Here is a 144,179-nt window from a genome sequence, read left to right on the forward strand (position 1 = left end):
TCTGAGAGAGAGAGAAGGATGAAGAGAGTTTTGGGTATTTGAAAACATGGCGTTGAATTTCTTTGATCTAGACGAAGGAACCTGATTTAACAATATGGACTGCGTAAGAATATCGTTTGTTTACCTTAGTTTATAGTTTAGATTTTGTTTTGTTTAATAGTTAATTTTTATAGAAGGTGCTGAAACGTTATGCTCTTGCTTAGAAATGAAACTGTAGAGAAATGTTTTCTTTGTTCACTTAAATAAACGCATGTTGTTTAATAATTGGCCTTTCTAGTCCTTTGAACAGAACAGTTTCCCTATAGATAATAAATTTGGCTTACGTTACCAAAATTGAGTCATTGAACAGTAAAGATACGGTATTAAGTGGTTTCTTTTTAGTAAAATCGAAACAGCCTTAAATGCAGGTTTGCCAAGAGTTCATGTCCCGGGAACTGTGTTGACTCAAGCAGTTAACTTAAATCGGGAGTGAAGGAAGCCTGGATTTTCCTGTTTCGTGGTTTTTGATCTCATTTATGGGACCAATAACTCACAAGAGCCAATCAATATTTATTATGAAACTGATACTCCATTCAGCATTTCATTCTGTTTCCATATTTGTGACAAAGTGGACATATCCTGAAAAGCTCACATTAAAATATAATTGTCTTTAATGCATCACATGGTTTTGTCTTCTTTGTTTTTTTCTCCTTTGGATTTCGCCTGATGTGCTTGCACAGACTAACACAGCTACCTACTTCCAAGTAAACATGCATAGGATTTGTGCTATAGGCATTGTAAAATTATTAACAAGTTTGCTGACACAAGGATGAACTTTTTAACTGATGTAGGTCATAGGGCAGAGAAATGTATAAAACAGCCTACTACAGTGTGAGATTCTTTCAGTATTATAGAAACAAAAACATATACTTTTCTAGTCTATTTTTCAATTAATTTCTTGCCAAGTTAGTTAGTTTTGTGTGTGTGTGTGTGTGTGTGTGTATGAGAGAGAGAGAGAGAGAGAGAGAGAGAGAGAGAGAACGGCAGCATTCAATGACAGGTACTTAATTGTTGATAGAGGAGTTTAGTAAATGACAAAGCAGAAAGAAATGAAGCATTCAACTTTGTACTTCCTTTTTAATTCTGGATTTAACCGGGTGTACTAGTTTACAAATGTTGATGTTGATAGATTCCATGTTATCAATTATTTGAATTTTCATTTTTGCTTGGTATTCTTAATTCAGGAAGAACATGGTACATTAATATATGGAAACACTATATGTAATGGAGTTAAAACCAGATATGTTATTAGAGAAGAATGCCAAAATACAACTCTTGCAGTAAAAATAAAAGAAAAACTTAGATGGATGATGGAAAAAAGCACTTAACATTGCAAAGAAAAAGCCAGAAGCAAAAGTAAAAGGTGGCAGAAGTTGAATGCAGTGTTTTAATGAGTGTTGTATAGAGAAAAGAGAACTATTGCAATAAGCACTGGGGGAAAAACAGGAGAACAACAAAAGGGGAAAAACAAGGGATCACTTCCATAAAATCCAATAAATCAAGGGAAAATGTAAGCCTAGATTAGGAGTGCTGAATAACCAACAGGGAAACACACTATCTGACCAGAAGAAAATAAACACCTATTTATTATACCTATTCAGTATATTGAAGACCTATACAAGACCGATGAAAAGGTGATAGGCTGTTTTGAAGAGGAATCATATGATGAAGAACCTGCAGTTCTAGGAAAGTGAAGTGAAAAGTGCTCTGAAAGCACTGGGAAGAAATAAATCACCAATGTAGATGAAATGCTGATAGAATTATTTCAAACCACAGAGACAAAATCTGTTAAAATGGTAATAAGAATATGACAACAAATATGGGAAACAAAATATGATCCACAGACTGGTAAAATTCAATATACATTCCAATGCCCAAGAAAAGAGATGCCAAAGAGTGCAGTAACTATAGGACCACTGCTTTAATTTCCCATGCAAGCAAAGTGATGAGCAATGTGCTGTAACAGAGTATTTTACCTTGTATGAAGTGGGGATTGACGTATATTCAAACTGGATTCCAAAAAGGAAGAGACACTTAAGATCAGATTGCAGATATCTGCTGGCTACTGGAACGCACCAAAAAATTTCAGAAGATCAGCCTGCGCTTTCTAGATTGCAGCAAATCTTTGACTGTGTAGTTCATGAGAAGATTGTTCTGAAAGAAATGAGTGTGCCTCAGCACTTGATTGTCCTGATGTGTGACCTTTATAGTGGGCAAGAAGTTATCATTAAGACAGAATATGGAGAGACAGAATGGTTTCCTATAGGCAAAGGTATGCAAAGAGTTATACAGTTTATCCCCTTATCTTTTCAATCTGTATGCAGAACATATCATAAAGAAAGCCAGACTAGATTGAGATGTAGAAGGAATGAAAATTGGTGGAGGAACGTCAATAATTTAAGATATGGAGATGACACCGTCTTACAGGCAGACAACAGCAATGATAAGTGAAAGTGAAAAAAGAAAGTGTCCCAGCTAGACTGCAGTTGAATATCAAGACAAAAATCATGACTACAGAAAAAGTGCATGACTTTAATGTTGACAATTAAGAAATTGAAAAAGGGGTTTTATATATCTTAGTTCAATCATCAATCTAAATGGAGACTGTGACCAAGAAATCAGCAAAATACTGAGACTTGGAAGGGCAACAATGAAAGAACTAGAAAAGATCACCAAGTTTAAGGATGTGTCACTGGAGAACAAGAACAAGAACTATTTCTAGAGGCAAAAATGGTGAAACTGATTTCTGTGAAGATTCACAGTCATCCAGGGAAGGTTATCTGGAAGATGAGTCATGGCAACTGGACTTCTTTCATATTAGTTGAAATGTTTCACTACTCATCCAAGTAGCTTCTTCAGTCAGAGGACAGTTGGTAGAGACCCTTGATAGCTCCTTCATCTAATCTCACCAGACAGGAAAGAAGTGCTCTGATATCCCTCAGCAGGGATGAGACCATCACCATACTGTCTGTGGACAAATGAAGATTCACTGTCGTCCTCAACACTATGAATTACTATAGAAAAATAAACTCACTTTTGGAACACACATACGAGAAACTGCAGAGGGACCCCACCAACATTTACAAGAGGAAAGTAATAGAATACTTGAAACACTTGGAAAAGAACCACACCGGGTGACCTACCACCGGTTGTATCCTGGAGAGCCCACCACCACCTTTATGGACTTCCCAAGAGACACAACGAAGGAGTCCTCCTCAGACCCAGCAGCAGCGGCAGCATGAATTCAGTAACATAGAATATTACTAATACCCAGCCACCATCTTAATGCCATTGTTTGGACTCTCAGAACACCACATTCACAACTCAGAGGAGTTTGCATCAAAGGTCAGAGAACTGAAACTAAATACAGTACTGACAAAACCATGGTATCCTTTGATGTCACATCCCTCTTCACCAGCATTCCCACCCCCAATGCCCTAACAACTATGAAAATGAGCCTGAAAGAAGACAACACCCTCTCCACTAGAATGAATCTCAACCTGTACCAGATATGCCTGCTTATGGACCTGTGTCTGAACATCACTTACTTCACCTACAGAGATGACTTTTACAGACATAAACATGGCTGTGCCATGAGTTCCCAAGTGTCACCCTTGGTTGCCAACTTATACATGGAAGAAATGGGGGGGGGGAGCACTAAACACCTGCCAGGGGACAACTCAACCCATTGGTTCAGTTATGTGGACGACACCTGAGTGAAAATCAAGAATCAGGAGGTACAGGCCTCCACAGACCATATAAATGCAGTGGACCCAAATATCAAGTTCACCAGGGAAGACACCAAAGACAATCAGCTGGCTTTCCTGGACTGTGCAGTCATCATAGGATCCTACGGCAGCTTAGGAGTAGAAATCTACAGAAAACCTACACACACTGATCAATACCTGTGGTTCGACTCTCATCACCCATTGCAACACAAACTAGGGGTCATCAGGATGCTAAACCACAGAGCAAGAAACATCCCCACCTCCACAGAAGCCAAGAAGAAGGAAGACATCTGAAGACAACCCATAAGGCCTGTGGATATCCAAAGTGGGCCTTTAACAAGACAATGTCCCAATTCAGCAAGACAATGGAACAGTCCAAAACCCAGACCCGACAGAAGAACCTGGTTATTCTTTACATGGTGGGTGTGTCTATAGACACCACATACCTGTGTACTTCAAATCTGCAAACACACAAAGGCACAGACTCATCCACCCAAAAGACCGGACACCAAAATAAAACAGGAGCAATATAGTATATGCAGTCCAATGCAAAAAGGAGTGTTCGGAGCGCTACATTGGAGAAACCAAACAGCCACCAAACAAGCGAATGGCTCAGCACAGGAGGGGCAATGGCGCAGCACCACAGTCAGCAGTGTTCCTTCATTTGAAGGGCAAAGGACATTCATTTGATGACCAAGATGTACTCATTTTGGACTGAGAAGGCAGGTGGTTTAGAGAGGGCTCATGGAGGCCATACATGTCCATACAGAAAATCCCTCGCTCAATAGGGTTGGTGGCCTTAATTACAATCTGTCTCCTATTTATCTTGCTGCCCTTTCATCCATCCCCAGAAAGATCAGGACCATACCCATCAGAAAGACCACTGTTACGAATGTGTGGAGAAGGACTGCAGAAGTGGGATTTTCACTCCTTCCCCCCCGTCCTTTGTCCATCTAACCAGCGTATTCAGACCAGGGGGAAGTGAAACCAAAATGCAGGATATATCAGGGGTCTCCTACCAACTCTCCTCAGACTGAAGAAGCTACTTGGACGAGTAGTGAAACTTTTCAACCTAATAAAAAAGAAGTCCAGTTGCCATGATTCAACTCCCAGACGAAACTGTTTCTGGCATACTTTGGGCACATCATGAGAAGGCAAAATTCTCAGGAAAAGGCAATAATGTTTGGAAAGGTTGAAGGCAGCAGGGAAATAGGAAGACAAAATACAAGATGGTTTTACTCCCTGAAGGAAACCACAGGCTTGGGTTTACAAGAGCTGAGCAGGTCTTTCAGAGATCTCTTCAACAGGACATTTTGGAGATCTCTCATTCATAGGCTCACTGTGGAATTGGAGGCAGTTTGAGGGCACATACAATAGGATATTCATTTCTTAATTTACATTTTGCCAGGTCATATCTCCTATGTTGTAAACTATGCAGAAGAAACACAGATCATTAAAAATAACTTACCTTGATCAACAGTTAAATAGTGGTTAAACACAACTGGACAGTTTCCTTAAAAGAATTAACGTGCAATTTCCTCAATTTTTTTTTCAAAGAGTGAGAGTACATAGAGAATGAAGAAAATCTATTGCTTACCATAATGGTTGTCTATCAGATTTCTTTTTATGATGCAGGTAATTGCCAGAATCTGATAAGTAGACACATTTTTATTTCAATGAAATGAATATATGGATCTTGGCATAAATATACTAGAGTGTCACCTAAATGAACTCAGAGTGGGCAATGGTCTGGCACACTGCAGACAAGCCTGCTTGTGATAACACATTCAAATAATTTGTGATAGGATTCAGTTACAAAAAATTAAATGATCCCTTCATGCTTAATTTAAGGGTGTTATTGCTGTCTTCAATAATACTAGCTGCTGAAAATAAAAAATCACAGTATTTTCCTTCCGATGCTAGAGTTTTGAAAATAATTTCTTGCATTATGAAAATATGTTGTCTTTTATCAAGATTAAGTACAATACATAAATATTGAAAATGATTTCTAACAAATTTAAATTGTCTGAATGAACTGAACGTGTTCCTAACACAATGCATCGGCAGAGGATGATACAATTGTGATTTTGGTATAGAAACACACAAACATATTACTCTGATACTGCAAGCAGATTCAGAGTTTCAGATCTTCAAGCTGTGATTCTCAGAGGTTTGCATGATATTCTGGGAAGTAGTCTTTTTCTTATGAGCATTGTTCACTTCCATGAACTTGACTAAACTTATAGAATAGGGTCTAGTGTTTTTAAGACACCTTTCAAGGGAGGGTTGGTTTTTTAAAAATCTGAATGGCTTTGCAAAGATTCAGGAAGTCAAGTTCTCAAAATATTGCAGGTGACACCACACTGAACTGGTAATTTTGAGCCTAATTCCTGGCCTGCTGATATTAATATTAAACAGGTTTTGTCTGTTAGAGGTCAACTGAATTTAGGGTTGTCCACATGTGCCACTTGGAGTCTATGTCCTAGGGTATTGTGACTCCCTTTTGTAATATGTACATATAGAAGACACTACAGCAGTGGCAAACAGCCAACATAGGTCTGCTTTTTGTAGTAAACATCCAGATGTGATACCAGCGTTATGCTTGATTTTTACTGCCCCTTTCTCTATGGTGGTAAATATTAAAAACAGTGGTGTCTTGCAAGACAAATGCTTCACAGGATAAAAAACTAGCAAGACAAATGGTTTTGGCAATGGGGTTGATGACTCGCAAGACAAATGTTCCTATGGCTGTGCTTCACAAGAAGAGTATTTTCCATTTTTTGTTACTGCCTCATGTTTGCTGATTTTAAATGTTTTTCTATGATGTTTAAAAAGTTAAAAGTTTTTGACTGAATTTTTAAAATCATCTGCACAATATGTATGGCTTTAAAGAGCACTTAATAAACCCTTTGTAAACAAAATTTGACTTTGTTCTAACTTTTTTTGCCCATTAATTAGATTTCAATGCATTCCTATGGGAAAACGCATTTCGCAAGATGAATTCTTCGCAAGACAACATTAACCGCGGAACGAATTAAGTTCTTCTTGCGAGGCACCACTGTATATGAGTACAGCCCCAAAACAAAGATCTAAAAATCCATTTGTTGAATGGTGACTCAACACTGAAGGAAATCCCATCATTTCAATGAGTCTACTGTTCTAGGGACTACCATTTAGAGTCAAGTCTACATGTGCAAAGCCTGTGTAAAAGAGCCTTCCTAACTTATGAGATACTGTAGGTTTTTCCAAATGTAGCCAAAACCAATGAATCTTGCTGTGAAGTACCTCACTTTGTTCTCACTTTGAAGTAAGATCATGCAAAATGGAAGGAACAAAGCCACGGAACATTTCAGCATACACACAAAAAGTGCAACAAAGCATAGTATGGTACCTTGCAGCACAATTGGTGTTGTGTGGGCTGTTAATTGGTAACCAGGCACTTCCCCTTTCTTAGTAATTTTGTGCCTCCAGAGAAGCCTGTATTACACTTTGGGACATTCTGGATTCAACTCAAGGCACTGTTTAGCTCCATTTGGTTTATTATGCACATGACTTTGGCAATACATTCCTGTACTTTTAACAGGATAATACTGAACACAACAAAACAAGCTTGTTTCCATATAATAACTGTTAGGACAATAGAAAAGGGAATGCCTTCTATTGCAGAAAATTCAGAAAATTGTTTAATTAAGAAAATGCTTATTATTACATTTCAAGTTATTTGACAATTGAAAAGGTGCAATCAATGACATTATTTTCTATATTGCACAAGAAAGGTACATTAGACAGGATTTCTCAAGGAAACAACCTTAAAATTGGTTCTGAATATATGCAAGTTTATGGCAGAATGGCTGTCGGCTGTCGAGTACAGGATTTCCTCCATACCTTTAATGGTACTTCACTTTGCTGGGAAAGTTTCAGCAATTGAAACAACAGTGAGAAGTTGCTGGTGAGAATAAATTGAAATTATACATCTGACTCCAACAATCCCATTTTTAATGGCAGTATATATATATCTTTACATGTGAGGCAGCCTTCTGTCAAGAGTTAAGAAATGTTATGGCAGAAGAACAAGCCCCCATTAGCTTTCCCTGCAAAAGAGTCCTTAGGCATCCACATGCATTTCATGTATACAAGTATTTCCCCTTCAATATTACAATCAGCTGCACATGTGGAACTTACATGTGTACCTCAGCACCCACAGAGATATGGATTAGAGCAGTAGCAATACTGTAGCAATACATCTTTGCAGATATTGGGGTATCTTACCTGCCAAACTCAACCTGACAGGAAAAAAACATCAATATAATGGCAGAAATCCAATAGTAAGTCACAACTAGAGTTTGCCTATTGGACCAATGGAGGAGCTAACTTGCCAAAGCCCCACTGATTCAATGGGCCTACTCTAGTTGTGACTTACTACTACCTTCTAGCCACTGTGTGCTTGCTGAAATTTAAAAAGTGCCTGAGAGTTCTCATCTAATCATTAGTGCTTTTGATAAATGCATTTTATTGTATCTTTTATCATAACAGTGCTTCAACGTCAGGGGCTAAAACATAAATCTCTTAACTAGAAAATAGTAACAACTGAAATTGAAAAAAGATTCATTCAGATCTTACCAGTACAACAAACTGAGAACACATCTCCCATACTGTACTTTCTTGACTGTCTAAGAGGTTTGGATACAGTCTTTTGTCTTGGTGATGTACTTGAAAGGGGGAAATCCCTTTTCTATTAATTTTGAATAAATGTATTTAAAGGAGTCTTGTCATTGTGAGAAGCCACCAGCTCTTTAGCAGATACTTCCTAGTTTACTGGGCTAATCAATTTTAATTGTTTGAAGATGCATAGTAGTGATGCTGTTGCCAATCGCTGACTGCCTTGGTAATACATTTCAGGAGGAGGAATTACTATTAATAGTTTGGTTTCAAGGATTTAAAAACAAAGCTCATGTTCATATGGTAATACACTTCAAGTCATTTTAACAGAGTACCCAAATAGTTGTGAGAATTACTGTCTCTTGCCAGACTATTCATTTTTCTTATGATCAAATACTGTATTCAAATACTCATTATATCCAGATATTAGAATTATGGAAATATATTGTTTAAGGAAAAAAGCCAATCTTTTTATCAGTATATGAATTCCTATAATTTAAGTTGTACACTAGAAAAATAACACAAATACGATCGATTGCATGGCTTCTTACTGGCAGACTCAGCTGCAGAGATTAATTGGTAGCAATGAAGCACTCAAGTTAAATGCATGACTTCCAGACCATAATATTAGGTTCACATGGTTTACCAAGAATGCATGCACTTATGTGTCTAACCTGACCTTAAACCATGTGCGCCATGTGCAACCATGTACTCATGCTTTTTGGAAACCATTTGTTTGCTTTATTTCTTTAGTTAAAACACAGATTTCTGTTACTGTCACCTTCCATTGGTGATTATTACAGAAGTTCCAATATAATGGGGAAGTGCTGGCTCCTTGTGAGTCTCAGGGGAAGAGGCTGATGAGGAACTTTGGTTTTTGTAAAACATGTTTACTTCTTCAGAACCATACCCATAATTTTCTGCTACATGTCCTGTGGCAGCACATGAAGAGGTTTGAAATGTGCCATGTTTGGCTAAAACCCGGTGATAGTTCAGAAGCACAAATGGAACTTGCCCAGGATGCCTCATATCTACTGTGTGATCACTTTCAGGGTTATGGTCAAGTTTGACTGTCATTCTGTCATCTATTTCCAGCTCACCTAGATTTGTAGAATGAAGGGCAATGTGTTCATACTTAGGCTCTTTCATACAGATTCTTCTTGTCTGTTCATACACAGTTGAAACAGGGAGAAGGTGACTTAATTGTCCAATAGATTTAGTTTGGAAACCTTCTGATTTTGACAAAAAGGAATTTGAAAAAGGCTTTTCACCAATGTTAATTTTTTCTTGTATATCTCTGTTGAAAATTAGTTTATTTTCTTCTTTAATGAAATGATGGTGTGCGGGATATATTCTGCTTTCCATTTTGTTATGTTTTATAATGCTGGAATCATAGATCTCTTCTTTATGTCTATTTGGTGTCAGAGTGGCGCAGCTTGCAAAGCTGTCCGAGGTTCCTTCTTCCTGGCTGTATCTTCTAGCTGGCAGTGGCACTTAAGGAGAAGAAATAAATACTCAATAAGTAAAAAATAGAAGCTGTCACTTACGTCTGCAAGCAAATAAAAATGCATTAAAATAGATTCACTTACATCTGCATACAAATCACTAAAGGCTTCATAGGGTGCATACTTTTTTCATGCTTTTTATGAGTGGTATCTGATGGTGTTCAACCGCCATACAGATTTGTGAATTGCCACGTTCCAAATGCAATTAAGTGGAAAGCGAAGGGAAATCCTCCACTCCTGCTTCACACCAAATTAATTTTAAAGTACAGTGGACCCTCTACTTACGGAATTAATCCGTATTGGAACGGTGGCTGCAGGTCGAAAAGTCTGTAGGTCGAGTCTCCATTGACCTACAATCATTGAAAACCGATTAATCCCGTAACTGGCTGTTTTTGTTCCATTTTTGTTCCATTTTTGTTTTTTTCTGGTCTGTAGGTCGATTCTCTGGCTGCAAGTCGAACCTAAATTTTGCAGCCAGAGAAGTCTGTAACTCGAAAAGTCTGTAAGTCGAGCCGTCTGTAAGTCGAGGGTCCACTGTAATGTCTAAAAATTCCTGAAAAAATTTAATTAGTCAACTGTTTGTCAGGCAGTTTGATTTTTAAATCTGTTGGGATTCTTACAAAATATAAAATGGCTCTGTGTACATGCCATCAATAAACTGAGACAAGACTCATGAAATGCAAGGGCTTTTCTTGTTTTGGCCAGAATCCAAAACCTAACAGAGATGTCACCAGCAGGGGGAGATTGCTGGTAATTAAACAGGTCCTCCATGCATCTTGGGACTTGCCTCACTTGACTGCAATGAGACTGATTGTGGGCCAGTTGCAGGTGCATTGTGCAAGCCCCAAATTGAATGAGAAACTATTTTCTTCCCTGCAGTCCCCCTGGTGATGACACCATTGTTCTTCATGGGCATAATTTATGCTACAGGATTTTGGCCAAAATAAGAAAAATCCTTGCATTTGATTGGTCTTGTGTTTTTCAATTTGTGGCAGAAATCCAAAACAGATATCCCAAATACATTATTATTGTGATCTAAAGTTGTGCACAGTGTTCATGCCTTTGTTCTTTGTAAGATTCTGATAGTGTATTAATATTCATAGGATCCTGTAGTTCAACTATCTACCCTGATAAAGCACACAGAGACTGAACTACTGGGCCATACTATCCATTACAGACAGACCATAATTAGGAAACTGAATTCCTTAAGCACTGGTCACATCTGATTATCAGCACACCTTCCCCCAGTTTGGAAAATTAACTCAATTACAGCATTACAAAAAGACTTAAAATTCAAATGTTTCTCCTGAGTACTATACAGCTTCATATTTGTACATGTAATACACACCTTCATAGCCTTGTAAGAGATTATGGCGTACACTGCTGGCTGGCTGATCAGAAGGACTTTTAGATGGTGATTGGCTGCCTGGTACAAGAGAATTGGCATAGTGCCACTGGCACTCTCCATTTGTCTGCAGTGTACTTAAGAAAAATCGAGCTACTTCGCAAGGTGTTCCTTGAGACTGCCCAAGTTTAGAAGGCAGCATTTGTTTTTTGCTACTGAATACATGAGGGTCTACAGGAAAGTGTCCATAATGGTAAGGGAAAGGTAAGCTGTATGACGGGGTATATAAAAGTTCGCTGTTTTCTGAATGGAAGGCTTGTTCTTGGATGGTGGTAGAATTTGCTGTCGAGTTGGATCTCCAGCTTCCAACATGGCCACATTCCAGTTTGTCTGTCTGGAAGGAGCTGTATTGCTGAAAAAGCAAATAAAAAGAAAGAAAAGTGTTTAATAGCTGACTCTGAAATCTGTCAGAATAACAGAGTGCACTGCAGCCAAGTACTCTGCCACCTTGAACTACAGTTCTACCAGTTCATATAAACTGAGAGGAGTTGGCAGTGCTCAGTTTCTAAAGAAAGGAACTGAAGCTCAGACCTTTTGGGGACACTGCCATTTGCTCTAGAAGCTATGTTCCTTACTTTGTGGTTTTTCAATGGTTGTGGAGGTGCTCTGCACATGATCAGAGACACTGTCAACCATCCAGCTTAGTGCTGGTATTGGTAATACATTCTGGAGGTGATCATTAACAGACACTGAAGATGTAAGAACATGTGAGGGGTCAAGAACAACTCAGAGACTAAGGGGTCTGTTGTTTTTACTCCTTATGTATTCCTGTAGACTCAATGTTCAAAACTGCAACTCAGTTTACATTTTATCTTTAGCCAGAATATACGTGTTGCACATCTAATCTAAAACATGTTGGCCAAGATCCAAAAGTATACTTGGTGTCCAAGGCCAGTGGAATTAAGTTTTTTTTTCCTCTCTTCATTCCGTTTCAGCCTGACACGCTGCCAGTAAACTTACTTGAGAGGCTTTCCTATCCCTTCCTAGCAGTTTTTTAGGGTATACAGGGGGCTGCTGCAGGAAGTATAGAATGCTATTGATTCTCATGGAAACAGCAGGGTCCAGCTGAAATAAACCCTTTGATTTCGGTCTCTGTTTAATGAGAAATTAACTGGTATTCCAAAGGGAAATGCTACAGCCAAGTATTCATTCTAGAAAGCTCAATTTGCTTCTGATTTATGATACAGATTTTAAAAGTACTAATTTAAATAAGGAACTGGCAGAGCAGCAGGAAGTAATAGATGGGGTTAAGTACATCAAAGCCAAAGGAGACAACACTGATTCTGTCAGCTTCATTCCTAAATGTGTGTGTGTGTGTCTGTGTGTGTGTGTGTGTGTGTGTGTGTGTCTCTCTCTCTCTGTGTGTGTGTGTGTGTGTGTGTGTGTGTGTGTGTGTGTACTCATGCTGGCGGCACCCCTTTTTTTAGCTGATTTTGCCTTCCTAGTTATTCATCTTTCCTTATTTCTGGAATTTGAAATATCACAGCCTTCACTGTAAAGAAATCTAAGATATTCACCATAAACATTTCATTATTAAAATGCCAGTAAAAATGGACAACCATTGGCCAATGTCAAATCCAATACAGATTGCACTTCAGCTATCTTTCCCTGTCATAGAAACCGAACTGTTGGTCAAAAGATCTGGCAAAAAAATAGTTGTTCTCACCTGGTGCTAAAACCTGACCATGTTGGCACTAAGGTTAATCCCCAAGGGATTGGGGTGTCACCACTAAGACCCTAATAAACAGGTCCAGAAAACCAAATTTCTTCTGGTGATGGTGTAACCAAAGAGATTCCACCAATAGACGTCAAATCATTCAGAAGAAAACTTGTTAAAATATTTGCTTGCTCTTTAAAAATAGGTTTTCATTGCCTTAAAAAAATACTTTTGAGTATTGCTTAGAACAATGAGAAAGTTACTTAATAACTGGCATAAAAGTGCCCTATCTCTTGTACAAAACTGGCTTCTGCTACTATTAAAAGAAGAACAGATTCCTGTGACCCAAATCCGGTGAAGATAACAAATTTAGAGAACTGTTTTGAGAATTCTTGTCACTAAAATTATGGGCATCCTTGGGCACTCAAATACAATTAAGGAAAATGCCTAAGATAAGGAAGAAATATCTGAACACACAAGGGATGTGCTGGCACTGCGGGCTAAACCGCAGAAGCCTGTGCTGCAGGGTCAGAAGACCAAGCAGTCGTAAGATCGAATCCACGTGACGAAGTGAGCGCCCGTCACTTGTCCCAGCTCCCGCCAACCTAGCCGGTTCGAAAGCATGCAAATGCGAGTAGATAAATAGGGACCACCTCGGTGGGAAGGTAACAGCGTTCCGAGTCTAAGTCGCACTGGCCATGTGACCACGTAAGATTGTCTTTGGACAAAACGCTGGCTCTATGGCTTGGAAACGAGGATGAGCACCGCCCCCTAGAGTCGAACACGACTGGACAAAAATTGTCAAGGGGAACCTTTACCTTTTTATCTGAACACACCCTATCAATCTAGGGTCTCCCTCACTACTCCAGTTTAATGTGCATACTGTATATTATAAAGTCAGCTGAATTACCTATGCAGAGAGAAGCAGGCCATTGGTTAACAACAACAACAACAACAACAACAACAACAACAAAAAATGGCAGGGACCATGGCCCTAGTCTATGTGTGTATACATATAAATTTCTTCATGTGTTTATTATTATTATTATTATTATTATTATTATTATTATTATTATTATTATTATTATTATTATTATTATTATTATTATTATTATTATTATTACACATTTCCCCCAACAAGGGACCCAAAGCAGCTCACAATATTAAAATTCACACACTTAAAAAACACAAAAAGTTAAATATTAAAAGGTAAATTAATCAATATATCATTTAAAATTAAATCAAAAGATCAAAACATTAAAACATGGAAAGATTTAAATTATTTGCTGAAATGGGGTTCAGGGATTCAGTTGTAATTGTTAAAGACCTGCCTGAAGAGATGGGTGTTTAGCTATTTTTGGAAGGATAATAGGGAAGGGAACATCCTGATCTCCCGAGGGAGAATGTTCCATAGCCTAGGAGCTGACACAGAGAAGGCCCTCTCCTGTGTCCCCATCAGCTGTGCTTGTGCTAGCAATAGGATCAAGAGGAGGACCTCCTCTGCTGATCTTCATCGCTGAGAAGGCACGTGTAGGCAGATACAGTCCTTCAGGTAGCTTGGACCCAAGCTGTATAGGGTTTTATAGGTAATGAGCAGCACTTTGAATTGGGCCCATAAACAGACTGGTAGCCAGCGAGTTTTACACCAACTGGTTTCCAAATCTTCAAAGGCAGCCCCACACAGAGAGCGTTACAGTAAACCAAATGGGATGTAACTAAGGCATGTGTCACTATAGCCAAATCCAACATCTCAAGAAACGGGTGCAGCTGGTGCACCAGCTTGAGCTGTGCAAATGCACTCCTGGTCACCGCCGAGACCTGGGCATCCAAGCTTAGGGATAAATCCAGGAGTACACCCAAGCTGTGGACCTGGTAGTATCCCTATTCCCTCATCTGCCTTCTGACTAACCAGGGGCACCTCTGTCTTGTCTGGATTAAGTTTCATTTGTTTGCCCTCATCCAGCCCCTTACTGCACTGGTTTAGAGTCAAGATAGCTTCCCAGGAATTAGGTGGAAAGGAGAGATAGAGTTGGGTATCATCCACATACTGGTGACACCGAACCCCAAAACTCCAGACAACCTCTCCCAACCGTTTCATGTAAATGTCAAAAAGCATGGGTGACAAAGCAGAATCCTGAGGAATGCCACAGGCCAATGGCCAGAGTGTTGAGCAGGCGTCACCCAGCACCACCTTCTGAGTTCTCCCCTCCAGGAAGGACTGAAGCCACTGTAAACCAGTGTCCCATCCAAGTCCCATCCCAGAGAGATGACCCAGAAGGATACCATGGTCGCTGAGAGGTCCAGCAGAACCAACAGGGACACACTCCCCCTGTCTAGTTCCCAGTGTAGGTCATCCACCAAGCCGACCAAAGCTATCTCTGTCCCATAGCCAGGCCTGAAACCAGATTGAAGATGGGTCTGGATAATCCACTTCCTCGAAGAATCCCTGGAGCTGAGAAACCACCACACGTTCCAGTACTTTGCCCAGGGATGGGATGTTTGAGACTGGCCGGTAGTTATCCAATACACTGGGATCCAGGGAGGCCTTCTTCAGTAGCAGTCTTATTACTGCCTCCTTTAAGCAAGCAGAGGTCCTACCCTGCTGCAAGGAGGCATTTACCACTCCTCGTACCCAATCAGCCATTTCTCCTCTGGCTGCTTTTATGAGCCAGGAAGGGCAAGGGTCGAGCACACATGTGGTACCATTCACCTCTCCAAGAATCCTGTCCACAACATCAGGCTGCACCAACTGAAAAGTATCCATTAAAACAGGACAGGACAGGGCCAAAGTTACATCCACTGGGTCTGTATCGATTACACCATCCAGGTCAGAGTGGATCCGAGCAACTTTATCTGCAAAATATCATGTAAATTCCTCACAGCAGTTTGTGGAGTGGTCAATATTTTGTTCTTTTGGTGGGGCATGTACGAAGCCCCTAACCACTCGAAACAACTCAGCTGGATGACTTTGTGCAGGTGCAATGGCAACAGCAAAGAACCTTTTCTTTGCTGCAGCCACTGCCACTGAATAGGTCTTCAAATGGGCTCTAGCCTGTGTTCGGTCAGATTCACTCTGAGTTTTCTGCCATCATTGCTCTAGTCTCCATCCCACTCGTTTCATCACTGCCAGATCCCTGGTGAACCAGAGGGGATGCTTAGGAGCAATTATATCCAGCGCCCTGGCCATTTCCCCATTCCAGAGATCAGCCACAGCTTCAACAGGATAACCTGCCGAGGCAACAGGAAACTCCCCAAGAGCCATCAGAAAACCACTTGGATCTGTCAGTCTCCTGGGGCAGACCATCCTAATAGGTCCTCCACCCCTGCAGAGATTAAGAGTTCCAGTAAATTTAAACCTCACCAAGTAGTGATCTGTCGATGACAACGGAACTACAGAGAGCTCCTCCACACCCAGATCACCATCATCCTGCCCAGCATGAAAAACAAGGCCCAGAGTGTGCCCTGCTATATGTGTGGGGCCATAAATCAGTTAAATTACTTTCCCTAGGATTCTATGCAAAACTATGTGAAGGATTTGCAAACTGCTGATAAGAGATACAGTTACAAAGGAAGTTGTGCTACAAAATGCTGTTGCACCAGTACAATTCTCTAACTGCAGAAATGATGACACTGCATTCATGCAACAATCTTAGTCTTGATCCAGAACACATAACAGATCCAATGCAGCAACTTGTATGTTTAGGCTCTAAGGGCGGTATAATTTGATATTGAAAAGATTGTTCATGTAATACCAGCTGCATATAGGTCATTGCCACTGTAGCTCAGTATGAAATATTCTACTGAAGAAGGGATTACCTGCGGTGGATAGGGAGTTGTTCTAAGTTTTGTCTTCATTTTATTATTTCTAGGTTTTGTTGCTTTTCTTGCTTCTTGTGAGGTAGACACTGAATTTCTGCATGAAAACTGTGATTTGGAAATGGTGACCTGGTCCAGTGACAATGGAAGTTCCTTGTATTCTATATCGCTGCAAAACAACAATAATATTACAACAAAGAATGGTTCTTAAAGTCATTTCTCTTACTCTGCTATGAGCCTCATCATCATAAATGTAGCATTAGAAATCTCAAACATATCACATAATAAAACGGAGACCTTTATGTCCAAAATAGAAGAACAGGTTGCTTTGATATATTGCATATTATCAGAAAAAGCTAACCTTACAATCTCATTTAATTAAGATTGTTCAGAATGAACTGAACCTTTTATTCAGCTCCCAATATTAGATTGATCACCAATGTTCTATGTATGCAGTGAACTGATACTGTATACAGCCCAGTATAGGGCATGCTGCATTTTCAAGAGTTCCCCAGCTTACATTTGACTTCATATTACTTTGATGTGCTCTTAAAATTCTGAATCTAATAAGATGGCAGGAACAACTCTCCCATTATGCATAATGAACCGGGCACCTTATATTGCATAATGCAGAGAGGCAGACCTGCAACAGACCACCTAAAGCCTACCTTCAAGTGTTCCCCTGTGTTCAAGAACAGAGTTGCATGTGCTGCGTTTGTTGTTGTTTAGTCATTTAGTCATGTCCGACTCTTTGTGACCCCATGGACCAGAGCACGCCGGGCCCTTCTGTCTTCCACTGCCGCCCGGAGTTTGGTCAGATTCATGTCGGTAGCTTCGATGACACTGTCCAACCATCTCATTCTCTGTCGTCCCCTTCTCCTCTTGCCTTCACACTTTCCCAACATCAGGGTCTTTTCCAGGGAGTCTTCTCTTCTCATGAGATGGCCAAAGTATTGGAGCCTCAGCTTCAGGATCTGTCCTTCCAGTGAGCACTCAGGGTTGATTTCCTTGAGAATGGTTAGGTTTGTTCTCCTTGCAGTCCAGGGGACTCTCAAGAGTCTTCTCCAGCACCACAGTTCAAAAGCATCAATTCTTCAGCGGTCAGCTTTCTTTATGGTCCAGCTCTCACTTCCACACATCACTACTGGAAAAACCACAGCTTTGACTATGCGGACCTTTGCTTGCTGTAGATCCCTATGCCACTCAGGAGTACTGAAACACACTATCCCCATCACTAGTTGAAGTAAGATTCAACTTCTCTACGGGGAATGGAGACATCTTGCCATTTTTCTCAAGGACATCCAAATGTATTGGGCTAGCTCTGGTGGATGATGTCTAAGAAGCATTTTTGCCAAGATTACAAGAACGATTACAAGCCCTACCAAAAGCAGACCCATTGGAATCAGTGGTATGTAGATTTGTTGTAATTAACACATCCCATTCATTTCAGTGGGTCTGCTCTAAGTGGGACTATGTTGGATTCAGTCCTTTGTTATGTCTCTACAACAGAGATCTTCAGAAATAGCAGTATGAGACCCATAAGTAAGTTGATCTTCAGATTACACAGGTCATACCAAAGATATGTTTCCCCCCTTGGGGCATACCAAAGAAAAGGTGATGATCTTACCAAAGAGGGATATACTTGTGAAGAAAAACAACAGCAGCATATATTTAATGTTCAATGTTTAAGCAACAAAATGGAAAAATAAGATGGAAATAACAAGTTACAGTTATAAGACCCCCAAGGGAGCAAAACGAAAATGATAAAGAAGGCAAGAAGCATGGACTTACGTTAGTACATAATTCACACTCACTATGCAGTGAGGTCGTGATGATCGACTATTATGTACAATGGTGGCATAGCTCTGGATCCAAACCCAGCCACCATTCTTTGACAGCAATCGATAGTACTTGGTTGTGACTTGCCCTTTCACCAACACTATAAAAATAATATGAAAGGGATTTAAATAAATTTATATTCTCCCCTTCTGATGCAGAACTTCACACGGATGTAACTGCTTGACAGCCCAACAAACCCTGGGTCAGCTGATCTAGCCCCAAGGCTTTCTGTGTCGTCTAGGCTCATATTGGGCTAGTTAGTCAACTGTGTGGCCACATGCTGCCACTCAACTTTAACCATTCCTTCTTTTTCTTTAAATGGAGAATATGATGGAGATGGTCATCTTCAAAAACAAAGGACAAACTATTATTCTCCCTTTCTGCTGCAAAACTACAGATGGCATGTATGAGATTCTGAGGTGAATCAGGCAAATCCCTTCAATAAGATTATACTGTATGATGTAATCTTGCTCTGAATGGAAAATCATTCTACAGTACTTATATTTATTCTGTGTGTTTTCCTTGAAGATCTGAAAGACAGATATGAGTAAAATTTGGCCCCCTATAATTAAATTTCCAAGGAAGAACTTGGTGCAAGAAACTTATAAAATATTGGTATTTGAATGATGAAAATCGAATACTCTTCTCATACAGATTTCATCTTGTTTCCTTTTTATTATTTACACCCTGCCTTTATCCCCTGGAGGACACAGGTCTCCTTTAACATAAAATCTGATAACAAATAAAACTCACTTGAATAGTACATAAATAGTACATGCATATAGTACAGGCTTGGGTGCTCAGAAGTCTCAAGAGGTGTGTGTACTTAAAAAACTCATTGGAACCTTCATTTGTGTTATATCCTGAACTCTTGGCATACATCCAGCCCTAGATACCTTACACTATATTCTAAGAATCTACTCTGTTCCTCTTAAGCATAAAGCACAACCCAGACCAGAAAATAATTCTGTATTGTAGCCTATTGCATATGCTAGTAGAGCAAGCAGGAAGTTAAATAAATTTGTGATTTCAAACTCTGCAGAACAGAATGGTTAACAGAACACATTCCTGCTGCCCTCCCCCTGGAAAGAAATCACAACCAAAACTTCTTCTAGGAAAATAGGAAAGCTGCTCTTTATTACAAAAATACACTGAATTAGTAAAGACTATAATAATCCCAATTCTAGCTAAAATGAAAATGCTTGGAGCAAGGATTGCCCTTGCACCTCTTGGGCAAAAAAAAGTCTCTTCTGTCCTCTTCCAGACAGAGTCAGGAAGGAAACATGAGAAGGAAAGATGTGACATCAGCCATCTAAGAATATTAGTCTAAATCGAAAGTAGGTCTCAGCATATGCCAGAAGAGGTAAAGGGTAATCTCAGATTTCAGGATGCAAAGACATGCAGCAGCTCAGTGTAAACTGAGTTCCACCTAGGTATCTCCAACACCACTTCCCAATGAAGCATGCACTCAACTTCAGGTGTCAGATCTTGCACAATGGCCTGATCAATGCACCAACCTCTCTTTAGTTGCACAACACTTCCGTTCAATTCCTTGCTTTGCTTATCTCTTACAAAGTACTGCTTCTTATTACTGTACTGTGTTTTATACATGAACTCACTCCTGTGTAGATCATACTGTATGCACCCTCAACTGTCTTCAATGATCTCCATAGGTTCTGAATCAACTATGCCTAAATCTGTTAGTAATTGTATTCTCAAAGGCTTTCACTGCCAGGATCCAATGGTTGTTGTAGGTTTTTCAGGCTGTTTGGCCGTGTTCTGGAGTTTTTCTTCCTATTGTTTTGCCCATCTCTGTGGCCGGCATCTTCAGAGGACAGACGTTAGAACTCTGTCTGTGTTTTGAGAACAGACAGAAAACAGATAGAGTTCTAACTCCTGTCCTCCGAAGATGCCAGCCACAGAGACTGGCAAAACATTAGGAAGAAAAACCTCAAGAACACGGCCAAACAACCTGAAAAACCTACAACGATCAGCTGTTACTAATTGTTAACATGCTTCACAGACTGATATATAATGCCACTGTTGTTCCACCGATAGGCCACTTCTCTGTAGCAGAAAAGGATTCTGCTAGCTGACTGGTGATCAGTGATGTTGCCAGCAAGCAGGCAGAGATGGATCTTAAGTACTTGTTCATATACAGCACTGTTACAGAAGCCATAGTGGCAAGTTTTTAAGGTGGAACTACATTCTTATTGAGACAAGTTTTATTGAGAGAGTCTTTCGGATAAGTAACAACAGTGAACCACACACGTACCAACTAAGTCCGTCAAGGTTCATGTAATAAATAAGATTGCTGGTACTTACTGAAAGGAAAACATCCTAATGAGAGGACTGTCAACACTCACTTCACCATGCAGTAATTATTGACCAGTTAGATTGATCTAGGGTTTTGACTAACCAGTCTAATCTCCAACAGTTACAAGAATATTAGGCACAAGAAGAATAAAACAGACAAGAAAGAGGATGCAACAACCAAAGTGGATGTCCCTGTATAAAATGCAGCAGATCTTTTCCTTTCTCATCAGACAAGTACACTTTCCTTCCACAACATAAAATCAACATCCCATGATGAGTACCAACATTCTTCTTTCATGTAATAAAGGAGGATTTCCTAACAAGAATGACTTACCAAAGCCATAAAGAAAACTGAGGAAGGAAAATAACAGACATCTACCCTAGGAGTAAATTACCGCCTGAAACTAGACAGGCAACACCCTCCTGCCAAAGAACACCTTTTCTGATCAAAAAGATCCATCCTGTACTGTTGTACATATGATGATTGTTACAAAGGTAGAGTGAAGAATGAGAAGGAAGAATATATGAGTTGAAGGCAAGCTAAAAAATATCCTGTATGAAAGTAGGCAGGAAGTAAACTAATCACTCAAGGTGGTCTCATCCACTGGAGGAAACCTTGGATCAATCTGATTAGTCAAGTATTACTGCCTGGCAGAGCAAGTGGGGGGAACAACCCTCTTCTTAGGGTGACCTCATCCACTACATGAAAAGTTTCTTGTTAACTACTGTTACATACAGCACTGATGTTACCTGTCTGTCATGGGTTTGGAGGGAAAGTTCCATCCTATGGGGAGTGGAAGGCGGGACATCAGGAGGAGGGGCTGTACTGTATATATATGTGAAGCGTGTGTGGAGAAGTTAGGAGACTCTGGGATGTGAAGAAGCAGCAGCTGGGAAGAAGAAGCTGGTGTGGGAGTCTGTGTGTCAGACAGGGTACTACTGTGTGTCAAAGTACCAACCTGATAGGTTCAGGTGTCTGTTGGTTAGCCAGAACTGATAGGTTCAGGGTCTGTGCTTCAAGTTAAGGGTTCTGTGTGAACCAAACTGTGTGTATGTATGAGTGAAACTAAGCCACGTTACTATATCTTATTCACCTGATCATTTTATTTTGCCTGTGTGTTGTTTTAAATAAACCTTATTCTTTTATTGTTTAAAAATCCATCCCTGGTCTGTGTGACTTCTTATAGGGAATGGTTGGTGGCAGCTTAGTTAACGTGTGGCAGATCCCAGTAGGTCTGGGTTTGTCACATTGATTGGTGTCCAGCGTGTGGGATACGACTGGTCCAGTTGTCCAGTGGTCCAGCAAAGCCTTGGCACGTGTGCCCAGAGCAAGGGGGGTCTAGTCAGGGACAATCTGAGGCGCGTAGGTAATCTTCTAGGTGTACCTCAGGGGGAGGTGCGCTAGTGGAAGAACGTGCCAACTGGGGAGACTAGATTAGGGTGCTCTGAGGCAGCCTGTTTTGGCGGGAAAACGCTGAGGCAAAACTGTGTAGTAGCAGTGATCTAGCCTGCCTGCTGAGAGGCCCAGCAGAGGGGGGTAGACTCTAACTCGCTACAGTTGCAAGTAGTGCTGAAAGGACAGCAGCAATCTATAGGGAAAGCTGGTTCTGAGGCAAAAGAAAAAAAAAAGTGGTCGTTTTATTTTGAGGCTTGACTTTTTAAAGCAGCCTGTTCTGAGGGGGGATTATGCCCTTGACTCGAAGCCAGATGGCAGAAATGGGTGAAGTGAAAGACCCCCAGATGGACCAAGGTTCTGAGGATGAATTTGGCTCAGTGCAAGGTGACAGCACAGGAGAGCAGAACCCAGAACTCAGAAAATTGCTCATAGCCCAACAGCATGAACTGAGGATGAGGCAATTTGAAGTGGAGGAAAGGGAAAGGGAAAGGCAAAGACAATTTGAATTAGAGAAAATGGAAAGAGAAGAAAGATTGGAGAGAGAGAAAATGGCGTTTGAATTAAGAAAATTGGAAATGATGAACCAGAACAATAATAACAATAGGGATTCTGAGGGAGGCCAATTGTCTAAGGCTGACCTGAAGAAATTCCCTGTGTACCACAAGGGAGATTGTCCTGAGGTGTTCTTTTCCTTAGTGGAAAGAGCGTTTGTGGACTTCTCAGTGAGGGAAACTGAGAAGATGACCATCATGCGATCTTTAATCAGTGGTAGCCTGGCTGAGGTCTATGCCGAGATGCCTGAGGAACTGATGAAAGATTTTGCAGAGTTTAAAAAACTGGTGTTTGCAAGACATGGGATAAATGCGGAACAGCTGAGGCAAAGATTCAGGTCCCTCACAAAGAAACCAGAGCAGACTTTTACCCAAGTGGGGGCCCAATTGGTGAGGCTGCTTGAGAAATGGCTATCTCAGGAGGGGACAGAGACCTTTCAGCAGCTCAAAGACTTGATAGCGCTGGAACAGTTCTATTCAGTCCTGCATGGGGAACTGAAATTCCAGGTGAGGGAAAGGAAACCGAAATCTGTGGCAGAAGCCGCCGAGATTGCAGATTTTATTTCCCAAATAAGAAAGCCCTTGGGTGAGGGGAAAGCGATGGGGAAACCTAAAGAAACCTACAGCAAGTACTCTCAGGGACCAGGGAAAAGCCAGCAAGGGGGAGGGGCCCATGGTGAAGGGAAGCCCTCAGACATGAAACCAAGACCTCAGATTTTGGAGGGAAAAACAAAACAAGATGAGAGAGAATCAAAATACACCAGAAAATGTTATTTCTGTCAGGGAAAGGGCCATCTAATCTCAGAGTGTGAGAAATTAAAGCAGCTAAAAGGAATTGTGCCTCAGGATTCGAGTGGAACCAAGCCAAAAGCTGTGTTCTGTGTCCAGAAAGAGCAAGGCTCATTGTCACTGAGGGAGCCTGTTGCCATGGCTACTCAATCTGGAACAGCTACATCTGCTGATCAGGCTGAGGAAAATGGTCCTCTTGTGGAGGTCAAGCGCTGCTTGCTGGTGAGAACAGATTCTCAGTTGTTTGAGACAGCAGGGGTGGACGTAGGAATACTTGACCGTCAGTATCGGGGGCTGCGGGACACTTGTTCCCAGGTGACCCTGTGCCATCCAGATATTATTCCTAGGGAATATGTAATCCCAAATGAGAGCATGAAGGTGGCAGGGATTGAGGGGCAGGTAATCTCTCTGCCAGTCGCGGAGGTACCTGTGAACTTTCAGGGCTGGAGGGGAGTTTGGCGGCTAGCAATTTCATCGACTCTGCCAGCAGCCGTGCTCGTGGGAAATGACCTGGCTGAACATGTGAAACGGGTGCTAGTGATTACACGTTCACAAGCCACCACGGGGACAGTTCAGGGGGGTAATGATGAGCCAGAGACGGAAGCAGGTGGGGGGAGTTCAGAAGCTGTGGTGGAAACCTTAACCACAGACAGCAGATTTGGACAAGAGCAAAAGGCAGACGCCACTCTCCAGAAGTGTTTTGAACAGGTGACTGACGCCCAGCTAACACCTGAAACCCCAGTGAGATTTCTGGAGAAAAAGGGGATTTTATATAGAGAGACCCTGAGGAATATCTCAAAAGGGGGAGATGGGATCAGGAGTCAGCTAGTGGTACCTGAAAAGTATCGCCCCATGATCTTACAAAGGGGGCACTCTGACATGTTTGCTGCGCACTTAGGGGTGAACAAAACACAGCAGAGAATCACACAGAATTTTTACTGGCCTGACATAGGAAAGCAGATCAGGGAGTTCTGTAAACAATGTGATGTGTGTCAAAGGCAGGGGAATAGCCGCGACAGGACCAAAGCAAAGTTGTGCCCTTTGCCTGTGATTGACACTCCGTTCAAATGCATAGGGGTGGATATTGTGGGACCTTTGCCCAAGGCCACAAAGAGGGGGAACAGGTTCATTCTCACCATTGTGGACCATGCCACGAGGTACCCTGAAGCCATACCCTTGACTAACATTGAAACTAACACAGTGGCAGATGCCTTGGTGGGGTATATGTCCAGGATGGGATTTGCCTCAGAAATAATCACAGATTTGGGCGCATCGTTCACATCAAAGCTCATGAAACGCTTATGGCAAATCTGTGGAATTAAGCACAAGGAAACCACTGCCTATCATCCTGAAAGTAATGGGTTAACTGAGAAGTTCAATGGGACTCTAATGCGTATGATTAGGGCTTACTTGGCAGAGAATCCAAACAATTGGGACCAGAAACTGCAATCCCTTTTGTTTGCTTATCGATCAGTGCCACAAGCCAGTACCGGGTTCAGTCCATTTGAACTTTTATTTGGGAGAAGGGTGAAAGGGCCCCTTGATTTGATCAAACAAAATTGGGAGCAGATCACCCAGGATGACCCACAAGACGTTGTGACATATATAGACTCTTTAAGGAATGACCTAAAGAGAAACCTAGAGCTAGCAGCAGAGACCCTGCAAGCTCAAAAGGTCAGAAAGAAAGCTTGGGATGACCAGGAAGCCAGGGAGAGGCACTTTGACCCAGGGGAGGAAGTGCTTTGGCCCAGGCCCTGTAAAGAGAACAAACTGCAGCTGGGTAGCCCAGAAATAAAATACTTGGGTCACATGGTAGGGGGAGGAGTGATAAAACCCCTAGAGGCCAAAATAGAAGCAGTTCGGGATTGGCCCAGACCCAACACCAAGAAAAAAGTCAAATCATTTCATGGTTTGGTGGGCTACTACAGAAAGTTCATCCCGAGGTTTAGCGAGATTGCGGCTCCGCTGACCAATCTGACGAGGAAGAAGGCTGATGACCGCATCCCGTGGACCAGCGACTGTGAGGCGGCGTTCCAGAGGTTGAAGGAGGCGCTCGTCCAGTATCCAGTACTGCGTGCTCCAGATTTCGACCGGGAGTTCATCATCTACACCGATGCGTCTAACAGCGGGGTAGGAGCAGTTCTGTGCCAGGAGGATGAGAATGGTGACCAGCATCCAGTGTCCTACCTGAGTAGGAAACTTCAAAAAGGTGAGAGACATTTGGCAACCGTGGAGAAGGAGTGTTTGGCCATAGTCTACGCGATCCAGAAGGCCAAGCCTTACATCTGGGGAAGACATTTTGTTCTGTGCACTGACCATTCACCACTGCAATGGTTAAAGACAATGAAAACCCACAATAGCAAACTTATGAGGTGGGCTTTAAACCTACAGGACTATGACTTTGAAGTGAAGGTGGTCAGAGGGTCAGTGAACTGTGTTGCTGACGCCTTGTCAAGAAGACCTGAAGATTGAAGACGGCGAAAGAACATGGACTATGTATATATATTGATGACAAAAAGTTAAATGTACCTGTTTTTTGAACTTGGTTTGTATGAATAAAGGTAAATTGATGTAATGTATATGGTAAATGTTTAAATGCCTAATTGCTATGGTTAACTTAGAATGTAAGTATAAGTAAGTATGATATGGTATGTATAACTGTTGTTGTGTGTTTTATCCAGGTTGTTTTTTGGGAAAAAGCACCTTAGCTTTCCCCCTACAAAACAACTTATAAAGAGGGGAGGTGTTACATACAGCACTGATGTTACCTGTCTGTCATGAGTTTGGAGGGAAAGTTCCATCCTATGGGGAGTGGAAGGCGGGACATCAGGAGGAGGGGCTGTACTGTATATATATGTGAAGCGTGTGTGGAGAAGTTAGGAGACTCTGGGATGTGAAGAAGCAGCAGCTGGGAAGAAGAAGCTGGTGTGGGAATCTGTGTGTCAGACAGGGTACTACTGTGTGTCAGAGTACCAACCTGATAGGTTCAGGTGTCTGTTGGTTAGCCAGAACTGATAGGTTCAGGGTCTGTGCTTCAAGTTAAGGGTTCTGTGTGAACCAAACTGTGTGTATGTATGAGTGAAACTAAGCCACGTTACTATATCTTATTCACCTGATCATTTTATTTTGCCTGTGTGTTGTTTTAAATAAACCTTATTCTTTTATTGTTTAAAAATCCATCCCTGGTCTGTGTGACTTCTTATAGGGAATGGTTGGTGGCAGCTTAGTTAACGTGTGGCAGATCCCAGTAGGTCTTAGGTGCAGAGATCTTAGGTGTCTGCCATACTATAGACCTTCAGGGGAGGTGTGCATCCAACACATAGGAAACTCCTAATGCGACCTGCATTCTCCCACCTTTCTTCACGTGACTCACTGGTTTTATGGGGAATTATTTTGTCATAGCTTTCTTTTTTCATATTAGGTATAATATGCTTTTCTCCTTATTATGTCAACAGGCTGACATATCATTAGGCAATGTAGCATGCAATCTTTTAATTTACATGCTAGCCAAGATATTTGATGATGAATGTAGAGAAGCTGTTGTAGCAAAAGTCTGCAAGCACAGTTTCTATATCTTTCATGTATGTTTTGAAGAATTCTTGTGATATGCTATCATTAATTTCATCCTTTTCTATTCATCTATTCAAGCTGTGAATTCTACTTTCTGTTTCATTCCCTGTTTCTTCTCACTGCTACATAACTGTACATAATAGTATTTGTAGTACTCATGAGTACTGCTTAAGTTCAGCAGCCTTCCAGACCAGCATTCCTTTTACTTGCCTACATCTGCCACTTGTGTATACATTTTAAGCTTCCTGATACTTAACTGGATGTAAGCATAATTTTGATCATCATATTTCATTGTCCATTGCTTAAAGCTAAACAAAGTGAATGCCTTTTGCAGCATTAGTGTTGCTTCAGCATTTCATCATATAGCATTTATTCATCATGAAAATACCAGCCCTGCTAACTTTCCTTCTGCTTTTGAAAAAGTGAGAAACAATAACACTATGTGCTCGATAATTTGGGTCTGTCAACACAGACTAAGTGTAGCTTTTCAACTCTCATAGACTCCCTCTCCTGATTTAATGCTGGATCAGCCATCCAACAAAAAACAAAGTAAAAAGGTAGCTGGTGTAATATGTAAGATTACAAGGTTTCCAGCTATGGGAGCAGAAGCATTTATCCCATGATTCAAGGAAGGCATAGGGTTACTTGATCTTCTGAGGCACCACATGCAGATACTGTAGTCTTAAACAGCTTCTGGTTGTTCTTAAACTTGCCCTCTAACTTATTTTTTAAAACTCCAATGAACTTACCTTTGTTCTTGCACTCTTGTTTGTCTCTTCTTTCAAATTGAGGTGGGCAACTTTGACAGGGATAGGAAGCCAAATTCTTGCTCCCAAGGTCTGCCAGGGCTGCACCTTGGCTAGAGATGGCCAACATAATTTGAGAGGGGGACCCCAAAACAGAAGCCCCCCCCATTCCCATAGTATGGAAACTGCTGTTCCTGGAGGCCTCCCAAAGCAAAAGGAGCCATTTTATTATTAATATATATTTTTAAAAAACAGTTGGCTTTCAGGGACTCTGGGATTTCTTATGGGGATGATGCCTCAAGGGAGTGCCTGCATCCAAACAAATTCATTTTGCCCATCCCTTGTTCATATTTGCTTTAATCTTTTCTAACACTTCTAAATCTTTTGAAATGTCTCACTGCTGATTCCACTTAGTTTTCTTACATGGTTTACTTCCTCAACCACATGTTCTCCAAAAACAGCAACTTCAAAACCTATTATTCATACACGTGTGTGTGCGTGCATGCATGCATGCACGCACACATGCACAGAAACACACACACACAGAGGTAGAGAGAGGGAAAGAGAAACATACAGATTCTCACAGAAGACAGATACTCAAATACTCTCATATCAAAACAACTGTGTTGTTAAGTTGCATCTGATGTAAGGTGACCCTAATTAAGGTTTTTCAGGATAACTGAGAGACTTTATGAGTGGCTGCATCGTTGATACACACGGAGAGACTGAGAGAGAGAGAGAGAGAGTTACTGATTCATGGCCAAGTAGCAATTTGAATCCAGGTTTCCTGATTCATAGTTCATCACTCTTATTTATTACACCACACTGGCTGTTAAAAAAAAAACCCCTCTTAGCTACAAAATAACAGAACCTGGATGACTCAGATTTCTCACTTTGGGTCCTTGCTCAAGATATTAGAAGGAATGCATGAAAGAGACTGGTGGAGAGAAAAACAATAAAAGAGAACTTGTTATTATTCCTATAAGTGAATTGAAGTCTCAGTTGAGGAATATAGTGAGTTGGAGTCACTTTGATCACCTCCTACAGCCTTTTGAGTCAAAACATTACTGCCTTGTGCAACTTTTCCCAGCAGCAAAAATGGAAATGGAAAATTGTATTTGTATGAGATGGAGGTGGGAGATTCAAGCAAGAATCTCCTCTGTTTCTTTTCAGGATAGAAGCAAGCAAGGAAAGTATATATTCCTCTTGCTCCTAAGAATAATCTTACTGATAGTTTTAAGAACTTAATTCTCAAAATCCTAATTAGTTGGTAATGTGAGATGAGTTCTGCTGACCTTTTTACTTTTCCTGTCCCATCTTCTTGTAGTATATACAAGAAGACACAATATTATGCCTTTCCACTTTAAGTTACCCAACCTCACATGCTTTGTTGTTAGCCACTGAACACTACACAGCACAACAACATCACGTTATGCACTGTGTTCAGTTGCATATTAAGAGGACAAAGTGGAAGGGACATACTGGCAGCAGTGGAGAGTGTAACAACTATTTCACATGTGAGATTTTTATAATGGCAGATGAACACTGGAAAGTTATGTTCAGTCATTTTCACAGTACATACACATATAATGCAATGTGTGCTAATATATTACTAGCAAATCATTTTGTTTCCCTTCACTTACAGAGATGGTGAGCATATCTTAAATGAAATACGTCACACCCATGCACATGGTGGTACAGAGTTTTTTCTATCAGGTCCTGTGGCTCATATCCAGTTAACTCTGTCACTCTGAAAGAGAAAATAGCTAATATGCACTGGTCCTATGAATATATAGCAGCATTAAACAAAGATTCATGTTTTCAGAAATCAAATAGTGGCAATTATTCAGCATCCTACACATTGACAGAAAGAACTGTTAATATATTCTTAACTTTATTGGTGCAGAAGACAAAAGGACCTCATGCAGAAGACTCACACAAAACCTCATCAAGACAGTTAGGTTTCAAAAAAATGTTCCACTTAAATGTGTTGAACATTACACAACAACCATAGATTTTTTTATAGGAGAGTTTTATAAAAACATTTTGCTTTTTTTTAGCAGAAGCAAATTTGTGGACATGCAAAGGACAGAACATACATCCTTTGTGGCTCTTCCAGTTGATACAATAATGGGCAAGTGTGATATAAGCTTTTCTGTATAAACTGGGTTATGGAACAGAGGAGGAATGTTTGTTCACACCCAGAATTAATCTAAGACACAGCTAGGAGGACCGTAATATGGAATCCTTAACATGGACAGGAGGAACTGCTCAGACCATGGTGAGGAACAATATTACCAGCTTAGATAGGCAGAGGGCATGAATGGGCATTATGGTCTTCCCTGGAGCACCTCATGCTTGGTATTAGAGTTCCACTGCTGGTTCAAATCAGATGGTCCTGCTTCATGATAATTAAAGCACATTGAATGTAGGCCTTCTTCCAGATGCATGAATGCTTCCCCCCACCCCGTCTGACTAGATGGGAAGAAATGTCATATATGTATCCAGCAGTGAGCAGTCAATAATATGACAGTAATTTTGTTCAAAGCTGCTCACATCTTACATACCCCCTTCCTCCACCGCATACAATGAGCTACTCTAATAAAATGTAAATACAGATCTCTTTTTTGCTGCAGACAAATTTTAATTCACTTCTGCCAAGATACATTGCTGTAACAGGAGTGATCAGTCTATGAGACCTATTATAATTTAATACTGTCTAGAAAAACGTTTATTAGATTCACTTAGGAGAGAGAATAGTAAATAATAGTGAATCTAAAATGGATGAAAGAAAAATATTTAAGTTTAAATTAAGTTATATTAACTCAACATAAAATAAGAAGACAGTGAAAAACCCAGAACAAATAACTCGTTCTGCGTTTTTCACTGTCTTCTTATTTTATATTGACTTAACTTAATACAGTCTTACCAGCTCATGTATTAAGATACACTTCTGACTATAGACATTCTTTACTAAATTCAGTTTTAGTTCTTAGTAGAGTAAACCCACTGAAATGAATGTGACCAGTCAACATTACCACAAGTCTTATTTATTTCAATAGGTCTACTCCGGTTGTGACTAAAATTAGATTTAGTTCTGTTTGATCATATGACTGGATCAATAAAGCATCATTTTTAATCTTCATGGGCTTTTAAAGTTCACCTAGGTGAATTATTCAAGCATCAGCACACTAAGCCTCTTTACATCGTCCATCTTCTTTTCTACCTAGCACTTTGACAAAGGTTCACTTATCAGCAAGAAATGTATTATTTTTACAGCAGTCATAATAATGGGCTATGATCCATCTTCCAATCATAGTGAGCCATGGACAGATCCAGAAGCTCCTTTCCACCTCTGCATGAGGCAAATTAAACCTCACCACAAAAATATTGCTCAAGTGATTCAGAAGTGGTGGGGAGGGGCAACAGGCCATTATATTGAAAAACATAATATATAGTTATTTACAAAGGCATTGTACAGAACTTATTTCCTCTCCTTTGTAATGAGAAAGGAAGTCGATTAACGGAGAGACTAAAATCATATACTGTTGGGAGCATTCGTTTTCTTCTATCAGTGCTCCCTAGGAATCAACTGATTAGTCCTGAAAGCACCTTCAATTTTCAGAAGGCTTTGAGAATAGGAGACAGGATTTGCACTGCCTTTTTTGTATCAAATAAACAGTCAGATAGTACATTTTATCAGAGTTGCTGAAATGTTACCAAAGTGGCACAAAGATAGTAGTGCAAGCCATGTTTGTGGTCCTAATCAAAGATACTATCCAACAGTGCATTTTACAGTATTTTAATTCCGCTCCTATTATGCTAAGGTTTGTTTGTTTTTTGCAGCTGCGAAGATATAATAAGAACTACAGAGACTGATTATGAGAGATGGGACACTCCTCTTTGGCTTGAATTTACAAAGACATGTTAGAAAGAAGGCCCTGCAGTACCAGCTCTTGAAAAAAGCCAGTTAAAATACTTAAAGGAAAGTATACTTTTAATATGCTTTGTTGTGAAATACAGACAATTTTGAAATGTTTCTCAAACAAGTGAGGATTGGAATAAAATATGGTCACAAAGAATTATGAAGAATACATCTTGCAGCTTTTCTGATTCCCATATAATCCTTTTCATTTTATGGAAGGTGTGGGACAGAAGGAGGAAGTTTTTAAATTACCAAAAATATCTCTGTGTCAGTAAAATCAATAGCAGCAGTCATTTTTTGGAATTAAAGACTTCTTTCTTTCATCTTGCAGCTTCCATAAAGTGAAAGGAAGTACACAGGAATTGGAACATCTATGGGACTGAAAGAGGAAGTTTTTAATTACTGAAAATTGTCTCCTGCTGTCATCACTCTTCAGTTTTACGTTGCACAACAGGATTTCACCATTTACATTTTAATATTTATTTTCCTCACAGAATAATATACAGTATGGTAATAGTGTTTCAGTGGGACATACTGTATAAATCAAAGACATCTAAGATACTGATTACAGAAGGTTTTTTTTCCTAATTCATGTTGTCTATTCTATTTTCTTCTAAACCATGCCAAAAAATAAATGACTTAGCCAGTCCTAAGTTCCATAAGGAGGTCTGTGTGATTGTACACATAATTCATGTGAGATTAATTCGGAAATATTATTCTTCTGTTATTACAATTATTTTCAATGCAGTATTTTTCTTTTACAAAAAATTATTACTTCTACCGTTCTGTGTCTCATTTCAATAAAAATTGTACTTCTTTATTTTGGGGGCATGGTCCTTCCTTAATGGGTACACCCTATTAGTTTGCTGGAGCAAAATATTGGGCATAAAAGAATTACATTGCAAAAATGTGTTATTCTCTGAGCGTGACTATTCTCATTAGGTCATCCTTGTGTTACATGGCATCTTAGCAAGGTGGTCTGCTTTCTCTGATGGATTAGTAAAAGAATGCCTGCTAGGTTCTTCTATCTAAGGGAATCAGTTCCCTGCACACCTTCTTGCTTAGCTTCTTTTACATTGTAGACTGCACTGTGGTATAAAAGTATTGTGAGTCTGTTGGGCATTGACATTCTGCTAGACACTAGCAGCGTGCAATGTGCTTGTGCAGCTGTTAAAGAAACATCATTTCCCTTGTCAAAACATGTCAGGGAATGACATTTGCTGGACCATGGGGGTTCAAATAGCTTGATGCACTTTCTCTATAATGATAATTTTATGTTGTTTTAACAAATCTATTTACAATAAATTCTGTATCATGTGTTTTTTCAACAGGATCAGACTTGTTTACTTTGGGGTCATGACATGGAGCCCACTGAACACAGCAGGTTTGAAGCCTCTATTCAATTGCTAGAGTTGGCAAGGAGTTAACTCGGAGTGTGTTGTTTTGTATTTTTGGACTGCAGTCCTCAGAATTCTACAAGAATCTCTCAGGCAGAATTCTGGGAGTTTCAGTCCACAAACCCAAATCTGAAAATCTCTAGATTCCACCTCCCCCCCAACCGTGGAAGAAGGGTGGCTCACCTCTAATACTACCATGTTCCAACCAAAAGATTCTTTGGCTTTTGCCTCCCGTCATCCCTGTTGTTGTTTTAAGAAAGCTGCTGTGGTGTTTCCTGGGATTTAGAAGATACCCTCTGTGGAGCTTAATGCACAGTGAGAGTACAACTCCTATGTCCTTTGTGTCCAGGAGGTACTGTCCCTGCTGGTCAGTTAAGTGGTGGTGGCGCTGGCTGACACCAGACGTTGTAGTCTCACTATCCATTATGTTCTAGAGAAGGTGCCTTCCAAAGAACTGCAGCTCCCAAGAAGTATCACAGTGGCTCGATCCTTCCTTCCTTCCTTCCTTCCTTCCTTCCTTCCTTCCTTCCTTCCTTCCTTCCTTCCTTCCTTCCAAAAGTACAACAAGAGGCAAAGGCAAGAGAGCCTATGATGACAACATGTGGATCTATGTCAGAGGAGAGGAGAGGGGATGAAGAAGGTTCCAGCAATATATGACTTTGTATTAACATGGGATACTGTACAAGACGATGGTGAGGGTTGCTCTTTACAAATTTCAGTATTGAGTATTCTACCCTGCAGTTTTGTATACATTGAATTGCTCTCATACTATTATTATTATTTGCAAAGTATTGTATATGTTGAATTGCTCTTATATCATTTTTACTATTATTTATAAACCATTGTTTGCAAGCTACTATATGCACATGAAGAATCTGATCAAACTTCAAAATGAAATTTTACTTACCTGGAATCCAGGAATATTAGTTTTAAGTCCAGGCTTGCTCTGAACATAAACATATTACTGTGAAGTTTGATCTCAGTGGTTGCACTAGGAGGTAGTGACTGACCTACAGCAACCAGACCTACAATCTGGTAACAGGTGTCATACAAAGACATATCCAACATGTACTGCCGTATCTTCAAATAACCACTGCAGTGGATCACCTAGTATGATGTGAGGAGACAAAGAAGAAGAAGAAAAGAAAAAGAAAAAAGAGTTGCAAAAGGAAGAGAGCCTTTAAGATTGTCTCTTGACAGTGTTGTTCCCTCTCCCCACCAACAGAAACCCCTCCTTGTAACATTAATGAGGGCTTTTCCTTCATTTCCTTCTTTCTTTTTTTGCTTTTTACACTTGTTTATTTGTTTGTTGTTGTTTATCAAGTTAGTTAGTTAGTTAGTTAGTTAGTTAGTTAGTTAGTTAGTTAGTTAGTTAGTTAGTTAGTTAGTTAGTTAGTTATGTGCCATGTAGTTGGAACCAACTTATAGCTAGCCTAACAGGGTTTTCAAGGTATGTGAGATATTTAAGGAGTCATTTTGCCAGTTCCACTCCCCCAGTGAATTTCCATGCCAAGTGAGGATACAAACCCTGGTCTCCAGAGTTCTAATCTATCATTCTATCCTACACCACACTGAGTACCGGCTTAGTAAGATGACTGGTTAATTTGTCAGCAGAGGTAGACATATGCCATGTATGATACGGCAATGCTAGAAAATTAATTTACTGTTAAACTATAAAGATACTGGCCCTACATAATTATATTTAAAGTTTCATGCTGGCTCTCCCAATGCTAAAGTTTATTTTGTAAACATAGAATAAGATTAGCACTTCATTCAACACATTATGTTCCCATAATATTTGAAAATTAAAATATTAAAAAGTGTACACATGCACATATTTAAGAAAACCACATTTTTTGAAATATTTTAACATATGCTGTGGAGGTAATGTTACATTGTCTCCAGGGATGTGACAATACGGAGAGAGATTACATGCATATGGCAGTAATAAGCTCTTTCGTAAATTTTGCTTAAATTATGAAGGGATGATCCCATTTCACCCTTCACACTCAAAAGATTAATAATGGGATTGGTATGATTAGTACCAAAGCTATAACAGTAGGAGGGGCAGGTACTAAAAGTAGATTAGTAGACTGGAAGAACTAACATAAATTGCAGTGCCTTTATATATTAAAAAAAAGAGTAGGCAATGTTTCAGTACCAGATCAGGCAGAACTAGATACTTGTAGAGAAGAAACTACAGCAGTTGGTAGAGATCAATACTGATCACAATAATGAAACCTTACAGAAGAGGGTATCTCATGACACTACCTTGATTTTGGCAATTAATTTAGACCTCTGGGTAGAGTGGGCACCATATTAAATAAATAAATAAATACATACATAAATAAATAAATAAATAAATAAATAAATAAATAAATAAATAAATAAATAAATGAATGAATGAATGAATGAATGAATGAATGAATGAATAAATAAATAAATAAATAAATAAATAAATAAATAAATAAATAAATAAATAAATAAATAAATAAATAAATAAATAAATAAATAAATAATGAGGTGAAAAAGACCAGAGGTACTCCCAAAAATCTTCACAGGAGAAATGGACTGCAGGGCAATTATAGTACAATGTGGAGCAGTACTGTAGTTAGATGGGGGTTTTCAATATGGAGGAAAATCTCCCAAAGTAGGAGAATGGTAAGAGACATAAGAGGGTGACCTTGATTATCTTATCAAGTTTATGATGCCTGGGATCAAATACAGCAAATCTTCAGAGTAATCAACATGTGTATTCATGGAGGTTTAATTCTCCCTCCCAACAACTCTATTTCAAAACCATACTGGCTCATCCTCCATCAGTTAGTTATCAGTGGCTGTATTTTTACCAAATACCTGCTTGACTTAAAGTGATCTTGTAAAATGAAAATATGTTATTCTAAAGAAGGCAAAAATCTGAGCATTTTACCTTATAGCCACTACATGTTAGTCCTGCATTTCGCTTGGCCAAAACACACTTCATTCGCAGGAAAAAAGATCTCTCTATTTCATACTCTGAAAACAAAAGATAAGTGTTTCAAGTCTCTTCTTACTATTCTTTTTGACATCTTGACAGTTTTCTAGTGTCACAGCCATGAGAATGAATTTTCATCATTTAAGAAAAGTCACCATTAAAGTTTTGCTTATGGTATTATTGTTTATGGAAGTTCCCAAGCGACACCTAGGCTGAAGCTTGGACTAATCCAAGCCATGAACCTTTCAAATGCAGCCTTTCTTCAGGTGAACACAGTTTAGGTCTGGCAGGTGGAACACCCAGAAAGAAGAATTCTGGGATCTGGAGTTAAAAAACAAAGCAGAAGGAAACAAAAGGCACTATTGTATTTCCTGCGACAAAGGCAGTCCGTCCTTAAAGCACCCCAGAATGGAAGACAGATCTTTCAGTGAAAGTTTAGCACAACATCCAGACAATGATTTGAGCTGGGTGTCATAAACATAGTGGTGTGTAATTCTGTAGTTTCATGCTGAACTTGAATTGCATGTGGAATGAGATTGAGGCTTGCAGACCATCATAGTGAAAGGGTGCAACTACATAAGGATTTGTTCCACTCAGTTTGGGCTACTCTGTGGACGGACTAATTCACCCCTTTTCCTGGTGATCATGCAACTTACATGCTAGCACAAACAGCCTCTCTCCAGAGCATTTCTACCTGCATCCTTTTCTCTCCCTGTCAGGGGCTACTCTTTTTCAGGTGCAGGTAGTATTGCTTCATTTTGGTTCAGTTCCTGCATGTGTGATCATTGGTATTGAACCAAAGTGGCTGTCTCGCTGTCCCTTGCTGAAGCCATTTCATGATCTTCAGAAATAGGAACCTTCCTTAACACTTGCTTTTGGAAGCCAAGGAGAAGAAGATTTTTATTTCTTTTTAATTGTCATTAATGCATTAGCAATGTGTTTTAAAAGTGCTCTCAAATTATCACTGATGTGCTGTGTTGGTTTGTAACAATTAAAAAAGAAATGCAAAATTTCCCCTCACTTCCCCTCCAAAGGTGAGCAGCAATGGAGAATTACATATCTCAAGATTGTTAAATGGCTTCCTCCTCCATGCTTTGGCTAAGCCACTTAACAATCTTGAAAAATGGAAAACTTTCTCTTTGAAGGGAAAGAAGTCTTGATTTTACTAAACAGGGTCACTTGAGCTGTAATGTGGTCAATTCCTGTATAAGAATTGTAAGGCTTGCCCCAAATATTTCAAAGCCACCCTGTTTAGCACAATTTAGACTGATACAGGCTGGGATAATTTGATGGTCTAGTTGCATACTAAGAGCAAAATTATCCATCCCCCAAATCTGAAACTAGGAATTAAATGTCTAGAGCTGGGCTTCCAGTTCCCAACCAGCAAGCCAATTGAGAAGAACAGCATGGCCAATATTAGTAGAGAATATCACCAAGAAAATCAGCAAGCGCTGGTCTTGCATAGTCACCATTCATTTGACCACTCTGCTCCAAAAGGTATATTAGCGACTGGCTGAAAGTTAGCACAGCTACCTGGGCCCAACATGGATTTCTTTAGGAGCAGCTGTAGAGGTGCCTCCTTTGAGGCACAATCATACGCAACAGATTTTCTCTGTATTATCTTTGTTTGCCTTCAGAATATTCAGTGCTGGAAGCTCTAAAGTTAAAATATTAAATTGGGGTGTCGGATCCCTAAGGTTTTCTGTTACAATACCTTCTTTTGTTGCTTCTCTTTCTAGTTTTGGAAAGCTTTAGTGGAATATTATTTTCAGTGGAGATGCTTTTTAACATTCAGCTATACTTAGTAACTTCCCATACAAATAAGTAATATAAATTTCAATGCTTACTCCATGCACTAGAAAGTAGCACCATTGCTTTCATTACACCTTAATAAAAAAGTGTAGTGCCATCTTAAATAAAATACTATAAATGTAATATGTTCTCTGAACCAAATTCCTTTGATTTGTATGGAACAATCTCATGTGTTTTCAACAAATTTAGGATACGAACAGCCCCTTTTGTCACCAACTCCCATCAAACCATTCCCATATGGAAAGCAGTAATTCTTCATAGGAAGTTGTCAAAAACGTTAATAGTACAGAGATAAACAGAATATATATATATACGTAACCCCATAAATGTCTTGCAGCCATCAGAATCAGGGCACTGAAGGTATCAGTTGCTATTTCCTGGAAGGCCCTTCTAGTCAAGATTAAGCATCAAGATTAGGCTTCATATTATTCCTTTAGTAAACAATTATTTCTTAATTTTGTTCGTTTTATTTAGCTTTATTCCACTCTTTGTTAAAGACTTGACTTTTCAGGCAAGGATTCAACTCAATAAACGTTAGCCATAAGTTTATTAATATATTGTAGTTTTTTCTAGCTTTTAATGTTAAATTATTTTGATTTATTTTATTACACTTATTTTGATTTTTTATACATGGCTTCAAAATTACTGATACATAGTCATTTATTGATTCTACAAATATATTCTAAGGCAGAACTCCAGTAGTGAGCACAACTAGAGTAGGCCCACTGAATTAGTGGGGTTTGGTGAGCCAACTCCTCTGTAAGTTCCGTTGATTCATCAGCCCTACTCTGGTTGCAATGCACAGGATTCCATGCTATACATTTATTTCCAGGGCTAAGGACATTATTTATTGGTTTTGCTAGAAACATAGGAAACCACAGAATTTGTCTTTTCTTCTCTCAAATTCTCAACATCTGTGAAATTATTTTCTCTGTGTCTCTCTCTCCATCTACTAATGCTAACTTCTTAATATTTGGGCACGATATATCTATGCACGAACTGTTTCTTCTTGCAGTTTGTAGCCCTTTTTAGTTTCTTGCAGAACCTGTGCTATACATCAGACCATGTTCTGAGGTTGCTACACAGTGACAATAAGGTGCCTGGTGAAACAGAAAGATTTCATCTTGGCAGCCTGATATACTCTGCATTCCTAACAAAGGCAACTGTTCCATGCATCTCTCCTTGTACAGATATGGAGAAGGCTGTAAATGTAATAGTGTGTGTGGTATTTGTCCCAGCCCCTTAAGGCCCCTTAAGAACTGGGTTTGTATGCTGTCAGAATCTTTCCCCAGTGACCTGATCCTTAACTGAATTCTGGGAATCTCTTTAAATGGATAATGTACCACATCGTGCATATACCAGATGTACTGTATAATAACCATGGGTTGGAAACAGACTGAGGTAAGTTCAACTGGACTGGTAGAAATAGACGGGCCACTTTATCTAATTCTTCTATAAGTTACTTTCCGATTTTCTTAGCAAATCAGGCATCAAAATAAGAAACCACTCTAGTCCAAATCCTCCAACAAAATGCCTTGTCTCCTGAGGTTACTTAAAAGCTACCATCTTCCTTTATAAGACAGTAGTTTATATCTTCCACAAGCGGGTCTGCCTGTAGGATGGTAGACTATATTCCAAACATCCTCAGTACAATTTGGTAAACAAACATTTTGCATCTAACTCTAAATGGGCTGCTCTCCACTAAACTCTAAATGGGCTGCTCTCCAATAAATTGCTGCTCTCCACTATTTTCTACTTTTTAAATGCCATCCAGGACGCAGTGGTATAAGATGTGGACCCATTTCAGTTGGTCTTTCAGCCAGAATAAGACTAATTTTGCTTTGGCCAACTTGATCCACCTATCTAAGAAGCCGTCTATCTGATTTTCAAAAGCTCTTCTTAGGATAACGTGATTTACAAGGCCCCACTTGGCAGACATGCATCAGAGGGCTTTCTCCTGTGCTCTTGTGCTGTTCCTGAATTGTGTAGTGTACTCTCTGGTCCAGTTTGAACTGAAATCCCAATTATGAAACATCACACCAAGATATTGCATACAAATTGTTCACAGATCTGTCACCAATGCTATTTTAATCGATAATTCTTTTTTATCATGTGTGTCTCTTAAATCATCCCTTTTCTCAGAAAGTAAAAGACAACATGCCTGACTTCAAAAAAGATGTTAAAATAAAATGTTCTATGTACTTTTAAATGGTTTTCTCTGTTATATGTTTCGGTTTTTTTTAAATGAGGCATTTGTTGGTTTATGTAATGAATTTGTATTTGTTCACCCACATTGCACATGACTATTAAGTAAGATTCTTTAGCCACTTCTGTGAAATTATATTTAGCTTTAATTAAACCCGGACACATCCTTGGCATGATGGAACAAAATCAGCCGCCCTTGTCATTTCCCATCTTTCATGTGTTCTGAAGAAGAATCCCACAAAACTTCAGGATGCTTTGTTTGTTGCTAGTAAACGAATACTCGCAAAATGTTCATACAGCTCTGTACTCTATAGACTACTGTTCTACAGAACAAAGACCTTCATCAAATCATGCCTATGGCCCATAAAGCAAAAATATAACATCAGAGTTGGGAAGACTGTGATCCACCAGTTGTTGGATTCCAGCTCCCATCAGCATCATCTAGTATAGCCAATGGCAAGTAATGTCAGGGACTACAGCCCAGCAACATAGAGGTTCTATAGATTCCAACCTCAGAACTAACAGGATGGAAAGCCAGACATAAAATATGAATAGCAATAACAGATAATACTGAGAGATGATATGAAAGATGCTACATCAGTACATCTGGGTAGGACATTATTGACCAAGTACCAATTTATGTTTGTAAATCTCAGGAGATCAACCACTCTAATGCACCAAAGGTAGCCCTATATCTCATCATCTTCATAATCTGTGCATTGTCATGTCTTATGGAAGTACCTTGTAAGAGATGAGGATGAAGAGGCTGGTGAGCTGTTAGGACTGCAGTCATTTCATCATGGTCTGATGGATGGATGTACTCATAAATGCTGTTGCCAGTGAGTTCCACCTGTGAAGAATATACAGTAGTTAAATTCAGGATGACAGATTTGTTTTTTCCTCCTACAGTATTACTCTTCAGAGGTATTGGTATGTTATATGTCTATGATTTTCACATATCACCTTGCATTTCTAACAGTCACATTATTTTCCTGGAGCAAAATGTGCTGTCAATATAATATTATAATCTGTAAGCTACTTGGTCTTGCCATACACAACAACAGTTGAGCTGCAGTGTGTTTCCTGAAGACTGTGATCTGTATCTACTGCCATTTACAGTATTTTTTAAAACAGTCTATGCTAAAAGTTCTATGGCCATTTCTCTTCTAAGTGTAAATTAATATATTATAGAGATGTTAATTATTCCTGTTACAAATTAAGGTGGCCTTCCAGATGCTTTAGGATTGCAACTCCTATGACCCCTGCCCATTAGCTCTGATGACTACAAAGGAATCACAATCTAACATCTTGAAGGATACAGCTGTTCAACCTTCACTTGGGAAATCAAGTCTGCATCATGATGATCTTCCCATCATAGTTCATGAGCCAGAAATGAGTTAGAGGCTTATGTGCTCCTTTCTCTCCCTACACTTTTTTTCTCCCCCTGTTATACATGCATGGCCTAATATGAAGAGACCTTAAAAGAATAGGCTTGAACAGATCCTTCAAATCAGAATTACAAACCTCAGTTTAATCCTGATTTGTAATCTAATAATCACTCAAACCCAGTTCAGACATAAACAAATAGATTAAGGAGAAGGCAGAAGAGGACAGGGGAGAGGGTGAAAGGAGGTGATCCAATGGTAAGTGTCTCTGATTATCAAATGATGATTTGTAGGACTACCTAACTTGAGGACCTGAATATGTGGGATGCTAACATTAGTCACCCTAGTAATGAATTAAAACTTCTCTTGGCATCAGCAAAATATAGTGTTCCAGAAGTAGTAAATGAGAGGGGCAGTGATCATAATAGATATTTGGTATTCAGTGGCAATGTTTAGTTTGGATAAAAGTGTGAACTTATATTAAGCTAACTCTCTACAATTACAGATTTTGAAATACCTGTCACTGCAAACAATTTGTCTCCATCTAAATAATTTAGTAGATATGTCTGCTTTTTAAAATGCAAGTACGGGGGGAAAAATCCAGGTTCTGCATTAATTCTTTTGTAAATTTCTTTCTATAATCTGCACGCTTTCACTCTTGATCTGAATTCATGCTTCCCTTGCAAAAAATGTCATGTGTTCATTCAAGAATGATCCACAGAATGAATATAATACCTTGAGTTCCACATTGATAGATGTGAACTAGAAATGGGGGTATTCATATTTGTATAGGAATACGAATACCTCCACATAGCTGGATGTAATGAGGGTCCTGCCCCCTGGAGCTGAACTCATGCGTTCGCTGCTACCACCAGCTCCGCTCTCTCTTCCAGTTGCTCCAGAGCTTGCAGTCAACTATCCACTCCTTGCAGAAGGAGGGAAGACAAATTTCCCAGCCAGGCTGACAAGTGGATAGCTGACCGTGAGCTCTGGAGTGATTGGAAGGGAGAGTGGAGCTGGCAGCGGCAGCGGACACATGAGTGGACGGTCTAGCCCCAGGGGGCCGGACCCTCGTTATGTCCAGCTGTGCGGGGATATTCATATACAAATATGAATACCCCCATATCTAATGTGCATTATTTATCTGATGTAAAACATATTGTAATTAATATAAGCCAAGAGGGAATGTTTTTAAACCATTTTTACAGTTGCTGTCAATTTATTTAGTGTGCCTTTGCTTGTTTTGAGCTTCAATGATGAGACAAAATACTTTAGTCTAAGCTTCTGGGCAGTCCCACTGACACAGTATAGATTATTACCCCCCCCCCCAAAAAGTACATTCCCAGACAAACCCTAGGTGTTTTTTTTTAGAATAATTCATGGAATTTCTGTACACGCAAATTATTTCAAGCTTCCTACTTCCAGATTTGTCTCCCTTCTCATCCAGCAACAGCCTGTATGCCTAACACACCCTCAGAAACATGTACATTTTAGGATCCTTGGTTCCCATTAAACATCTCACATAACAACACATAGTACAATCTAATGGTACCAGGAATTGTGTCTCCAGGGGCCACAGGGACATTTGGATCTTCCCTTTGAGGTCAGATCTCCCCTCGCCACCCATGGAAATATTTGCAATCTCTGCCTTTTTAACCTCAGGAGACAGCAAAGGAGGGATTCAGGCCATAGGTGGAGCAGTGAAGGCCTTGAATCTAAATTCCTCCCAATCCCTGACCACACCTAGACAAAGTGAGAACACTTAGTCAAAACACTCAGGCTAATCTCCATTCCCACTACAAGCAATCGGAGGGAAGTACTGTAGTAAACTGGGGTTTGCACCATGCCACTCCCAGGCACCCAAATAAAGTACGCAGGCCACATGCAGTCCCCTGGCATTCATATCCACCCCTCACATATTTGGAAGTCTTTTGGGGAGAAACCTTGCTCAGAAAGTCTCCTTTTGTCCTTGAGGGGGACTGTAGAGAATTTCCCCCTAAGTTTTGAACACCCAGTACTCCCACATGAACACCGAAAATCTAATAAAAAAAAATATTTTGGCCATTAGAAACTGCACAGGGGCTTTTTCAGCTTCAAAACTCATGACTGTAAGAAAACTTGGGAGCACAATGGTTCTTCAAGATCCAGGGATAGGCATGTGTTGGCCCTGGACCAATGGGGATTGCTCGCTGCTTACACGAACAAACTGTGGAGGATATCAGAGTACACACACTTTTCTTTCCCCTTGTCTTGCTGGCAAGTGCCAGGTAATCTAATCTGCATATGTTGGGAACTCAGCCTTACCCATAGGATTGTACCATTCTTTTGGATGTGTGATTCTTGGCATAATTATTGAGAAATAAACTCCACTGGCTTCAACAGAGCTAACTTCCAGACAAGACCAAGCAGCAAGTCTTTCATTAACTTACATATATCAACTCTAGGATAGAAGCTGTAATCAAGATTATTCGTTAGCTCCCTCTGCACTTGGCTTTTAAGATAATGTCCATGTTGTTTGAGTATGCATGCCTTACATTAACTCAGTAACCCTTACAGCAATCAGTCCTAACCCCTGAGTCAGGGCACTATAACTGGAATTTATTTCACTTCAGAATACATTTGCATTTTGCCTTTTAACAAGACAGCACATGTATAAACATTCTCTGCAACTATTTGCCTTGGATTTTTTAAAAAAAGTAAGGCTTCTTTTCTGGGGATACAAAAATAAACAACAGTTGTGTGAGACTGTTTCCGCAACCCACTTACCTCTTTGCGATGTCTGCACTTAAGGATCTGCTACTACCATCGTAACATATCCAGAGTCACTAGCACCTCTGTTACTCTTTCTATTCCCATCCAAACACCCACCCACACCCACCCACACTATAAGAATTTATTCATTTTGCTGGTGTCAGCTTTCTTTTGAGAATTCCCAGAGAAAAAAAGATGTTGTGGGAGCAAACCAACTATTGTTAATTTAGAGAGACTACTGAAGAAAACTGGTACAGATTGTGGAAGGGGTCACACTAGATGTCGAGGGGAACAGGTACTCCCTGCCATTAACCTATATTCTCTCCCACAGCTTTATCTCTTCAGAAACATACCTTGGCAATCAGACTTGCAAATTAAGCCTGTGTTTACTTTCCAATGATCAGTCACAAAATAAAGCAAACTAAATGCAAGGTATGTAGATGAGGAAGACTATGTGCTGAGACAAAAAGACATATTTTGCTTCTTGAAGGAACAACTCTTCTAAAAACATCTAGTCTGGCCCTTTGCATTGTGATGTTAGTGGATCCTGAAGCACAGATATAGGAATTCATAAACATGGTCTGATGTCATGTGGCAGCTGCTAATGTAGAGATATAGTGCCAGCTTAGAAAGGGGGATCTTGAAAGATCCAAAAGCCCTTCAGAAACTTTCTTATGTGAATGCCAGTTGCCCTGAGGAAGTAACAAGTGCTGCTTCTCCCTTCAGTAGTAACAGAGCCTCAAATGATGCTTCTCATAACTCAGCTATTTCAGTCCCACATTTCTCCATCTGTGAGTGGGCAGACAGATTTAAGAGCAGGGTGTAACTTTTAAAAAATCTTCTGTAAGTCTCAGTAATAAATCTCAAAATAAAGCGTAAAATTTAACTCAACCCTGTGACAGGAAGCCAACAATACAGAAGGTGAATATTGACCTAACACGTGCCTTAAGGCTAGCTTGAGAGCATACTTCAAGAGCCAATCCATACATGAAAATGGACTTTGTTGTTTAATAAATTAATAGATATACTTTCCATACGTTTAAAAAATGCATATTTTGATAATGATGTGAACATTCACACTGTTAAACAGTAGCTGTTGTGACAACTACCATGGATTATGAATATAATTTTTAATTTTTACTGTATTAGACTAAATCCAGTCATACTTATCTATTGTCTAAAGGCCATATCTAAACATATATATTTGAAAGTAAACCCTATGTTTTAAAATAAATTTGCATCCAAGAAGTTGAGCTTAGGATCATAGCTAGAGCCAACTTTAAAAAGAAAAAAATGTAGTAGTGGCCTAAAACCCAAAGCACTAACTCCAGAGCAGAACAGTAGTAAACCTAGTTTTATGAGTTCTACCATAAGCATATAAAACGCTTTACTGAAAAGGCCATGAGGCTGGCAAAACTCAGGAAAAATTACCCCGAATTCCATGTGAACACTCATAAATCTAACCACTTTTTATTTTTTCCTAAAGCACATTCACTATAAAACTCAGGTTTCCTCTATTTTCACAGCAGCTAACACTACCACAAACAATCTAAAGGGCATACTGGAAATCTCTACTTTTTTCCATAAAGGGATACCATTACCCTGACCGTTCTGGCCAAATGCAAAAGCATCCAGCTACGAATGGGTAGTGCTTGCTATATAACTGCACAGGGGGGTGAAAGGATCAGAGCATTTTTGTGGATGGCACTCTTAGATTCCAAACCTGTGTGAGTAACAAGGAAAAACAAGACTGTTGCCATACAATGACAAACTGTGTGAATTAAACATTTGACTCCCAGAAAAACAAAAACAACCTGAAACCAATTTAAAGGGGGAACTTCATATCACTGGCAATGTAATATCATCATCATATGTCACTCCAACACCGGCATTCAACAGAGGGACAGAAATGTGTTCCTACCTGCGATAAACCTAGATGAACAGAAGCTGTTTCTGAGATATACATTATTTTGCCATCAGATGCTACCACAAAAACAAACCCATCCAGAGTCTGTAAGAGAGAAAGAAATAGAATAAAATCTTACCACTTACAATTTATAGTCAAGTTCCTTGTGAGAAGTTTTTAATTTCCCCCTACAGAAGAACATACATTAAAAAAAAATTACCCATATTGGCCTGATGAAAACTATTATACACACACCATTAAAAAAAACCCAGTTAATTCTAACTCATTCTCCCCTTACATATGCTCATTTTACAGCAGCAACACTTGAGTTAACAATCTCATCTTGATAAAAAAAATTTTGGGATTTAGCACACATTCTGAGTTATATGATTCTTAGGGGGAAAGCCAATCCCAATTTGTTGGAAGGAACAGTTTATCACTATTTACCTTTTCAAGAATACTTTGAGCAATGTTTTAAATACTGCTGGTTTTTAAGCACAGTATTATCTGACAAATGCCTCTTTTAAAACTTGTTAAGGGAAATTGAAATAATATAAAAATGATTTTATAAGCTATGATAGGGAAAAGGGAAAAAGATTTTCTATCGCCACATGTAAAATTGCAAAATGCTAGTTGGATATGCTATATTATTAATGTTTGGGAGCTACATTGTATACACTTGTCAGCAAGATAAAGCGGATATTCAGCAGAAATTCAATTTCCTTGCAATTTAAAAAAGACCAATTCTGAGCACATCTAAATAGGTCTCACTGAAACAAATGAGAACTGCTTCCAAACATGATGCCAGGGATTCAAATGTTGAGTCACAATGTTCTTCACAGTAAAAGTTTTCCATCACAATCCTAGAAATACACACTCATAAACAAAACTCCACTGATTGCAGAGTGGCCCCATACCTAGTGGCAGAGCATTTATTTTAAAGCAGGAAAATCCTTGCATACCCGTTGAAAAAAATATAGGGTAGCAAGCCAGGTAACGTTTTTTTCACTTGAGACCTGGGAGAGGCACACTGTGAGTTGAAACAGAGCAGCAGTTCAAACGAAATGCCAAAGTTCAGTGGCAAAGAACCTAAGCTCCCAGGTTCAACCTCCAGGTAAAGGTCTAGGGCAGCCAGGACTGGAAGACCTGTGCCTAAGATACGAGATGTCACAGCTCATTAAAGAATAGATTACAAACAGTACAGTTCGATACAAAAGCGAATATATTCCTTTCCGTGAAATACATTTCTCTGAAAGTGTGATTTGGCAAAATGGGAGCCAAAGTATTATACTTGAGAAGAGAAAGAGAACTCTGAAAAGAAAAACGATTTCCTGAATGCCTAGATAAAACAATTGCTTTTTAGATTTACTAATTCATATTCCATGATGCTGGAACAGAAGGAAAGTACAGCAATAAAGGCTGTAACAGAGGGGCAAGTGCAGTATTACCGTAATAATAAAAAAAATATTCCAAACGATTCTCTACCCTATCCCGCTTTTACAGCATGTAATTGGAACCAGATTACTCTTCGGTTTCCTTTTTCTTCCTTCTTCAGAACATAAACAAAACTTCATAGAGTATTAACTTGGGGAAGAAATCACTGCTTTCTTAAATAAAACACTGCTTTAAAACATTCCTCATAAAATAGCAATTTGTTTCCCAATGTTATACTTAAGCTATATCAGCACTTTCATTAGAAAACTTTACTTTTAGTGGCACGTTTAATATCAGAGGCAAAAATATACACAGCTCAGAAGATTACCTGTGGGACATAAAACAGCATTCATAATTCAGAAAAAAACTGATATATTAAATCATGTGTCTATATCACGCAAAATATAAAAATGGCAGTGAAGCAACTCACTATTCCATACATGAAGCTGATTTGATATATAGTATTTATTCTTGTGGTGAAATTCAAGTTTTAAATAAATAGCAAATTAATACATACTATTAAGCTGTTTACTCAGTGTGTGACAAAAGATATTTTACAAAGAACATAAAGAATATCAAATCTGGTGGGGTTTTTTTAAATTAATTGTTGTAAATAAGCATGAGTCAGTATGCTATGTCTCAACTGGAGAGTAGACCCTTCAAATTAACTGGTGAATGGTAAATCAACAATCACATGAAGTCCACTGAATCAATGGGTCTATTCTAATTAGGACTAGCAGTAGACTACTGGACTGTGCTTCAAACTGATGCTCTAAAACAAGTTTTTAGAAAACAGAAACTCTATATATTTCATGGGTATTTATGCAAATATATTAAGAAAAAAAGGACGTTGAAAAGACATAGATTTCTGATTTCATTAAATTGTTTCCTAATAATAAATATCCTAGTGAAAATAAAGCATTTGAAGTAATCATGCATTTACTTGCCACTAAAAGAAAACTAATGACATTTAATTACAGTATTTGTTTATTGCAGTAATTCACACCTCATCTTTCTAAAATCACTGGTAAAAATAATTATGTATTAAGAAATTGAAAGAACCCTTACTGTACAATGTCTGTTGTTTGTGTCAGTTACTGTGCAATTTCACATATGCCTACTCAGAAATGATTCCAAAGTACGTATACAATAGAATTTATACCCACATAAATGTTTATAGGACTGCAACCTCATATAAGTGCTATAAGTTTCTCAAATACCTATGTACCAATCATGATACCAATTAAATGTGATTGAAAACCAGAGAAAACAAAGTAGAACAGAATTCCCAGTCCTAACAGGTGACAGTAGTGAGTTTGAGATGGATAGCCAGAGTTGTGAAAAATAGTTCAATTATAATGGTTGTTGTGGGTTTTTCGGGCTTCTTGGCCGTGTTCTGAAGGTGGTTCTTCCTAACGTTTCACCAGTCTCTGTGGCTGGCATCTTCAGAGGACAGCAAACTGTGCTCTGGGTAGGCTTGAGAGTGGGTGGAGTATTTATGGCTGTGAGAAGGCTAGTTTGTGAGGTAGGCTATTGTACAACCATTAGATCCCGGCCGTGAAAGCCTTCGCGAATACAGTTCAATTATAATTTTATTTTTCTGACTTCTGCTTAAACTCATATTTCTCTTCTGGATTTTGTTTCTATCATCATGAAATTTAGAACAAAGAACCACACTTCTAGTCATTAAACATTTACAATGAAAAGAAAAACACTTATTATTTATATTTTCAAAATAAGGATAAGGGATGAAGGGGAGGTTTACTAAGTTAAAAACAAAAAACACTGGAAAAATTGGGGAAAATGGCAGCCTAAACCAGTCTCGATGCATTAGGACAGGCAAAATGGGGGCCAGCTAAATTCCAAAGTGGATCAACCCAATGTTGAACAACTGTATTTTAAGGTGCAAATATAAATGGAAGATCTAATCCAGATGTTCTTTTCCAACCATAGGAGCTATGTATTTTTAAAGGTTTTCCCTGCTGAACCATGAAGAGAACTGAAATGTTCCATTTAAAATATGCACACCTGCATGTGTAAATACAGACAGAGACAGGCTGCTCTCAACCACAGGCTAAATAGCCTATATCCTACAAGTGTGACTGTCTATTTCCATTCACTATTGCATGCTACTGAGTTTTCATCCCTATTAATGCCACTTGATTTACGGTCCTGGTGCACTGCAATACACAAGATGGCCACACTTTCATTCTTCATTAACCCTTTGTGCCCATCCTCCTGCATACTCTGGTTCCAATCACATATGCAATGTAGATTTCCCTATTTGTCCTTAAAATGCACTGATTGGGGGAGGGGGGAGGAGCAATACTTATTGATGTATTTTATAACTTCCTTAGTCAACAAGAGAAGCATCGTGAGGAATCAAACCATATCCAATTATCTTTAATAAGGGCGCTTTACAAGGGGAAGGCTCGAAACATTTCCTTTTGTCCTTGGGAACACAACCCAACTCCCTTTCAGGGAGGGGGAGAGGGGTAGGCTTCAACAAGTATTAGCATAAACACAGAAAATGTATCCTGAAGAAAAATGATAAGCATGAAAGCAGCAGGATTTGTAGAGTCACTACCTGAAGTAAATGTGATCCCAGCTCCTTCGCAACATTATCCAAGGGGCCTAATCTGCTCGGCTGCCCCCAGGCATCTCCCAAACCTGGAAAGGAAATGAGAAACCTCAGTTAATACATAGACAACAGTACTTAAAAGTGGTGGCCAGAGCACTTTGCCTCTTTCCCTGAAAGGGGGTGGAAGGAGAGAACAAGTGAGGGAAAGAAAGTGGGCCAGACGCAAACTAGGCAAAACAACTGGGGCCACCCTGGCTGGGTTCTGCAGTTTTTTCAACAAGTTAGGTGGCCTTTTCCTGAGGGAAATCAGCTCCATAACATTTGGATTTAGGTTGAAAGCCCACCATGGGGGTGAAAGAGCCTGGTGGTCGAGCCTTTTCTTTGAGTTCAATAGCTATTTTAGAGGAAAATCCTACACCAAGACATACGTATAAGCTTCCCTGAAATTGGCTGATGGGGAATTCACCAAGTGGGCTTCCACTTTTGTTTCTCCCATCTTCTCAAGGGTTTCCAGGAGCCCACAAGTGAACTGCTGGATAGCTCAGTGGTTTAGGTACCTGGCTGCAGAGCTAGAGGTTGGGAGTTTGATTCCCTGCTGTGTCTCCTTGGCAGGGGCTGGGCTTGATGGTCCATAGGGTCCCTTCTAGCTCTGCAGTCTAAAATGATGATTATTCAAAGCCATTATGAAGGGAAGTCAGAGAAGGCTTCAGGATGAAGGAACCTAAAGCAGTTGAGCATAAGTAAAGATTTGCTCTTTTTTCTAAAATTGCTGCTGTTTTAGCAGGTTCAAATCATTTTTGTTTCATAAATCATTCAAATTCAGGCCTTTCAATAATATAACTTCCAGATTATGGGCAGAAAAACTTATTTACAAAGTTTAATCTACAGGAGATATCAAGAAACCATTTTGGGGGCTTTCACACCTTTTCTGCCCAGAGTTTCTGGAACCAACCCAACTCCTGTAAAAGAATTTACCCCATGATCTCTACAGGAATTTATTTATTTATTTATTTATTTATTTATTTATTTATTTATTTATTTATTTATTTATTTATTTATTTATTTATTTATTTATTTATTTATTTATACATACCCCACCTTTCTCCTTAAAAAGGACCCAAGGCAGCTTACATCATTAAAATACAATACAGTATTTACAGCTAAAAATAGTAAGTATACAAATACTAACAAGGATCAAACAAATATCACAATAAAACGGTAAACAAAATTAGCACCAAAAACAGATTCAAAGAAATAAGGCATAACAATCCATTTAAAAACCCCACTCAGGAAGGCAGTCATTCAGGGAAAGCTTTCCTGAAGAGAAAGGTCTTTGCCTGCCTGCAGAAGGACAGCAAAGATGGGGCCAACCTGGCCTCCTACAGGAGGCCCAGCCCCCACCAAACTCACCTGTGAAGGTGGTGGGACTGAGTGGAAGGCCTCTCCTCAGACACCTTGAACCAAAGCTATTTAGGAATTAACTATCAAGAGAGGCAGGGAATGATTCTGCCACACATCTTGTGTGCCTGGGACCATTCCACTTTTATAAAACTGTAATGCCACCCAAATATGACAATCTTAATAAGTGTGACCCAATGAAACCTCCAGAATTGCTTAAGCAACACCAAAGTAATAAGGGGTATCAGAGAAACATGTATATTTCTCTGTATATGTTTAAAAACAGGCCTTTTCACAGCCAAGGTGACTTAGTTGTTTGTGAAGAACACCATGCAGCAACAGCTCTTGACACAGGCCTCACCTGTCTGTGGTCAAGCAAACGAGGAAGGTAACACAAGGGCAAACTTCTTATCCAGCCTCTTATTCCTTGTACTGTCTACTGATCACTGATTCGCACAACTTGCTCTAAGAAGACGTTGATGTGTGGCTGTCGTTGTGTTCTATGGAGGTGAATGCCGAATGTCTCTTACTTGAAAGAGAGATTATACTGTCCTCCCTTATTACCAGTGTTCCCTTTCCACAACAAGTGGGGGGGGGGGGCTTCAATTCAAAACATGGTACTTCCTTCATTCTCTCCACATACAGAAAGCCCCTCCATATATATTGATATATACATCTGGAAAATCTGTCTCGTTTAAACCAGAGTTGGTAATGAAAGCTCTAGCCCTTTGGCAAGAGCTACTACTAAGGTCTGCAAAGTACAGTGTTTAGAACAAAATATAATTATGATGCTTGTAGAATAATTCCTTCCTATTTCTCTCTCTTTCCCTGTTTCTTTTTACACTCTCCCTGTAAAAAGAAGCCAGAAAGTCAGTCAGTCTCCCTGGAAGCCATCCGCCAGATCAGGGCTTCATTTCTAAAATGAGATAAGCTGGTGCTCAGCCTGCCTAATAGGAGCAGCCTTTGACCCTAGAAGTCAGAACAGCTAAAATGGCAGCTGCAGCTCCTCAAATCTGGAACAAAGAGACATGTTTTGTACATGCTTAGGTGTCTTTGGCATTCAAGGGTAGAAAATGCCTTTTCTTTCCTGACCTAAATCCTTCCACCACGTTTTTGGCTTACGTATATATTGTTTTAGTGTGAGTTCAAAGTGTATTGGCATAGAAAAAAACTGAAAATGTGTTCATTGTACACACATTGCTTATATATATTACTGTCTTCTGTGACACATACCCATTATTCCACCCGAATTTTTACTGAGAACATTTCTACATTTCTAACTGGAGAGACCTGTACCTTGATTTTTATTGCTTTAAATGACTGATCCATCTGGGCCTGAATTATAGCTAAGTTCACTTTGAGAAGCTTTGGATGAAGATCAAACAAGGCTGGAAGTCCCAAATGTCTCCCTTGATATGTTTTTTTTCAGTATGTCCCAACTTTCTGCTCATTAATAATCTGCCCAGTTAGTTGGCTACGCCATATCCACAGCACATTTTACACAACTAGCATGAGATTGCCATTTGCTGGTCCTGATTCTATACGAAGAAACTTCATTTTGTATTTTAAGAGTGAGATGTGATATAGCAGTAGACAATTAGACATAAAAAATGTGTACTTGAGATACAGGAGTGAAGAGAATAAATAGCAGTTGACATTTAGGGAGGAAAAACACATGGTGTCATTAGGCAATCAGATTTTTATGGCTGATTGACTTAAGTCTTAAGCAGAAGGACGGAACCATTCCTCTGTCCACAGTACTGTGAAGTGTAGCATTGGCAGCCTCTCTCTGGGAGCCAAACACTCAATAGCATTAGAGACTGACAATCCCATCTATGGAGCACAGCCCGAGGGAAAAAAAAGGGGGGGGGGAATGTTGCAACTCTAGGAAAAAGATGACATGAAATTATAACTTCCTTCTTCCTTACTGGGAGTGAAAAGCATTTGCACAAAATTGTCTTATTCTGAAGTAGCTATCCTAGAGTAACTACTACTGCCTGGTTCTTTCCATATTCATAAGTCAGATAAATATAATGGTGTTGGCTCCAGACTTAGTCATAGTACTACATACCAAGTGAAATAAAAAAGAGATGAGTAACAGGTTCCAATTATTTCAGTGGGTCTATATTAAGTACAGTCAAGTCTGTATTCTGTGAACCTACACAGGACTCAGTTTAATTGTCTTTATCCCATTTAAATCTCTCCCCCCACCCAATATTACACAATCAGGGAACTGATTTTTTCCACTATCTGATTAGAGGCATCTCCGCTCTATAGTTCTATTCCACAAGAAAAGCCTGCAGGCTGCATTTTAACTATTTCAGATTATTTATGGAGGATGCTAAAGATGATCATGCACTAGTGGCCAGACTATGTGGGTTGCCTGACTTAATCTGATAAGATTTAATTGAGGTGACTGCCGGTAGGAATGGGGAGATTATTAGTGCAAAGCAGTAATTCTTTTACAATTGTAAAACAAACAGTACAGTACTGAAAAAAAAAATAAAGATGGCACCAAGAAAAAAAAGTCCTTTGCAGGTTACAAGCTGTGATGGGGATGCATAATCTCCAGGCTGAGAAGGAAGGTATTGTAGCTCAAAATGCCAGATGCAGGGGAGGGGTATCAGGAGACAGCTATCTAGTGGCCTCATGTGCTCCCAGAGGCATCTCGTGGGGCCACTGAGAGATACAGGAAGCTGGACTAGATGGGCCCTTGGCCTGATCCAGCAGGGCTCTTCTTACGTTCTTAAAAGGCATTCATGTGGTGTTATTAACATTCCCGTTCACCGATCAAGACCTGAAAAGGGCCACCTTGCCTTAAACTCTCTAGTCAGTGGAAAAGAAACCCTTGATTTGCTGTGCTGATTTTGTCCAGGTCTGGTTCCCATGTGGCTCCCACAACGCAGAACAGGTAGTGGCTAAGACTCCTTCCACTCTCTCTCTCTCTCTCTCTCCCTCCTCCCTCCCTCCCCCTCCCTCCCCCTCTCCCTTTCTCCCTCCCTCCTCCCTCTCCCTTTCTCCCTCCTTCCCCCCCTCTCGCTTTCTCCTACCCACATCTGTCGTCCACTGATTCTGCAGGGGGTCAGGATATCCCAAGAGTCTTATTCTTTCCTTCCCTTTCAAGAGACGCAGGAGGCTCCCTCCTGACTTCACTCGAAGTAACTAGAAGACAAATGCAATCTATCCTGCGGGGTGACACCCTTTACCCATGGTCTCGGGGAAATGTTGCTCCCCAAGCTCACGAGAAGGGTCTATTGCATTGTACAGATGAGCCTCTCCGGGTGCCTTTGCTGTCTGTCAGGCGTCCGGTGTTCTCGAGGTATTTCAAACGAAGCTATCCCTGGGCGAAGAAGCTGGGCTGAAAATGAGTATCCTTGGCGATCAGTCATTTATGAACCGCACTCCCTGGGTAAAATCTGCGAGAAAATCCCAAACGTGTGAAGGATGACGCTCCACATCACAAGCAAGATGGTTACATTTACAAACCAAAATATGCCTCTCTGGCATCAAGGAGGCTTCCATTTAGACTGCTGAAATACTTAAAATTAATCATTTTTCGTTTTTTTTTAGAAAAGCGTGAATCTTATACTTCAACGTGTTTGCAGATTGCAGGCTTCTCGCCATTTGAAAAGAGAGAGAGAGAGAAAGCAAGCCCTAATCCAGCCTCTCATTGCGAGCTGCCCTTTATCATTGTTGAGCCAGCCATTGTTCCTGGGATTTTCGGCCCCTCCGCTGCACTCGCCCGTTGGCGGGTGGCCGGGGGTACCTCGCATTCTCTCTGAGGCTGCTAATGAGAGAAGCTGATGCCGTCGCATGAGCAGTTTCCCCTCCTTCCACTATTTTTGATCATAAGGAACTGCATGGAAAGAGGGGGGAGGGGAAAGCCAGGCAGCAAGTCCCCCCCCCTTTTAACACTGCACATCAGAGAATTCCTCCTACAAAAATATAGAAATGAGAACAACCTCACGCCCCTTGTTGGGTTTTCTTTCGTTTTGGTTTTTTTTAGGTGTTTTTTTTCGGGGGGGGGGGAAGCAAAGTCGGAGACACTGCCGTGAGAACAAGTTCTGATAGAAATGAGTCGGGCTCCTTCCACTGTCTCAACTCTTTGCTTTAGATCGGCTCCAAAGATCGATCCCAAATTAGGGGAAAGAGGTAAGAAGGGAAACAAGAATAGTGGTGGAATATCTGTTGGCAGACACGAAGGCGTGTAGGCTGGGTTTCCTCGGCTTCATTCTCTTCCCTTTCTACCAGCACTTGCTTTGTAAATAAGATTACATCAGCTTTGGTAAAAGCTGTTTACGAAATCCTTCTGAACCGTACGGGCAAATCTTTTCCCTTTTAAGAATCAAGCAGAGCCCAGCTGTACGTTCATGAGACTATAAATCCATCGCTGCTTTTCCTAAGAAGGAGAATTCGGAGGGACAGGGGAGGGAATACCTCTGTTATTCGGTATTTCTCTGAAAGCCTCTTCCAGAGGCTTATGCATTCCATTCCCACATACGCCCTGTGGGTCTTTCTCGCCCTTCAGGGTGGAAAAAAAAATATTTGGGAATACACAAAACCCATTGTTAATCTTCTCCCTAAGCATGGCATGCAATCAAAGCATCCGCAATTTAAATTCTGTGTGCCTATCGGCAACACTCATTTAATGCAAAGAGCGGTCGGTTCAGATCTGGCAAATGAAATAAGTTCAGGTTTAAAGATACTGTACACACATCTGCTGGTATAGGTTTGTGCCTACGTGCGTATTTTAAAGCTAATGTGTCTGCTGACGATCAGAAATACAAAGCATGACTGTTCTTTGAGCCAAGAGCCGTAAGAACCAGAATCCACCACGCTGGCTCCTTTTTATTATATAGTTTGGCCTTAGCTGCCGCAGTGCCCCATCCATTTAAGGGTTGGGGGGACTCCATTAAAGCAAAATGAAACATAAAACTGAAATCCTTCAATCACATTCTCTGGGGTAATCCCTTAGTAAAACCAAATGCTTGCAGGCTGAAAGAGCTTGATCCATGAAACCGTGAAGCCCAGGAGTTTGGATTTAGGTCGTGAAGAAGGCTGCCCTTTAAGTTCCTTAGATTGCAACCTCGTGTGAGCGTTGCCATAGTCTCTCGGGACTGAAGGGTGCCTACACCTAGTGAGTCTACTCAGAAGTAGATAGGTTTTGCAACCTTCATTTAGACAGCTCCGTCACTGCAGGCATAGTAAGGAGGAGCGGGGCCGTTTCTAAACAATTTGTTTTAACACAAGGACAGTTTGTTTTAACTAAATTGAGATGGAAGTTCAAGTAAGTTCAACGGAAACTCGGTCCTTCTGCTGCTCCTCTTTCCTGTTTCGGAAGAAATGGATTCTCCCAAGTTAAATATGTTATTTTTAAGGCCTTCGTTTTAAAAATAAACCTCCTCTCCTGCTGGGGCCATCTAAATCAAGGATGAAGAAGGTGTCGCTCTCTAAAATGATGGCAGGATAGCTCCTACCAGCCTTCGCCAACCGGGTCCAGGGTCGTGGGGGGGGGTCCAGCTGTATTTGGAGGGACCCGTTCCGAACGGATGAGCTGCGTTTGTTAAGATCGCCGCTTTTAAGCTTCCTTTTAAGCCTCGAAGAGAAAATTATTCCTAAACGCAAACTAGCTATCAAATAAGACCGTGCATTAGAATCGATAAATAATATTGCAAGCGAGCATCAGGATCTTGGCGTAGCGATCTTCCAAGTGGGGAAACGTAGAGCGCCTCGAACTACTTTTCGCTCAAGACTGATCTCCGTAAAAGTGAGAAAGCTGTATTGTTGGACTTCAAATTCTCATTATCCCTCGCCAGCTTAAACCAATGGTCAGGGGAGTTGCAGCTGGACGACACCTAGGGAAAAACAGCTTCCCTACTCCTATATACATATTTAAAAATACCTCGGTGTCCCCTCCAAAAATCCCAATAACCCAAACCGCACTCTGAATACAAGCATTTCTTTGGAGTTGTTGCTAAACTACGGATTATTATTTGCTGGGAGAGACCGTGACAATCCTCCAGCAGCTCCGATTCCTCACAGGTAAATGTGTATTTAAGCAGGAAATAGAGAGCTGCGCCTGTCCCTCAGGTAAACATCGCACGAAAGGCTTCTTTTATAACAGCTAATTTGGAACCGCTCCTTTTCCCGGAGTGGAGGGGCAGCGGGGTGAAGGGAAGGGGCCTCCAAAGAGGACAGCTGCCCCGGCTCTCAGGATTCCTTGATTCCGTGATTCCGAAGAGGGCCAGCCGAAAGGCCCTTGCGAAGCCCAGCCCATCCGAGGTCAGCGGACCCCAGCAGAATGGACTTAGCAAATACGAAAAGGGGAGACTCTTGAGAGTCCCCTGGACTGCAAGGAGAACAATCCTATCCATTCTGAAGGAAATCAACCCTGAGTGCTCACTGGAAGGACAGATCCTGAAGCTGAGGCTCCAATACTTTGGTCATCTCCTGAGAAGAGAAGGCTCCCTGGAAAAGCCTCTGATGTTGGGAAAGTGTGAAGGCAAGAGGAGAAGGGGACGACAGAGGACGAGATGGGTGGACAGTGCCATTGAAGCGACCAACATGAATCTGACCATACTCTGAGAGGCAGTGGAAGATAGGAGGGCCTGGACACGACTTAACGACTAATCAACAACTTCAGACGGCACATGGGACTCACGTGATGTCAAGCATGGCAGCGTGGAATGCCAAAGTAAAAGTCAGATCCCTGCAGATAAAGAAAGGCCATGCCAAGGAAAAAGCTAGGCTAAGCTTCTTCTTCCTGACATCTACCTTTCTATGCTCAGGGAGATGGTTGTTGTTGGTTTTTTTAATTTTGAAAAAGGAGTATTCCATTATAGACGTCTCCACTTGTAGTGTGGAGTGGTAACAGTTTTACCACACCAGTAACAAAGAGGCCTGCAGATGCCACATTGCATAATAAGATATTCTTCTTGGAGGAATAATTGGAGGCAGCAACTCTGGATTCCAATCTGGCCTTGTGAGGGCATACAAAGCACCTCACCAAAACTCGATGACACACTCTCTCCCCTCCACCCCAAGTTTTATATTGGCTCGATATTTAATCATCATCATCATCATCATGCATCGTTAATATCATCTTAGAACGGCAGAGCTGGAAGACACTTTATGGATCGTCGAGTCCAGCCCCTATCAAGGAGGCACTGTGGGGAGTCGAACTCTCAGCCTCTGAACTCTATCCTGTACCCGCGAGCGAGAAAGGTGTGGCATACGGACAATAGATGCGTGGAATGGTATGGAGGAGACCGAAGATAGGACTCGTCCTCTGATCCTGCGAGCGGATTGCCATCCACAGCACTCAAGGCTGGTCAGAATTCCTTTCCCTAAAATAGTTGTTGTCGCTTTTTAAAACCTCATAGCCGATGTAGCCGAACGGATGGGAAGTCTCAGGGCATTCAACCCGTCATGATCATCCAGGTTCTATAAATGTATCAATACCCAAAGCACTTTAAATTATCTTCATTGCGAGCCCCTTGTCAAGGACAAGGCGGGGCCAAACTTGGAATGTTTGCCCCGCACCATTTGGTCAGCTACTTGGTCAGACTGTTTAAACTGCCTGCAGGTTAATCGGGCGACCCTTTCAAAATATATATATTCAAAATATAAATCCTCGTTTTACGCGAGACATCCAGCCTCTTCTGCGGGGCTGGTTCTGCGATACGAGGGCTTCAAGTGAGGCGGCGGCCTCAGGAAGCGCAATTTATTTTTATACCACGAAAGAGCAGGAAATGGTGAGTTGTTGATTACTCGTGCGGACTTGCGGCCAAGAAAAGTGTCTGCTTCGGGTACCAAAAGACTGGCCGGGCCTTGCTTTTCGTTCTGTGGACTTTGGCGTACCCCTGAGTATACCCCTGAGCGTGCGCGGGGAGCGGTGCCCTCGGCCGCTCGGCTTCAGGCTGCGCACCCTAGCTGCAGCCGCCAGCGCGCAGCGATCAGCGGCGATCCGACGCCTCGTGGGTGGAAGTCCTGTTCGGACGACTGGTGAGGAGCAGCGGCGGCGGCAGCAGCAGCAAAAACTAAAGCGTCGCTTAGTAGTTTAAAGCAAACGGCCGGGTGCCGCAAGAAGGTCTCCCTTGGCAGACAAATAAATGTCCTCCTTCCTTTGGAGAGGCGCGCAGTAATTGCTCCGCACTCCGTGGTGCAGCCGAGGCCACCGAGGGGGGCCCGTCAGCGGAGGGACCGGGCCGGGAAAGATCAATCAACCCGTCGACATCTCCCCACCGCGTGCTTTCATCGTGTGCCTTTTTTTTTTTTTTTTTTGGCTTGGAAGAGGGCAGCGGGGGTTGGGGGAAAGACGGAGCGCAGAGGAAGGGAAGGTCCCCGGAAGCTCGGGCTGCTTGGCCCAGCACCCCGGCAGCTCCCCGTCTGGGCGGCTGCTGCCCCGCGCCTCTCGCGCTCCGCCTGGCGCTCCCCGGCTGCAAGCGCCGCGCCAGACCCAGGCGGCGGCGGCGGCGGCGGGGATTGGGCGCCCCTGGAGCGGGTGCGGGGCGAGAGCCTCGCTGGAGAGCTCGCTCCGAGCGAGTCCGCCCCGGCATAAGACGGCCAAGGCGACCGCGAGCCCTTGACCGCAGCCCCGTTGAGTCACCAGACTCCCGATTTCTCCGGAATACCTTTAGCAGTGACATGGAGTGATGTGTGTATAGGCTGGGGGACGGGGGCGGGTTTAGGATCGTGGCAATTTAAAGACTCGGGGGATTGTTTCAGGATGAGCAACTTGCTCAGACACACGGAGCCTCCCAGGTTTATATACCCAGAAGGCGAGGGGTTACAACTCTCTTGGCTTTGGGTTTTTGGCTTTTCTTGCTTTTTTTTGGCGATCTCGCGGGAAACGGCCAGAATGGAGGGGAGAGAAAACTTTCGCTCCGGTTGCGCTTCGACTTTCTGTGGCTAAACATACTCATTTTGCTGGAAAGGCATCCTAACGGCATTCAAACGGGCAGAGAGAGTTTAGGATGGCAGACTTTGGACAGAACCCAGGAAAGCAAACTAAGGGCTCCAAACTGGTTTTTCTTCCCTTGTGTCCCGGTCAGTTTTCAAACCGTAAATAAATTTCCCAAGTTCTGTTGGATTGGAGCGATTTGCTCGCTTTTTAAAAATGTCTTGTTTTCTTCTGGGGCTTAATAGCAAGAACGAAACAGGTGGCCTTTAGATAGCATACGCTCTTTCTTACACTGGGGAAGGACTTTTTAAACAGAAAAATGCTTTACGGCGACACCAAGCGTTTTTCTACACACCAAATACACGGGAAGAGCGCTTATTTATTAATTTATACGTGTCTACTCGGAAACGCCCCCTATTTAATTCGGTGAGATTTAGTTCAATGTAAAGGTGTATGTAGAAGATTCTTAAAATGCCAACTGTGAACCACACTCCTAAACACGTTTTCCCGCAAGTAAATCCAATGGGAATTCAACTGGATTTATTCTCCAACACTGAACTGTATATTTGCTGCTTTAATTTGCTTCATAAAATACGAACAAATAAAAGGACTGGTGCAATTAATCAGGCAGTGTTCATACTAACAAATCTACAATTAAATACCTTAAAATTACAGCGGCGGATTATTGATTCTGATTTTTGCGCAGATGAGTCGGTATTCTCTGGAACATTCCCATTCCCTCTCATCTAAGAATACAAAAATCAGCGCAGAAGAACACAACTCTCCTGGGCCCCATTACAGATGCTGGCGACTGGTTTAGGTAATCGCTGTTCTACGGAAAGCCGGTGTTTTGTTCATGAGATTAAGGGGAAACATTAGATGTCTCAGATGTGGGGGTTCAGGCCTGTGTCGGCCCGAAGTTTGCCTTTTCTGCGGGCTTGATTCTGCCTCCCCATTTCGGAACCGCTGTCCCAAGAGCTCAGGAAACGACTTCCTCTGGTCAACCCTTTTAGGGAGAGATGAGGGACCTGTTTCGACCATTAAACTGACCAATATGACCAACGCCAGTAACAGCTTTCTGGTGGCACTACTAGAATAATAGAAGGAACACCGCACAGTCCGCTACATGTCTACTCGGCAGTAAGTCCGACCAGGTTTAATGGAGCATAGGGGTGTGTACAGGATCCCCGCACCACCGATATTTAGCTATATACAGTCATGGGCTGCAAGATAGCTCCTGCGCTTCTGGAAACCCGGGAAGGTTTCCCTGGGGAGTGTCTACGCGTTCCTTCTGCCAACTCCGCCTTCCTCCTTGCCTTCTCTTGAAAGCAAGAGAAGCGTTGGGTGTTTTCCTTTCAGGTCATTCATTAAGCAGCTCGCCTCTCTCTCTGGTTTAATAATTACGAAGCGGGTCGGTTTAAAAGTCCATTTTCAACACTAGGTGAGTCACAGTTTAACTGTCGTGTCGCAGCCTTCCTTCCGGACAGGAGCAGCACAATTTTAGAAGGCATTCCCCTTTTCCCCTCTCTTTTTCTGTTTGTATTCCGTAGTTTGGGGGCGCGGGGTGGGGAGAACACAAATCAACAGCCAAGGAGAGAAGAAAGGAAGCGGGGTGGGGGAGCAGGTCTATATATTTTGTTCTACAAGGAAGAACATCTAGGTTAAGCGGGGGACTCAAAACACGGCAGCGGATGATGTTTCAGGGCTTGGCTCTGAGGCAGATCGGTGCCTCCCGGCCGGAGTTTAATTCATGAATCATTAAAGTCACAAAGCAAGCCCAGGGGCAAGAACCAGGAGAGAAGCTTCAGACCGAAAGGATACGCTCAGGCCTGATCCTGTATCCCCGACGATCAGGTCCTTGCCGCTTGAACGGAGGGCCCCCTTAGGTTCTTCGGAGTCCAGCCGGGAATCCTCATTCCGAGCTGGGGTGTGTGTGTGTGTCCCCTTCGGGTCAGTGTGGAAACCTCGCCAACATCTGCGGGAAGTCCCTCCGTCTGTCCCTCGACTCTGTGCCAAGGAAGGGGCTACGATTTATGAGCGTTGGCACCCGAGGCCACGCAGCCAAAGGGGCCGCTCCTGAACCGGTTTGCTTGGGACAAGCCAAGGCCCCGGCAGTGCGGTGGCACCGGCTTCTCTGTTCAACCGCCGCGGCCCGACTTCCCACCTGCTTCGCCTCGGATCGGGCTCCAAGGAAGGGCAGGCTAGCGTCGCTCCGAACACGGAGAAGGCGGGATCCCAACGTATGTGCTCGCACTAGCGGCGCTACCTTTCCCCCGACAGACACCTCTTCTTTCGCCTCCTCCTTCCGACCGAAAGAATCGGAAGAGGGGTTTCGCCTACGGTTTTGAAAACAGTTAAAATATTTTGAGAAGGGGAGGGAAAGGGAGGCAGGGGAGAGAAGATGCAAATTGAAGTTGTAGATTATTCCTCTTTGTGTGTGTGTGTGTGTGTGTGTACGTGTGTGTACACACTGTAACCCTGTGCGGAAAATAAAGCCATATATATATGGCTTTATTTTCCGCACAGGGTTACTATTTACATTTCGAGAGTCTAAATCAGCATTCTAGATGTGCCCCGCTTTTGCAGTTCTCCCATCCAGAGAGCAAACGGCGGCGTTTGGTATCCGTTTCAGGCTGGAGACTGCTCGCAAATGAGATGTCCTTTTGCTTTCTCATTGGGGCCAAACCTTCCCTTTCATTCTTATTGGACCGGGGGCAACACGGCGACGGGTCTGAACGGCGGCCCTTAGGGATCAGTGATCTTAACCGGCGCCTGGAGAACGCGCTTGCCCTCTTCACCACGCCCGACCTCCTAGAAAAAGACCCGCGCTGAGAAATCCTGCAGACCCCAGAGGGAGGGGGAGGGAAAAGTAACCAGAGGGCTTGAAATGTGAGAAAAGAAAGGGAAAAGGCCTTCCAGGTTTTCGGGGTTTTTTCCCTGCCACATTTTGCCTTAAGCAGCCAAATTCAAGCTACGTTTCCCCGCCCTCACCCTGGAGGAATAGAAGATCTATCTATCTATCTATCTATCTATCTATCTATCTATCTATCTATCTATCTATCTATCTATCTATCTATCTATCTATCTATCTATCTATCTATCTATCTATCTATCTATCTATCTATCTATCTATCCCTATGCCGGGACAAGTAGTCACGAGTAGCTCCGGGTTTGCAACTTGTTTGTGGAGAGAAGTTGGCGGGACAGAAAGGCACAAACCTATGTTTTTTGCTCCGAACTGTCGCTGCTTTTCCCTCTACAATCTACTGTGCCCATTTTTTAACGAAGTACTGATAAAGCAAGTCAAAACATCGTCGTCCCGCTTGTAAAATAACAGCCCGGCAGCCCTAGAAATCATACAATTAGTAAACGTGATTACAGTGATTTATAGTTCCAAAGGGAATTTTTAGCCCTCCGTTGAAGGGGCCTGCATACCTATTCACAAGCACAATCATAAATGGTTTATAACCCTAGGCTTTCAGCGTTCGAATTTACCGCCCCCGCCCCAGCCAGCCTAAGGCCGAGAATTCTGCAGAAAGTGGCGAAGAAATGTCTCTAACATCTAAAACACGTTGAAATTATTTTTTTTGAAAGTATGCACATTTATGCCTTAAAATGTAAGGGAAATCCCTCCAACATTTAGACTAATCTTTTTTTCAGAATACTGTAATAGAATTTACTCTCGAATTGCACCAATAAATATGGAATACTGCTTATGAGTGTTACATTGCATTTATTTAATTGAAAAGAAACCACTGTGCAGCCTGGTGCTGTAGATGTTCACTGGGAAGCAAGTCCCACAATTAGTCCTCCTTTATAATGTCAGCAGTTGTATTTTCTTTATTCGACCGATGATCTGCCTACATATTTTCAAACTGTTTTCTACACAATAATATACTAACACCTTGATTAAAATAAAATAAAATGCTGATGCTTCAGCCAGAGAACTTCATAAAATCCACACAGCCCAAATGGCATCCAATTTATAATCCTCAAGCCTCTCACCATGGAGCAGCCTGGAAGAACTGCGTAAAACAAGAAATAAGCAGTTGAAAAGTCCAATCCAGCGCATGCCTACTCAGAAGTAGGCCCCTATAGTTTGGTGAGACCTACTCTCGGGTAGGTGTGTGTGGGAACTACAGTTTACGGTAACAGAAACTCATTTTCCTCATAGTAAATCTGATTTTATATATAATGGATCATGTTATATCACAGTAGGAAAGTACAGTATTGCACTGTAAATTGTCGTAAATCATGCTTAGACTTTAACAGCTCTGTGGATTGAACCACAATACGAAATTATTAAGTTTTTATTTTCTTGTCATTTCTCCCTGTCATATTTCCCGATTAAGGAGCCAAACAAGATAACACAGAGTGGCAAGTGCGCATTCCCAAAGAAGTGAGTCCCACAGAGCATCATGGAACGCACCTCCAAGTAGGCGCACACATTTCTTTTAGACTTTCTAGGGAGAAAATAATGGCGTGCATTGCCAGTAAATCCATTTAAAATCAGGAGGAATTCCTTTCTCTGACAAAAGTGTCTTAGGACTGTGTTTTCTGTAAGGTTAAAAAAGAGATGAATCTACACAGTAATAGTAATAGAGCTGAAGACACCCCATAGAGTCAATGAGATAAGGTAATAGTTCAGAGGTAGCATCCCAATCAAATTAAGATGGGCTACCAGTGAGGCAAGGAAAGTTACTCATTTATGGTGCGTCCACTCAGAAGCAGACCCAGTTGTTTAGCAGGTCTTATTCCCAGCTGTGTACAGGAGTGCAGTCTTCATAGGACTGCCTACTTCTTAACATTCCCAGTGTGGTGTAGTGGATAGATAAACTAGTTCTCTGGAGAACAGGGTTCAAATTCCCACTCAGTCATGGAAACTCACTGGGGGATCAGAATTGGTAAAAACCACTCCTTAAATATCTCACTTACCTTGAAAGCCCTTTTAGGGTTGCTATAAATCAGTTCTGACTTGACCACACACACACACACACACACACACACACACACACAGAGAGAGAGAGAGAGAGAGAGAGAGAGAGAGAGAGAGAGAGCTATCTTGTCCTAGTTACAGTCAGAGCGATTAGAGCAAGACAAGCACGAGTTTTGAACACTTTTTCACACTCTTAGTGAAGAAAGGAATCCAACTAGCTGTGCAAGATGCTATTACTGGGATACAACTGGTGTACAACTGATTGTACAGTATTCACTGCTGATTTATTAATCTGAAACGTGGCTGTGATTTTTGAGTACACCTGATTAAAAATAAGTTCTACCCAGACCAGTGGGTCCAATGGCTTCTAAGCCCATATGTGTGTGTGTGTGGGGGGGGGGCTGAGACGTTCTCTAGAGAGGATCCACTGGTCTCAAGTCCCATGAAAAGTAGGGTATCCTGGAAGAACCAAAGAAACAACTGCCCCCCCCCCGCCAAAGGGATCCCAGCTTTCTCTCACCCTGGAAGAGACTAGATTACCTTACTAGTTATTAAGCAACCTCTCTAAGCGTTTTTGTTTGAGCATTAAGAACTTCTGTCAAGTAAGAACCTGAAACTTCAAGGTTAAAGCCAAGCCGAGGAATCGAAAGGGAGGCGTTTTGTTGACGAGGAGAAATCCTGTTGTCCTAAATCAGCCAGCCAACTCCAGGGGGCGCTCTTCTTAAACCTCGGCGGGCGACGGTGGCCCTCCAGACCTGGATCCCTCACCATTGGCTACGCTGGCGGGCGTTGCCCTCCAGGACCTTCCAAACTGGGGCCGCCCTTTGCCCACCTTTTCCTTAAGATACGGACTTCCAAAGGCTGTAATCCCACAGACCCCATAGGCTGGGGCTTCTAGAGGTTAATGTACTGCTGAATGTTGGGGGGGGGGAGAGGGCAGGAGAGAATCCAGAGACACTTCCCAGCTTCTTTCACGTTCCTCTTTATTTCTTGAAAACAGAAAGCCTTTCTGGGGGGGGGGGGGGGAGGGGGCCCGCCACATTCTGTTCTTCCTTTCTCATGTAGGGCTGGCGCCCAAGTCTCACGGGGGGAGTGGTTCAGACACAGAGAGGGTCGTTTGCCCCTGATGTCAAAAGGGTCAGTTACCTCTCTGACCTTCAGTAAGAGGGTACCTCCCTCTGAGGCGGTGGGCGGGCAAGCGGGGGCCTGGGGACAAGGCTGCAAACCCTAACTTAACCCCTTGTGAAAGCCCTTGCAGCGCCGAATCCTCCTGCAAGTCGGTGTCCGCTTTTAAAGCTTTAGGGATATCGCGTCGCCCGGCAGCATCGTCGGCACTCTCTACCTGTTGCTTGCTTGCTGCTCTATGAGGAAAGGCCCCAGAGGAGGCGGTGCTCGCGGACCATACTCACAGCCGAGTCCCGCTTGGAAGCCACCCGCCTCCCTTCCGTTTTAGCGCGACTCCGTATTTCAAGGGGCTTCCCAATTTTAAAAAAGTGCGAGTCAAAAGGTTTCCGAGAAAGCCCGTCCAAATCTACGGCATATGCAAAATATCCACATCCGATTTCACAGGGGAGATGGGCAAAAAAACCCACAACTGAACAAAGAAGCCCTACTCTGTAAAAGAAGAGCCTCCCTTCCTTTCCAGCGTCGCCCCTGCCCGGATTGTAGAGGCAACGAACCGAAGGGGCCTAAAATGACTTTCTCGTTTCGGGGAAAGGGGTCGTATAAAAACGCACGACACCGAGGGCTGTTAGCAAGCAAGCCAAGCCACAGCTACAGCAAGAGCGGCCTTGGGGTCGAGGAGCCTAGCCGACGCAGGGAAGGGCGCCCGGGACCCTTTCGTGTGTCCTGGGTTAGGTGTCGGGGGGGACGGGACAAGAGGCCGGCCGGAGCGGAAAGCGGATTTTTTTGGAGTCTCTCTTTCAGTTTTAGACGCGGGAGACCCTCACCCCAGAATTTCGAGGGCAAAACCCGACTAAGACGTATTTTCGCTCACCCGCCTTCGAAAAGGGAAGGAGTGGGCGAGAATCTCCCGTTTTTTGAACTGCAGGCATACTTTTCGGGATTTCAGAGTGGCCACTCGTCCGAGCAGAAAGTTGAGGAGGGGGAGGGGGAGGGGAGGGGGTCTCTTTGTGTGGCGAAGATCGTCCCCGAGCAGCCGTCTCCGGCGCCAGGTGGAACGAATTCTGTCGATCTGATCGATCACAATCTAAGGTGTCTCTATCTTGCGGCCTTAGCAATCATCTCCGCTCAACCCCATTCTGGCCTGGCGCTGCTCCTGCGACAAACGGGGCTCCCTCCTGCTGACGGCGCAAAGAGTTCCGCCGCGGCTCCTGTTCATCGGGAGGGCTGACGGGCTGGCGAGGACGTCGGCCGACGGCGCAACCCCCGGACGGCGGTGCCCGAATGCAAAACCCGCAAGGCGGGCAGAGAATCGACGGCGGTGGAAGGATAGCTCGCTCGTTCAAATATACGCTTCTAGGCGATCGAGTCTCCCTGGAAGCAGTGAAATCCAGATGATTTCTGAGCAGAATTGAAGCGTTTCGAGCTGCCAAGATTTGCCAGCTACTTTCGCGCGCTTATAACGGCCCTCCGATCCAATCTCAGCGGAAAGTCCTCCCAGACGTCTGCGGCTGGAGAAGACCCTTGTCCGCCCCTTCCCAACCGCGACGCTCGCTCGAACTGCGACCCCCCGAGTCTAGCCTGGGAGGACCTCAGCTGAAGCTCTACGGGCTACTGACCAAAGACACTTAGAAGCCCGGATCCCGCTTCTTTCAGGGACACCTATTTTTCACATATGCAATTCTTCGGGACTGAGTTGCAGCCCTGCGAACAGGATTTACTTAAAAGTGGGCCAGATTGAAAGCAATCGAGTTTATACTATAATAAACGCGTTCGGGATCCAGCATGTTTTAAGCAACAGATTTGGAAAGTCACCTCCGATTTCTTTGTGTAAAAGCCCCGAAGTTACCAAAAGCCCACGATTTGAGCACTTTGCACGAAAAGAAATTTCCATTCAAGTCAGTAGTTGCGATCTAGGCTTAATCGAATTTCTTGCAGAACCACTGAAATCATAGCACTTAAGGACCATATATCCCAATAGGTCTGCTTTAAAGGAGGATGCAATCCAGTGGATTTTTCTTTCAGATCAAGTAATCAAGGTTTCCGTGGTAACGGCTCTTACCTGGGTGTAAGTGCCATTGAACTTAGCAGAACTTGCTTCTGGAAAGATCTATCTAGACAGGAGAGCGAGCCTTGGTTTCGTTTGATGGTGCAAGAGAGGCAAGGGCGACTAAACTCTGGGCCTTCTGCTGCAATCTCCTGCACACCGACTTCCGAGTAAGTTTCAATAAACAGTATCTTACTTCTGAGTAAACATGTAGACATCATGCTGTTCATTTCACCCTGCCCTACTCAGTGAGTTCTGGCTAAACCCGGTCGAATTTCTCCTTGAGGATGACCTTGCATAGTACAGATGCCAGAGTAAATCTTTAGGAGGGAAGGTGCATAGTAAATGCATGTTTGCCTTTCAAAAATGCATTTACTAGTCCCTCCTCTTCCCTACTTTCTGTACCCTTTTTTAGAGAAATAGATGGGAATAAAGTCAACGCCCCCCTTCGTTTTTTTCCCTTTTCTTCTTGGCGTGCTTATTCTTCGGTATTGGAAAGTTAAATCACTGCTACAGTTTTGGATTGCAGAAATTTTACACACCTGATACAGCCGTTTCTTATGAAATCGCTTGCTACCTCCCCCCCCACCCCGTTTGTGCCCAACAGAGAAGGCAGGGGACTGGAAATACATTTTGTTCGAAAAGGTTATATCAGCGCCTTTTCTGATGGGTTCTTTAGGAATTCAGACAGCAAAGGGTTTTTATAAGTCTTATCACAAGGGTCCTGTCACGGCTTTAACCATACTCGTTACCTTCCCGGAAAGGTCATCATGATGGTATTGTTTGTTTGGTATTACTGCGGGGAAATGTTTCGTGGCCGTTTTCAACAGCACTTATTGTCCTACAGGATCATTACCTTAAACTATTCTAAAGTTGACAGCCAAGGGCACACAGGCTCTCTCTTAGCTAACAGAAGACTCCCAGGCCTATGCTCATCCCAAGCCCCTGAAAGAAATGCCGCTCAACTCCTGGGTATGTCCTGTTAAAAGGAGTGGAATTACTCCGGCAAAAAAGGTACCGAAACCAGCGAGATTTCCCTTGAACTCCGGTGTCTGGAAAGAACAGGCCAGCCTAGGCCCGGCGCGGCAGCTCGTTCGGTGCCCTCGAGAGTCAAAACCTTCGGAAGGCAGTCTGCCAGCCTGGTTTCCCTAAGAGCTGAGGCTACATTTAAATCAGTGGGACTTTGGGTGAGCGGGTCGTGGCTAGCTGGGGACCTTAATTTCGGTGGGTCGTACCCTGGATTGAACTGGTGGATTCCACTGTTGTTTCCTTTTAATCTCTCTCTCTCTCTGTCTGTCTTTCTGAGCGTGTTTAACCAACACGGTGACTCCCGAGGTCATCCCTGCCAGGCGGGCTTGTTCACCACCGTCCCCCAAGGCTCCGTTCCCCCCGCTGGAACAGAGGAAAGGGTCGCCCGCCCGGCCTGCTCCTTCCTCCTTCCCGAAAGCCAGCCTGCCGCGGCCGGAGCAGGCGAGACAGCTCGGCCCGAGCCGCCGTTTCCCTCCGAGTCGGGAAGCCAAGGAAGCGAAGCCTCTGGCCCGCAGGCACACTCACCTTCTGGGAAGACGGCCCGCATTTTCAGGTAGCTGGTGGTGAGGCGGATGATGGACGCCTTGTCCAGCTGGGAGGTGATGGCCGAGGGCAGGGGCAGCAGCTTGGCCAGCTCGTAAAACTCTCCATTCTCCTTCTCCCTTCGCGTCTTGGCGGCGTTTTTGGACTTCTCCTTCATCGCGGCTCCGGCCAGGTGTCACTCGCATAGTCGAGCCCGGGGCGGCGGCGGCGGCGTCCCCCTCGTCTGGAGGGCTGCTGCGACCATGGACTTTGCCTCCGGGCGGCGGGAGGAGGAGGAGGAGGAAGAGGCGCCTGAGGTTGGGTCAGCTCCGGCACTGGGCACGTCCGCGGGGAGGGAAGCCGACCAACCCACGCTACAGCGGGCAAGATTCCGGCCGCCTCTGGCGGGCTGGGCGGCAGCGTCGGGAGATCATCCGAGGGCCCTCCTGCCGAGTCAAGGTCCCCAGCAGGCTGCGGCTGAAACAAAGCGGCCCCGGCGCCTTCCTCTCGCCCGCTCCCAGCCCACTCCGGATCAAGAGGGGCTGATCCCTGAGTCCATCCGGGCGGGGAATCGGAAGGAAGAGGCCGGAGCGAAACCGAATCTCCTTGCTCCGGATAGGATCCGATTTGCCCTCTCCTGCATCGAAGCAAGGCGAACCAGCCTCGGAGCCGCTGCCTTTGCCCTCTGCCACCCCGAAACACGTGCGTGCTCCCTCTGTGTTTATTTTAGACCCCTCTCGGGCCAAACGGGTCTGCCTGGAGCGCGTCACGCCAGCCCGTCTCTTATTGGCGGGGGCCCTTCTTCGGCTGGGTCGGGCACGCGGAGGGCGGGGAGCGCGCTCGCTCTCGCTCTCGCTCAAATCGACGTGGGCGGCGTGTGAGTGGGGGGCGGGGGGGGCGGGGAGGGGCTGCGGTCCGGCCTCTCTGAAGAGTAACCGAAGCCGGTTTCCCAAAGGCAGCGGCCCTCAGTCCTGGGCTCGGGTGCGAGGGATGACGCGCCTCGGACACCAAAGCGCGCCGGCTCCTTCCGCCAGAGAGCGGGGCCAAGGATCCACCTGGCCGCAGCTCCGCCCCCCGCGCGCAGAAGGCCCGCAAGGAAAGCCTTCCGTCACTCCGAATCAGACACCCGGGGTCCCTGCGCCCGATCCGCCTCCTTCGCCCTCCTTCTTCGCCTCCGCCGCGGCGAGGCTGGAAGAGAAGCGGCGAAAGCGACGGTCTCGCTGCGCGGCTCCTTTGCAGGCGAGGGCGGAGAAGCCCCGGACGAGAAGGAAGAGGCGGAGGACGCGCCCCGTGACGGCAGGAGCGCCATCAAACCACCCAAACACAGAAAAGACCCAATTAGCGCTCGAACTCGGGGAGTGGAGAAGGGCGGGAGGCGGACGGAGGGGGCGTCCGGGTTCCCGCCCGGGCGGATCCTTCCTATTTCGCCGCCCGTGTCTTCCTACAGCTCGTATGTCGAACGCCAAAGGGCCGTTTCCCAGGCTCCCGATCCACACCAGCCCCCTAAGGGCTACTAGGCGCCTTCTGACGGGCGGCCTCTTTCCCCCTTTTACTTCCCCACTTCAAAGAATCGCCCCCCCCAATTGTTTTCAAGTGCTCTTCCCGCAGGCGCGCGCGCGCTCTGGGTACACGGAGAAGGTCGACAACTCTCTGAGACTCAACGGGGTTGCTTTCCATTAAAGCCGTGGGGCGCTCTGGCCCCCAAGCCTTGACACTGGCCGCCCTCCTAGCCTAGAGCAAATGACATTTACTTTTAAGGGAAGTAGGGGTTGTTTTTTTTCTCCAAGTGAGCGGCATGGAGACTGTCCTTCCTACTGTTAGTTCCAGCTCCTGCATGAAAGTTTTGGAAGGAAAGTCACAAGATTTCATCGGTAATTTCATGGACGCACCGTTCTTTTAGAAGCTTTTGTGATTTCTAGAGAAATCATTATCTAGATAAAACGGCTAGGATCTGCGGGCCTCAACCGGGTGCACATTCCCTAGGAGCAGACTGCCAGATCTGCTATCTTAGTTGTTTGTCTTGAACAGCGCTTACATGAATTCAGTAGTAAACGTGATTATGACCTGGTGGTGCAGTCCTGGGGGCAACTCTCTATGTACTGAGATGGGAATAATACTTTTCGAAACCAGCGGGATTTACTTCTCCTTAGGATCGTGCTGTAAATCGAGATATTTCACGCTATGAAGTTCCTTTCTTTCCTCCATGTAGCTCAGGTTGGGCTGTACGGTTCTGTTTCCTCCCATCTTGTTTCCACTTCATTGGTCCGTGACCTCACCTTTCCCTCCTATTTGAAAGAATCTGAAGATTTTGCGGCTTATGATTAACTGTGCACAGGGACTGTTGGATTGATCAGTGAAGTGTCTCCACCCTAGGTTAGCAGGAATTGCACGAGAGGCGAAGATTTCTGGTTCTAAAACTCCACCCACAAGATGATGCCTGTGCGGTTCAAACCCACGCAGATTTCCGCAGGAATCTCAGCTCATGGAGCTTGCCTCCGGAGAAGTGGGGTTTATTGCTGCGTAAGTAGGTGTGGGATCCTGCTGCTGCGGATCAATACTATGGATGTTTCCTTAAACTGAAGCCCCACTGTGTTCAATAAGATTTCTGGGGAAGTGTGGACAACCTTGTAGTTAAGTCCTGCTGAATTTAGCGAGGTTTTGAGTAAACATCTTTAGAACTGCTCTCTTGGGTAACTAGACGAGTTCAACTCTCTCTCTGTTTCTGTTTAGGCTGTTTAGAAAGTAAATGCCATCAAACCTGTAGAATTCCTTCCCGTTAAGAGCATGTTTATGAAATGGGCTGGAATCGCCTCACCCTCCGTATCCATTGCATTGAAAGGGTGGGTCAAAAGTTCATTCAAAACCTCATTCTTTTTTCATCTTACCCTTCCTCCTGATCCAGGACTCCCACACCCCTCATCTCGTTAAATGAGAACAGAGGGTTGTTTTTTTAAAAAAAACAACAACAAGAAAACTGGAAGAGGTAACACATTTTGACAGCCACCCTAACGGGTTTGGTGCAGAGCTAGGCGGATCTCTTCGGCCTGGCCAGGAAGCCGTAGAACAATCCACGCGCCGAGGTTTCAGCCTCTCCACAGGGAGAGCAGGCCTCGGCTCTCCAGTGAGGGCCGCTTCCGTCGTCTATGGCTTTCCCGATAGGCCACAGACGGTGCGCCCCGAAGTGGGGCCGATCGCGTTCCGGAGGGCAAGGCCGCCCCGCTTCTGGCGCTAGACTCGAATGAATCCGACTCTTGGCCTCAAAGACCAGATGAAGCAAACAGACCCGGGACTGGGTTGGGAGGACCCGTCGCGGACGATCAAGCACGCTTGACGGGTGGGGTGGGGTGGGGTGCGGTTGTAAGGAACTGGAGGCGCCCCAGGGGCTCAGGGCAGTTGACGTGACGGGCTTATTCGAAACTCCGGCTTCGAACCTTTCCCCTCCAGGGAGGTTTGGACGGGATTTGTGTCGGTTTCCTGAATCTCCTGAAATCTACCGAGAGGCACAGTTTTGCCCACTGGCACAGTGGCCAATGGAGCAGCGCCACCGGGCACTGTATAAGCGACGGTGGGAAGAAGGGGCCAGGTTTTCAAAGAGCCCTTACCTCAAGGTCGCTGGTGTAAAGCACGCCTAAGGGGCCCCAGCCGGTCCTTCTTTTGACCAGCGGTCCTAAAAATACAGACTTAGGAAGTTCAACTGAAACGAACAAGGCGCGCACCCCCAGCCCATACATGTTAACTCAAGAGTAAGTGCAACTGAGTTAAATAGGAGTTACTCCCACCTACAGGTGGATGGAATGGCAACAGGAGATGACGTGGAAGGCGCCTATTAAAAGAGGCGCCTTGCCGTTTGAGAGCAATGAGTGTTATGTGGACAGATCGTTTTGAAAACCTACATTCAAAGCCCCCCTATAACCCGGCCATTATCTGTGCGATAGAGTAACCAGCAGTTCTACGCGCAACCTGTTGAGTTGCAACTCCCTTACAGCTGCGCCGGCGACGGTCAGCTCTGGATCGGGCGCCCCAGCTGCTGCGGCTGCTCCGGCGTCGTCCCCCTCCCCGCATCTCCGCTGACAATGACGGCCCTTTGTGAATTCATGCGCCCTGACTTTAGCGGGCGCTGCCGGCGTGCCCTCTGACGCCTGCAGGGGAAGTGCGGGGTGCGCTTGCAAACGTCTCCCTTTATCCTCCCGGGCCTAGGCATGTTCTTCTGGGAAGTCGATTCCACCCACTGCTTTCAGCAGGCTGACAACGGCAGTGCTTCTCTGGAGCAGGAACCTGTGAGACTGTTACGAGGTTATTGTGGCCTAGGTTTCCAGGAACTTCTGCTCACTACAACCAGGGGCATGTGATGAATTCCACCAAAGCTTAAGCTTTCATAAATGCACTGTCCTGCGCAAGATGTCACAGGACTCTTCGCTGGTTTTGGCGCAACAAAACAACACGACTACCTTTTTTTTTAACAGCAGCCCCCTGTGGGTTGGACCTTGGGCCCACCCTCCAGGGTCCTACGTAGCAGAAGCAGCAGCTGCCGGGGTCGGTGTGTGGGTTTGATCGTATTTTCTAGTAAGCCCCGCTCTTCTCCTATAAGGCCATCGAGGGCTCCGCTCCTCTTGAAAATCACAGGACAATCAGATTGTCTCTCTGATGGCATGGAACACCTTCCCCTTTTCCTTTCTTTTCCTTTCTTTTTTTTTACTTCAGAGCCACAGTGGTGGCAGCTCTGATAATCTGGAACCAGCAACGAGCAAGAACTCTTTAAGAATAACGTTGCCAAAGGACCTTTCGGGTACCCCGCCGCATGAATGACTCTTTAATAGCTGTGTGATTTCAAAAACAGGTACAGTATTTGGAAATAGGTTCAGTAGAAATTGATCGGACTTAATTGCTCTGTAAATCTACCTCCGGCTTCGCAGCAAGGAGGCTTAAGATCGCTTCCAGCCGCTGGAAGGGGAGGATCCTTTCCGGATATGAAATCCTATACATAGTTACCGGGGAGAAAGCTTCCTTGAATACAGCAAGATTTTTATGTAGGCATCCTTCAGTCTCAAGAGACTACGGTAACGTGCTCTTTATGGAGGACTTGGAACAGCGTCTAGTGTGGCTGAGAAGGCCAATTCGAAAGTGACCATCCCTTCCACCCTGAAGAAAAATACAATCTGTCCCCTGTTCAGTTCCCTGATTTTGCTGGGACTGCCTCTTCGCCTCGGCCTGCTGGACAAGGGTCTCTTTAAATTGGGAGAGGCCATGATGCACCGCCTGCCGTCAGGCTGAACGCTCAGATGTCAAGGTTTTCCATCTGTTGAGGTCCATTCCAAAGCAAAGTTTACCTCTGCACAAACCTACATTGGGGCCCCCAACTCTTAAAGACGGATTCTTTCTTCCACATAAAGCACAATTTGCCAGTAGGATGTGGCACCCTCCAAGCCAGAGAGAGCTGTCGGAGCGTCTTTGTCTTAGAGAACTGCTGGATCGCTCGGTGGTTTAGGCATCTCGCTAGGGAGCCAAAGGCTGGGAGTTCGATTTCCCGCTGTGCCTTCTGGACAGGGGCTGGACTCGCGGATCCATCGGGTGCCTTCCAGCTCTGCAGTTCTGTTATTAGAGAAGGTCCCAGCAGCCCCACTGGGGCATCTGCAACACCAGCAACCAAATACAGGGCTGGGAGTTACTTGTTTCACTGCGGCAATCCTCTGGTGGTGTATACCTCGCCTTTAATAAGACTGAGCACGTTCAAATACGTGACTCGATCATAGGAAAAAAGCTGATCCCAGGCAAAAATACCACTTCCAGAGTCTCAGTGACGCGTGAGAGCCTGGACAGGAACGAAACTCGGCTAAGATCCAGCTATTTAGAGCAAACCGGAAGTACAAAGAACGGTTCTTGAAAGCAGATCCTAGCTGCTAATGGATCACTTCTTTATTTATATATTGAAAATATTTATAGCTCCCCTCATATTACAGAATCTCGGAGCGGATGACAGAACTGGTCAACAATTTAAAAACATAAGATCTTTATAAGAATTTAAAATGAAATAGTTTAAAACATATTAGACCTGAGCAAACCATGATCATTAACCCACAAATAACAAATAAGTGTGTTCTGACTTGGCCCCAAAATGATGCCGGTGTTGGCGCCAATCAAGCCTGCTAGGGGAGGGCATTCCACATTTGGGGTGCTACCGCGGAGAAAGCCCTCTCCTCTGTCTCCCCGTAATGAACTGTTCTCAATTGTGGGACAGGAAGAAGGATTTTCCCAACAGATCCTAGTGATCGGGCTGGCTTGCACAGGGAGAGAATCTACAAAGCTTTCCAGTCATTAGAAAAGGGCGGCCTCTGTGAACGACCAGTGGATTGGGACCATAGAGTGGCAGTCAATGTCAAAGGAAGAACGTTTATGGTCTGGGAGGAAGAGGTAGATGCGGATGTCGATAACAAATGCACAGAGTGTTGGGAAGAAAAGAAGTAGGACGTTACTTAAGCTTTTTACAGAGCTGTAGGAAATAAGTTGCCTTGAAATCCATGGGACCCTCTCCATAAGTGAGGTGGGGACTCGGAGCAGAGTCAAACCCTCTTCTCCACAAACAGAGAATAGAAAAATAAAGTTCTAGTTCACGGTTAGTTCACTATTAACCGAGAACTACTTGGAAAGTATTGTTTCAAATTTCATGGGGAAAAAGTAGACGAGCAGATTGGGGAATCTATTATAAAAATGGCTGTTTGGAGAGTTGAAACCTTCCCTCCCCACACACACACACCCCAAAACTGCAGCCTCATGCCAGATCAATTCGGGTACAGATTCAAACCTTGGGACCCTTTTCTTCCTTCAAAAAAAAAAAAAAGTCCTTGTGATTCACAGAAGAACAGGACCTTTCGGGTGCCGCCCGTAAGATTACCTGGTATTTCCCTCTATTGTCTATGCTTGCAATGGGGACCTTAAACGGTAATCGCCGACATGTTTACCTTTTCGATTTGAGAACCTCTCTCTTCTGCCTAGAGACTCACAAAAAATTAACGAGACCGAGGCGAAGGTTGGACCCAGGCTTAGTCATGGGCAGAGCAGAACCACGGGAGTCGAAAGGATCTAAATTAGTCGTGATTTGTTCCATTGATTTCAGTAGGTCTCTTTGGATCCCACCCGGAGGCTCCCTTCCCAACTGGTGGGGAAAATGCAATACTCGGAGGTGGAGAAGTCTGAACTCAAGTGGGATTTAGCGCCATATTGGTAGTGTTAACGTCGACAAAATTAGACATTCCTTCTCCGCACCAGATTTATTTCTTAAAAAAGTAAACAAAACAGACCTGTAAGAGGGGAAACTAACCCACCAATAAAAATCTGGTCCAATATTTTGTCTTAAGACTCCCGTTCTCCCCACCTCATCTGGACCCCCTCAGACTCTACAGTTTCACTCTTTGGGGGTGGAAAGCATCCCTCTTTTCAGGGAGACTCGAGGATGATTTCAAATACAGTACATTTACTTGAAAATTCGTCTCCAGCTGGTACCGGAGGATCTCTCTTTTCCACGGAATCTCTACAAGGGGACAATTAAGAAGCAAACAGATGGCCCAGTGGGAAAACATGACTTTTTTCGGCCCTAACTGAGGACAACTGACCAACTGAGCCCCCGCGCACCGAATCAACCCGACGTAGTGCCCTGGAAATAAAAAGGAAGCCATCGCTTTAAACAGGGCTTAACTGGGTGATGGGTCGGACTGCGGCAAACCACGTGTTAAAACGTGGACCGAATTCAAGAAACAACCGCCCCCCCACCTCTTCTTCATTAACATTGAATTGATCATGTGAAAACAAGACCTGTTTTGATCCCGACGAGCCAATAAGATCGGAAATTACTATTACAGTGTTTTAATGTTTGAGACGCAAAGTTTTTTTTATCAGAGGTACCCTTTCCCATACTCGGGGGGAAAATATTCTAAGCCTCCACTTCAGTGTCCTTTTAACGGTTATGAGAGATGGGAAACTATAGTTTGAGACAGACACAGACTGAGAGGGAGAGAGGGAAAGAGTCCGCCGGCTTCGGTTTCCGGGGCGAGTCGGTCTTTTCACTTCACAATTGCTCGAAATGGTACCTCCGTCCGTGGCGCTCGGGTGGGACTTCTTTTCATTCGTTTCTCTGCAGATTTGGCCATGAAGTGAATAGAAGCACTTATGGGGATTAAGTCAACTGGATCTTAGCCACCCTGTAATGTATAGACCTTTTAGTTCATCAGTCAATTATTAATATTAATCGTCCTGGTAGTAAGGTGGCGGGGGAACCATTAAATCATTAATGAATGAATGAATGAATGGAGACTGCCTTCCCTTCCGAACGGCATAATTACCAGGGCATTTTTGCTGCTTATCCTATACTCCTCGGCGGAGGCCCAGGGTGTATCACGCTCAGAAGAAGTCAAAGGGGAATCGGGGCCATTAGAGCGATAGTTTTGTATGCCTCCTCTGAAGCACAACTTTGGGGAGAGCGGGGCGGCAGATGCCATCAAACTGAAGCTTGTTTTCAGTCCGTTTCCTCTGGAGGCTTGCTCAAAAGTAATATTCCTTCCCTTCACACTCTTCCCTTCCTCGCTCCTTCCTAAATGCTGGAAAACACCCCCCCCCCCATTTTGTCAACCCGAATAACTAACTCATCATTAGTTATTAGACTAACTGCTGGCGCAAATAAACATTGATTTCCTGTGGGAAAACGGTGTTTGCCTCATCTCCTCGCCTGTGCGTTCCTATTGTAAGGAATCTACACCAGCGCGGTCTTCGAGCCAGTTAAGCTGACATTTTGCGGGCGGACCTGTGCCCAGATGAATCGCGGCCCCCGCGACTGTTCTAGAGGAGACCTTGCCAGCCGACTGGCCAGGCTCTTTGCTTGATGGCCTCCCGCCCGCCCGCCCGCCGGTCGAGAGCTGTCCCCCAACTCCGGCCCCGAGGTAACAACAAAGCGGACGGATCCCTGTGCTACCTCCCCCTTTCCTGAGAAAGGAAGCGAACCCTCAAGTTTTTGTCTTAGTTCAAGGAGCTGGGAATAAGGAAACAGCTTCACCAGGTGGAAAGGAAAGTCCTAGCAGAACGATGGGTTTCCCGGCCCTGTTCTGTTGTGGGCAAGCGCAGAATCTGTCCCAGAGTTTGGACAGAGTGTGTAAATTCCATGAATTCATAGGCACTTTTTCCTCACTAGAGAAAGTGGAGGAAAAAGAAAGCAAGAAGTAAGCGGGCGATGCAGAGAAAAGAAAGGTTACTTACCTGTAACGATGGTTCTTCAAGTGGTCATTCTGTGAATTCACACAAAGGGTTAATACCAGCGCCAGCGTTGGGCCTCTCGGAACGTTTTCTAGCTGCAAGAGAAAAGTAACAATGTTTAGGACTACCCCTACTGCGCACGCCCAGCCTAACCGTCCCTCAGTTCCATTTGTCCGCCATAGGCCCTCGAGTCAGAGAGATGCCAGTGACAGACAGACAGAGGGGAGGCCGGGCGGGATTGTGTGAATTCACAGAATGACCACTTGAAGAACCATCGTTACAGGTAAGTAACCTTTCTTTCTTCATCGTGGTCTTCTGTGAATGCACACAAAGGGTGATTAGCACGCTTACTAACCGGATGGTGGGCTGTCACTGAAGAGCCGATGCTAGCACTGCCCTCCCGAATTTGGTCTCCTCTTTTGCCCTCACGTCCAATCTGTAGTGGGTTATGAAGGTAGAGGCATTAGACCACGTAGCGGACCGGCAGATGTCGGGCAGGTCGACGCCACGAAGTAAGGCAGTGGAGGAGGCAACAGCCCGGGTGGAATGGGCTTTAAGTCCCTGTGGAGGATCTCTGTGGTTGAGCTCGTAGGCAAGGGCGATGGTAGACACGAGCCACCGAGAGAGCGTGGACGGCGAGGCCGGGCAACCCTTCTTAGGGCCAAAGTGGCAAAGGAAGAGTCTGTTGGCCAGGCGAAAGTCTTTGGTCCTGGATACGTAAAAAGCTAAGGACCGTCGAACATCGAGCATGTGGAGCATGCGTTCAACATCAGTCGTCGGAGACGGAAACAAAGTCGGCAGAATAAGTGGCTGGTTGACGTGGAAGTCGGAGACCACCTTAGGAAGAAAGGAGACGTCCAGGTAAAGCATAACCTTGTCCTTAAAGAACTGAAGAAAAGGTTGGTCATGGCGGAGAGCTGCCAACTCGCTAGCTCGACGAGCAGAGGTAATAGCCACTAGGAATAGCGTTTTTAAAGAGAGCATTTTGAGGTCACAGGTAGCCATAGGTTCAAATGGGGGTCTGGATAGGGCATGCAGAACCAAATGGAGGGACCACTGAGGGAGTGGAGGACGAACGGGAGGTCGGAGGTTAGAGAGACCCCTCAAAAACATCCTGACGGTAGGATGGGAGAAAAAGCGGGATGAGGGAGAAGCTCTGGGCTGAAAGAAGACAACCGCAGCCAGGTACACCTTGATAGTAGAGATAGACAGGTGGAAATCAAACAGGTAACGGAGATACTGCAGAAGTGTGGAAAGAGACACAGGTGAGGAGGTGAGATCCCTCTGCTGGGTAAATTTCAGAAAGCTGTTCCATTTGTAGGCATACAAGCGAGACGTGGAGGGTTTGATGGCATTGGTCAAGACCTCCTGAATTTCTGGACGATCCTCCACGCCGTCAGATGGAGCGTGTCGAGGTCGGGGTGAAGGACTTTGCCTGCTTCCTGGGTCAGTAGGTCTGGCCACATTGGAAGGGTTACTGAGTCCACAGCCATGCTGACTAGAGTGGGAAACCACACTTGGCGAGGCCAAAAGGGTGCGATGAAGATGGCCGGAGTCATCGAGCGTCGGAGTTTGATCAAGGATCTCTGTATTAACGGGATCGGTGGAAACATGTACAAGAGACCCTGGTTCCATGGAATCATGAATGCGTCGCCGAGCGAGTGGTGACCGAGACCTGCCCGGGAGGCATAGCGGGAGCATTTTGCGTTGTGAGGGGATGCGAACACGTCCAGCACTGGGGTCCCCCACTGGTTGCAAAGGTCCTGGAAGACCAGAGGGTTCAACTCCCATTCGTGAGTCTGATAGTGAAGCCTGCTCAGAGTGTCGGCAAGTGTGTTGTCCTCCGTGGCTACATGGATGGCCACCGGGTAGATATGATGACGGTAACACCATTCCCAAAGGAGGATGGAGAGATACAGGAGTGAATGAGAGCGGGTTCCTCCCTGCTTGTTGACATAGTGCATTGTGGTAGTGTTGTCCGTCACTAGCTGAACTCCGCGGCCGCGGAGGAGAGGGAGGAAGGACTTGAAGGCCTTGATAACCGCCAGCAGTTCCAGGTAATTGATGTGGAACATGGCTTCTTGAGGCGTCCAGAGGGCGTGAATGGTGCGGCGCCCGCAGTGCGCCCCCCAGCCGGACGGACTGGCGTCCGTTGTAACTTGAACGGTGAGACGGAGTGGACGAAAGGGCCGGCCAACCGTGAGATGGGGTGTGTACATCCACCACTGGAGTTGTCTGGTGAGCTCCGGGGTGACACGAAGGCGTTTCCTTTGACTGTCGATCATGGGGTCGAAAAGGGTGAGAAACCAAGATTGGAGCGACCGGAGTTTGAGGCGAGCGTGCGCTAGCGCCGGCGTCGTAGAAGACATCAGGCCGAGGAGGTGCTGGGCATGGTGGGCTGTCACCCGAGCACCGGGGAAAAATTTCCTGATGGCTCGTCGAATCTTGTGTATTCTTTCCGGGGGAAGAAAGACTCGACCCTTTACAGCGTCCAAGCAGACCCCTATGTATTGAACTGTCTTGGAGGGAATGAGCCGGGATTTCTGATTGTTGACAGTGAGACCGAGATTGGAAAGAAGATACAGAATGAATCTTGTGTCTTTCAGGGATTGCCTTCTCGAGGTGGAGACTACGAGCCAATCGTCCAGGTAAGGGTAAACGTGAATGCCCCTGAGACGAAGGTAAGCCGCCACCGGAGCCATAACCTTGGTGAAGGTCCGGGGAGCTGTGGACAGACCGAATGGCAGGGCCTGGAATTCGTAGACCGTGTCCTGAAAGATGAACCGAAGGAACCTGCGGTGGTCGGGGTGAATAGTGACGTGAAAGTATGCGTCCTTTAGATCTATAAGGACGAACCAGTTGCTCTTTTTCAGCAAGTGCATGATGGACTCTAAGGTAAGCATCCGAAACCGTCTGGGTCGCAGGTAAGTATTGAGGAGTCTTAGATCGAGGATGGGTCTTATGCCTCCTCCGCTTTTTGAGACGGCGAAGTAGCGGGAGTAAAACCCGCATTGTACGTCGTGAGGTGGTACTGTAGAGATGGCCTCTTTTTCTAAGAGAGATGATATTTCTTCCTCTAGCGAGGAGTCGAAGGGAGAATGAGTTATGAAACCTAGCGGAGGAGATCTTATAAACTCCAGCTGGTAACCGTGCTGAATAATTTTTAGAGCCCAAGTGTCGTTTGTGATGACAGACCAGTTGTGAAGAAACGGTTGAAGGCGGGTGGTAGGTGGTGAGTGGGTGAAAACGGGGGGCCGAAAGTCAAAGATACTGTTTTTGTTTTCTGCCAGGTGGCTTAAAAGGTTGGCGGCGATGGGGCGGACGAGGGCGGTATCCCTGATAGCCCTGGACAGAAGAAGAGGACTGGCCAGAGCGCTGCTGAGGAAGGTGTTTGTAAGGACGGTATTGTTGGGAAGATTGATACTGTCCATAAGATTTACGCCATTGAGGGCGTCGCTGTCTAGATTGAGACTGAACAGAATAAGACTTAGCAGTTCTCTTAGCCTTATGAAGGTCCTCCAAATGGGAGTCGGTCTTTTCGTTGAACAGCCCGGTAGCGTCGAAGGCGAGGCTTTCAACTTTTGATTTGACGTCCTCCATTATGTCCGCAGAACGGAGCCAAGCATGGCGCCGGATAGAGATGGCAGACATGAGGACTCTGGCAGAGATTTCTGCTGCATGTCTGATGGAAAGACGTTCATACTTGGATACCGTCTGAGCTTCCTCATATGAGTTGAGAAAAGCTTGCCTGGTGTCTTCAGGTATCATTTTCAACCCAGGCAAAAGTTTGAGCCACAATTGTTTGTGATAAGCTCCCAAAACAGTTTGATAATTTATGACTCGAAGTAGCAAGGTGACAAGGGAGTAGATTTTCCTGCCGATGAGTTCCAGCTTTTTACCCTCCTTGTCGACTGGAGTAACATGAGCCTTGGCGGAAGGCCTTGAACAGCTTGTTTCAACAATGAGTGAGTTTGGAATGGGATGCTTGAGCAGAAAATGAGTATCGGCCCCATGAATCTTGTAGAAGTGTTCTGTGCGACGAGGGACATTAGGTGTAGCCGCAGGCTGAGCCCAGAATTCCTTGATGGCCTCCATAACTACAGGCACAAAGGCTATACTGGGGGGAGCGGTACTGTCTCGTTTTATGTCTCCAAAGAACAAGTCCTCTCCCGGAGGGGAAGGGAGATTCAAGTCCAATTTAAGCGTCTTGGCAAGCCTGGACATCATCTGAGAGTAAGAAGAAAAATCCTCAGATGGAGAAGGAGCGTGAGTATCGCCAGTATCGGAAAGCACCAGATCACCCGGAGGTAAATCATGCGGTGGTAAGGGTGGGGGTGGCTCCTGATCGGAGTCAGAAGACCGCTCCGTGGACACCTCATCTGGATCAGAGGAGAAGACGTCCCTCTTCTTCCTTGGAGGGGGCTTCTCGACGTCGACCTGCGTTGTCGGGGGTCGAACGGGGACCACGGTCGGTGCCGAGGTGGGAGGGGCCGGTTGCGGTGGAGGGGCAACCGGTACCGGAAGAGGGTGGTCTTTGGCTCGAATGGCCCGGCGTCGGCGTCGAGGTCGGGTCGACTCCGAAGAAGAAGAGACATATATGTACCGGATCTTTTTGCGGTACCGGTCTCGAGAGGCGGATGTCGACGACGAAGGAGGAGACCGCGAACGGCCGCGTCGACGTCGATGGTGCTTACGACGCTTAGGGCGGTCGGAATCCGCCGAACGGGAAGAAGAGGACCGACGTCGGTGCTTGGTACGACGTCGATGAGAATGGTGCTTCTTCTTAGAGCGTTTACGCTTAGAGGATTTCGAGTCCGAGCGATCGCTAGAGTCGGACTGAGTGGAAGCTCGATGCCTCTTCTTCGATCGTTTCTGTCGAGGAGACTTCGACCTCGAGCGGCCGGAGGACGGGGACCGACTCGGGGAGCCATGCTTCTCCGTGCGAGAACGTTTGCCTCGAGGAGATTTAGACCTCGAGCGCACAGGTGATCGAGGTATCTTCTCTCGAGGAGATCTCGAGTCCGAGTGTACGGACGAGATCGACACGGGAGGCGACCCCTGGCCCGCAGGAAAAGGGCTATGTGGGGCAGAAGCGAGGCCAGTAGTGACGGCGACTAACTGGCTCGGCGTCGGGGAAGACCTTCCCGAAGGCGGTATCACTTCAGTACGTCGAGCAGGAGGAGGTGCGGGTGCCTCGGCCGAGGCCCCGAAGCGCCTCGACAACTCCTCAAGAATTGGCGATGGGATGGAACCCGAGCTCGGAGAAAGTGGAATAGATGTCATTTTAAGCTGGGCAGCCGCCTTAGCTTTGGACGATTTCGACGGCTTAGCTTTCGGAGCCGGAGGCTCGGGTGAAGCAGGAGCGGCCGATTTCGACGACGCGGATTTCTTCGACATTTTGGAAACTTTGGAGACGACTGAGTGAACAGGAGCTGCTCGAGAGGTGGAAGCCATTTCCCCCTCAGAGGGCGCCGTGGAAGACAACGTTGACTCCCACAGATGAAGTTTAAGGCGCTGTTGGCGAGCCTTGAGAGCGGCCTTAGTGAAGGCTTTGCAGTGTGGGCAAGCTTTGGGATTGTGCGACTCGCCCAAACAATACAGGCAAGTATCGTGGCCGTCTTGATGGGGGATTTTGCGGTCGCACACCACACACCTGCTGAACGGCCCTGAAGGGGACATAGGGTAGTAAGGAAACCGAAACGACAAGTCCAAGGATAAGGCAGAGCAGTCCAAACACAGTCCGAGTAAGCCAGAATATACACCGGGTCGTCAAGTTGAAGGGAAAAAGCGCTAGGGTAGTCCGTGAGCGAAGCAAAGGTCAAAGCCAAAAATCAGATAGATCGCAATAACGCAGCAATAAACGCAGCTAAGACGAGAGGCTCCAAACCGCTAGGCGGAAAAATGGAACTGAGGGACGGTTAGGCTGGGCGTGCGCAGTAGGGGTAGTCCTAAACATTGTTACTTTTCTCTTGCAGCTAGAAAACGTTCCGAGAGGCCCAACGCTGGCGCTGGTATTAACCCTTTGTGTGCATTCACAGAAGACCACGATGAAGAATCGCAACGTTACAGCCCAGCCGGATCGTTCGGATTTATGTGCCATTTGGTCTAGAAAACCCGCTTTTGAATTCCGAGGAAATTAGGAAAGATTCCCGGACAACCGCCGTCCGCTTCCCTGTCCGGAGTCATTAACACATCCTCTAATGAATAAGCGGGACTTGAGGAGCGTCGGGCGGGCGGGGAGATTTGGGCAGGAGAGAAATCCCTTTGCCTTTGATTCCTCTGGGCTACGTTTAAGTCCTGCCGAATCTTTCTAGATTTCACTGGTTTTCTCTTTGGACAACCAAGTGTCCACCTTTTCCTAAGGAAGGCGTCTTTTGTTTCCACTCTTCAACCGTGTGTCTTGTTCCGAGGACCACATGCCCTGGACGGGTCAGTTGTAAGGGTTCTCTTCCCGCTGCGGGGGCGCGGTCCCTTGATCCGGAGCAGCTTCGGCGTCAATCAGCGATGAGCGCAGAGGAGACGCGCTAACGGAGCGGGCTGCCTTCTGCCGAGGGGAAGGTGCCCAGGGCCGCGTTGCTAAGGGTCGCCGGGGCCCTAAGCTCACGGTGCTTGACGTACCCGAAGCGAAGGGGGCTGCTTTGCAGCGAGCCTTCAGGTCTTGCAGAAAAGGGATCAGACCGCACTTCTTTCTCCCAGAATGCATTGCTCGAGGCAATCAAACACGTGCAATACCTATCTGTGACTAATTATTTCAGTCTGCAAATCTCCATTTTAAGATTAGGTCTAAACTGCAGAGCTGCATGGCCATAACATCTGGTCTCATTTTTGCTTTTCTGCTAACTTTCTGAACCACCTACTCTGATGAAGGGCTCCAGCCGGCTCGAAAGTCTGCACACCTTTCTGGCGTTTCCTTGGCGTCAAGACAAGTTTCAGGTTTCCCCCTCACCTAGGAGGACTATCTGTGTTTTTAAGAGAGCCATTAACCTTTGAGAGGCTTACTTCTGAGTAAACAAAGAATAAGGTGGGCACTGTGCTTTTTTTAAAAAAAAAGGGGGGCACAAGAATGACCCAATCTTCTGTATTTGGCATCTTCCACCTTCCCTACGTAGCAGGGAAATATAACCCAATGATTAGGCCTATTGGCTTGTTATAGCCCCCGGAAAGTGTTTACTCTTTTTATAGCATAGCATAGGCATCCTTCAGTCTCGAGAGACTATGGTAACATGCTCTGAATTGAGGAGTGTCCTCTCCAGAGCATGAAGCCCGGGTAAGGTAATATGGAGGATAGGCTGTTACCCAAGCAGCAGATCCCCCCTCTCCACATTGCTGAAATGGCCCAATGGAAAGGCATATTTTTATAAATAAGTCGAGAATTGGGTCCTTTAGGGTCTTCTCTGCCCTATGTGGTAAACAATGGGGCTGAGTCTGGGGAAGGTGGTCGGAGATTTTCGGTCTCCCCTCAAACTCAAACCCAAGAGTGGGTTGTCTATTTATTATCTATCCATCTGCTTCCCCCCCACCCCACCCGCCCCATGCAACCATATCAAGAGGGGAAGAGGGGGAGAAGCGTGAGCCCCAGATGCTTGTTGCGAGCTCTCCTGACCCGGGTAAGCTAAGAGATGACCTTCACATTAACACGTTAATAGAAAGGAAAAGCGAGCCAAAGAGTTATGGGCAGAAACGTGAAGACTTTAAAAGTCGGAGGCGCAGCAGCCTGTTTACTTTCCTTCCGACTCCTCGCTTCTCTTGCTTGGGAACCCATGTCTCAATGTAACAGAAACAATGTTTGTACAAAGACTGCACAAACAAGGAGCCGGGTTTACACGGCTTAAGCAACCGGCTTTTATGTTCCGTTTCATTCTGAAAACAGCCTTTTATGTTAGACCTCTTTCTCCCTCCCCAACCCCCACCCCCCACTCCCACCTCGTCGCCCTTTCCTGGGTCTTTTGGCCCACCCGACCTCAGGCTATATTGGTTTCCTCACTTTTACTTCGTCGTCCTCTTCAACTTTTTTTAATGACCAGCTTTTCTGACATCTGCCCCAAGTAACGTAATCTAAATGAAACAGTAGTGAAGTTCTGAGGTGGGGTCGTTCGGGAACCCAAGTCGGCTGGATCACTGAACGGTTAGTTACAAGGCAGGAAATGTCGCCGCTCACGAAGACAGAAGGAACTTCAATAAGGCAAAGGTGAATGAATAAAACGTACCAACAGGGTACATGTTCTCGGTGTTTCTGTGAATTCAAAAATGCGAGAAATATATGCCTGATGGATCCTATTTACAGCGACTCTATGACTGGGGTCACAAAAGAAGTGACTTCCAAAATGTCCTATCATTTGACAGCCCTGCTGTTAAAAGCCCCAAATGCCCTACTAAGCCCTGCAAACTACGGGCGGTGGCTTCCTTTTCTGAGTCAAAGCATCTGACATTCGGTCTTCCTCTTTTCCAGCACGTCTTTTCTTCTGGTGATGTGTCCGAAGTGCTCTAGCCTCAGTTTAGAGCCTTAGCTAACGCCCATTTATTTTAAGTTTTAAAACAGTGGAAACCAAGATCCCGTCATTGCGTTCCCACTGACTTGCGAGTAAGCCCAACGGGACGCTCTGGGAGATGCTTCCCGAGTCACCTTAGGGCTGCCTTAAAGGGCTGCATCGCGTCGCGGATATTGTCCCGGCTGGTTCTTTTGGCTCCACGATCCATTCAAATCGGTGCTTCTGGGCCTCAGGTGATTGTCTTCTTCTCACCCTGACAGACCCTCTGCCTTCGAAAAGGAAGGGCATCTCTTCAGCCCTGGACCCCCACACTTGGAGGGAAACAAGGCCCGTTGCAATCGCTGGCTGAAGGCAGGGGGACTTGACCCCCGGAGAGAGTACAGAGGATGGCCTTTTTCGGCCGCTCTTTCCCTCTTTCTCTGTCCACATTTTCATTGCAAAAAGAGCCGGCGTCCATTTCGGGCCCCGGAGGGCGCGGCGCCGTTCAGGGCGAGGGATCCCGAGCCGTCCTCCTGGGTCAGAAGGTGAGGCCGGGCGGGAGGCTGGAGGAGACGGTCGGCCCCGCAGGGTTCGGACAAGAGCGAGCCGCCGACGGGGGGGGGGGGGGCGGGAGGACCGAAGGCTGCCTGGCCGGTCGTGCCGCGAAGCCCGGAGGCGGCGCCCGGAATGCTTTGGTCGGGATCGTGACGAGACGGACGGCGGGGCTTTATTGCTCGTCCCAACGAAAGTCGCGACGTGTTTAGGACCGCAGGGGGAACAAAAAGACCCCTCCAGCGGCCGCTTCGTTTGAGAAGGTCCGCGGCTAATAAAACAGCGGGGGGATCCCGCGCTGCCCGGAGCTTTACGCCTCGGATCGCGAGGGGCCTGTTTCAGAGAAGGGGCTCCCCTCGGCCTATCTTCGGGACTTCTTGACTTCGACCCACTTCCGACCGGCGCGCCTTTCGGCCTCTGGATCGCTCTGCTCGCGCGGGGCGCCCGGCGTGGGACTTACTCCGAACTCGGCGCCTCCCGCGGAAAAGCGGGTCCGGGCAAAAAACGACCGCTTCTGGTGCCTCTCGGTTTCGGCCGGGGCGGGTGGGCACCGAGGGCGAGCCGTGGGAGGCGCAGTCTTCAAATTCTCCCCCTGGCCCCGGGGGCGTTTGACCGAGCTTTAAGGAGACCGCGATTCCAAGCCCTTAGGATCGGGCTGCCTGCCTTGCCTGCGCTTAAGAGTGCAAAGTCGATCGCTAGCCGCTTCCAATCTGAATTTATCTCTTGTTTCAAACAACCTGGCTAGTTTGGACAAAGATGACCAGCAACAAGGCGTTGGCGCTTGCGGTGTTCCCCTTCCAGTTGCCAGCCCGTGAGGCCCTCCTCCATGGCCCTCGGCTCCTCTCACCTTCCTCTTTTCCACTCCGCAGCATCATCTCTGGCCATCCACTGGGCTGTTTTTGTTTGCTTGTTTTGTTTTGTTTTTAGTTTTGACAGGGGAATCCACCCGGGTGTAGTGCAGTGCAAAGGGTGTCAGACTAGGACGCACAAGGACTGAGGATCGCTTGGCCATGGTAATCTCTCTCTCTCTCTCTCTCTCAATGTGTGTGTGTGTGTGTGTGTGATATTTCTAAAACCTCCTCCTTAAAGACCTCACATAGCTTGGAAACCCTACTAGGGTCACCACAACATGGAACCAACTTGCTGGCACTTTGTACACACCACTCCAAAAGTGTATGTTTCTGCAAAAAATCACATTGGGGCTCATGATGTAATCTTAACTTCTGAAAGACAGCCACTAAGAAAATACTTTTGCTAGGATTATATCCTTTTATCAAGGTGGAGTATGCCAAATGTTTTGGCCTACAACTCCCATTAGCCCCAGCTAGAGAAATTGTGAGAATTGTATTTTTAAAAGTTGGGAAAGCCAAAGACTTGCCACCTAATCTTGTGCATGATATAGGATGATATCAGTGGAATTCCCAGGTTGTTGTGTTCAGTATTCAAACGTTCCAGCTATTTTAAATATACTGTATATATAATAATTTCTAGTTACAATGATCTGAAAATGTTTTTTTGATTTTTCCTTAACCTTTTTAGGTACCAGAGCAGATTTATTCAGAACTGCAGCTGGTATCTTCCTTCCAGCTGTTTTAATGCATGTCTTTGAACAATTGTTTAGGGAAGAATCTTCTTTTGAAAGACTGTCCCACCACCTCTGATCAATCAAAAATGTCCCGGTGGCATCAATGCATTTAGAAAGCTGCAAAGCCTGTTTGCAACTGTACACAATTCTGAGTAGCTAAGGAAGCTGTCGTTTAGGGCTTCAGATTATGAGGCGCCTCTAAACACATACAGTAAATACAAAAGCAAAGCAAAGCAAAAAGTAAACTCCCTAGATTTTGTTTTAGGTAATTGTTCCAATAACACACATCTTTGTATAATTTAATTTTAATTTTGCTTTGCCTTATTTTGTTTTGGTAATGCTACAAAGCCTATTAAACTTGACATGGCACAGGGCCTTAGCATGTTTTAATCTGATCCTGACTATATGTCATTTTGCATATAGCATCTTGAGAAAGTGAAGGGAAGTGAGGATAGAGGGTTTAAGTCTTTGCACGTGTCTCTGGAGAAATCCTTCACACATGTAACTGATTTGAAATCCATACTTCGTAGTGGAATGACAGTTCAAATTTGCCCACTTCTCCCCCACCCCCAGAACACTCCTCCTTCGGCCAATGTTCAGCCAGGACCTCTGGGGATGAGCCATCACATGCAGCCTTAGTAATGTGCAGGAAATTGCCAGTCAGTTTTAGGTAAGCAAACTATTCAGTGTGCCTCATGGGGCAACTGATCTCTGGAGAGAAATGTGGGTTGCAAGTGTAGAATTAATGTACTGCTCTTTTGAACAATTTCCTCCCCCACCCCCGCCGCCCGTCCAATGACTTTGAAATTGTAGAGAGCAGCATACAATTGTGCAATGCTAACTTAAGCTGGTTTGCTTGAGGTGGATAATAACAACCCAGTCCTGGGTAGAACTATGTGTTCTGCAGTTTGTTCATTTCTGCACACCTGAATCGGTAGCAAGAAGACCAAGTTGCAGCACTTCTCCAGACAGGCCATGAAACTGACTAATGGCCAGTTTCCTTGTGACCACCGTATAAGACAGTGGGTTCCTATTTGGTCTGCCAGAAGTCACAATTGGGCTTCAGTGCCACCAGAGCAACATTTCAGGGAGGAGAGCTTAGAACGATTTGTGAAATCACTTAAAAGGCTGGAATGAGAGGAATGGTTAGAAGGGTTAGAATGAGTGGACCGGTTAGAATGATGCACTGGGAGATGAGAGATCAGGGCTCAAGTACTCCCTCAGCCCTGGAGCTGACTGGATGCTCTTAGGCCAGTTATCTTCAAGCTTAGTCTGATCTACCTTCTGGGTCTGTTGTGAGGATAGGAGAAGGAGAGCCACATATCCTCTCCAAATGCACTGGAGAAAAACTGAAGTGCAAATGTAACTAAAATCATAGTACAGGAAAAGCAAAAATTCAGTGTTGGCCAGAAGGCATAGTTTGAATATATTACGGGTTAAACAGCAAGAAAACTAGCAGCTTTAAATATGTTTGTTGCTTTACTGTCGTTATTTTTTTTAATCTACATATAGTGTTACTTTTCTCTCAGATTTCTGTGAATGAAGCTGCAGACATAAACTCCCCTGGAACAATGTCTGGCTAGTGTTGGCTAAAAACAGGGCCTTCTGTGTGTTGGCTGTGATACAGTGGAGCTTTCTTCCAAGAGAAGGTAAGCTGGTCCATCTCTGTTCTGCCAGCAAGCAACTCTCAGGGAAGCTTTGGATAAATGTCTGGCAGCAGAGAAAGCGGGTCTTCAGAGGATGAATATTGTTTATCTACATGTTTTCATATTGCATTTAATTTAATTGTGGGATGGAAATGCAAATTATTACCCAATATGTTCATATCATTTCCAGTCAGAGCACCAAAGCATTTTCTATATTTTCTGTGTAAGGAAACAGCTAGAAAATACCTGCTGTTCAAGAAAGATGACTTTTAGTGAACTAATTCATTTATTTTCATGGAGTGAGATAGTTGTCTAGTTATGCTGCAAGACTTGTCAGCCATGATGCATACATTCAAAAATATGGTTTACACACATACACACACACACACACACACAGTATATGCAGATAACATGTATATTCAATATCACATTCTCAAACCAAAAATCATCAAATTATTCTAGTTTAATATTTAAGTGCTGATATCAAAGTAATGCAATACTATTTTGCTTGAGCCAAATTGATTGTCTCAGTTAGTCTTGGTGCATGATAAATATTCTGAAAGAATTACAAAATGGGACATTAATATTAATTATCGTGAACAAACATTAGCCCTGGCTCATTCAGTCTGCAAAGCAATATTCCCCCCCCTCCCCAGCAGGAGTAGATAGTTTAAAAGGTGAAGGCCTTCCTTGGGAGAAGGGGAGGCAATATATCAATCACAGGGAGGAAATTTCCATGCTAAAGAAGTAGGAAAAACCTACTTAGAAAAAGCACACACTAGAGTATTTTTGTTCCATTTATCTGAAAAGCTCTGAACACTTTGAAAGTCAATGTAAGTATTTTTCTAAGAGATGTTCAGTGACTTATGCAAAGCCTTTTTTTAACCCTTAACTTGAATGTATGCTATGACTAATCTAGTGGGAATGAGTAATAGTTCTCTAAGAAATATAGAAGTTTCAATACCAGCTTTTCCCCCTTTCAATTTACGACCGTCATGAGGGATTATACAATGGTTGTCATAGGAACGCTGGAAGTCATTTATATAAAGATAACCTTGACAAAATTTTAAATTCATGATCTAGAAATGAGAAATTTAAACAGTTATAGCTGATCACTGCATGATTTGCCATGTTTTTAAAGGCATTAATAAAGAATTAAATATATTTGGACTTTGGAACACCCTGTTAGAGGTTGCTCATAATAGCCTGATTAAATATTTTCACACACATTCTTTTGTAAGACACCTTACAAAGACTTTTTTTTCAAAAAAAAATGCACCATATTTTAAAAGAACACATCTTTCAGAAACATGGCAATTTCAAATCAAAGAATAGAGTGGTTGGAAGCTATTATAAAAACAAAAGCATCTACTGTTGCTGTGATCTCATAAAAGGTAAAGGTAAAGGTTCCCCTTGACAATATTTGCCCAGTCGTGTTCGACTCTAGGGTGCGGTGCTCATCCCCGTTTCCAAGCCATAGAGCCAGCGTTTGTCCGAAGACAATCTTCCGTGGTCACATGGCCAGTGCGACTTAGACACGGAACTAACTGGATCATTATTACAAAAGTTCTTCTGTTACAGTGGTGGGCGTAGCAATATATACACTGGTCATGGATTGCAGTTGTGCATGTTGATAAGGCTGCATGAACCTATCTGAATATGAGTTTTTTGGTCCTGTGGATATTTCCAAGGAATTGTCCTTGATGCTACAAGTAGCTCATTTTCAGTGGTTGTAACATGGCCAGCTCTCCCATTAGGCAAGTGAGAGAGTCCCCTTAGAAGGCAGATAGTGCGAATGAGAAGAAGTAGTAAGGTGACTGTGGACAGAACTGTGGTGTCCCATAGGGCATGCTGTGTGCCTCTTGAACTAGGCTGCTGCTGTTGAGTGCAATCTTTCTCTAAGGCTCTTGTTGAATTACCAGCTTCAACTCCTTGTCTGTCCCACTTCTGTTGTTGGAATGCATCAGGGGTGCTGGTAGGTCGTCATCTTTGCCTTAGGCAACGGGTTGTTTAGGCTATCTGTGAAATTTAGATATTTTGTCCAATATAGTCCTATGTGCTTATAAATTGTCTTCCAAAACAGTCAGATGATAGTGCTTATGACAATCTAGAAAGCTGCTGTTCCCAGATTTTTCCCCTCTGTATAGAAACAGCATAGTATATGTCATGTGAAGACTCCTGTTACTTGGAGCAGTGTTGTTTTAAAAACCGTGTAGCTTAAAAATATATTGATTATGTAAGACAGAATATAATATCATATTAGCAACAACAGGCATAATTACTGAGCACTATTTGTAGAAATGAAGTAATTTCTTAGATAATTGTTTATTTATTAAATATATTTTTATGCTGCCTTTCTCCTTAAAAAAAACACCAAGCCAGCTTACATCATTAAAAAGCCAATATTTAAAAGCTAAAAATGGTAGGTATACAAATATTTAAAAATAATTAAACAAGTATTATATTAAATATGGTAATAAAATCAATACTAAAACACCTTTAAAAGAACAGGGAACAGCAACAGAGAATACCTTCTCATCTGTCTCCACCAAGCACAACTATGAGGATGGAAGGACCGAGGGAAAGGCCTCCCCTGATGATCTTAAAGCCCTTAATTAAACACTGTGTGAGTTATAAAGGTATGTTTTTTGCCTAAGTTTGGACAAGTTATCTCTGGACTACAATTCCCAGAGTCCCTCAGACTGTGCAGAGAGAATAAAGGAAGAGTAGAGCCAGGGTAGTGCAATGGATAGAATGTTGGACTAAGACTCAAACCTGCGTTCAAATCCTTGGTGAGCCATGAAAATTCACTAGCGGGTGGCAGTGGTAAAACTGCACCTTAGGTATCTCACACATACCCCAGGAAGCCTTCTAGGGTCACTGTGGAATCGGCTTGACAGCACATAAGACATGAAAACCATATATGCTATCTCAAATCTGGGAGGAAGCATGAAGTGTGAAAAATAAGATGCTAAAACTCATGACCAGCACTCACAAACTATTATTATGAAAGCATGTTTTATTCATGGTCATGGCTTTGTCTTAAGTCTGCATTGTTGTTTTCTTAAGTCTACATTGTTATTGTTTGCTAAATCCTTTATGAAACCTTTTTGTTATTTTATATATGATTGCCAATGGAGCTAATACACTTTTGCCCCAATACATTTTTGTGTAATTTGAAGCAATTCATTAGTAGGAGCAATATGATATAATGATCCTTCTGCTACAGCAACTGCTGCATTTTTAATTCCTCCAGAATGTATGTTGAATATCATAGAATGTGGAATGGCTAAGATCTGTTGCTCATTTTGCTACCAAAATTGATGAGCAGCATCTCCAGAGCATTTTCTGGTTTTTTTTAATTTTACCCATCAAAGTGCACGGCATTCTGAAAGACGGATGAATGAAATGATTTTTTTAAAAGCACACATACATTTTAATTCTGGTTTATTCTATTTCATTAAAACTATACCAATAATTGTGAAACAATGTAAAAATGCAAGTAGTACATCCAGGTTCATTCATGACCTTGAGTACAAAGAATGCAAGTGAAAGCATGCAGACATATCCTTTTATCCTATCCTGTGTAGTTCAAGATCTGGATTTTGGTAACACATGAGAGAGTAAGAAAATTGCATGGACTCCCATAATGACAATACAGAAGAGGAGTAGGAGTAGGAGGACAATGTTAAGGTCATTGGAGATACCTTTCTCTCCAGTCCCACCATCTTTTTATTTGAATTCCTGCATTGAGCAGGGGATTGGACCCAATGGCCTTATAGGCCCCTTCCAACTTCATTATTCTATGATATTCACAGGCATGTTTGTGGGAACACAGGAGTGGGCCTTCTCTGTTGTTGTTCCTAGACCACTGGAACTCCCTCCCACTGGAGACCATATTGGCCCATTTTTTGGTGCCCTTCCACAAGCAGACAAAGATCTTTCTCTTCAGACAGGCTTTCTTTTAGTGACTGTCTGAGAGAGGTTTTTAATGGATTCGTGTGCCTTGTTGCTTTGAGTGCATTTTTGGTGTTGATTATGTTTACCATATTAGTGTGGTGTTTGTCTGATTCTTTTTAAATACTTACAGTATACTTACTGTTTCTAGCTTTTAAATATGGTTCTTTTACTGATATAAGCCACCTTGCATCTCTTTTAAAGAGAAAGATGGGGTAAAATATTTTAAATAAGTGAATCAATGAATAAAACTAACAATAATAGTCAAGTGACTTTAGTATCTCAAAAAAGTGAGATAGTTGTTCGGATCAATTTAATATTAATAACAGCAATGTCCAAACTGTTGCAGGAGCCATGGATTTCTAAGAAGAAGAAATTGATATTTGGAATGGATGCTGACTGTGTGATAACCCTTTGCATGTTTTGCAACCTCACATACATACATTATTTATTTATTTATTTATTTATTTATTTATTTATTTATTTATTTATTTATTTATTTATTTATTTATTTATTTATTTATTTATTTATTTATTTATTTATTAGATTTGTATCCCGCCCATCTAGACTACGTCTACCCTGGGCGGCTTACAGTAAAAGCATGAAAATAACATATAAAGAATTAAACATATGAAACCAAGCACCATTACGCCTTCACTGATTTTTTAATCCCGTCTCAATCTTGAAAGTTTCTTACTTCAGATCCTATGGCCAGGATAATGTTTAGCCCTGTCTGTTCCTCCATGCAGCCCAAATTCTGAAATGCCCAGCCTGACGAAGAGATCTCCAGAATATGAAAGTTGCCTTTTTTGAGGGGTTATATTTTGGTTGTCCAGCAAAAAACTCAGCCTTGACTTTTAATTCACAATGAAGCAGCTTCCTAAGTGAATGGCTTTTATTGGTTGATCCAGAACAGTCTAACATGTAAACAATGGTTCCTTGGTGTTTACTGTGTGCTATTATCTGTCTAAATACTAGGATTACTGTTTCCTTTTCTGTGGCAACGGGCTGGGGCGTCTCACTAATAGCCATTATTAGTAGCAGTGACACATTAATTGAACATTTCTGCTCCCATGTGTGTGGCACACTCCAAGGTCACATAGTGCACCCGAGTTTCATGTGTATTCAATTACTGTAGCATTATGAAAGAATGTAACCTGTCATATGTTTTAAAATATTACTTGCTACTCTTTATGAGATAGCTAGTAACCTAAACCAATCAACTTTGTTGTCTTGGAAACTAAGAGATGAAAAAAGAGGGATTGAAAGCCAAATATTTGATTGTGAAGCTTTCATAAGCATGGTGTGCTCTGTTCCATTCCAAGTAGAAAAGTCACCAGTTTCTAAAAGATGGATTCACCCTAAGCACATTATGTGGAAAGAACGTCTGTGTGAGATGGGGCGGGAAACATATGTCCCTCCTGAAATTATGGAGCACTGCACCTCCCACCAGCCTTACCCATTATAGTCACAAGTGAGGTATCTTGAGAGTTGTACAGAATGTAGTGGGCGTATTTAAAACATATGACACTGTCATATGTGTGTATTATCTGTGCTTATTTTGCTTAATGGTTAATCCAGAGCTGTGCAGAGCTGATCTACTGCTAAACTAATGTAGCAATGCAGTGACAAGGCAATCTAGTTTTAAGATACAATAGTTCATATAAAATCCAATCAAATGAAAAAACGTTCAGGATGACTAGGGAGAAAGATTGCAGGTGTGGGTGTTGGCACTGTCTCAAAACATCACACCCCAACTTACTACATCACTAGAAAATTATTTTAAATCATGCCTTCTGATCCTTTCGTAGAATGACACAAACTATTGCACAGTTGAAGCACCATTAATTTCATTGTGGTTAGAAAAAAAGTGAAAGCCCCTAGCAGTGGGAAGGGGGGGGAGTCCAGCTGATAAGAAAATAAAAAGACAGGCTGATTTTCTTTGACGTTTACATGGTGCGATCATTAAAAAATATTTCAAATTCAGTTGTGCCAATGCCAGAGCAAATGGCAAAGTATTTTTCAGTGTCATCACACACTCTATCTCAGCATTGGGTGATGGTGTACTAACATTCTGTTGCTTGAAATGCATGGTTCAAAATTACTGTTCGGTTCAAAATTACTGATGAGAGAGTCAACAGTGTAGCGCTTTCCTACTGGGCTGCTTGACCCAACGTCAATTCTTATTTTGGCACATGACACAGAATATCACCCCAACACCGTTCTCTATTCCCAGCAGCAGGACCGGCCCTAATAGAAATGTCAGCATGGACAGTGCAGCCCTTTAGTTTCTAGAAAAGGGTGGAAATGAACAAATGCTGTTTCACTTGCACATGAGAGCAAATGAAACCCAAGGAGGGCAACTGGGGGTAATTTAATGTTCATTTTGTTTAAACCTTCAGAGTGCTTTGTTCGCTCAAGAGCTACATTTCTATGAAATTGTTCATCATCACAGGAGGGAGTTTCAGGCAAGGCAATCATTCCCTCCTCTTCCATGCAGCTGTTGACTGTTAGATGTGGCAGATATGGCCAATAGGCTATCAACGAAGTTCATTCAATCCTTAAAAAACATCTGGGTTAGTCTGCATTTCCCCCTCCCCCCCATGATGGCTTCCTAGGAATATGAATGTCCTCATTTCTTACTAGACTTCTTCTTTCAGATGCAAAGTCCTTTTAATGTATATATAAAACATTAGATCATGAAATTGTATGCCACATATCATTTGGCAAAACTGGAGTAATTGCCTGTGTCTGAATGCTGTGTCGTCTCTGTCTGATTTCTTTTAAAAAAGGTTCCAAATATGTACCATGACCTTATGAGATATGTATGCTAAATATACATACTATACGGTTTATTTTTACATTGCATACACAAAGAAATACTGTTTTAATGGCCACTCAAAGCAGTGGGTTGAAAGATCCATTATGTTGACCCTGTGAAAAAGAATTAAGATAAATAATAAAGAAAACAGAGTTCAGTGTCAATAGGTTCTTTGACACGAGAGACTAAAGGCATTTTTTTAAAACTAGGGATATGCTGTGTGCGCGCGCGCACACACACAATCCAGTCTGTGCCTGAATAAGGGCACACAGATAAGGGCCTAGCCCACACTGTTTCCCCTTTGGAAAAGCTCCAACCTGATCCTTGCCTGGATTTGGGAAAGTATATATGTGTTCCTCTGACCTTTGAGGGCTGAGGGAAAAAACCTGGAAATGAAGAGGGTAACCTGCCAGCTGGGCTGGGGCCACACAAGCGCCATCAGTTTTCAGGGACATGGAAGACAGAAGGATTACACTTCTGCCCATAAGCAGTGTTCTAGCAGTTCTGCACACACCAGTAGGCTGTCAGATTTTCACCGCCACAAAGAGAAAGAAAAAGGCAAGTGGTGAGGGGGAGGAAAGAGAGACCCAATAACACTATTTCTGCCCTAGTTATTGAACACAAACATTCAGTCAGTCAGTATCTGTCTGTCTGATATTCTCTCTCTCTCTCTCTCTCTCTCTCTCTCTCTCTCTCTCTCTCTCTCTCTCTCTCACACACACACACACACACACACACACACACACACACACACACACACACACACACACACACACACACACACACACCTAGTAGTAAACTGTTTAGTAAACTAACTTGGTTAGATAGGAAAGAAAAGAGAAACTTACAGGAGTCCAATTGCACTTTACAGCAATTCAGGTCTTTCAGTTAGCCCTATAGCCATGCAGAATGGTGCCTGGAATGGCTCAAGGGGTATATAGCTTGCTGTGACCTCCATTTGAACCCTTCCTAGCATCTCAGCAGTTGGAGCGTCTGAGGGAAATCTTGGACTTTATTTGGGGGTATAAGATATAAATTATCTGCTTTCTCCTGGAACTAGAAACTCAGTCTTTTCAATTCTTATTGCCTGAACGTCTTTGATTTTTTTTAAAAATTAACCCCACAAATGCCAGATGGAGGGTGAAAGATCTATAGGAATTTTGCTTTGCCCCATGGGTGACCAGCCATTCTTTACTGCGCCTTGAACTCACACAAACATTCTTGGTGAGGCCTGTTTTTGCACATTTGTCTGAAGTGCATTCACATTCCTAATTTTGGCATTTTAAATCCTGTTGTCAAACCCTGGATGGCGTTAACAGAAATTGCACAACTGGATTTTGTAGTTTTCTGGCTGCCTGTTTGAGTGTAAGATCTGAATATGACTGAGTGTGTGCCAGACAACTGGAATAATCACAAACAACCAGTTATATAACTTTGAGTTTACACTGGAGAAACCTAATAGGATTCTGCCCGCCATGTTATATTGCTCTTAGCTAGTTAAATATCACTAGACAGCAGGAATGACTATATATGACAGAACCTAACAACTTGTGTGCCCCTGATTAGTTCTGCTGTTTAATCCTTAAAGCACAAGAGAGCGCTTGCTCTCTAAACGTGTTGCTATCTGCTAGGACTCAACAGCCAAAGATGAACTTGAATAATAGAGAAGGTACATTGCTCTCTAGTAGGTTTCAGTCACTGCAGCCCTTTAAATAATTGTAGACCTTTAATCAGCAAATAAGCTTTATAGACTGCCTTTCTTTGTCCCTTCTCTGCTCCCCATGATTGATCTCTGTTTTATTACATAATTCTGTTTCCCATTTGCAAGGTTCATACAGACAATTTTACACAAGCGAGCATCCACACATGTATCTTGAGTTCAGCCTGGACTTAGTCATGATAATACTTGACTCACAAAAATCAATAGGTCTTAAGCTGGCCATCATGACAGATTTACCCCACTGATTCCTCATGAAGACTCCTGCAGAAGGTTGAAAGCTAACTTTTTGTAAGATTTTAGTGGACTGTTAAAGGTATCACACACCCTTGTCTTCTGATCCTGATTTTTGCTGCCAAGCAGGGGTGGATCTGGTTTGTACTTGGATGGGAGACCTTGAGGAAATACCAGGGACCTGTAGGTAGGGGTAGACAATAATCCTTTCTGAAACTCTGAAGAGCTAGTGCCAGGCAGAACTGATAATAGTAGATCAGTGGTCTGACTCAGCACAAGGTAGCTTGCTATGTTCCTAAATGTTGTTATTGAGGGTACAATTGTGTATTTGAAGTCTACCTTAGGGAGGGTATGGATGGGAAGTGGCATAGGAGGACCAAAGTTCAGTTCACTAGTCAACTCAGTGTTATAGTTATACAATCTTTATAGTTAATGTTGTAAGTCACACTAGAGCAGGCTCATTGAATCAGAGGGGATTTGGTGAGTCAACTCCTCTCTCAGTTCCATTGATTAAAATGGGCCTAGTTTAGTTGTGACTTAATTAGTTGCAACAGGAGTTGGCCCACTTGAATCAATGGCATTTACAGAGGAGTTGACTCACCAAATTCCCACTGATTCAGTTGATCTACTCTAGTGTGACTTACTACACAAAGCTATAGGATTTCAGCCATGGTCAGTGTGCAGGACCTTTTTTGTTATAAATAACGAGCATGTGAACATTGAAAGCATATCCTGCTTGAAGTTATGCAGTCCAGGAAATGCATTAATAACAGAGTCTGCTGCTGATTGTATAAAATGAGTACTTAAGCCTATAATAATCACAGTTCTAAATTCTTTCTTGTTAGGAAGAATTGCTGTATTACAATGCATGCATTACATTAAGTGATGTGTTGTTGTTGTTCCAAATAGAGTAGTCCATGAATGAGCTGGAATTTTTAGCATGAATAGATTACTGAAACAGTGATGTCTACGTTGGCTTGGGCATGTCACGAGAATGGATGATGGTTGGATTCCAAAAGATCTCCTGTATTGAGAATTAGTGCAGGGAAAGCACCCCAGAGGGAGACCACAGCTGTGATACAAGGATATCTGCAAGCAGGATCTGAAGGCTTTAGGAATGGACCTCAACAGATAGGAAACCTTGACATCTGAGCGTTCAGCCTAGAGGCAGGCGGTGCATCATGGCCTCTCCCATTTTGAAGATACACTTGTTCAGCAGGCCAAGGCAAAGAGACAGTCCCGAAACCAGCAAAATCATGGAGCTGGACAGGAGACAGATTGTATTTGTTTTCAGTGATGAAGGGATGGTCACTCTCAAATTGGCCTTCTCAGACAAACTAGATGCTGTTTCAAGATGTCTATTCAGAGTACGTTACCATAGTCTCCCGAGACTGAAGGATGCCTACTATGTTGCTGTTATTAAAGAATTCCAGGCACTGGCAATCAACATTATAAAAACATTGACTGGTTATATATAACAGATACAAGTTTTAACCAAAAGCCTAAGTATCTGTTAAATATTGGCACAATATGCATCCTGTTCCTAATATTGCTGTGGTTGTTTTATTTTGGGGGGGGGGGGTTGTAGCTCCAATGCTGTTATTTCTGAGATCTACAACTGCTTATAATACTATGAAATTTCTTGAGAGTATTCCGAAAGCCCCAATGACTACAGGGACCACTGAAGTGTGTTTCATCCATTTGCAAGATGTTTTGATTGCCGCGTCTCCGTATTTTGATAGTTTTTCCAATTCTTTATTTTTAACTCTGGCATCCCCTGGAAATGCAGTGTCAATGATCCAGATATTTCTTCATTCTATTACTACTACATCTGGTGTTTTATGTTCAAGGTGTCTATCAGTTTGGATCTGGAAATCCCACAAGATCTTCATGTCGTCATTTTCTGAAACCTTCTCTACCTGATGTTCCTAGAGGGTTTTGGAGGCTGGCAAGTCTGCATAATGACCAGTGCAGGAATTTTGCCACTCTATCATGTCTAATTTTGTAATCTATTTGTTCAGTCTTTGGACATTCCCAGATGAGGTGTGACAAAATTTCATCTTTTTGTTGGCAGAGTCGACATTTGCTGTTAGCACCAATTCCTTGAATCTTAGCTTTAATCACATGCTTTTGTTCTTGTGCAGCAAAAATCAAGTCTTTGGTTTCTTTCTTAATGGTCCCCACTTTTAGCCTTGCCCATGTTAAATTATGATCATGATTTCCATCAATATTTCTCAGGTGTTGTCCATGTACTAGCTTATTTTTCCAACTGTTTAATTCATTTTCAAATTGTTGTTTCTTATACTGAGCCCTTGTTTCTATTGTTTTCAGAATATTCTCCATTTTAACCACCTTAAGTAAATTTTCTCTACTTGTACTAATATAATCATTTAGGCTTCTTTTTTTTTTTACTCCTCTCCTACCTGCTGTATTTGCAATAATCCACAGCCTTCAATTTTTTTGTGGTAAATACAATCTGTCCACATCTATTTTGGATGTAGTGCATGATGTATGTTCTTTAGTTTGTATGTTTTTCAGTCCAGTTCTTCTAATTCATTTTGGATCCAATTTATTGTTCTCACTGGGTATCTAATTACTGGGACTGTCTATGTGTCCTCTTGGATTTGATTGTATTTCCAACATTTAATTTTGATTTTAAGATTAGTGAGATGTTAAACAGCAGTGGTGACAAAGAATCCCCATAAAACATTCCTCTTTTGATGCTTACTTCACCAATTTCTTCACTATTGGCTATTAAGAAAGTTTTCCATTTTCCCATGTTTTTCTTGAGGAAAATATCATTCTCCTTCCTGGGCACAGGCCTTGATGAGGCAGAGAGGCTTGCATGCTTCAGTGATTTCGAGAGCTATGCTGGCGGTAGTATTGCTAGCAGAAGGGAAACCATGGGAACATCAGGTAGAGAAGGTGTCAGAAAATGGGGAAGTGAAGGTCTTGTGGGATTTCCAGATCCAAACTCATAGAATTGGAAAAATTAGTTAGGTACAAAAATTAGTTAGGTACAAAGACCTGGCAATCAAAACATCTCACCTCTGGAAAAAACACACTTCAGTGGTTCCCATAGTCACTGGGGCTTTGGGAACAATATCAAGAAATTTCACACATTATTATAAGCAGTTGCAGATCTCAGAAATCACACCACCATCAGAGCTACAAAAAATGACAATATTAGAACAGCATACACACTGCGTTGATATTTAACAGAAACTTAGGTTTTTGGTTAAAACCTATATCTATATACCCATCAATGTTTTTATAATTTTGACTGTGCCTGGTGTTTATAACAACAACAACAACAACAACAACAACAACAACAACAACAACAACAACAACAACAACAACAACAACTTATTATTTCATTGTATTTTGTTGATTACTGCTGTGAGGCCATACCCGAAGAAAGGTAAGATGTTTAATATAAGAATAATAACAATACAAAACTTCAGGATCAAGGACAAGCAATTCTTTATTTAATTTATCCCCAAAGGCTTTCACAGCCGGGATCTGTGCTCTGCTCACAGACAGAGTTCTGACTCCTGTCCTCTGAAGGTGCCGGCCACAAAGATTGGCGAAACTTTAGGAAGAACAACCTTCAGAACACAGCCAAAGAGCCCAAAAATCCCACAACAACCAATTCTTTATTTAGTTTCGTCTTTAGGTAGATGGGAAACTGTTGGCAAAACATGAAGCATCACAGTGGCAAACATTCTCACCATTTCAATTTTTTATTTTTGCTTATATTGCTGGACAAATTGCTATTCGGCCAGCCCAAATTTATTCTCTTGCCTTTTGCTATCTCTTGTCATTACCCGCTATTGTTTCAGTGGGCAGGAGGATGATTCTTCTTGAAGACTCATCATTTGTTGTGTTCCAAAGATGAGGTTGAAAGAAATCAACAATATAATTATTTGAAGAGTGGCTGACATCAGGATCAATACATCCTGACAGAAGCCATTAACATGTTAATGAGTTACCCTGTATAGTATGGCAGATCATGTCATGGCCTCTGTGATTTAAGGACAGAATTTTCAACTACTGTAAACAGATATTTTGAAGCTTTCTACTGGGAAGCTGTCAACCATCCATCCTGAAAAAGCATACAAGAACCGTGAATAAAGAAGTCTGGAGAGTATTTGTTCCTCTGGCTATGCCATTTGCTATATATATAGATGGACATGTGAAGATTCAACTCGCTGGAAGAAATAAGAAGCAAAACTATTAGGAGGTACAAGTTTCATATACATTAACATCTTTTTAATAGTTTGAGAAATATCTATTACATACATGACAAAGATGGGTTTGTATTTATATTATATTTTTGATTGGCTGGGGATAAAGTGGACATCCCAGTTATTTGTAGGTAACATGTCCCCAGTAGAAGGACCCCAGTAGGTAGGGATGAAAGGGATTTTCCTAACAGCATATATGCTTGCAAGGTTAACCCTGTGGTAACACAAAGTAATTGAGGAGGGCTTGGTCTTGAATGGGCAGTTAAGAGTTATTCACTTCATAAAAGACCCGCTCTTCATTTGTTGATATGGACTGGTTGCATTTTAAGATTCTCCTTATGAGGTGAGCTGGCTATGGGGGAACCTTCTGATGAGCACCTGCACTTTCAAATTTACCACTTCATTTTTGGATAATAGAAGACTGAATTTGGTGAGAGACCAGCTATGGAGGTTTTCGTAGGGAAATGAGGAAATTCTGAATTCTGTTCTTATTCTCTGATGACAGATCATTTCTATCTGCTCTCAGAGCAAGAGATTCTATCAATCTACAGGATGGTAGCCTAAGCTGACTTAATGAAACAGCATAGGGAAGCACCAGACATACTGCAGAAAATATATGATATAGTGTGTGTGTGTGTGTGTGTGTGTGTGTGTGTGTGTAGATTTAATGGCTCTACTCTTCAAATTTCCATTTAAATATCAGTTTCTAGCTGGATATCAGAACATTCAATTTCCTGTTACTCTTATCTAATAGTGAAGTTTATATATATATTTTTAAAATTGTTTGTCTAGCCCATATGTCATTAGCTTCATGTAGATTAGATAAGAGATAGTTATATGATGGATTAAAAGGCATGACATTTATTTTGTGATTATTTTAGGAAAGTAATGAGAACTGATGCAGCAGAACTAGGTATACCAAGCAGTGTTGAATAAGATACAGATGCTACTGGAAAATAACAGTCCTTCTCAGACTGATGGTAGTTATATTGCTTTGTATAGTGTGATGGAAATACACTCTGTTGCTGAGTAATAAAAGTTTAGGGCTTTTACAGTGAATTAGTACCCTCATACTGTTCTGCAGTCCCCATATATCTCTGTAAATATCAAACAACTGTGATTCCCCTCCCTTGTAATTCGGCCAATAACATGGCCTATTCTCATACAACCTCTCCATTGCCTCACAGTTGGCCATCTTTAATGTACGTAAATCCTAGTTTTTAGAAATGTATATTTTCTTGATCATTTCAACCCATCCAGAAAAGAAAAAATACACATCCTGTTTGCTTAGACCCCAGAATGATATATCTGTAGCGTTTCCAACTTGGAAAGCAACAGATGCTGGCTCCGCTTCAAGCAAAATTGAGGCAGAGGATGGCCAGCCTGCCATTGAAAGGCCTTTTATGCTGTTGCACGCTTTTTGAGGCAGAAGAAAATACAACTCATGCAAATCAGAAACCATAGATATTTTTAATTTCTCTTGCAGCCGGAGCCTTCCACAATAGGAGCCAGTCTTTCACAGAATCTCAAAAAAACATAATGAAAAACTACACATACCGGACAAATAACCTTCAGCTCAAAGCACAGTTGTCTTTTCTTTCTGGAGAAGGTGTGGGCAGCTGTGGACCTTAAGATATTTTTGGAGGGAAGGTCCCATCAGTCCTACTTATTCTAGCCAATGGTAAGGGAGCTGCTATTCAACAACATCTAGAGGGACACCATTGTCAACCTTTGTGCACCCTGGCCTGAGGAAGGACTCTTAGCTAATAGAACAGGGCTGTCTGTGAAGGCATGTGGCTGGTTTTGGGGAAAACACTGGGTGCCATTTTAATTTTCTTGCTCTGAGAGAAGGCAGCCTTTGGGTAGCACTCATTGTTTGCCCTCCCCCCCCCCCTTTTTGGCACAGAAACAGGCACTTCTTATGTGGTGAGAAGGGCTTTAGTGGCCCATAAAAACAGTCTTCCTCAGTCTCTGGTGACATATACAGTTTTAAGCTAGTTTTAGCTAGTTTATATCACTGGAGATCAATAACCCCTGCATGCATTGCTTGAAAGTAAGAGAAGATAGTTAACTGATGAGTGAGAGGAAGAGGGTGATCCCAAATGAAATCATTCAGAATTATGAATCATGTTTTTGTTGTTGTTGTTGCAAAATCACCATTTTAACTTTGGTGTTCTGTATTCGGAGATTATGAAGAACCTGTTCCACGTTATCCTTCGATTTCTCTAGAAAGGTTTGGCAGAAATGTAACAGGGTGATGTTTGAATGGGGAAATATCCCCACAGAAGATACTTAGCTGAGAGCCAAGGAACTTCTACCCGGCTTGTCTGCAAACAGCACTCTTTATTCTGTTTTCTTTTGTTGCATTTTCTAACTTTCTTCTTGCCCCCCCCCCGCCCTGCTGCCCATAGTCGTAAACTGGCATAGATTTAATGTTGCTGAAAGTTGGCCCATAAACAAATAGACAGCATGTGACTTCCTCAGTGTTCATTAAGCTCAATGGATGTGATTTGCGTCTACCACCACATGTGGAAGTATGCAGACAATGTGGTGTGGGCTACAGCACTCTGTTCACCCTGGTGACATTCTCCTCAGCATGCCCTACTTGGCTGGGACTTGTTAGAGAATAATTTACAGTGCTGATGGGTTAGTGTGACTGTGCTTTTGGAGATGGCAGCACCAGCAGCAGTGAATTAGTATGTCATCAGGTTAGGGAGTGAACTAGATGATCCAATACATTTCTGGCACAGAAACCAAGTCCCGGAGTGACCTACAAGCAAGGGACAGTACATTACCCAGTTTTCACACTGATGCCTAAATCCAGGTTGGGTGCTGCCATCAGATTGATATCTATTTCTGTTTAAATGAGTAAACTAAACAGGAGTTAACTTTTCTATCTAAATGTAAAGAATGTTCCAAGATTGTAACTTACTTTCCTAATGCAGTAAATAAGTATTATTTAGCTACCACTGGTAGCCTCTTTTACAAAGGACAGTCCTCTATTTAAAGAGTACCACAGAACTGATTTTTTTGGGGGGAGGGGGAAGTATAATGTAAGGGCTACATATTCATTGTCTAATGTAAATACAAAGAATAGAGATATGCACTCTCTTGGAGGAAAACTGCAAAACAGATAGAAGCAGGAGCAATTGAACTTTTGGGTGATGGCAGGGCAGACGTGTTACTCCAAGAGATCATGGAAGTTCACTTTGGCAGTAAAGGGGTTAAAACAATAGCGTAAGGAGGAAGTGCTTAGGAGAAAGATATTGAGAACTCAACCATCTATGAAACTGTGGTGGAGGTCTCCTGGAAAGTCCAACAGCTGAGTGCCTAGGAAGGGTTCAGAGTGAGGTCACCAGAGTGTGTGTGAATATATATATTCTGCAGCTGCTCAAGCAGCCATTTCACATATAAGCAGGGTGGAGGGAGGATGTTGCATTACTTTTAGACTAGTAGCTGTGTTCTGGAATTCTCATTTTCTAAAATATAATTGTCAGCTTACACTTTGAATAGATCTATCAGGCCTGTATTTGTGGGAATGTCTTTTATCTTGTGTGGTTTGTGATTGGATAGGTCATAATAGTATTAGTGATTCACTTACCCTTTTCTACTCCCCTTCCCCTTCTTCTTTTATCCTTGTTGGTGTACTGCAAAGAAATGTCAATGCCTACTGCTCTTGGTGTCTGTTAGATGGACAAAGTAAATATTTCTCTGTCTAAATCAGCCCTTTTGTTCATATTAGATTTTTGGTGCATTTTGTCATCATTAGAAAAAAAATACTTTTGATGTCTTGCCTGGGCAGATTTCTAGATGCTAGGTTGCCAGTTGTGAAAACCACGTACACAGAAGCTCTGGATTATCTGACAAACACTGCTGCTGGTTTAGCATTATTTAGAGCAATCTGACAATTTCTCTCCTGGTGCAAAACACCATTTTGGAAGCAATTCTTCACCATATATGAAAAAATGTGTGGTTGTTGGAAATTTAAGTACTGTACATGCAACCATCTAAGGTCCATCACATTCCCAAAATTGATCATGGATAGCAATATACTTACAATGACAATAAATTATTATTATTATTATTATTATTATTATTATTATTATTATTATTATTATTATTATTATTATTATTATTATTATTATTATTATTATTATTATTATTATTATTAATAATAATAATAATAATAATAATAATAATAATAATAATAATAATAATAATAATAATAATAATAATAATAATAATAATAATAATAATAATAATAATAATAATAATAATAGAATGTCCATCCTAGATCATAGCCCTGTGTTTTTGCACTTAAAAAAAGTTTGCAGGTGTTTTTTTAAAAATATATATACCCACATGCACTTGAGAAAAAATCAGTTCAGGGCATTTCCAAAACAGGTTGACATACGTTTATCCCAATGTTTGTCCCAACCTATACACCAAATGTTTCAGATACAGATCCCATTGGGTGACTTGTGTGTGTATGTGTTGTATGCTGTTAAGTTGGAACTGACTTACAAAAACCCTAAGAGGGCTTTCAAGGCGAGATATTTAAGGAGTGGCTTTACCAGTTTTGCTGCCCAGTGAGTTTCCATGGCCAAGTGGGAATTCCAACCTATTCTCCAGCATCTTAGTCTATCACTCTATTTACTATACATACTGGGAATCAGTGGGATTCTTGGAAGACTTGCACACCCCTAATAAAGAGCCATAAGGAAAGTGACCAAGGATCTTGAACCTGCGTATCCACAGTGAGCCGATGAACAGAACTCAACAGACATCCTGATCATCCTCCCCAGTTGGGTAAAATATATAAATTGTAAATCATTTCTGATCTTGCATTCATGCATATAAATTAGCACATGCAATTTTAGGGAAGTCAATGTCCTCCTTTGTCATCTTTTTTGATGATGTGTATTCTCATTGTCACTGGTTTCTCTCCTAATTAGCACAGAGTCCCACGGGATTGAGACTTGACTGAGTTTTAAGCCACAGCATCTGAATCTCCCAGTCAAAAATCTGGAACATGTTTTAAACAAGGAGGTGTTTTATTTGGAAAATCCGAATGTAGTACCAGAGAGTAAATGGGAGAAAAATAGTAAACAAGCTTAGTTACAGTGTTACTCCTCAGATGTCAAGATCTTACAAACAAAACACAATTCTTATATAATGTATATCAGGCAAGTAGCATGAAATCTATTTCAGGCATGTAGCCTCAGCCTGATCACAAGCAAGCCTTTAACTGTCTCATGGCAGCAGGAGAAAGCAAACTTCCCCAAGGCAATCCAGCACTGGAAGTCCATGCCCTCTTTTTACAAGGGCCAAAGCCACAAGACGTAGAAGATCTGTAAACACATCACCTTAAAGAGAGAAAGAAGAAGCAGGGATGGCACAGTCCCATTTTGATTGGATCTCTAATCCCTGGGGAGAAGTGTGTGACCCTCCTCCTATATCATTCTGCATGAAACAATTCGAATTCCCATGCAAAGGTAGTTTCAGACTTAGAAGCAAGTATTTACAGGTACATATTACTGTTACTTTCTGGTATTTAGCAATATAAGTAATATGTTTGAGAAGAATTTTCCAGATTTTATACCATTCTTCTACATATCCCAAGCACTAGGGGTAGTATTCTTTGATTTTGCCTTTTCTGCTTTTATAAAATTTTCCAAGGTGGAGTATCAGGACTGGCTCTTCAGGGATGTAGGGAATGACAACAGCATAGGTTACCAACACATTATGCAACAAATGACTAGCAGAATGATAATGACAATGGTAACCTGGCTGCTGAGAATTAATGATTAATGCAACAAATTCCTTTTAAAATGTGGCATTTTGAGCTAGGAGTTAGTCCTTCAGTGGGTACATCAGCACAGTAGCGATTTTTCCTCTACAGAGAGTTAATAGGTGCTGGAGGGATGGTCAGTGTAGATGTGGAAAATCATTAGATACGCAGGATTAAACTTTCCTCTTATGACACTGTTGCTCTGAACAAAAGTGGAACCCAGAATGGTAGCTTCAGAACAGCAATAGTGTAATAGTAGTTGGGAAGATCTGCTTGCAGATCAGCTGGGTCACATACAGTTTGGTCCAAAAAGCAGATATTTAGTCCATGTGGAGCCAGTGACCCTATTTGTGTAAAGTACTTCATGTGCATTTCAAGACAGACAGAAGATTTAGTGGTGAATAATGAGGGAAAAGAGTGGTGAGATTCCTTTGCCAGGCTTCAGATTCAACTGGTAGTGGGAGAGAGTCTGCATGAAACCTGCATTCTCCAACCAAGCACATGAGAATTCTGTGCAAAACAGATTTGAGTAACAGCAAAGAAGGCTTGTGTAGCAAACGCCCTGTCTTCCTATATATGTAATGGTATTGGTCTGCACCAATGGGAGCTGTTGGGAGGCAGAGCCACAGAAACCAGGAGGGAGGGGTGAGTCAGAGAGAGAAAAGTCAGTCAGTTTAAGTCAGAGAAGAGAGTCTGAGTGAAAGGGGACTGAGAGTCAGAGATGAGAGTCTGAAGTAGAAGTTAGTTTGTGGTAGTTAAAGAGGTTAGCAGAGTTAAGAGTTAAGAGGGTGGAACTTATAGAGAGCTAAAAGAGTTAAGAGTGAAACAAGTTATTAATAATCAAATAAATACATTAAAGTCTGTGAAGAACCTGTTTAAGCGAACTGTAATCAATAAACCCGTGTTGTTCAACTTTATACTGAGCTTGGACCTCAAACTTTCTAATTAAAAGGTGTTGACAGAGGTGAACTGGTGGCAGCGAGGTAAAGGACATGTTGGGATATTCGTGTGAGCTTTGTGTGGGGGGAAACAAGCAGGCCACGTGGGTAAACATCACAATTGGTGTCCAGTGGCGGGATACAAAATAATCCAGTAAAGCCAAAGTTTAAAAGTAAATTTTCTGGAGCCATGGGTACCTTTTAGTCAGAGGTCTGTGGTGAAGACGTTGGTGACCTGCTAGAGCTTTTGTGGAAAAGCTTAGTGGCGGGGCTTCTGAACCCAGATCTGGGGGAACTAAAGATAGGGAACTGACTCTAAAGGAGACATTCTTTTTTGTTTATCTCAGGATTTGAGAGACCCAGTGGGCTAGCTTGAAATCCAAGGCTCTGAGAGATAAGGGAACACTGGTGGATAAAAGTGGAAGTCCGGGTCAGAGCAGATCTGAGGTGATAGGTAAATAAAAAGCAGAGGCTTGAAAATAGAATTTGTTTTGCATTTGAAGGCAAAAAGGTTGTCTCAGACCAAGAAAAATAGTGGCCTGTGTGATGCCAGAGAAAGTGTAGCCATCATTTGCTGCTGAGTGAGAGCTACATAGGACCCCAGAAAAATACTAGAAAAAGAAAACACAAGTAAAAGTGTTTTAAAAAGAGGCCTGATTAACTCAGCAATAGAAATCAGGCCCTCTTATCAAGAAAGTACATACGCCACCCAGAGAACTAAAAAAAAAACAAACAAACCAGTAATGGAGGAAGGTTGAGGGAAATGGAAACCCTCAAATTCAGAGTGAGAAAGAAACTGAGGGACCTGTATTGGTTGCCTCAGAGGGAGAAAATATTCAAAGCTCCCAACATTTTGAAAAATGGAAGTTGGGACAAGAATACAAACTCAGGGAACTAGAAATTAAAGAAAGAGCAAAGGAACTGGAAATTAGGGAGAAAGCCAAAGCTGAAGAAAGAGCTAGGAAACTAGAGATTAAGGAGAGAGCTGAGGCCAGACAAATGGAATTTCAAATAGAGATGAAAAAACTGGAATTAGCTGCTCAAAACAACAGCAGCAGCAGCAGCAGCAGCAACTCTAGTGAGGGACAGGGACAACAACTCTAGTGAGGGAAATCTCTCAAAAAGTGACCAAAAGAAATTTCCCCAATATAGGAAAAGAGATTGCCCTGAATCTTTCCTGATTTCATTTGAGAGAGCGTGCTGGGACTTTGAGATGAACGATGATGAAGGGATGATAGTTTTGAGATCACAAATAAGTGGAGATTTAGCTGAGCTTTATTCTCACATCCCTCTGGAGCAGGCTAGAGATTTTGAGGCATAAAGAAAAATGGTGTATTCTAGATTTTAGCATAAATATAGAACACCTTAGAAGAAAATTTAGTTCCCTTACCAAAGAAAACCTTAAGAATCTTATGCCTAATTTGATTTAATGTTTGCACAAATAGCTGGAACGTCAAAATGTCACTTCCCTAGACCAAATGAAAAATGTAGTTGGTTTAGAAGAATTTTATTCAGTGTTGCCAGGGAACGGTTTTTTGGTCAAAGACAAAAATCCTAAAAATGTATTACAGGTATCTGAATATGCTGATTCCATTAGTGAGATTAGAGATCCTCGATTCTCTAAGGTAAAAATTGGTAGAAAAGTGTGGGACAATAGGAGGAGAGGACCCCCATCTGGTAGAGATTACCTCAGAAGTACCCAAGCTACTGGAAGCCATTTTAGAGAAAAGCCCTCACTCACAGATCAGAGTCACCTGAAACCTAATAGCTCTGAGGGAAAAGTTAACAAGGCCCCTTATTTATTTATTTATTTATTTATTTATTTATTTATTTATTTATTTATTTATTTATTTATTTATTTATTTATTTATTTATTTATTTATTTAACTTATATGCCGCCCACTCTACCCAAAGGTCTCTGGGCAGCTTACAACAATTAAAATTCAATTAAAATACAATAAAAGATAAAATAATTAAAATATATTTTGAACCCAAGGCCAATTAACAATGTTATGCATGTGAAAAGAAAGGTCATTTTTGGGCTCAATGTGAGACTCAAAAGACTAGGGTTATTAACCAGCATAAAGGCTGAAATTCCAGTTAGCCCAAGAAAGTGTTTTGTGTGCAGCATAATGAAAGACAGCAACCAGCAGTTGAAGTTCACGTTGAAACTTCTTCCCGCCAAAGCACTGTTGCTAAGGGAACAGATTTGGCAGAGAGCCCAGACCTTCTTGTAGTGAGAGCTATACAATGTTTCCTAGTCCAGTACAATCCAATTTTATTAGAAAACTCAGCTGAAAAGATTTGTATCAATGGCGTACAATATCTTAGCCTTAAAGATTCATGCTTTCAGATAACTATTTGCCACCCTGACTTAATCCCTAAGGAAGACATGTTAGAATGTGAGAAGGTAAGGTTTCTGTTAAAGGGATGGGTTCTTCTTCTTCTTCTTCTTCTTCTTCTTCTTCTTCTTCTTCTTCTTCTTCTTCTTCTTCTTCTTCGATGATGATGATGATGATGATGATGATGATGATGATGATGATGATGATGATGATGATGATGATGATGATGATAATAATAATAATAATAATAATAATAATAATAATAATAATAATAATAATAATAATAATAATAATAATAATAATAATAATAATAATAATAATAATAATAATAATAATAATAATAATAATAAAATCCATCCTGGTATTTTTGTGTACATTATCATTTTTATTTTTTCCCATATTATATTCAAGGAGTTTCTAATACAGTGGTTTTGGAAATTCCTGTGGGTTTTAGCTTTCTGATACTGTAAAAAGGCATGCCAACTGTAAATCATGCCCCTCTAAATACAAAAGTCTTTTGTTTTTCAGACTAATCCATTCTTTCAGCCACATTAGGACAGATGATTGATAATATAAGGTCCAGTCTGGTAAACCAAAGCCTCTTTTTTCCTTGGATTCTTGCAGCATTTTTAATTTGATTCTGGCTTTCTTCCCTTGCCAAATAAATTTTAATATCGCTTTGCTTAGATCATCGAAGTATTTCTTCTCTATTTTCACTGACACTGTTTGAAAGAGAAAGAGTAGTTTTGGCAAGATGTTCATTTTGATTGTTACAATTCTTCCTAATAGTGATAATTGTAGGTTTTTCCATTTTCTAGGTCCATTTTTATTTGGTTAAGTAGTTTTATATAATTATCTTCTTTTATAGTTACACATCTGGCAGTTAGATATATTCTGAGATATTTAACTTTTTAAACTATTTATAGATCTGACGTCTCTGAAAGTTGATTTTTTTGGGGGGGGTGGCTGTTAAATTTTTCACTATAACTTTAGTTTTTTCTTTATCTTCAATCCTGCTACTTCTCCGAAATCATCAATTTTCTCCAATAGTCTCAATGTTGTTTCCACCGGATCTTCCAAAATAAACACCAAGTTGTCTGCAAATGCTTGTAATTTGTAATTCTCGTCCTTTATTTTGGTGCCTTTGAATTCTGGATCATTCCTCAATTCCTATTTAATATTTCTGAAGTTAATATGAATAGCAATGGAGAGAGCAGACATCTCTGTCTAGTGCCTTTTTTAATATTAATATTATCCGTCAATTCATCATTTACAATTACTTTAGCTATTTGTTCATTATAGATGGTCTCAATTACATTTATGAAGTTTTTGCCAAAATCCATAGTTTTATTTGCTGTATCATAAATTGCCAATTCATATTATCAAATGCTTTTTGGGCATCCAGAAAGATTAATGCCATTTGTTTCTCTCATAATATTCTAATATGTCTAAGATTATCCTTAGGTTGTACCTTAGTTGTCTTTTTGGCAAAAATCCATTTTGGTCTGAATGGATGAACTCCATTAATTTTTTTTCAATCGTTCCGCTATAATTACTGCAAAGATTTTATAGTCCACATTTAATAATGATATTGATCTAAATTTTTTTACATGTGTAGAGTCTGTATCTTCTTTTGGTATTATGGTGATATGTGCCTCTAGCCATGTCTTGGGTATTTCAGCTTCTAACAGAACTTTGTTGCAGACCTCTTTTATTGGTAGACTTAATATATCTTGGAAGGATTTATAAAATTCTGGTGGTAATCCGTCTGGTCCTGGGGTCTTATCATTTTTTTTGTTTTTTAATAGCTTCTATTACTTCCATCATTGTTATTTTCTCATTTATGAGACTTTTAATGTTTCCTGGTACTTTAGGGAGGTTTGCTTTTTTGGTATATTTTATTGTTTTTTCAAGGGAAAATTATTGTGTATCATACAGATTAACATAATATTCTTTAGTTTTTTCCTTCTCTTTTTGATATTGTAGGTCTCCATTTTCATCTTGTAGCTTCCTTATTCATCTTTTTTGTTTTTCTTTTTTCAATCTATAGGATACTCATCTTCCAGGTTTGTTGGCACTCTTAAAGAAATTTTGTTTAGCCCCTTTAACTTGTTGAGCTAATTCTTCTGATTCTTTTTTAGTTCTAGCTCCAGTTTCTTAAATACTTCCTTCAGTTTTGTAAGTTGTTAGTTTTTTTTCTTTATTCCTTTTGGCTATATATGATATGGCTAATCCTCTGAAATATGCTTTAGCTGTGACCCAAATCATTTGGAGGGGTGGTTCCTCTTTTTTATTTTATTTGAAAAAGAATCCCATTTCTTTTTTTAGTTCTTTCCACAAATTCTTTATCCTTCAGTATTCCCTGGTTTAAACTCCATCTTGTCTTTTCTTTTTTCTCTCCTTTCAACCGGATTTTAATTGGATTATGATCTGCCCAATTATTGATTTCTATTTCTACTTCCTATATTTCAGTTTTTAATTCTGCGGATAGCCAGATCATATCTATTCTTGACCAGGATTTATGCCTGTTTGAGTAGAAGGTAAATTGAGAGCTTTTACTATTTGTTTCTATCCATATATCTTGTAATTCTAGTTCTTCTGCCATCTGAAAGAAAATTTTTGGAAGTCTTTTCCTTCCCTTTCCCCCCTTTTTACCACTTGGTAAAAAAGGGGGAAAGGGAAGGAAAAGACTTCCAAAATTTTTGGAAAAATGGCCTAGGCCAAAGGATTATGTGAGAAGTATTCTAAAACAGCTGGTAGGCCAAAAAATCCCCATGCTTGGGTAGGCAGTATAGAAAATTGCAGTGAAAACAGAATTAGCCTGAGGAGAAGCAAACTAAGTATCTTTACATACTTGAAGCATTATACTTTTGTATTCTGGCATAACTTTAAAAATGTAATCTTCTCTCATGTGCCTTAAACATGACAGAGGAGCTAGGAGTAAATTAACTGCTTAATCCCCACAACTGATGTAAAGGATTTGGGTCTTTTCTGTCCCAATTTTTTAATATTCAAATTTTCAAATTTCCACAGATTTCTTAGCTTTCACTTTCAATCCATTTTATTAAATTTCAAAAGAATCTGAGGTACAAGCTAAGGCTAGTTTTTTGCAACTGGGGATTGCTGTGATAATGCCTGCTCAGAAGTAAACCCAACTGACATGAATAGTAGTTACTCTAATAGTTTATATAAGACTATATTAATGCACATAATCTTTTTAAAAACCCTTTGAAGTTTCACAACACCTCTGTGAGACCTGGTTTCCCCATTTCATGTGCAGTGAGCTAAGGCTGAGGCTATGGCTTGCTAAAGGCTACCCACTGAGCTAATTGCTGAACTGGCATTTTTTTCATCAAGGTGTTTTACAGCCGTGTCTAACAGAGTCATCCTCTATGCCAAGGGTCCCCAATCTCACCTCCCCATGCATGCACGCACGGTGGCTGTGTCATGCTCGTGGGTGGGTGTGTTGCACTCATGGGGGGTGTCCCACTCATGTCACACACCCCGGAATGTGACACGCCTCCTGTGAGCGCAATCTCCCCATGAGTGCAACACGTCCCCTGCAAGCACAACACGCCCACCCGCAAGTGCAGGGGTGTCCCACCCGCCCACACACATGGAGCCCACCCCAACTGGTCTACAGTTCCAAAACGGTTGGGGACCCCTACTCTATGCCATTCTCATAAAATTAGTGTCCGTGTATGGATCTTATTATTCCAGATATTGTTGCCCCACATATAAAAGAGGTGGAAGCTGCTGACTTGGCAGGCATTGTCTTCTGCAGTTCCTTACCACTGCTCACGAATGTCCAAATATTTGGAGAAACTGAGATTTGTCACCCCAATATATAGGCCTGTGTCCAGGTTCCAACTTAGCTGTGTTTGAAGAAGACCATGGGACTTAAGGTAATAATGACTTAATACAGATACCCATAACTCATGGTCTGAAGAGCAGGGAGAGCACCTCACACTGAAATTGTGGCATGAGGCACCGCTTGATTCTTAGATCACAACCCATTCCTATAAGATAACATTGAGTTTGTGGGGAGGGAAATATCTACCCAGTAGTCAAAGCATTTATCCTGTTGATACATGTTTGTGCTGAACTGAATTATTTTCTTAGTAGACACACATACGGATCTATATATCTAAGGGGTGCTAGATATTTCTCTTTGCTTTCTTTGTTTTCCAACTGCCTTTTATTTCATCAAGTGCCCTGCTAAGTGCAGTAGAGGCTCAGAGAACACTCACAGCACATCAGGACACACATAGATAAATCTGCAGCTGTTTATGCCCAGCAGTGTCGTCCTACTCGCTAGAAATCACAAATCAGAGCTTAACGCTAAAGACGATGGTGGTGTGGAGCATGGGGCTTGACAAAGGCTTCTTTTAACAGCCCTATCAATCCATTGTGCAATGGATTTCACTCACACATTATGAAATAAGACTGGAGAAAATGTTCATTTTAGGGAAGAAACCCTCAGAGAGGCATAGCAAAGCTTCCTAATCTTTTCATGCTGTTGTAAATGAGGCTTGACGCATTCGCCTTGAATAGCAAAACACTACTGGCATTTTTCTGAGTCATTTCCGCTGCTTGCAAACATATGCTGAAATGAGAAAAGTTACTTTTTTGAACAGTGATTCCCAGAAAACGCAGTCAACACAGCCACCTCAGTTTGCTTTTCTGGGTGCAAACAGAGTGGGGACATTTAATCCTTTATTTCAGGAAGCAAAATGTCTTGGGTCTGCTCTTCTGCCAGGTCGTGGGAACCTTAGTTTTAATTTTCTTCAAAGTTTCTTTAAATAGCTATACAATTCCAAGAAAACATTTACAGTATTTAGTCATTTAGCCATTCTCAACAGGGATCATATGGTCCTCCGGGCCCTGGCACATTTGAAGGAGGCCACAGACTGGAAACAATTCTTCACACACCACCTTATCCAGTTCATTATGCGACTTATACAGCTCTGATTGTACAGTATTTCCTTCATGTTGTGTTTATGTCCGTGGCCAAAAAAAGGTGGAGAATGGCTGGCTTATTTAAAGAAAGGCAGGGTATAACTCAAACTAACTAACCAATTAATTCATTAAGATTATTTAAAATATCAATTCCCAAAGGCATAGAAAAGTAAAAATATTGTTTGTATTTGACATTTATTTAAAGCAAGTAAATAAAAGAATGCTTAATGATTGAAATAAGTATATTTAATCAAATGAAACATAAAGGGGAAAGCATATTCCTTGAAATTAACTTGTTTTCCTTTCCTTTGAGATAAGACACCTTGCAACCAGACTTACAAATCAAGCCAGCATTCACCTTCATATGACTAAACACAAAACAAAGCATGCTATATGCTTGGCAAATAGATGGGGAAAACTGTGTACAGTACTATGACAAACATACTGTATGTCTTTCACCCTTTGAGAGAACAACTCTTCGAAAAATGTTTAATCTATAATTGCATTGTACTTTATAAGTTGTTTCCAGACTCCTAAAGCAGGCCTGAATGCAAGGCTACTGTCATGATTCCACGTCTCCCCTGTTTGTTTCACCAAACAAAGGAACTCACACTCGTACGTGCCCCTCAGCTGCCACCAGTTGATTTCATCGACAATACCTATTATTAATAATCGAGGTCCAGGCCATATGTCATTTTAAAGAACCAAATAGAAATTGTTTATTGATACAGGTGCTGACAGAACAAGCAATGTTGTTAACTGGTTGTTCTGGGTTTTTCGGGCTCTTTGGCCATGTTCTGAAGGTTGTTTCTCCTAACGTTTTGCCAGTCTCTGTGGCTGGCATCTTCAGAGGACAGCACTCTGTGCTCTGAATGGGGAGAGTTGGCGTCCCGATAGGTTGATGATGATGCACATGGTGTCTAGTGTAGGTTTCTGTTGGCTTGTTTGCACAGGTGAGCACAGAGTGCTGTCCTCTGAAGATGCCGGCCACAGAGACTGGCGAAATGTTAGGAAGAACAACCTTCAGAACATGGCCAAAGAGCTCGAAAAACCCACAACAACCATTAGATCCCGGCCTTAAAAGCCTTCGCAAATACAATTTTGTTAACTCTTAAACAAAAATTCTCCTTTATCCACCCTCAATCACCACTCTCCTGCCCAAACTCCAAAACTCTCTCTCCATCTCTTCAACTAACCTCAAACTCCCTATCTCAAAACCCTGTCTAAACTCCTGCTCCTCCTGCTGAGTCTCTTATATATATTGACTCTGCCCCTCCAGCACTCCTATTGGTCTATGCGAAAAGGATATGAATATTCATGACCTGAGTGGATGCCACAGCTACCATCTTCTGCTCCTTCAAACCCAGAAGGTCTCATCTGAATAAACAGCAGATTATTTACTCATTATATAAACCATGTGCTCGACCATCACCATCCTAAGCTAATTCTCCACCCTTTTGAAAACTGTATACATACAAAACTGAAGGTGAGTTGTTGTTTTTATTAATTATTATTAATTATTATTATTATTAATTAATAATAATTAATAGTTAAAGAATTACTTAATAAAGAACAAAATATAAAAAATAAGCAAGAGCTGGAGGAACTAGGGGTGGCAATAGATTGGTGGTCAATTAACAAACTAGAATCAAGATATAAAAAAGATAAAATTGTGGGCTTCTTTGAGGGTGAAGTCCAGGTGGATAAACTGTGGATTTATACTGATGAGAAAATAAAAAAAAAGTATATATACCTATTGGAATATGACTTGGAGGATGAGAGGGTGAAAGAGATGATGATAAAATGGACAAGTAACTTTGGTCACAATAATGGTATTGATGATTGGACAATGATGTGGAAAGAGTGTCATAAAATGTTTAAGCCAGTAAATTTAAGAGAAAATATCCTCAAAATGTTTTACAGATGGCACTATACCTCTGTAAGGTTGGCAAAAATGTCAGAGGGTAATAGCAATGTTTGTCAGAAGTGTAAAAAAATGCAGGAACATATTATCATATGTGGTGGACATGTGAAAAAGTCAAGAAATATTGGACACAGGTGTGGGAAACAATAAAAGAAATCATTCAACAGAAACTAAATTTTAAACCTGAAATAGCACTATTAAATATTATGTCGGAAATTACTGATAAGGAAATTAAATATTGTTTAACGTATATACTCATAGCTGCTAGGTTACTCTGGGCCCAAAAATAGAAAAGTGAAGAAATACCGGTACCTATGATGGAGGAGTTCCTAAAGAAGCTGTTGGATATTGGAGAACTAGACACACTTTCAGAAGCACTATGAAAACAACCAAGAGACTATGTAAAACAAAGTTGGAACTTAATATATGTTTGGGCTCAGGAAAAAGCAAAAGTTTAGGGCAAAATGTTTCATGTTTATTTTTTTCTCTTCAATGCTCACTGGAAACCTAGGAAATCTGGGACCCAAATGAGGTTGGAATCTCTGTCCTTTAAAGAGGGGAGGGGTGGTTTATCTTCGGTTATTTTTCTTTTTTCTTTTGTACTTTGTTGCAATATGTTGAATGATAGATGTTTTGTATTCATATGTTTAAATAAAAATTCTCATTTAAAAAAAGTGAGTTTTTTAAATTGCATGCAGTATGGGGGTGCACAACCTGTAGATGCTGATCCACATGCTTCTCCAACAAAGCTGCTTTGTATAACCACCACCAATATTTGACATTACCTCCTTTTTTACTATCCTTTCTCCTCACACACTCCTGTTTTTAAAAGCTGCGGGAAATGCAGATATTTAGCATGAATGGTTTTCTCAGAAATTCTACAACGTTTGGGGCAAACAGAATGTACAGAAAGTTCAACCAAAGAAGAGTTCTAAGAACATTTTGAAGTGAGTGAAGCAACACAAAGAAGGATGCTTGAGACTCTCCTGCCACCAGAGGTGAGGGAAAAAACAGATTGCCCTCTCCATTATTGCCTTTCTTCACCTTGCATCTTCCCCCTACAACTCATATTTTTACCTGTCTGCTTGACCTATTTAAAGCAGCATGAGCCAACCAGTCAGTGGCATTATTGTTTCAATCTTACCTTCTGTCATAAAGCTAATGGAAGAAGGAGAATCTCTTGCTGATACCTGCGACAGGAATGTTTAATGCATGTCACCCAAAGACTCCTCAAACTTTGGAGAGGTGGAATACAAAAACAACTACTAGTTCTACTACTACTGTATGTTGTGCTCTACACCATAAACCAGTAACATAACTAAAAGGTACAAAACATGCAAACCCCCGACATTTAGCTATATGTAAACACATGAGACACACACACACACACACACACACACACAAACTCCTTGAAATGGGCAGCCATCCAAGAAGAGTTAATGAGGATTTCATTTTCTCGTACATTTATTTATTAACTACCATGGCAGTACACTGACCAAAATCCTCTTGCACAGGCATAACTTTTGGAAGCAAATTGATAAATGTTAAGAAATCTCTATAGACATTATCTGTAGCATGCGGAGTTGTATGACTTAGTATGCAACAGATAATGTCTACAGAGCTTTGTTAACTTAGGGATATTTGTTTCCAAAAGGCATGCACCTTTTGCGTAACTGCACAGCTGGATTTCAGCCATTGTTTAGAATTCTGATTCTAAGGCTACATTCTCCAAATGTTGAGTAACATAGGAAGTCTATCCTGTAGCAAACTATTCTGGTACCCCTGAACACTTCCTGCATAAATGGTGTACATTCCCAGAGCAATCCCAGAGCGTATGTCTGTGCAGTTTTCTCACCATCACACCTCACATTCCATTATACAGCATTTCCTTCGGGCCATACTTCAACTGAATTTTAGTGTACAGTTAGCCTTATCTAAAATCAGAATAACATTGGAAGGTAAGGGTGATTGAAAAGTGTGTGGTGCAGGCAGACATTTTCCTGGAAGGTTTTGAAATGTGTGTATATTTAATATCAAGGCAGAGAGATCAACAAGATGCACATTTTACATTCATAATATACACAACCACAGGTACACACAGGCTAAGTTTTCTTAGTAAACACTCTTGCTGGTTTCAGCAAAGATTTTGTTTGCCTTTCAAAACAGCTAACCCTCTGGATTTATTCATGCAGCAATTAGTATGCTGATCATGCCCAGGATGCTCAAATCTTTATTGGCTATATGTGCCGCTGAAAGTTTGTGTTTTATTAAGCCCGAGACTCCTGCACTTTGCTGTTTAGTGTGTGTTAGAAAACTAGGATCAGCTCTGAATGTAACATAATCCACATGTTGGCCTGTTTGCTTCACTGACTTACAGAAACTTTATCTCAGGTAGCAAGTATTTTCTTACAAGTCCTGTTATAAAAGGGACACACAATGTTTGCATTATAGGTTCCTTTTCTACTGGGAATGGGAAACACAAACTAAAATTGTACATTGGACATTGCTCTTACCAGAACACAATATACAGGTTTAAAACACATTTAAGGGCAAGTAATATCACACTGGATTTCTGCACATGAGGTTTTGCAGGGCAGTAAAGCAGCAGTAAGGGATGTGGTGGCGCTGTGGGTTAAACCGCAGAAGTCTCTGTGCTGCAAGGTCAGAAGACCAGCAGTCGTAAGATTGAATCCATGTGATGGAGTGAGCTCCCATCACTTGTCCCAGCTCCCGCCAACCTAGCAGTTCGAAAGCATGTAAAAATGCAAGTAGATAAATAGGTACCACCTTGGTGGGAAGGTAACAGTGTTCCGTGTCTAGTCACGCTAGCCACGTGACCACGGAAACTGTCTTCAGACAAATGCTGGCTCTATGGCTTGGAAACAGGGATGAGCACCGCACCCTAGAGTCAGACACGACTGGACTAAATGTCCAGGGGAACCTATACCTATACCTAAAGCAGCAGTAAGTAGATAGCAGCTTGATAGAATAATCCAGTAAAATAGAATAATCCAGTAGGTAAAGTTTTACTTATGAATAGACATGTATGAAACAGCCCTTGCTGGATTTGTTGTTTGAAAATTGCAGCTGCAAATTCTGTCTTCTGCCCCCTGGGTATTTATTTATTTTTGAAATATATATCCCACAATTTCAGTGGTAGCCCACTTTCCCAGGATGGCTTATGAGAAGAATGAAAATGCAGTATGATCAGCATAGACTCACAACAGTTTAAAGGGCTTTTAACGTCTAGGGCCAGGTTCCTACTGAACTTTTGCTGAGATGAAAGTCCCATCAGTGTGTGGATCATGCCACTTCTGCTGTTGTACAAAAAGACAGTGCCTTTAAAAAATGGAGATCACTGTGAAAGGCAACACTTGCATGCATCACTGGTGCAGGCAGTGAAGTCCTATGTTCCTGTGCTGGAGGGGTTTTCCACTTTGCAGAAGCTCATTAAAACATTGGTGTGGGACATAAGAGAGATACTTGCCTGGACTAACAACTGATTGGATCCCCCCTGAGCATCCCTAAGAAGGACATTCCAAAAGTTGGATGCCACCAACAAGACATCTTTCTCCTTTTATCTTAGGGCACAGTAGTAGGTTACACCCAAGATCTTTTAGTGCCTGGCAGAGAGCAGCAAATGGGAGCCTCCCATCAACCTATGTCAAGGTACCTAATAATCAAAACCAGCCAAGTTCTTTTGATGCATGAGGCAGAAACTCTGTTAGCATCTCTCCTCTTGCCTTGTTAAAAACAACAACAGTTAGCAGTAGTTACACATTCTGTGCTCTTTCTTGCACAGAAAATCCACTGCCTCAGCAATCAGTCTATGTTGGCTATTGATTTCGTCAAGTTATATATTAAGAAGTAGAAGTCATGGAAGAACACCGTCTTGTTCTTTGCAAAATTCAGTATTTTCAGCCTTTTCTCAGATTATAGCATATCTTAAGGTAAAAAGGTAAAGGTTCCCCTTGACATTTTTAGTCAGTCGTGTTCGACTCTGGGGTGTGTGTGCTTATCCCGTTTCCAAGCCGTAGAGCCAGCATTTGTCCGAAGACAGTTTCCGTTGTCACGTGGCCAGCGTGGCTATACACAGAACGCTGTTTACCTTCCCACCGAGGTGGTACCTATTTATCTACTTGCATTTACATGCTTTTGAACTGCTAGGTTGGCATGAGCTGGGACAAGCGACGGGAGCTCACTCCGTCGCGTGGATTCGATCTTACGACTGCTGGTCTTCTGACCCTGCAGCACACAAAGGCTTCTGCGGTGTAGCCCACAGCACCACCACGTCCCTTTCATAGCATATCTTACCCCACAGCAATGCACACTGACTACTCCAATCATGGAAGTCAGAGCTGACAAGGACAGAACTAGAAAGGATTTTGAAGGGTTATCTTGATCAATTCCGTCTCATCCTATAACACCAGGGCAGTTAGTTTCAACCTGTTCTATCATGGCATTTTTGCAATTTTAGGCAGAATGTTACCTGTTTTGGTAGTAGCACCTAGAAACATTTTAAACATTTTAAAAAGCAGCAAGTTAAGATATGTATTTATAGTTCATATATTAGTACAGTAAATTTAGTCTGACAAAGTTGGTTGGTGTTGCAGTGCATTCCATCTGTTCAAACATTGTCAGAAGGGAAAAGCCAGCATTTAAAATGATAATTAAAGGACACAAGCATTATTAAACAGTAAGCCATGCTTGCTGAAGCAAGCAGAGCCATTGTTAGGGAATTTCCTTTAAACAAATAAAGGGTTTTGCTGTAGTGTGCCTGAATAGCTTGATTCACATGAATCATGTTATCCCACTAATATACCTGTTTTTGTAATGCTCTCATACTAGCCAAAATCAGCCATGAATTTAAGCATTTTGCTTTTTGTGGCTTTCGTCTAAAAAAACAATTCTCCACCCTTCTCAGTTAGCTTAGACATTTTAAACTGCTGTCTTCACTTATCTCTCATCAACCTTTTATTGTATACTTGTGTCCTAATCTTTGGATGGGGGTGTGCTCTGGATTTCAAAGAGATGGCTGTTGAATCAAAAAGCAGAGCCCCAGAATTCAGTTCACTGTTGGCATTAAGTTTAAAACTTGCTCCTGTAGTGTTCTGCTTTCATGTATGATGCAAGTACCTTTCCTTTCCTTTCTGGGTAGCTGGGTTGCAGTTTCCCCTGATGAATAAGGAATGGCCAATATACCTCATCTCACTGTGCAAAACGACATGTCTGCACAGAGGGTTCCTGAGTGACCTCGCTTTATAGATTAGCCAAGGCCAGTCCAAACCATTTTGTTGCTCAGGCACCCCCTTATTGAGGTGCACTGTAATACTCCCAAGTATAGCTTTACAGGAATACAGCTGAACAGCCCGAAAAATCTACAATAACTATTGAATCCCAGCCGTGAAAGCCTTTGAGAATACATTTACAGGAATAGTTTAGTCGACAGAAGAAATATAGCCATGCTGTAACATTTCTTGCATTGCTTTCCCATAGGCCCAACTTTGTAGGTCCCTATACCCCCCCCCCAAACAACTATAGATAAGCATTTTGCATAAAACACAGAATGGCCATTTGGGTTTATTTGCTTCAGTTCCTTATGAAGACCAATCCTGTCCATGTTATAGGTTCAACAAGAGCAGCTGAAGACACTGCCTTTCTACCCACTGGCTCACTTTACCCAATGGTAGCACCAGTTTTGTGATTGGCTTTTCTGCCTCTGTGCATGTTGTACTCCAAAGTTTTGCAGGGCAGAAGCCTCACAGAAAAAAGAGGCTTAGACTATATATAACTTCTATCAACAGAATGCAGAGAAAATACATCTTGGAAAAATTACCTTTTTGGACTAAAGCTTACAGAATACAGCTCTGCACATCCTGTACCCTGTATTGTTGTAGGACACCGGGTGCACAGGAAAAACCAAAATAGTATTTATGTTTGTAGCATGTATGGGCAGAATTCACTCAGAAGTTATTCATGCTTAGCTACTGTCTAAAATCTTTACTCAATGAAGGTAGATGATTTGTACTTAAAGTTGAATGACTCTGTGGAGTTAGGGTTAAAGTCATTTGACACAACTCTATCTTTTTCATGTGTTTGTTGTAATTGCCTAAAGTAGACCCCATATTTCTGTATGGACTTGAAGCATGTACCATAAAAGTGAGAAGGTCAGTATGGGCTGGGTCTGAAGACATAAGGTTGTACTTCACGAAAGCACTTAAGCAGCTTGATTATCTCTGAACATTTCTCTAAATGAGTTGCTCCATAGGGGAGGATGTACGAAGGTGACAAAGCATTGTACTAGGTTCATGAAATGTTTCAATTTTATTCACACAGTTTTCAAAGCCCACAATATATTAAATAGGGTCCAAGATAGGCCTACTATCTGTGTACTTCTGTTAAAATACACATGTTCACAGATAAGTTGTTTGGGAGCCTGAAACTTTTTCTTGATTCTGACATCAAATTGGATAGATCAAGAATTAAAATAATCAGGATTATTTTACTCTGATGAATTTGAGTCAGTATTGCCTTTGTTTGTTTGTTTGTTTGTTTAGTCATTAGGTCGTGTCTGACTCTTCCTGACCCCATGGACCAGAGCATGCCAGGACCTTCTGTCTTCCACTGCCTCCCGGAGTTTGGTCAAATTCATGTTGGTAGCTTCAATGACACTGTCCATCCATCTTGTCCTCTCTCATCCCCTTCTCCTCTTGCCATCACACTTTCACAACATCAGGGTCTTTTCCAGGGAGTCTTCTCTTCTCATGAGATGGCCAAAGTATTGAAGCCTCAGCTTCAGGATCTGTCCTTCCAATGAACACTCAGGGTTGTTGCCTTTGGGCAACTGAAACCACCTGTAGTAATTCTGATGAAAACTGAGGCAACATTATGTTAGAATTTGAAGAAAAATACATGGGTAAGATATACAAGTATTGGACTTTTCAGGTGGCTACAGTATACCAAGATCCAATATTTTTAATTTGCTTACCACATAAAGTAACCAGCCAATGTATAAAATATAAAATGCTCTATATACAACAGTAAACAAACAAAAATGCTTTTTATTTAAAATGGAAAAACACCAGTTACCATCCATAAAAAGCAAAATCTATACCACACAGTAAACTACCCACCAAAGCAAAGCACAAGAGACAAATTTTACCCTGCCTCTTATGCTTGATAATGACATTCTTCCGAAGCAAATTACATAGCAATGGCACCCCTTCTCCCCAAAAAATGGCATCCTGTGGAACCTTCATTACTAATGCATATATAGTTATTTCTGTGTGTGTTTGTGTGTGTGTGTGTGTGAGAGAGAGAGAGTTAGACATAAATAGCTAGAGAGAGAGAGAGAGAGAGAGAGAGATAATTGTATATATTGGCATAAAATTTTGTTTCTGTAAAATGTCTCCTTGGTAATCAACTTGGAAGCCAGAAAAAACATTTTTGTGGTAAATTTCCCTCACAGTTGCACCCCAAGTTGTTTCTTTTTCCAGTGTTGGATGTGAGGTTCTGGAATAATCATCCTATGGCATCATTGATGATTTGTTTTTGTGTGGAATACACACAATTATAAAATTCAGTTGTGATGTTATAAACGGCAAACATCACTGACTTTATTCTTATTTTTATAAATGTTAAATAAATTATTTACTCTCATGGAGTCAAAGGCAGACGAATCGTATGCACCTTTAAAGTCTCAGTAATAGTTCAGTACCAAGATTAGGCCTGTAGGTGTTTCAGATGTCTCAGATGATGATTTCCATCATTGCCATCTGCCAGGGTAGTTGGGGGTGATGGAACTTGTAAAGCAACACATCTGGAGAAAGCCAGGTTGCACTAAACCGCCAGTGCTTCTTTTCATTTAGGAAAAGAGATTTTTTAAAATGAAAGACTGAAACCTAAGTGCTTGGTAATTTTCAGTAATTTTGGAGAATACCCACATTTTCTCCCTCTCCACCTCCCATTATATTCTATATAAGAACAAAAAGTACATGGATTCTTATCAGAACAGCATGTTTAAATTGGAATAGGATCCCCCCCCCCAAAAAATAGAATTCTGTTGTTGTTGCTCTTTTTGGCATATGGAATATTATTTAGGCAACATAAATCCTGAAAACAAAATATTCCTTCTTTTACAATAACATCTGGTTTCCTAGTGTACGGGTGTTCCTGTATAATTCTTCACATAACTTTTTATTTACTCCAACAAAATTTAGCAAAAAAAATTTGTTCTCCCACAAACGTATGTCTTTGCTGACTCCCATTAAGGATTTGGAACATATGCCCTAGGTCTAGTTTGTGTGGAGGCCAGTATATACATAACTAAATCCAAGTAGGGCTCCCTTTCACAGACATCTGCATGGACACCTAGTGGTGGCTCCTCAATGGTGTGACAATGAAAGAATGCCCATGTGGTGCTGCATTTTTGCATGTTATACTAGTCAATTAATGAATAAAGAGGAGGCTACATGTAGATGACCAGAAGAAAACAAAGGCACTGAGATGGGCTGGAACAGGGGTGTTTGAGAAGCAAAGAAGGCAAATCATCAATTTACTCCCTTAGTCTAAAGGTCATACTAAATGGCAAGGAAAACATGTGTTCTCTGTGGTTAACCTGTTTTAACTGCCACAATATGATTTCCATAGAGATAAATGCCTGTTTGGGAAAGGAATACGACAAGGCTGTATATTGTCCCCCGGCTTATTTAACTTATATGCAGAATACATCATGTGGAAGGCTGGACTGGAGGAATCCGAAGCCGGAATTAAGACTGCCGGAAGAAATATCAACAACCTCCAATATGCAGATGATACCACTCTGATGGCAGAAAGTGAGGAGGAATTAAAGAAGCTTGTAATGAGGGTGAAAGAGGAGAGTGCAAAAAATGGCCTGAAACTCAACATCAAAAAAACTAAGATCATGGCCACTGGTTCCATCACTTCCTGGGAAATTGAAGGGGAAGATATGGAGGCAGTGACAGATTTTACTTTCTTGGGCTCCATGATCACTGCAGATGGAGACAGCAGCCACGAAATTAAAAGAGGCCTGCTTCTTGGGAGGAAAGCGATGACAAACCTCAACATCATCTTAAAAAGCAGAGACATCACCTTGCCAACAAAAGTCCGAATAGTCAAAGCTTTTTCCTGTAGTGATGTATGGAAGTGAGAGCTGGACCATAAAGAAAGCAGACCGCCAAATAATTGATGCCTTTGAATTGTGGTGCTGGAGGAGGCTCTTGAGAGTCCCCTGCACTGCAAGGAGAACAAACCTATCAATTCTAAAGGAAATCAACCCTGAGTGCTCACTGGAAGGACAGATCCTGAAGCTGAGGCTCCAGTACTTTGGCCATCTCATGAGAAGAGAAGACTCCTTGGAAAAGACCTTGATGTTAGGAAAGTGTGACGGCAAGAGGAGAAGGGGACGACAGAGGATGAGATGGCTGGACAGTGTCTGCGAAGCAACCAACATGAATTTGACACAACTCCGGGAGGCAGTGGAAGATAGGAGGGCCTGGCGTGCTCTGGTCCATGGGGTCATGAAGAGTCGGACACGACTAAACGACTAAATGAACGAAATGCCTGTTTACCTTTCAGTGGCCAAACCTACATACTCCAGAAGAATTGGGAGGAATTCTCAGAAGCGCCTGTCATTGCACATGATCTTTAAACCCTACTGCAGTTTAAAGATGGCACCCAATCTACACTTCTTAAAACTGCAGTAGGGCTTGTGTCCAGCTTTTACACCCCTTGAAAGGCTCCCCCATGTGGAACCTGTTCTTTTAGAAAGGTGGGTGGTGAGGAGATGTGAAACAAAGTGCAAATATGGAAGGTACAGTTATGGATACAAGGTGAAGAAAGGGAGAGGGAAGAAAATGGAGTGGCAGCAGGGAGGGAGGTGGGCAGGCAGGTAGGCGAGGTAGCTGTGCCAATCCTGTTGACAAACTAAAACCTATTGTTTACAGTGGTGTCTCTCTAGACAGTTACCCCGCATGACAGTTTTTCCGCTAAACATTGATTTTTTGTGATCGCTATAGTGATTTGCAAAACAGTGATTCCTATGGGGGAATTTAGCTGGACAATGTTTGGTCCCTGCTTCGCAAACTGATTTTCGCTAGACAATGATTTTGACAGCTCCCTCCGCGCTCACAAAACGGGTGTTTTCAGGACCTAAGCTTCGCAAGACAGCGATTTAAACAGCTGATCGGTGGTTCGCAAAGCGGCTTTCCTATGGCTGATCTTCACTAGACAACGACGATTCTTCCCCTTTGGAACGCATTAAACAGGTTTCAATGCATTCCAATAGGGAAATGCTTTTCGCTAGACAATGATTTCGCTAAACAGCGATTTCAGTGGAACAGATTATCATCATCTAGCGAGGCACCACTGTATTTGTTTTTTAATGGTGCCAGTGGCACTCCACCTAGCCATAAAAGCTGGCATTTTGGTTCTATGCTTGATTCCCAATTGCTTTCATGTTTACTAATGTACAGTACATTTAAACAGGACAAGTGTTGCAAGTGAGTTCGTGCCTGTTTGCAGCTACCCCACAGTAAATATCTTTGCTGCAGATTATTGCAAGTGTGTCATTCCAGCCAATGGCCCATCAAAAATGGTTTGTTGGAATGTAAGATGCAGAGGAAAAGGAAAGTACTTGCTATGACATGCAGGCATATGCTTGAAGAATCTTGTCGGTCTAACTGTGTGCTAATGTTATTATGTTGGTTGATCATAACAATGGCAATTTTTCTATTACTTTTATATAGTTTTTGTTTTGGGGTTGGCCTTACCTTTAGACCAAGTCAGGTGGGCGCCTCAGGCAGTGGATTTTGGGTATCATGAGAAAACAGCAAATTGTTTGTTATTAATTATATTAATGTAGAATTTTTATTGCCAAGGTGGGTAGTGGTCCTTTTGAACCCAGAGCTTGTCTTGCACTGAGCATTAGTTATATATGACTGCTGGTAGGGTATAACAGGAATGTTATTCAGTTTACCATTTTAAGTAGCAAAATATCTTGGGCCAGCCCTGCTAGATGTGATTCTCCTTGCAAATTATAGATGCAAAAGTATTGATCTTTTGTATCATATCATTGTCTGGCAATTGCTCTTAATGTCATTTACTTTATTGTGTATAAGGAAAGATCAGAGCTTGGAGCTTACTTTTAAAAGTTCTAAGATACCCATTATTGTTATAGTTGTTGTTATGTGCTATCAAGTTATAGCAACTCTAATAGGGCTTTGAGGGTAAGTGAGATATTTAAGGACTGGTTTTACTAGTTCTACATCCCCATTGAGTTTCCATGGCTTAGCAGGGATTCAAACACTGTATTTAATGTATTTAAATGCATTGTCAATTCTAATTTTACTTTAGTTTCTAATCATGTTCATTAGTGTGCTTTATTATTTTGTTATTCCCATTGTTGTAAACTGCTCAGAGTGGTCTTTGGTCAGATCAGCGGTATAGAAACCAATCACTCAATTGCTCAAACAAACTCAAGCCTCCTGAGTTATAGTCCAGCAATTTATCCACCACACCACACTGGATATTCCACTATAATTACATTTACACAAAGTAAAGCTTTCTTTTACATTGTTCAAAAATTTATTTCAGTTATTTTTACATTCAGAACACTACAGATCTCTGCTAAAAACACTTTATGATAGTAAAGTCACACACATCATAGGAAACAGTGAAAGTAACTAAAAACCTGTTACAATTACACTGTAAAGGGAGTGCAGTTATTCTTCTTTATCTAACAATTGCAATGTAATTTATCATTGTCATCTGCCGTGAAGTCACTGATGAGATCTTCGAAGTATGTGGGATATTCAGGGGATGGTTTACTCCTCCGGTGACTGAGCAGGTCACCTGCATCCTGGTCTGGTACTATCTAATGTCAATTAACTATGCTTACTTATTGCAAAAGGGAATTAATTTCAAGTACTTCATTATTTGTAACTACCGTAGTTGCCTCCTAGAAGATATTAGCTGTCCTTAGAAATGTAATGCAGCAGAGACACATACGTATGTCACAGTGATGAGCCATCATTCTTGCAAAGACTTTATTTTCTGCAGAAGCAAAATTGCAATCTTGGGTATCCTGATCCTGTTGATTCTAATGGAGCTTGTGTATAATGAATTGTTTGCAGGATTGCAGCCAGTGGAAGATCAAATATTGGATATTGTGGCACCAACAGACTTACTCACTTATCCCTCATACCAGGGTAACAAGCCCATGCTATTTTAAATTCTCATTATTTAACTGTTGATTCTGTAGCCAGATGTATATTTGTAATGTTTAAGGGGGCAGGAAAAGTGATTTAAAAACCTGACAAGAGCAATAAAGATGGTGGGATTATTGAAACAATTCCTATAAAACTTGAAGTGGCACTTCTTTATTTTCTCTTTCCAAAGTGAAATATACTACTCTGCCTCTTTTCTAGTGAGGAAGAGTAAGAAAGGAGAGGACACAGAGAAAAATAAAAATACAAAACCCCAGCTCTAACTAGATAGGAGGATTAGATGCTACATTCCCAGAGATCTGGCAGTTTTGTGGCTCTTATGGTAAAGGATGGGAAACTTTTAAATTCAAATCAAGAACCTTTTATTCAGAAGGCTAATTTCTTTTGTCTGTTATGCTTAGGAAGTCTTGCTGTCCGGAATTTTCACAGGATTCTCTGAAAGTTTCACTTTGGTCTTAAGGAAAATGTCACCTACAAGTGGCTCTTCTTTTCTGTTACATCCATACAAGACTCTCCATTTTCTATGAAGATTAATTTAGATTTTCTGTCCAGGACGCACACATTCCTTGGTCACATGACCCTTATCCTATTGAAAACTAGGTAAAGTCTGCAAAGAGGCAGCTGTGCTCCAACCTCTTTGAACAGTGTCCCTTATATACGAGGAGAATGGCTAATCTGTCCTGCAAACACTAGACTTGTAATCAGCAGAGAAGGAGGCTGTGGTGGGAATGAATATATCAAATTACCTCAGGCAGAGTCTTCCAGAGATGGGATTCACTCCCTGTTTACATTTGAACCATACCTAAAACAAAGCTACTTTCTTATCACGAGTTGCTTTACTGATTTTTTGCTAACAAGACTTGGCTTTCTCACAAAAGCATGTGAGGGTATAATGCTGCAGTCGTAACAGGAAATCAGTGGTGGGTTATCATGGTTGCGATAGCCTCCCACCCATGACAAAAATATAAAATGGCCATTTCTAGAAATGAAATGGGTTACTTTGAGAGGTATTGGCAAGCATGCTGTAGGAGCACTAAGTTCACACAGGCACCTGTATTTCAGTGGTGGCAGGAAGGGCATGGGATACATGTAAAATGTGAAATTTGTATGCAGTCACCTGAAAGAATATGCATATCTTCCTTCACATTTGTTATATGTCAGTTTAAAAGATCTTCTGATGTAAGAGAAACAAATCCAGTTTACTTGCCCATTACAGCTTGATGTGTGTGTGTTCAGTCGTTTAGTCGTGTCCGACTCTTCGTGACCCCATGGACCAGAGCACGCCAGGCCCTCCTATCCTCCACCGCCTCCCGGAGTTGTGTCAAATTCATGTTGGTTGCTTCGATGACACTCCAACCATCTCATCCTCGGTCGTCCCCTTCTCCTCTTGCCTTCACACTTTCCCAACATCAAAGTCTTTTCCAAGGAGTCTTCTCTTCTCATGAGATGGCCAAAGTACTGGAGCCTCAGCTTCAGGATCTGTCCTTCCAATCAGCACTCGGGGTTGATTTCCTTTAGAATTGATAGGTTTGTTCTCTTTGCAGTCCAGGGAACTCTCAAGAGTCTCCTCCAGCACCACAATTCAAAGGCATCGATTCTTCAGCGGTCAGCTTTCTTTATGGTCCAGCTCTCACTTCCATACAACACTACAGGAAAAAACATAGCTTTGACTATTCGGACTTTTGTTGGCAAGGTGATGTCTCTGCTTTTTAAGATGCTGTCAAGGTTTGTCATTGCTTTCCTCCCAAGAAGCAGGCATCTTTTAATTTCGTGGCTGCTGTCTCCATCTGCAGTGATCATGGAGCCCAAGAAAGTAAAATCTGTCACTGCCTCCATATCTTCCCCTTCTATTTCCCAGGAGGTGATGGAACCAGTGGCCATGATCTTAGTTTTTTTGATGTTGAGTTTCAGACCGTTTTTTGCACTCTCGTCTTTCACCATCATTACAAGGTTCTTTAGTTCCTCCTCACTTTCCGCCATCAGAGTGGTATCATCTGCATATCGGAGGTTGTTGATATTTCTTCCTGCAATCTTAATTCCAGCTTGGGATTCCTCCAGTCCAGCCTTCCGCATGATGTATTCTGCATATAAGTTAAATAAGCAGGGTGACAGTATACAGCCTTGTCATACTCCTTTCCCAATTTTGAACCAATCCGTTGTTCCATATCCAGTTCTAACTGTTGCTTCCTGTCCCATGTATAGGTTTCTCAGGAGATGGATAAGGTGGTCAGCCACGCCCATTTCTTTTAGGACTTGCCATAGTTTGCTGTGGTCCACACAGTCAAAGGCTTTTGCATAGTCAATGAAGCAGAAGTAGATGTTTTTCTGGAACTCTCTGGCTTTCTCCATAATCCAGCGCATGTTGGCAATTTGGTCTCGAGTTCCTCTGCCCCTTCGGAATCCCGCTTGTACTTCTGAGAGTTCTCGGTCCACATACTGCTGAAGCCTACCTTGTATGATTTTGAGCATAACCTTGCTGGCGTGTGAGATGAGTGCAATTGTCCGGTAGTTGGAACATTCTTTGGCACTGCCCTTCTTTGGTATTGGGATGTAGACTGATCTTTTCCAGTCCTCTGGCCACTGTTGAGTTTTCCAAACTTGTTGGCATATTGAATGTAGCACCTTAACAGCATCATCCTTTAAGATTTTAAATAGTTCAACTGGAATGCCATCACCTCCACTGGCCTTGTTGTTAGCCAGGCTTTCTAAGGCCCACTTGACCTCACTCTCCAGGATGTCTGGCTCTAGGTCAGCAACTATATTGTCTGGGTTGTCCGGGATATCCAAAACTTTCTGATATAATTCCTCTGTGTATTCTTGCCACCTCTTCTTGATGTCTTCTGCTTCTGTGAGCCTTTGCCCTGCTTCATTTTGAACTCCAAGTCCAAACTTCCCTGTTGTTCCTTTTATCTCTTGATTCCCTACCTTAGCATTCCAGTCCCCCAGAATGAGAAGAACATCCTTCTTCAGTGTCAGTTCTAGAAGGTGTTGTAAATCTTCATAAAATTGTTCAATTTCAGTCTCCTGAGCAATGGAGGTTGGTGCATAAACTTGGATTATTGTGATGTTGAAAGGTCTGCCTTGGATATGTATTGACATCATTCTATCATTTTTGAGATTATATCCCATTACGGCTTTTCCCACTCTTTTGTTGACTATGAGGGCTACTCCATTCCTTCTACGGGATTCTTGCCCACAATAGTAGACATGATAATCATCTGAGTTGAAATCACCCATTCCCATCCATTTTAGTTCACTGATGCCCAGAATGTCGATGTTTATTCTTGCCATCTCCTGTTTGACCACCTCCAGCTTCCCAAGGTTCATAGATCTTGCATTCCAGGTTCCTATGCAGTATTTTTCTTTCCAGCATCGGACTTTCCTTTCACTTCCAGGCACGTCCACAGCTGAGCATCCTTTTGGCTTTGGCCCATCCACTTCATCAGCTCTGGAGCTACTTGTACTTGTCCTCCGCTCTTTCTCAGTAGCATGTTGGACGCCTTTTGACCTGAGGTTCCCATCTTCTAGCGTCATATCTTTTAGCCTTTTGTTTCTGATCATGGGGCATTCTTGGCAAAGATACTGGAGTGGAATTGACGGTTCCTACCCCAGGTGGATTGCGTTTAGTCAGAACTCTCCACTATGACCTGTCCGTCTTGGGTGGCCCTGCACGGCATAGCCCATAGCTTCTCTGAGTTACTCAAGCCCCCTCGCCACGACAAGGCAGCAATCCATGAAGGGGGTTGGATAAGATAGCACTCTTCAAAGTGTTGGTTTTTTGTGGGTGTAGGCACTTCATGCTAACAATCTAATTAAGGCCACTGTCATGTGGGCAGCCTGTGGTTTGAGCATGGGAAATTCTGTGGTGAGTACAATCCTGCTTAAATCATGAGCCATCCTTACAGCCTTGCTCAAATATTATGGTCAAAGTCCTATTATGTTATCGTGTAAGGGCAATCAGACAAATTATTCTGTTTAAGTTTTCCATTGAACTTCTAGTCATCTCGTGATTATGCAACTGATCACTCATCTGGTCACATGACAGAAGAGACCCTCTTGTGTGACTTAGTAATTTAAAAAAATTAGCCCTGGCCCATCAGAGTTGCCTATGGCTTATAATAAAGCTTTATTCTGGTGAGAGAAGACTTGATAGAAGCCGTAAGAAATGACATCAGAGTCCAGGCACTTGACGATCCCTATGTTTGCGATCTTTTCAGCATAATTTAAAAATGTACAGAAATCTATGTGAGCCACTTTAAAATTTGTTTCCCATACACTCAAATGGAGGAGCCCTTGTATGGTCTGGTATCTTCACATGTGTAGAAAATCTCCCTGTTGAAAAGAGTCCCTTACTCTTCTGCTGATCATTGGTGGCTGTATTTGGAAGTAAGGCCCACTGAATGGTCTCCTAAATGAAAATGTGTACATGAAACAGTGCCAGGCTTCACAATCGCCTGATGAGGACTAAGGGTGTGCACCAAAGCTTTGAAAATTTACTTTTTTGAAGTGGAATTTCTAGAATCCTTCAATGGATTCCTGGCTGTGGTGGTTAGGAGACTCCAGGAGTTGTAATCTAAAACAATAACATTTTTGTGCTCCAATGTTGGCCCAGCACATCATCCAGTGTGATATAGTGGATAGAATGAATGGCTAGGACTCAAGAGACCTGGGTTCAAATTCCCACTCAGCCATGGAAACTCACTGGGGGAGTGGAACTGGTAAAACTACTTCTTAAATATCTCATTTATTTTCAAAGTCCTATTTTTTTTCCAGGTGCCGTCAGCAACTCTTTTCAGGGTTTTCAAGGAAGAGAATACTCAAAAGTGGACTACCATTCCCTTCTTCTGGAGGCACTATTAAGGCCACTATAAATCAGTTCTGACTTGGCAGCACATAATATACTGTATGCATAGTAATTGTGGTACGCTGAGGAAGGCCAAGAAATTGTCGCTGGGTGGAGGTTGTTTGCCGCTACCTGTGTTCTCGTTCAGGAAACCCTGACCACTTCTTTAAAATACAGAATGAAAACAAGTACATATTGTAAAGAAAGCAGGAAATTAAATATAGAAGAGAGATCTTGGCTTTGAATTACTATTTGGGCGTCTCTTTTGGAAACTGAAACAGGCAATGGTCTCTACAGAAAAGAAGAAGGATTTCTACTTATTCCTTGTCCCTCAGAATTCAGGTAAACTGCACACTTGATGTTGTGGGCTTATTAATGGAAGATGGCTGAGGATAGCACATCAAGGAAGGAGCCAGTTCACTGGTAGGTTGGAGAACGAGAACAGTACATATTGACTTTCCTTTCGTTGTATGAAGGCGGGAAATCCATCCACAAAAATCATGTCTGCTCAAAATACTTCTGGGAGGCAAGGATGTTTTGCCAGTATTTTATGTGCAGAAATTCATGTCACAAACCAACAGTATCTTCACCCATGCAAACCCTATTCAGATGTAAGAGAGTTCCTCAAGAGCATGCATGAAGGAACATCCTGGTAAGGAATGTGTTTAGAAATGCTAGAGCTCCAATTCTACAAATTTGCATGCCTGTTGAAAAGCAAATACTCAACACAAATGTAGTAATACATTTCATAGCCATTTCACCCACCCCCCCCCACACAATTTTTTTTCCAGGATTAGGTCCAAGGAACTCTTTTGGCCCAGCATTTCAGGAAACATGGTATGTTCAGGTCTCCTGATGACTCAGTTCAATCACAAATTCATGTTTCATTATAAGGACTTTGAAATAAAAGTTATGTTTGAGAGCAAAGAGCAAAGCTTTCAGTGGCCCTGGAAGACTCGACTGGAACAATGTAACATTCAAATATGAAAGAAGGCGAATTAGTGGTCTAAAATACTTGTATTGGTTTAGGGTGGGGGATTCTAAAAGGTTCAAATTCCAGCTGAGTTGAATTAGTACTTTATTCTTTCAAGGAAAGACTCAAATAAAATTTGCTGATGGAAGCCAAGTTCGCATCTGCTCTACCTGGACATTATGGATCTCCTGAGACATTCTATAAAATACTATGGAGTCTCTAATTATAAAACCCCCTCCCCAAAGCTGGGCTGTGTTCCAACTGTTCACCTAACTGTTGCTGTCCACTGTGGGGGAAGTTTTGTTATGTATTATGAAGTTAAAACATGCCTGTAATGCAAAATTAGGAATAGACCAAAATTGGATGGCATGCTTCTGTATTGATTGCTGAATAAATTAGGATTTTTTGCCCCCTGCCTTCCTGCAGTGCTCTGTGGTGCAAAAAATTTGCACCAAAGAGCTTCTCAGCCCCCCCCTCCCCAAACTCAGTTTTAGAGGGCCTGGGACCTGCAAGACGGAGAATCACTGATTCTTATAAAAGCAGCAGGAACTCATAGAAGTACATTATTCAATTGTGCCAAAATCTTAGAGCCCTGCTGGATCAGTCCAAGGGCCCATTGTCCAGCTTCCTATATCTCACAGTGGACTCACCAAGTGCCTCTGGGAGCACACGAGACAACTAGATACCTGTCTCCTGATACTCCTCCTCTGCATCTCGCATTATGTAGTACCTTCCTTTTAAGCCTAGAGATTATACTTGTAACTCAGCAGCCGTTTGATATAAAATCGATGTTTATTCAAGCTACAAATTAATTCATTAATATAAATTTTGAAGGGAAATTTGGGGAGAGGTTGGTGTGATTTTTGCCTACACTCACCGGGGGATTCTGAAAGGTGTAGTCCAAAAAAGCAATTTTCCCAACCTCTGCTCTCAGTTTGCCACTTGATTCAAGACAGCACTAGCTTTATGGATTAAATGTTTTTTTCGGCCCTTAGAATTATTCAGCATAGTTTCTGGAAGTACTTGAAGGGTATAACATAATGAAGTTGATGATCATTTCATTTAAGGGGAAAAAATCTCCTTTAGTCAAGATGTAAAGCTCTATACAAATAAAGAACATGATGATACCAAGACAACCAATGACTTCAGATTCTCAGCAAAGCATGCCGAGAAGTCAGGAAACAAGAACATCTAACATTACCTAAAAAGCAAAGCAATGGCAGTGCATATCATGAAGAAGTTATTTGGCTTATATTGCTAAGCAAGAGAGCTTTGAGAAACTGCTTTTTGAATTACAATGCCCAGAATCCCCCAGCTTGCCTATGGGAGCTTTCTAAGTACTGCAGAATAGTGACCAAAGAACATGAAGCATTTCCCTCATGTTACTGAAGATGTGTGACCGGTAAAAGTAGGGGGCAGTTGGGTGCTGTATGGGGCTGTATGGTGTAGATACTCATAGGAAAATGGCAACCAGTACTCAGTGAGGGTGACGATGTCATTACTTTGGTTCCTACATTGACAAGGGGGTGTCAGAAAGAGAGACAGAGAAAGAAAAGAGGGAGAAGGAAATGACAATGGCCCCACTTCCCACTTGCTTTGGCCCAGTCTAAGGTTATCCAAATCTCTGTTTTGCTTTCCCTCAGTTTTGAATTATTTCAAAGACCAGTTTTTTTTTCTGTTGAATTTATTTATTTTTAATGTTTATGTTCATATGTTCTTGCTCAGCCTTATGTTTCAGTAGGTACTTCTATCTTCAGTGCAGGAGTATGAGTAGATTGCATTGCCTGCTATGAAACTGTTAAGTATGAAGGGGTAGTCAGAAAAGAAGAAGTGGCTGCCCTCATTAAAACCCACAAGTGTGACTAAAAGCACAGGGATTTAAAGTCAAGTTGTCTGAACCTTAAGGTTTCAAAATCCTCTGCCAGGGTAGACGAACCATCAGTTTTGCTTTTCTCCATATGTTAATGTGTTTTTGAACTCTTAATTTGTTTCTTTTGGATTTCTTGAAAAATCTGCAAATTTTGGGAAATGGTTATAAATGGCTTGTTTAGAACTAACAAGCCCATTTTAGCGGTAGCTTTCTTGAATTACAACCCCCCGAGACAGACTGACATATCATCCTCTGAACATTCCATCCGGATGGAATTTAATTTTATTATTCCATGCAGTAAATAATAAGAACACTAGCAAAATGCTGTCAAATTTATTCCAACCTATGGCAACCCTTTCCAGGGTTGTGCATGTATAGGATACTCAGAGTGGTTTACAATCTTCTGCCTCTGTGATTACTTGGAATCATGCAGATCGCCCAAAGCTGCACAGTGGAGAAAAATGCTCCCAACTCCTGGCGCTACAGCCAGCTTTTCCATGGTGCCAGAGCACCCTCAGAAGAAGGGGTTGCTTAGTCACATCTGCATACTTTATACCTAGAAGATTTTCCATAAGTAGGAATAAACCTGATGCTTTGCAATGATTATTATACAGTATATAAAACTGAAATCCACCCATTACTATCAGGAATTGGTAGATAATAGTAATAAATAGATCACTGATTTTTTTTTTAACTAGCTTCTAGTCTCATGATTTTTGCCTTGTAAAATCTGTGACATGCTGCTTCCGACCTTGGGCAGCAGATTTTAGGCGTCATGAAACAGCAGCAAATTATATTTAATTTAATTTGATAATGTTGGTAATGCTATATTTGTAGCGTTCACTGCTAGAGATGGGGAAAATTGGTGCAGAATTTTCTTGGAGAATCTAGAAAACATTTCCGTGTATTTTTCAGTGGTGAAATGGTATGAATGCTAATGCTTTGATAATGAGCAATGTGACAAATTATTTTCTCAGGTTCCAGTAATGCTAACAAAAATTATCTGCCGCCCAAGCAAAGCAATGAATAAGGCAATAGGTTCCTTCTTAAATGTAAGGTTTAAATCTGTTTGAAGCCCAGCAAAATTTTCAGGACTCTGACTAGAATGTTTTGAAGGTTGAAATCTTTCCACTGTCATGAAATGACAAACTCATTGCTTAGAACTGGTTAGAGAATAATGTTAGCTATCAGCTTGATGAATTCAATATTCCTATGTCTTGTTTTCTTCCAAATATGCTTATATCCAGCTGCATTCTTAGGCAGGAATATTGGGAACAAAATTAAATGAGGAAAGCATACATCAGAATATTTGCAATGCTAGGAGAATTTGTTTGATGATTCTTCTCCACTCAGCACGATGCAGAAACCCATACTGGGGGGGGGGGAACCCACAAAAAAACCTCCCTCCCAAGATTTATTACAGTTCTCCTCAACTCCCAGCTGCATTTTTCTCTGAGACATCTATGCAGATGATCATTTCTTCTGCAGGACTTTAAATGGGTATTCCTCCAGGATAATCCTTCCAAAAGCATTCCCTCAAGGAAACCCTTAGAACTGAAGAGGGCCTTAAAAGCACATTTAGGTCATTTTTACATATTGGCTTTGTTTTAAATTGGCTGCTAATGTGAATGAAAAACCTGCACTGGATTAAGATATGTTTCCCTTTCCCTTGAGTTCTCTCTGGTGCTAACTATAGTCAGATGAACATAACACGGTTGGTCTTCTAGTTTTCTCCTCTTTTTGATCTCAGTGGGTACAATGATGGTATTATCTTGTCATCCAGGCCTGAAAAATACATTTCGCCCCTGAGCCCTTTGCTCTAATGCTCTTGCTTCCAAGGTCTATCTGTTTACTTACCTATTTACCTATTTATTCCTGACACTATCCAATTTGTAGGAAATGTGTATAGGACTGAATGAACCATGCCTGCAGTGCACTTATGTAGTCCAGATCTGTCTTTTTCTTTTCTTGCAGCTACGTCAATAACTACAAATCCTTCTGCTTTTTGGATGGCAATATCTAGTTTTCCTCTCTTCCTGGAGTACATTAATAATATAGTTAATACAACAAATACAGTAAGTGGCCATTTCCTTTAGCATATTTTATGGGAGAGTTGGGAGTGTCACTCTACTACGTGTGTGGGTGGGTTTGGATGCCTGAAATGGATACAAATGCAGCTGTTTCCCTGACTTTCAGAAGCTGATTCTTTCTTAGTTGATCTCATTGCTTAGAATTCACTACAGCCTCCACATGGTTTCTGGGTAATTCAGATACATTCCAGGTTAAACCCGGTTCAATGGCTTGTATCTTGAAACATGGTCTTTGTATAACAAGCCCTGCCTTGGGACTGTGGTTGCTCCACTGGTTGCTCTTAGTGGTGGACCAAAGAGAAAGGCATAAGGCACTTTGAAGATGCAGAGACTCTCTCTCTCTCTCTCTCTCTCTCTGTGTGTGTGTGTGTGTGTGTGTGTGTGTGTGTGTGTTTGTGTGTGTGTGTGTGTGTGTGTGTGTGTGTGTGAGAGAGAGAGAGAGAGAGAGAGAGAGATTTGGCAGCTTTGTGGCTTTACTGCATAAAATTATGAGGTGAAGATCCAGGCACATACGGTAGATTTTGGGTTCAAATGTACAACACCAGAAACTGATTTTTTTAAAAAAAAAACCCAAGAATTATGTCTCATTGTGTTTATTTGCAAAATGTCAGATTCCAGCTCCTTTTGTTTGCTGTATTACGCTGCATGAAAACCTGCCATTCTGAGATCTTAGAAGTAATGAGCTCTAAATAATGATGTCTGCAATGCATTACTTTTTGGGTTAATGAGGGCATAATGATGTCATTTCCCTCTCTCCCCCCCTCTCTCTCACTTTGTGTGATGTACTATCAAGTATCATCCAACATATACTGATGCTAACAAGGCTTTCAAGGTAAGTGAGATATTTAAGGAGAGGTTTTACCAGTTCCATTCCCAAGTTTCCATGGTTGAGTGGAGATTTGAACTCAGCTCTCCTGAGTCACTAGTCTGTCACTCTATCCACTACACCACACTGGATAAACTTTTGTGTAACAGGCACCATCTGATTGGAAGTGTTTTAGAGGATTTAAGACCATTTTTGGTACCAATGCAGACATTTTTTAAAAGAGAAAGCAACACTGAGTAGCCCTGGGATAAAATGTTCCCTGGAGATTCTCCTCCTTCATCAGTGGGAATGACTGGATTTTACTGGCAATGGTTGTAGCAAACAGCCCTGTCCTCACCTGTCTGTCACAGCTGAACAGTGAAGAAGGAGCCAATGAGAGGACGGAAGGTGGAGCCAAGGGGGGAGGGGGCTGGATATAAAGGCTGGTGTATGGAGTATGAGGGAGATTCTGTGAGTGAGAGACAGTGTGAAACTTAAAAGTGAACTTAGAGTGAGTTAGAGATCTGTAAGAACTCTGAATGGAACAGAGTCATAGTAGAAGTTTAAACTTAAAGTAGAATTGATTTAGATA

The 144,179-nt window shown here is 42.2% G+C and overlaps 1 protein-coding gene and 1 long non-coding RNA gene across 3 annotated transcripts; one reads left to right on the forward strand and one right to left on the reverse strand.

Moving 5' to 3' along the window:
• Positions 1-953: 953 nt before the first annotated feature.
• On the reverse strand, positions 954-71,369 carry SIM2 (SIM bHLH transcription factor 2). Of its 2 annotated transcripts, XM_020789312.3 has the most exons (11): positions 70,346-71,364; positions 50,393-50,475; positions 46,387-46,476; positions 41,071-41,179; positions 36,268-36,353; positions 34,246-34,445; positions 29,660-29,766; positions 18,601-18,748; positions 16,810-16,978; positions 11,280-11,688; positions 954-9,919 (listed from the first exon to the last, which is right to left on the reverse strand). In XM_020789312.3, exons 1-11 carry the CDS (start codon positions 70,518-70,520, stop codon positions 9,204-9,206), a joined length of 2,292 nt encoding a protein of 763 aa, XP_020644971.2. In that variant the 5' UTR covers positions 70,521-71,364; the 3' UTR covers positions 954-9,203. The 2 variants fall into 2 exon arrangements, with proteins under 2 accessions (XP_020644971.2, XP_072850224.2); XM_072994123.2 differs by lacking the exon at positions 11,280-11,688 and having other exon boundaries at positions 9,831-9,919; positions 70,346-71,369.
• Positions 71,370-88,527: 17,158 nt separating this feature from the next.
• LOC144588208 (uncharacterized) lies at positions 88,528-143,632 on the forward strand. Its single transcript, XR_013543624.1, has 4 exons — positions 88,528-89,612; positions 91,714-91,833; positions 142,667-142,767; positions 143,576-143,632. It is a non-coding gene; the product is annotated as an uncharacterized LOC144588208 (long non-coding RNA).
• Positions 143,633-144,179: the final 547 nt, after the last annotated feature.

Source organism: Pogona vitticeps, chromosome 3 (assembly GCF_051106095.1).
Source record: "Pogona vitticeps strain Pit_001003342236 chromosome 3, PviZW2.1, whole genome shotgun sequence".
NCBI lineage: Eukaryota > Metazoa > Chordata > Lepidosauria > Squamata > Agamidae > Pogona > Pogona vitticeps.

Bases quoted from the DNA above. Each gene is read 5' to 3' on its own strand.
- SIM2 (XM_020789312.3), bottom strand. From the start codon at position 70,520: ATGAAGGAGAAGTCCAAAAACGCCGCCAAGACGCGAAGGGAGAAGGAG. The intron at 29,767-34,245 runs GTAAGTAAAATT...TTTCTCTTTCAG, and splicing joins CTAATATTCCTGGATTCCAG to AGTGACAGAGTTAACTGGAT. The intron at 16,979-18,600 runs GTAAGTCCATGC...GTTGTTTTGCAG, and splicing joins AGTGTGAATTATGTACTAAC to CGATATAGAATACAAGGAAC.